The sequence below is a fragment of the Aethalodelphis obliquidens genome, unplaced genomic scaffold, assembly GCF_003676395.1.
Source record: "Aethalodelphis obliquidens isolate GAN/ISIS:26980383/991018 unplaced genomic scaffold, ASM367639v1 scaffold9, whole genome shotgun sequence".
Classification (NCBI taxonomy): Eukaryota; Metazoa; Chordata; class Mammalia; order Artiodactyla; family Delphinidae; genus Aethalodelphis; species Aethalodelphis obliquidens.
The window spans coordinates 38,888,138-38,993,023 of NW_020837953.1; the positions used below are offsets into that span (position 1 = coordinate 38,888,138).

A 104,886-nucleotide genomic window follows, 5' to 3' on the forward strand; every position below is an offset into this window, starting at 1 on the left:
TTGGTAGTGTATGTATGTCCATGCCACTCTCTCACTTTGTCCCAGCTTACCCTTCCCCCTCCCCGTGTCCTCAAGTCCATTCTCTAGTAAGTCTGTGTCTTTATTCCTGTCTTACCCCTAGGTTCTTCATGACATTTTTTTTTCTTAAATTCCATATATATGTGTTAGCATACGGTATTTGTTTTTCTCTTTCTCACTTACTTCACTCTGTATGACAGACTCTAGGTCCATCCACCTCACTACAAATAACTCAATTTCGTTTCTTTTTATGGCTGAGTAATATTGCATTGTATGTATGTGCCACATCTTCTTTATCCATTCATCTGTTGATGGACACTTAGGTTGCTTCCATGTCCTGGCTATTGTAAATAGTGCTACAATGAACATTTTGGTACATGACTCTTTTTGAATTATGGTTTTCTCAGGGTATATGCCCAGTAGTGGGATTGCTGGGTCATATGGTAGTTCTATTTGTAGTTTTATAAGGAACCTCCATACTGTTCTCCATAGTGGCTGTACCAATTCACATTCCCACCAGCAGTGCAAGACTGTTCCCTTTTCTCCACACCCTCTCCAGCATTTATTGTTTCTGGATTTTTTGATGACGGCCATTCTGACCTGTATGAGATGATATCTCATTGTAGTTTTGATTTGCATTTCTCTAATGATTAATGATGTTGAGCATCCTTTCATGTGTTTGTTGGCAGTCTGTATATCTTCTTTGGAGAAATGTCTATTTAGGTCTTCTGCCCATTTTTGGATTGGGTTGTTTGTTTTTTTGTTATTGAGCTGCATGAGCTGCTTGTAAATTTTGGAGGTATTAATCCTTTGTCAGTTGCTTCATTTGCAAATATTTTCTCCCATTCTGAGGGTGGTCTTTTGGTCTTGTTTATGGTTTCCTTTGTACACCACCTCCTGACAGTCGAGCCCTCCCCGGGGGCGGTACCTCGCCAGGCAGTGCAGCCTGCCCCTCACGTGGGCCGTGTACAGGTGCTGACCCCTGCAGCAGAACCATTGTGCTCTACGCTATAAGAACTGAGGGGCTCCCTGCGCCCTGATATTGCATGCCAATGCGGAGGGTGTTTAAGGAAAGGACAGAAGGTATGAAACAGTCCTCCTTGGAGACAGGAAATCAATCCGGCTGGACAGTGCTGAACACCCAGCCACTGTACCTGACGGTGCATTTCAAACCAGGACACAACTCAGCTTCTTCTGAGCCAAGCTGTGTGGCGGTTCTGTGCCGGTGCCAGGATGGAAGCAGACAAGACATCCTCACTGCCCACTGGGAACTCACTGGGGCCAGCGGACCTGCAGGCTGAGGCTGTGGAATGAGAAGTGGGGGGGTTATGTGTGCAGCATGGGGTGTCCCGACTGAGGGGTGGGGAGTGTCTGGGCCCGAGATGATGAGACCACATGGTCAAGTTCTTGAAAGATGAATATTGACATCACAGCTACAAGATTCATTTGAACCTAACTTATTTCATCTGAGAAATGGGATGATGATGGATTTGAAATCTCTGTTTAAACTTCTGAGTGATGAGAAGGGCCATGGTTTTGGGCGAGTGGCCTCAGGATTTTGGATTTCCAATCCTCACCCCAGGGATCAAACGCATACCAGGAAGCTGTAGGGAGTCCACAAAAACACCAGCAGGGGTTTAGGCCCTAAGATCAAGAGGGGTCCAAGCAGCCTGGAAGCCAGGCAGTGTCATACAGTGGCACCTGCCACTTTGATTCCTTCTTTCAGTAAAGTGTCCCTGAGATCCTGCCCTGAGCCAGATCCTGGACCAGACCCTGGAGACACTCATGGGAACAAGATGCAGGGAGCAAGGCAGTCAAGGCCTTGACCGCAACATGCTGGGGGGCAGGAGGGCAGGAGGCAAAGCCTTTCCCGTCCTCATAGCTGATCTGTCTCCTGATGACACTGGGCTGGCCCTGGGGTATCACAGGGTCTATCACGTGTTGGCTACACAGCTGTGGGCAGGTTACTTAAACTCTCTGAGCCTCATTTTCCTCATGTGCAAAATAGTAACTTATCTAACACACAGGGTTATTTTAAGAAATAAATGAATTCCTGCAAGTCAGGTGCTTACAGCAGAGCCTGGCCATCAATAAGTGTTAGTGGTTATTTTTCAAGGAGCTGACCTACTCTTTCTGGGAAGATCTCGCCGGCCCACTTATAAGCCTCACAAGCGTCCTATTCTAGTAAATCACTTCTTATCTATTACTTTGCTTCTTGCTGAATTCTTCCTGTGCTGAGACATAAAGAACCGGAGCACCTCAGAGCTCCCTGAAACACCACTTAGCAGTTTCACCAGGAAGGACCCCAAGGCCCTGGCTCTGGCTAAAACGGAACCAGAACCATATGGCTGAATGATGCAGGATTTGGAGTTAGGCAGACCTGGGTTGGTGTCTCAGCCTCTCTCTCTCTCAGTATGATCCTGGGAAAGTGAGTTCACTTTCTTTATTTTTGGGTTTTTTTTTTTTAGCGGTACACGAGCCTCTCACCGTTGTGGCCTCTCCCGTTGCGGAGCACAGGCTCCGGATGCGCAGGCTCAGCGGCCATGGCTCACGGGCCCAGCTGCTCCGCAGCATGTGGGATCTTCCCAGACCGGGGCACGAACCCGTGTGTCCTGCATCGGCAGGCGGACTCTCAACCACTGCGCGAGCAGGGAAGCCCGAGTTCACTTTCTTGAAATTTAGTTTCCTCTGCTATAAAGTGGTGATAATAGCGTGTACATTACAGGACTGCTGTATCGCTGCGTACTGCTGAGTTCCAAACCACCCCAAAATGCAGTGGCTTAAACCCACAGCCTGCTATTTTGCTCATGAGTCAGTGGACTGGCAATGTCAACTGGAAAAAGAATGCATAACCTAAAAGTTGAGAGTTATGTTTTATTCAGTGCACAAAACTGAGGACTTAAGCCTGGGACACAGCATCTCAGGTAACTCTGAGAGACTGCTCCAACGAGGCAAGCGAGGGGGCGGGAGAGGATATATAGGGTTTTGCAACAAAAACCAGATAGTCGGACCATCAAAAGATTACTGTTAATTAAGGAAAAGCAGATATCTCAAGTTAAGAAATCTAGCACTTTTCTGTGTTTGGGAAAATGCAAAGTCTGGGCTCATTGAAATTATTCCTGTGATAGCACCTCAGCTCTCTGGGGCCAGCATCCTGTGCTGTCTCATCCTGAGTCTCCTCAGGGTGCACCCTCGTGGGTGGCTTGCAGCAGCTGACTGGTAGATGCTGGGTATCCTGCCTCCATCCTGGGTTCCCTCAGGGCTCACCTTCGGGGCGGCTGTAATGTGATGGCTTAATGGCTGCAACATTCTTTGTTTACTGACGTGGCAGGCAATATTTTTCATTCACAGCACTTTGGGCTGAGTTCAGTCAGGTGGTCTGCTGGTCTTGGCTGGGCTCACTTGGGCATCTGTGGTCAGCTGGTGGTCAGTGGCTCGGGTGTTTGGCTGGCTGTGGACTGGCGGGACCGGTAAAAGGGCTATGTGTGTCCTGTGTGTATAGCAGGCTAGCCCGGGCTTGTGCACGTGGTGGAAATGTCAGGGTTTCTAAGAACCACAAGAGAGTAAACCCAGTGCCCAAGCTAGTTAAAGCAAGTGCCACGGCCAGATTCGAGGGCAGAGAAGTTGATGGGAAGGAAAGCATGTGGCCAGTTTTGTCATCTACCAGGTAGTTTTGAGAATAAAATGAGATCATATAAGCACAGTGCCTCCTGGCCCTCAGTTAGTGCTCAATAAACATACTGACGATGATTAATTTCTCTCTTCGAGTTTTTTAATAATGATAAGGTAGCTGTTAGAATAGATATTAAGTAGTAACTTTTAATTTTCGTGAAGCGTCTTGCCTCCGTTTCCTCCCCCGTATCATGACGGGAATTGCTTTCAGGCAGAGATGTCTCAGGAAGGATTGGATGAGGGGATGATGCTTAAGTGTTTGCACAGAGCCGGGTGTGGGGAACGAGGTCGTTATTATTACTGGTGTAAGATCCGTGTCTCCCCCTCCTCCCTGCACACAAAAACATGGCAGAGACTTGATCGCTTTTTCATTTTGTTTTATTTTGACCCACATCCCACTTTTCAAAAACCCTGAGTCTCAGCTGTTGTAGAGACTCACCTTCGGGCTATCCTTTCTTCTGGCTCCCCAGCTGCCTCTCTTCTCATCTCTGCTCCCTGAAGGCACCTCCTCCCTTTGTGTTTCATCCCCCTTCCTCCACCGCAGTCTCCCATCTGCCTAGGGGGCTCCTCCTGGCTGAAGCTGCAGCTTCAGGGGACTCCGAGGGTGACCCTGGGGCCACAGGGCCCTTCCAGGTAAGGATGACCAAGGTGGGAAGAGCGGGGCACTGGTCTGGGGCTCAGAATATCTGCAGACCAGACACAGCGCATGGGCCTCCCAGGTGCTCTGAGGGGTTCTTACCCCCCATCAGCAAGAGAAAGGAGCCCCCTCCACCTTGCACCTTCTCAGGGTTTCTAGGGACTCCCAGGCAGCCTCTGAAGCTCTTCACTGCTGTCGGATGACCTGGGGAAATGCTTAATGCTTTGAGCTTGGGAAACTCATGCCAACCAGTCACTCACCCTGGTAGAGGATTGTACAGGCTTGTCTCAAAGCCTGGATGGTCTAAGATATGCATAAGTTGAGCATCCTCCCCCAATCCCTACACCTTGTTACACAAGATGAGGCCTCTTGGGCTTAAATGCCAGAAAACCTCCTTCCTCAGGGGCCAGGACACTAAGAAAGGGGAGTGGGAGTAGGAGAGGTCCCTCCCCCCGAGGTGGCTCAGAGCACCCTCCCTGCAGAAGATGATGCTTCTTCTGAGACCGACTTTTGGAGCAGCCGCTCCGGCACCACTGGAGCGGCCAGGTGCTTTACACATATCCTCTTGTTAGTTCTTAGAACGTTCTCGCGAGGCTGGCAGTGGCAAAGCCACTTTAGAGTTGCAGATATGGAGGGTCAGAGAGCTTAAGACAATTTCTTTTGAGTTCCAAATTCAAGGATAGAGCATCATTGATTGGTGGGGGATGGACAGGGATTAGGGGCAGCCCACGAGACAGCTGAGGCCAAGTCCCTGGCTCTGCACCTCATGGTAGGGGAATGGAAATAGCAATGTGCTGAGAGTGGGCAGGCCAAGTTTAAGGATGCTTTTAAGGCAATTGAGGGTCTTTTGGACTTTGCCATGGAGGCAAGTTTCCTTGAACTCACCGAGCCTCAGTTCTCTCACCTATAAAATGGGCTTGTTGTGAGGACAAATGAGGGGAGGTGTAGGAAGCATGTGGCTCAGTTCCTGGTGTGTGCAGAGCAGGGGTCCTTATCTTACATCCTGGCTCCAGGAATCCCATAGGACAGGAGGGCCTCCGGCCTTGCCTTTCTTGCTGGTCATTTCCAAGGGCAGCTCTGTGCCCTACAGTAAAAGCAGGGCCCAGGTCCCAGACCCAGGCAACTGCTGTGGTTTCTATGGTTGTTTCAACAGCCTGGCTCTTCCAGACAGAACCGAGGCTGAGCTGCTCTTGTAAACATTGATGGAGGCCTCAGACAGAGAGGAACGCGAAAACAAAAGACGTTTTATTTATGATAGAAAAAGAAGCCAACAGAAAAAAAAAAAAAATCTACAGGCCTGAATGAGGGGGGAATGTTTAAGTAAACCATGGCAGGTCCACTGGATGGAATATTGTGCATCTATTGAAATGACGTTTACCGAGGGTTTGTAATAAGACGGGAAAACGCTTATTCTATAAAGCTAAGTAAAGAAGGGAAGCAACTGAATTGTATACTCAGCACAATCACATCTAGGCAAAAATCAAGCCAAACAAAAGTCATGCACAAGAAAAGCAGACCGGAGGGACCTACACCACAGTGGAGGGGGTGTGTGTGTCTGTCTGTGGGTGGCGAAACTGGGGAGATTTTTTTATACTTTTCTCTATTTTCCAATTTTTGTTCTATAATGGCATGGTTGGCCTAAGGTGCAAAGCAATACAAACTTGTTTTTTTTTTTTTCCTAAAGAAGAAATAACTCTTACTGGGAAAACAGGAAGAGATGACCCGTGGAGAAGCCCAGTGACACACAGGCCACTCTGAGGCTGAGGGCTAGAGGGCAAGAGACAAGGCTATTAAAAAGGTCAAGTGGAAAGCCTAGACTCTGATTTCATGGAGTCAGATGGGCTCACTGACACCCAGCCACACACTCAGGTGTGACGTCTGTGTGTTATTTTGACTCTCCCCCTTAAAGGTGCAAACTCTGCTTCTCTCTTGGGAATGTAGCTTACGTCTATCTAAAGACCCTCTTTCATAAATGTTGGTGTAATGAGATTCTTTCCCTCACAGGAAAGCCTAAAGCAAATAGCTGGGCTCCTGCCCTCCTCACACAACAGGATGGAGTGCCTGGGAGGCACTCCTGCCCTCCCCCGCTGGCGTGGCAAAGTCATTCAGGAGGCAGAGACAGCCCTCCCAGGCCCTGAGCCAGTCTTGGTCTTTGCATCTTCCAGATTTCCACTCAGGGCTCTGCCCAGCTTCTTCTTATCAGGGAGCCTGATCACACGATCTCACTTGCCTGCCTTCTCTTTCTCTATGGCCTGTATGCAGCATGGGTTCTATGTGTGTGTTTATGTATTTGTTTTCTAAAATTGCCTGTTTTCTACAGCTAGAATGTGAGGTCTATTAGGGCAGGGATGTATTGTATCTCCAGCACCTGGAACAGCGCCTGGCTTAAACAGTCTGTAAATGAACCCTGACCATCACGGCCCCAGGTGGTTTTTGCAGGCCCCCTGAACCTTGCCCTAACACGACAGCCCTGACCACTCTCATCCCTAAACCCAGCTCTGGGGACCCAGGCCAGGAATAAGAAATGCACAGCTCTAATCCATCAGTAATGACTGCCTGGGGCTCCATGCGAAAGAGTTCTGAGGCCATTGAAAGAGCTCAACAAGAAAAGACATGGTGATGGCTTGGTGATGTCTGCCATGGGACCATCGGAGGCAGATAAGATGTGTGGCGTACCTGAACCCAGGCTCAAGTCTCAGCTCTCCCTCTCATCATGAAGACCACATCCACCGTCTAGAACAAGCTCTGCTGCCTTATCCCTTGATCCATGTCCCTAGTCCCTGCCATATGTATGCAATGGGCTTCTGGGAGTTTTCCAGAGTGATCCCTAGCTCACCCTTGGCTCGGAGCCCTTCCCCACACCCTACCCAGCTTGGCTGAGGTCTTGTCCCCTGCCGGGCTCCTTACCGGAGACCTGCCCCAGCCCCCAGATGGGGTTCTCCTTCTGAGCAAACCCTTCTCCCCGCCTGGCATCACATCTCCAATTCCCCTGGGTCCCTTGGAGGTTCACGCCTGAGTGTTGACTCTGAACTTGAGCGTGGCCTTTGTGGTGGAGGGGTTTGGGGAGGAGGTCACCCTCCGCAGGCTCCAGCCATAGTCCCAGCGATCTTTCCTTCCCCAGCTTCCAACTTAGAAATAAACTAAGCAGCTTCGCCTCCCAAGCCCTAGAATAGGGAAGGTGGCCTTGTGCGGTCCAAGAAAAGGCTTCGTCTCTGTATCAACCTCCTCTCATTCTTTGTTCCAATTCTGCATCTTCTAAAAAGATCCCCCACCCCAGATCAGCCCCGACACCTGCAGTGAACACAAGCTCCTGCCAGGACCCCGCGGAACTGGGAAGAACTTCCTCCAGTGCTCACCTTTATCCCCCAGGCAGAGAAGGACATGGATGGTCCTTCCCATTTTTAAGATAGGGATGCTGCAGTCTGAGCTCTCCTGTCTCCCCACCTGCGGGACCTGCCCTGGTGCACCTCCCTTCTCTGCTTATTTCCTCGTGCAGCTTGTCACTTTAGAAGGGGTCCCAGCTTCCTGGCTCCTGGCTGGGACCAAGGGCATCGCTGCTCTCCTTTCTGTATTTGTGTCTCCTTTGGAGATGGAACAGGGCTGCAGTAATAGATTGGACCAATCTCTCTCCGCTCCCTCTGGGAAGAAAGGTAACTTCCTGAGGTTGGAGAGTTTCTGCCCTTTGAGAATTTACCAAACCTGATACGAAAGGAGATCCCAGTCTCCCAATGCACCACTAGAACCTTCTAGTTCCCCAGCTCCATCATGGACCTGCCCCTCCCTGGTCCTCTCCTGTCTGATGAGGCAGACCAGGTGACCACAAGGCACAGGGAGGGCAAAGGATGCCATCACCTCTCACCACCTGGAAGGGCTGACTGGTGGTGGCTGCCCCCCCAGCTCCAAGGTGAGGGCTGGGCTGCTTGGGGAGCTGTATTGTGAAGGGTTCTGAGATCTGGGGAGAGAGTGCAGTGGTCATATAACAGCGGGCCCAGCAGACGGTGGCCCTCGGATCACATTTTTTCCTCGCTCTCCTGAGACCTCGTATTCAGAATCAATTGTATTCTCAGTAAACCCTGCAAGAAGATGTGCCTTTACAAATGGATGCTGAACATGTAGGTTTCTCCTCCTTCCAGTATACTAGAATTCCAGGTAATGAGAAAAATTGAAGTGGGCTTTGGTCAATTTATTCTGCAGACAAGAGCTCCCGTGGGCTGTTCCAACTTCAGCTGTTCTGCTTCTCCAACCATCTCTCCCTCTGGCCGGGCCCCCTGGGGCTCTCCTGGGCCCCTTCCTGGTCCTGCTGGAGCTGCCTCCCTTCATTTTCCCTACCTGTGTGTCCCAGGTGCTCCTGGGAATCTTGGAGATTGGGGCTCAGTGGCCAGTGTTTAGGAAGAGGCCCTGGCGGCTTATGGAGGTCTAGCCCAGAACCAGCAGGGTCAGCTTGAGGGGTCATTGTGGGTGAACTGGCCCTCGGAACCAGGACTGGGATAAGGCTGTGCCCCTGAACTTGGCTGGGGTCCTGGTATCTGCCCCCCATTCAGAGCTCAAGCAAGGCGATGGCCATCCCTGCGGACATGGGCATCCTGGGCCTCAGAGCACCAGTCCCGAGGTCCATTTCCACACTGGGCTTCTGCAGCCCAATGGGGGCAAAGATGCAGCTAAGAAGTCCATCCAGTGGAGGAGAAAGGACTGGAATTCACCTCCTGCTGGCCAGATTCCCAGGCCACCTGATCTCCCAGAAATGGTCCATGGAGGATGGGTAGGGGATGTTTTTGCCTCTAGTTTTGCAGAAGGGGCCCAGCATAGGGGCCACTAGACCCTGGTCTGGGGCACATCAGGGCCGGGCAAGGTCAGGACGGTGGGCAGGAGGGTGCCCTGCGGGGAGGGGAAGCTCTGTAGCTCCTCGGGCACAAACCTGGGGGAGACGTAGTCGGCCAGGAAGCGGAGGGTGCGCTGGCGCCCCACACAGTAGATGAGGTCGTCCACCACGGCACACTGGAAGGTGTCCGGGTAAGGGGTCCGATATGTGGCGCACTCGTACCAGAGGCGGGTGCTGGCGCTGCAGCGGTACACGCTGATGCCCAGGCTGCGGTTGAGGTCAAAGCGATAGAGAAAGCCTTTGACCGCCACCATCTGGGCCGTGCGGTCCTTGCCGCCCCCAGTGGGGCCGGCCCGCCAGCGCTGCTCCTGGGTGGAGAATCGGAGCAGCAGGTAGCGCAGGGAGCCGCCGGTGACGAAGATCTCTCCGGCACACGCCGCGGCTGTGTGCGCCAGGGCAAAGGTGTCACTGGGGAGCGGCGGGGAAAAGGTCCAGCGGTCCAGGCGAGGGTCGTAGCGTTCCACCGTGTTCAGACACTCACCCCCGATGGCGTACAGGTGTCCATCCAGGGCCACCAGCTGGCAGTGAGGGCGGGCCTGGTTCAGAGGGCACACCTCACTCCAGATGCCTGTCAGCGGGTTGTAGCAGAAGACACGGTTGGAGGGCTGGTGCCCAAACCCCTGGCAACCGGACACGATGAAGAGATAATTGAAGAGGCTACAGACGGCACAGCCCCGGGACACAGCCTCAGGGGGCAGACGGGCCAGCGGGTGCCAGACATCCCGCTCGTCGTCATAGCAGCAGAGGCGGCTGGAGTCTTCCTGGGGGCACATGTCGGCCACCACCAGGTGCTTGCGGCCCCGGAGCCGTCTCTGGAGGATCAGCTCCCGCTCTGCCCCACTCAGGCACCCATAGATGTCTGGGCTGCGCAGGACCTGGAGGTAGTTGTCACTCATCACCTTGTAGGCGGCTTCCTTCAGGGCCTCCAGGCTCTGCTTCTTGGCAAAGGCCAGCACCTCATAACAATTGCCCAGATCCAGGTGGGCACCTGGGGCTGATCCAGGGCTGAGTGGGAGGTGAAAGAAATTGGCCCCAGCCACAGAGTGCAGGTGGGGCTTCCCGCTGCTTCCAGCTGAGCTGGACCCAAGAGAACCCTGGGATATGGGGCTGGTGGGCAGGGTGCTCTGGTCTGGGCACGATGGAGCAGGGTCCCCAAAGCCTTCGAGCTGCAGCTGGAGCTCCGGGTTCTCCACGATCTGAAGGAGGCTCTGCTTCCTGCTGAAGCCTTGTGCGGAGGGTGACAGCACAGGCTCAGGGGGGGCGGCTGTCCCCACTCCACCTACTGTGTCATCGGCCTGGCCTCCCGAGGCTGCCCCCACTCCCAGGGGGCCTGGCCCTGACACAGGGGGTGGAGCCTCCGCCAGGGCTGCTGTTCTGGGGGCCAGCCTGTCCCTGGAGGTGGCCTGACGGGTGGATTCAACACAGTAGTCGTACACCTTGCGCTTCAGCCTGGGCCTGGCCCCCTCCATCTTCTCCGGTATGAAATTCTCCTCCACTCGAACCCGGGCCACAGACAAGAAGGTATAGGAGGCCTCGGTGGCTCCCTCCTGCTGACGCAGGGCCAGGCCCATGTCCGAGGCAGCCCGGAGGGCCCCAGCCTCTTCCCTGTGGACCCCTGTCACACGCGTAAAGACCCAGCTCTTGTTCATGTCACTCTTGCCTTCTGTGTGGGCCGCCCTGCACCGGTCGGAGGATTCCTGCTCCCCGGCCCCCAGGTGCTCCTGGGATCTGCTGTCCCGCCATGGGGCAAGCTCACCGCTCACACCGCTGCCGTCCGCTGCAGCGAGGCCAGTTAGGGAGCTTTGGGGTTCACTGCACCAATGGGCGCGACAGGGCAGCTTACCGCCAGCAGCTGTTCCGGCTTCCTGGCCACTGCCCCGAGGAGGTGCCAGGCCAGAGTCCGTGCACTGCCCACCCTGTTCCTCACCAGCACATTTCCTCTCGGGTTTCCCAGTCGCTTGGGCTTCTGAGTCTGCAGGAGGTGCTCCTGTCGCCAGGACTCCGGGACCCTCCGGATTCTCCCAGCTGCAGCCCAGCGATACTCCGGCCCCCTTGCTTCCCCTCCGGCGTCTCAGGCCCCACTGTGGCGCCCCGGAAACAGCCTCCTGGATGGCAGGCTGCCTGGAGCCCTCTGCCTCGTCCTTGGCCTCAGCCTTGGCGTTCCCACCCCCCAGGGGGTCCTGGGCAGGCCTTGGCTTGTACAGCCTGTAGGCTGCGGTCGCCAGGAGCAGGGCAGCGGCAGACAGCACCACCTTGCCCGCCAGCTGCATGTCCAGATGGCAGCCCTGGGCCTCTGCTCCCTCTCCTCTGGGGAGCATGTTCCCAAGCCGACCTGGGGCAGAGGAATGTCAAGAATCCGATTAATGATTGCCCAGTAGGGAGTGGTTCCTGGTTCCTGCCGAGCTGAGAGGGACGGGGCCTTGGGCTGGCTCTGACCGGCTGCCCAGCGGAGTTGTGACAAAGGTGACTTCGAGCTGGCAGAGGGTGGCCAGTGGGGCTCCGGGCTGGCAGATCTCGGCTGCCGGCCCCCTTGGATCCTTCGCTGCTTTCCCTGGGAGCGGGAGGCACCTGCCGGGGGGCTGAGCCTGTGATCAGCCACCCGAGCCGGCAGCAGCTGGACAGGGTTAGGAGTGTCCAGCGGGTACCCAGAGAGGGAGGGAGCTCTTGACCGGACAGTCACCGGATGCCAGGAAAGGCACGGGGTTGGCGATTATTTGTGTGTGTGTTTTGTTTTATCTTTTGCAAATCTGCTGGGCTGGGAGGGTTGGGTGTGGTGACTTGTGGGGCAGGTGGAGCCACGGCAGGCATGGCAGGAGAACCTCCCGGGTCTGTTTTCTTCCTGTTGACGTTGGTTGTTCCCCACGGTGGGGGGTGGGGTCCGCAGTCAGCAGCAGGTGAGGCTGAGCTGGGGACTGCGGCCAAACCACCTGAACTGGCTCCTGCGTGACTCTGCCCTCCTTCCCTGCCTGATAAGTTGACTAAGAAAACCGGCCTTCCTGTGAGGAGTTGGGGAAAACACATGGCATTAGTACCTAGATCGGGGACAGACATGGGCCACAACCTCACCCTCTGAACCAGACAACCTCATATGGTGAGAGGCCGAGGGAGACTCACCCGCCGCTCATCTCACCGGCGCTGTGGGTTTCGGATCCAGGCCACACAGCTTTGCTACGTACCAGCAGTGTGACCTTAGGCAAGTGATTTCACCTCTCTGTGCCTCAGTTTCTTCATCTGAAAAATGGGGATAACAGCATCTCATAAGGTTGTGGTGAGAACAAAATGGGTTAATGTGTGTAAAGGCCGTAGGGCTGATGACTCCCATAATTGTCATCAGTTGGACCTTTGGAAGCGCAGGTATAATTCTGCCCCTCCCCAGACTGAGGTCTTTTTGGGGTCCCCAAATGCCAGGGCAGGGGTTTCAGCCTCATGCTACCTATGGGGGCTGATGGTGCCAGGTGGGCGGTCCCAGCACCCCCTGGTCCCACTGTTTCAGAGTCACTTAGAGTCTAGGTGGTGATGCCATCACTCTCGATTTCTAAATGTTGGCATTTAACTTTTAAATATGAGAATAAAAACCACTCTGAGGGCTTCTCTGGTGGCGCAGTGGTTGAGAGTCCGTCTGCCGATGCAGGGGACGTGGGTTCGTGCCCCAGTCCGGGAAGATCCCACATGCCGCGGAGCGGCTGGGCCCGTGAGCCATGGCCGCTGAGCCTGTGCGTCCGGAGCCTGTGCTCCGCAACGGGAGAGGCCACAACAGTGAGAGGCCCGCGTACCGCAAAAAAAAAAAAAAAAACCCACTCTGAAATACAGAGTTTTCAGAGGAATATGTCTCTGAAACCTTGACTTGAGGAAAAATCCTGATTCCTTATGATGTTGTTCACAACCCTCTACGCTCCAGCCTTAGTTTACCTTCCAAAATCATCCCCTGATCGCTGCTGTGCCTACCTGGCTCTGGGCTGGGGCTCAGGCTGCCTTCCCCTGTCTTTGCTGGTCCACATTCCTCCAGCCATCTGAGTCAGGTCAAAGGCTGCCTCCTGTGCCTCCTTCCTGGTGCCTCCCTCCTTCCGGCATCATGGTTTCCTTCTTGTTCTGTTGTTCTTCTATGCGCCTCTTTTATCTTTCATCACACGGGCTGCGGCTCAAAGTACACACTGCTCTGCTGGATTCTAAGTCTCCAAGTAAGTTCAACTCTGGGGCCGGAGGCACACTCAGGATGCATCTCATCTACTGTTCACTGTCCCGTTTGGGAGGGATACAATTGTCCTCCCCACTTTATGGCAGCTCCAATGTTATGTCAATTTGCCTGTAAATGGGGATTTCTATCTTTTGTTTCCAGACTCCTGAATTTTACAGACTTGAATTCACCCAACAGGTAACACTGCCCCGGTAGTCAGGCGTTCTCTGCCTGTCTTGCTGGTGACGCGCAGCAGGGTTTTCTCGCTTTCCATCACGGTCACAAGAGCGATTTACAATTATCGTTAGACGTGCAGATTTCCAAGCTCTGCCCCCAGATTTTATGATTCAGTAGGTTTGGGATGGCTTCCAGGAAATCCTCGTTTTTAATAATCATCTCAGGAGATTCCAGTGGGTAGAGGAATGGAAAGGAAGTCAGTGTTTTTACTTGTCTGCTAAGAATTCCTCTTCACCCCTGGGTGGTGGGTGAGCAGTTGCCCCCTAGACCATCCAGGAGAGTGGCGGGGAAAGGGGAATGGATCCTGGGTACTTTGTATGAGTGAAATAATCTCACCTTCCCAGTCATCCAGGAAGGTGGGTGTTGTCATCGCCCTCATTTTACAGGTGAGGAAACCGAGGCGTAGAGGATGCACCAGTGTCGACGGAGGTTGTCAGCGGCAGAGTCTTGACTTATAACTAGGTGTCTCTAACTGCAAGGCCCATTTATCTTCCTCTGGGAAGGAGCGGATGAGCTAGAAAGGGGAATAAAAATGATTTGTCCAGTGGTGAAGTCAGGGCTTTGGGGACTGATGTGGACCGCCCCCCTCCCAGGGGCCAAGCTACCATTTCAGCAGTAAGGGCAGCTTTGGGCCTCCCGTACCCTCAGAGAGGGAGACTTGTGGCATGCCCTCCTGAGTGCTGTGACCTGGCGTTGTCCTCTCAGATGCCACCAAGGGAGCAGTGTCTCAGCCCCTTTCATGGGCTGCTTCCCACCCAAGAAAGGCTTCATGTGTCCCGGAGCACCCTCCCTATAGCCACAGCTTAAAGGCTTTGAGTCAGACAACCGCTCTTTCCATTTGGAACTGTACCCCTGGGTGGCCAGGAGAAAGTGAAAGGGCCCCTGGGAGCAGAAGACCCAGCCCCAGCCCTGGGGAAGGACTTACATCCAGATCTGGAAGATGGCGCCTGTGCCTGAGATACGATCAAGTCACAGTGTATCACAAAGGAAAAATTAAAAAGGTGACTTGTCAACAGGTGCTTATTGACAAAGTACAACCAGACTATTCGATGGCCAGGGAGGCTGGAACAAGGGGCATCAGAAGAGAGGTCAGGAGAGGATTCCAGAAAGAGGTGCTTAGCATTGAATATTTTGATAAAAGAAAGAGGGGGCAGAGACTGATTGATTGATTGATTGATAGGACAGTTATTTACCAGATGTTTACCATGTACCAGGCCCTGTGCAGTGACCTAGGTTAAGAGACACCCATGGAGCCTGAACCTGTGGAGACTGCTGACTCTGGCGGAAGAAGATGCTTCGCAAGAAGGTGGTGAAGTGTGATGATGCTCGTAGGTGAGTGTGTCTGGGGGAGAGGGAAGCAGGAGTCCCTGTGCCAGGCCAGGACATGAGAGTGGAGAGGGTACTTGGTAGGCAGAACAGGGAGGGCCAAGAAGAGGGAAATAGCAAGGGGTGAGGAATAGGGGGACGTGAGAGCTGTGACAATGCATGAGACCTCCAGACTGGATCTTGGGGCTGGGTGCAGGCTGTGCGTATGAGGGTGGAGGGTCAGGTGACACTGATATGAATCCTGGCTTAGCACTTCCTTTGTTGGAGGGTGGAAGTAACACCTGTGAAACAGCTGAGCACAGAGGGGACCTTCAGTAAAGGAGGCTTCCTGCTGTCTGCCCTCCATTCTGGTCCCCAGTGACCACGGCCACGTGAGATAGTTATAAAATGTAGGCTTTATTATTATTCAGGTATGGTGAGGCCAACAGATCAGGAGATGACTGCTCTAGGAAAGGTAGCTTGTTCCCTAGGGGAGCCCCTACCCTCTGCTGTACAGGGCCACATGAGGATGCACCAGGGTCACCAGGAGGCAGAGGAAGGAGGGGAAGTGGGAAGCATTGACTTTACTATGTTTTTCATGGGAAGGTAGGGTAAAGGATGGGCAAGGTAGGGTAGGCTTAGAAGTGGCTAGCTTGAATAATTTCAGGGGACCCTGGGGCTGTCTTTATTTGTCTCACTTCTGGTCCTGGAGTGATATGGGTAGGGGACCACTGGCCCTGAGGTATAAGAGCCTTGTGAGAGCCTATAAAGGAGGTGGCAGGGGAAGGATTTGGACTGGTTCATTTGCCTATGAGAGGTGTACTCCTAGGGGAGTCATTTGCCATCTCTAGGAACTAGCTAGCCTTCGGAGCTCACTGTCAGCTCAGCGGGCCCCAGATGCCCAAGTTCTCTATCAAGAAGATATAGTTACTACAGGGAGTCAGAAGACCAGAAGCGAGAGACTAGGGACTTTGGGGTCTCTAAGAGGCTGCCGGCTCCCCCGCTGGATGGTTGGGAGTGAGTTTGGGCTCTACCCTGAAGTCTAATCCCACCCGGCATGTGAGCAGGACGCTCCTGCCAGCTGACTTCAAAGTCCATAAATTACAGCGTTTTTTCCTCCAGTCCATTTGGAAAAAGTGAAATGAACAAACGAAGACAGGAGCAAAATTAAAAGATAATTGGAAGTCTATTGGGCTTCCGTGGATGTGCGTGCCTGCTGCCCATCTGGTCTCTCCGTGCGGGCAGGATCAATTGAGAACTCCTCGGCTGGCTCAGGGGGTGGAAAAAACAGAGACAAATGCGAGCCATGCAAATAAACGGACGCATCTTCCAGCGATTAGCGCTGCATTCCATCGTGCCGGTGCCCCCTCCGGTCTGCTCAGCCTGATGCGTCTGTGTGTTCCAAGGTGGAGGTGGACTCCAGGTGGGTGCAACAAGTGAGGGCCTGAGTGGAGGGTCCGAGGTGGTGAAGAGCTGGGTGCGGGCACTTTGGGAGGAGAGGTGTGTGTACAGAGAGTGGGTGGAGACATCAGAGAGGGAGTCGGGGAGTTGTGTGGCCTTATACACAGACATGCACACACAGACACACACACACGCATGTGAACACATATGCATGTGTGTGCACATGAATGCACACACCCATGCATACACACATGTGTACACACATGTATACAGATGTACATGTGTGTGAATGTACATGTATGCGTGCACGCACGCATGCACACATACACACTTGAGGGAGACCATGGACTTTTAAATCCAGAAGTGTCATCAATAAATGGATCCTGTCTGATGGGGAGACTAAGTCCTAGCTGTCTGTCCAGCTGGGACTAGAACACAGGGCATCGGACTGGGTCTAGGGGTGGAGGATTAGGTCAAGGATAAGTTGCCACTTGTCGGAAGGGTACTCAGTATTTGACGGTGGTATGGTGGTTCTCTACACTCACCCAGAGGTCTTTCCTCGAGAAGTTCTCCTTAACATATGTTGGGCTTTTTTACCCTCAGCGTCCCTGGGTTGCACCCCCAGCTGATGTGCACGGCTGCATCCACACGGGTTGTTAAATGTTGACCTATTTCCATTCTGGTTGGTGAATAGCCACCGCCCCAAGCCCACCAGCCTGGCTGCCGTTCCCCCAGCACCCCCTCTGTCCTCCCCACCATTTACGAACTAGAAGTCAATGCTTGGTATCACAGGCTCCTCCAATGCTGCACCACTCAGCTAGGGCAGGACCACGCTACACCAGGAGGTAAAGTGCCGAATATTCCCCCACGCCACTGGCTCCGCCCCAACCCCCAGGCTCCTGTTCTGCTCCGTCTAGGGTGATGCTGGCACAAGAGTTCCTGGACTGGGGATGCCACCTTAGCTGGGATTCTGAGCCTGCAAAGGTAAGGCCAAACAGGGACCCTGGTGGATGTGCCACGGTGAATGCCATTTGCTGCTGAGCCCCGAGTGCTAAGCTCACCCCTTCCTGGGCATCCCGTCAAATTTTCCATTCACGTGACTTGAGCAAATAGCTGTCACGGTTGTTATGGGCACAGCCCTTGACCGGGCACTTCTCACTGTACCACCCAGTGCAGATGGCATTGTCATCCCCATTTTATAGATGAGGGCACTGAGGCTCCCAGGAGTCATGGTGATCTCGCCCAGGGCCCTGCAGCTTGTGAGTGGTACGCAGGTGGGGCTGAAACCACTGTCCTCTCTGACCCTGAACCCTGCATCCACCCAGCCCACCTGCTACCTGCTGCCAAAGTTCACCTCCACAGAAACCCAAGGCAGGACCAACATTGCTCTCCAAGGGGACAGACAGGTCACTGTAGTTCCTTGACGTTCTGGGAGGAGCAGAGGCCAGTGGTGAGTGAGGCCAGGATTTTGGAGAAGACAAAGCATGCTGTAGCAGCCAGAAAAGGGGTCTGGCCTGGAGAGGGGATTTCAAAGAGCTGGGAATGCCAAGGGTGTGAAGAAATGTCCTACTTACGATTTCCTCTGCACAGACCATTAGGAAGTGGAATAATGGATGTGATACGTGCCTGTGAATTTGATGGGGAAATTGAATGTGAAACGATTCATGGATGCTGTTTGAAACGGCAGATTGCATCCTGATTTTTACTCCTGGGGTGGGATGAAATGAACCAAAGGGAGCATCGCGAGGTTTGCGTATGTGGCATAAGCCGTGCTCGCACACAGACAGAGCTTTCACGGAGGGCTCAGAGCCAAGAGTGATAGTAGTAATAATGATGATCATAACCAGTATTTCCTGGGTACCCGCTCTGTGCCAGGCTCTCTGCTCTGCCTAGGCTGCAGGCACCATCTTCTTTCATCTTCACACAGACCTAGAGGGGAGTTAAGACCCATTCCACAGATGAGGAATCTGAGGCTTTGTTTCTTGCTCAAGGTCAAGTCAGTTTTACCCCAAAGCCATTCTCTAGAAACCCCTGTCAGCATGCAGGATCTCAGGCCCTACCCCAGCCTCAGAAAATCAGAATCCTCCTGTTAACCAGATCCCTATGTGAAGCACTATAAACGCGCCCATACTCCCAAGAACCAATCAGCTGTATGACCTTGCGTATCATCAAGAGCATGTGTCTTCTCTTGCCCTGAGTCAGAGAGAGGTGACACCTTTGTCACTGACCCCTTGACATCTGAGCTCCCACAACAACCTTAATATACATCACTACTGATTCTGACTGAAAATCCCTGTGCCTTTGTTTTCCCATCTCTCAATCAAGCATGACGTCATCCCTCTATGGGGTTATTGTCAGAAAACACAGTAGGATGCCTAGGAGGGCACCTGGTGCAGGTGTACAGAGGGGTTGATAAGTGTATATAAAATGAATTGATGGATCATACTGGAACCCGTCATTGTCAAAGGCTGGTTGTGTGCCTTGTCCTGGGCTAAGTGCTCCAGAGGTAGCTTCTCATTAAAGCGAATTTTCACAGCCTCACCAAGGAGGCATGGTTATCCCTGTCTTGCAAGGAAGAAACCCTGAGAGGTTAAGTTATTTGCCTAAAAGCACACAGCTAGGAAATGGCAGCCCTGAGATTCAAACCAGGCGCCTTTAGATCTGAAGCCAGGCTGTGTCTCCCTCATGTCATGGCTCGCGTCTCCTCCTCCTGCAATATTCCAGACAGTCACCAGCCCTGAGTGCCCTTCCAGGGGCAGCACACTCCCTGGAGCTGGCTGTCCATGGAGCCCCATCCTGGTCGCTCATCTCTCCCCTCCGCTCTCTCCTGCTTCTTCCGCAACCCATGTTCCGAGTTGCCACTTGCCGGCTCCTGGAGTTCCTATGGCTCCCCGGGGCCTCCCCTCTCAAATCTAAATGCCTCAGCCTGTTCTCCAAGGTCCCTTCGACGCCCCGACATCATTTGTCACTGTTTCCAAACACCCATTCTGCTCCAGCCAAGCTCATCTGTTTACTGTCCCCTTGTCCCTGTTGTCGCACAGGCCACTTCTCCCATTCCTGGCGCTTTTTCCCACATCTCTGCTGTTCTGTTCACTTTTGCAAAACCCCAGATCAAAACTGGGGCTTCTCTATAGGAACTCAAACCAAGGCAGCAGTTCTTCACTCATTCTGGGGACCAGGCCCCTCTGAGGACCTACTGGAAGTTATAGACCCTTGCTGGAAAAGTGCACATACACATAATATTTCACATGCAAATTCTGGAAGTCTCCAGACTCTTGGAGTCCTAGTTAAGAACCCCTGAGCTAGGGGAAGTACATGCTAAGCTTTTGGAAGGATGTGTCAAACTGGCTTTTGGGGTGAAAAATAGGCCAGCCTAGGGGGGCACGTTTTGAAGTATGTGCTTTGCGTTTACTCCAAGAAGAAAAATGGTTCTCTGGCCAGATCAGTTTAGAAAACACTGCTTTGTGACCTCTGAGCTCAATTTCTTCACTTGTAAAATGGAGCCAATAAAACCTGCTTTTATATAAGTTGTCATGGTGATTGGATGAGTTGCCTTGTGGTATATCGAAGACCACCCTCTCTTTGGGCCCCTGAATCTTTTTTTTTTATAAGTTTCTACTTAGGGTGTTTTTAAAAATTTATTTATTTATTTATTTATGGCTGTATTGGGTCTTCGTTTCTGTGCGAGGGCTTTCTCTAGTTGCGGCAAGCAGGGGCCACTCTTCATCGCGGTGCGCGGGCCTCTCACTGTCGCGGCCTCTCTTGTTATGGAGCACAGGCTCCAGACGCACAGGCTCAGTAATTGTGGCTCACGGGCCTACTTGCTCCGCGGCATGTGGGATCTTCCCAGACCAGGGCTCGAACCTGTGTCCCCTGCATTGGCAGGCAGATTCTCAACCACTGCGCCACCAGGGAAGCCCGGACCCCTGCATCTTGTGTACTTTTCAAGAGGCCACCAGGAGGGGGAGAAACTGAGACTCTCTGCTGCCCATCACCAGTGGAGAGTAGGGTCCCAGGGAGCTGGGAGCCTGGTGAGCGTGACTGTGGCTCCCAGTTTTTCCTCTAAGCCCGCAGAAGGGGCTGTGGAAGAGAGCCAAGGTAGCCCTTGCTAGGAGAGCAGCTGCTGCAGCCCTGAGTCTGGCTCTGACTCTTGTGTCCACAGGGACTAGAGAGCTGGTCTGGCCCCAGAGAGGCAGGGCAGGTTTGTGTTTCACAGCCCTGAGCCTCTAAATGGAGCTAACTCCGCGCAGCCAGGGGCCTTACTGGACAATTGCAAAAATCAACGCTCTGAAAAGAGACAGCTGTCCAGGTGCAGAAGGGGGACAGAGCGGCCCCAGCCAAGCCGCAGAGGGCCGGAGGAGGGAGGGGAGGCTGTGGGAAGAGCAGCCAGGGTAGCCTGGGGCCAGGGGCTGGGGCAGGGGGAGCCGTGCAGGGCATCCACACGACCTCCGCTAGGGGCCAGATTCCGGGCTGGTTCTGGGGATGCAGGAGTAAATGGAGAATGAGTGGCAGCTTCATTGAGCACCTACTATGTGTCAGCCACTGGGCTAGGAACCCCACATTCTCTGTCTTTTAATCCTCTTCCATACATGCAGACTAGGCTATGTGTTCAACCAAATCCCGGTTCAGTTTCCCCTTCCTGAGCGCAGAGGAAAACTACATTTCCTATCCCCCTCTGCAGTGGTGGGGGCATTTGATGGAGTTATGGCCTAGAAAGAGCAAGCAGAAGTGACCCGAGTGGCTTCCGGGTTGAGGCAGCGAAGAAGCCGTGGGCAGCCTCCTCTCCTCACACCCCCTGCCGGGGTGATCTCAGAGGCCACATGTCCCAGATGGACATGTGAGGTTGTGACCATAAACTGGTATTGGGTTAAACCACTGAGATTTCAGGATTTGCTAGTTGCAGGAGCCAGTGTCAATTTCCTGGGCTAATATGCAGTTCACTGGTAGAACGGCTTGTTCCCACTTTGCAGATGGGGAAACTGAAGTTCAGACAGGGTTATTCACGTAGCCAGCAGGCTCAGCCTCAGACCCTGTGCCCTATTATACCCACTCTACCCCTCCAGAAACTCAGGGTCTAGAGGGGCAGGACAACATCAGAGCAAATCGTGATGAAACGCAACAGGGGGTACATGGGGTGCTACGGAAACAAGGAGCAAAGAGCCAGGGCTTTTGGGGAGAGGGGCTTCTCAGAGCTGAGTCATGAGGGGTACGACAGGTGGACCAGGCAGGGAAAGGATAGTCAAAGCAGAGGGCCCCCTGGGTGCAAAAGCCCTGAGGTCTGTGTGTAGCAATGGTTCTAAGCATTTGAAAACATATGGGATGTTGACATAGCCAGAGTTAGCCTCCAACTGGGTGGCAATGACAGGGAGACTAAATGAGTTCCAGGACTTACAGCAAGAAAGCTTGAGATAAGAACCAAGGAAGGAATTCCCTTGACTGGAACTGTTAAAAAACAAAATTTATGAGTAAACGCAAAGCTCCAATTGGCCTTATTAAGCAATTCATGAATCAGGCAGCATCTCATCTGGCAAACAGGGAGATACTCTGAGGGGTTACACAACATGGAAGGCTGTTATAGTAAGGAGCGGGGGACAAGGTAAGGAAGTCATCAGCAAGGAAAAGTGAGAGTTCATTGGAGGAAAATAAAAGTTGAGGTGAAGACAGCTTCTCATTGGCTGAGCTGTGGAGTTTTCTATTGGCTGGGCTTGTTGCTGGGCAAGAAGGAAGTCTTCCTCCCTCTGGGGCAATAAAGTAGCTGGGCTACCTGTTTGGGAATGCAAGGCACATCTCTTCCTGTTGGGGTCAGTGACTGATATCTTTCTGTTGGAGTCAGTAACTGATGTTTTTCTGTTGGGATAACTGACATCTTCCTGTTTGGGGTAATTCACACGAGTGATAGAGCGTGAGAGCTCCCTCTACGGTCCTTCCTGACTCCAATTTTGGTTGAGGTTTCCTTTCATTAACTTTCAAGGAAGGTTTCAAAAATAATACAAGGTGATACCTCATTGTAGTTTTGATTTGCATTTCTCTCTGATTAGTGATGTTGAGCATCCTTTCATTTGTTTGTTGGCAATCTGTATGTCTTCTCTGGAGAAATGTCTATTTAGGTCTTCTGCCCATTTTTGGGTTGGGTTCTTTGTTTGTTTGATATTGACCTGCATGTGCTGCTTGTAAATTTTGATTCACTTTGTTATACAGCAGAAACTAACACACCATTGTAAAGCAATTATACTCCAATAAAGATGTTAAAAATAATAATAATAATACAAGGTGTGGGATTCCCCCCATCAATAGTCACCAAGAGCTGGGAGAAAATGAGGGAGGTGGTGTTTCCAATTTGGAGAGAGGAGAGCCTAAATTGTGTTTCCTTGCCCATATCCCCCAGGTGGGACCCCATTCTTTCTGTCCCCCGACTCCCCAGGAGCATGGTTCTCTTCTGTATTCTGAGTTCTAATTTCCCAAGATCTATAATTTAAAGACTGTCCCAGCTCTGTACTCTGGGCTCCGTGATGCGAGATGGTGAGGCTGTTTGCCAAAAGTTTTTCCTTCACATCCCTCTAGATGGTGGTGGGTGAATACTGCTTATTTTATTCTCCATCTTCAGAGGTGTTGTGTTTCCATTTCCATCGCTGTCTGAGAGCCTGGGGGGGCGGGGAGAGGACAGATGAAGCACAAACCATAAAGGGCAGAGCCTCAACTTGTACTGTTTCTAGGCAGCAGGCTTGCTTCCGGCAATCAGAGCTGAAACAGACTTTGGAGGGCCCACGGTCCAACCCTCTCGTACTGCAGGTCAGAGATCGCATAAAAGGAGGCAACGCTCCAAAATCCACTTAAAGGGGAACCATGTTCCCGGGCGGCTGCTTTAAGCTCTGAAAGGTCAGCTGAGGGACCCCACATCTGCAGCTGTCCTCACTCCCCCCATGTGCTTATGGGCTACTCCCCCATCCCACAGCAAACCAGTGAGCTAGGAGCTGTTCACAGAAGAGAAGCTGAGGCCCAAGAGGAAGTGACTCTGCCCAAGCCCTTCATCTCAGAGACGGCAGAGCTGGGATCACTGGCCAGTGAACCCCAAGGCTGCCCAGTAGGGGATGCAAGATGGTTTGGAAACCTCCAGGGCCCTCATCTCCAGGGAGCGCCAGCCGTGATGGGAGAGACCCTTTCCTACCTGGCAAGGTTCCCAACTGGGAAGGCATCTGAGACTAAAGCAGGGGCCCCGGTCTATCCCCAGGGACGACCAGCACCTCACAACTATAACAGGTCCCCTCTGACTCCTCCCTTGGTAGCTGCCTTCCCCTTACTCCCCAGGTAAATGACTGGAGGGGAGTGTCTGGCTCTTAGCTGGTATTCAGGAAATCTTTGTTGAATAAACAAACGAATAAATGAGAACAGATAAATTACCATGTTAACAAGAGCAAACGAATACAGTCCAGATCAAGTTTTAAGTTGTTTGTAAGTACTGAGGGGCCATGAGCTGATATCTACTGGGCCAGGATCCATCAGGGAGGGTTGGAAGGTGATGCATCTGGAAGGAGGGGCTGTAACTTCACAGAGATTGCAGAGGAAGGGCTCTGGGGGAGGGAGAACAGGCCGGGCCAAGGCTCTGAGGTAAGGACGTGCAGCCCCAATGGGACGGAAGTAAGTGATCGTGGTTGGAGCAGGGGACAGTGTCGGGGTGACATGAGTGGACACAGGGGAATGGAGTTCAGCAATCCATTTTTTCTTCAAGCTGTCCTCAGGGCTAGAGGGACAAGTCTGTTGTGTTGAGTTAGATGTCAGATAAGGCTTGAAAATGAAAAAAAAAAGGAAAGAAAGATTAGAAAACTGTCCCCAGGATAGCTGAGTGATTTGAAGATTGGCCATCTCCAAAATACTGTGGTCAACCAGTTCCTTCAAAAGTCAGGGCACCCTGGGTCTGGGTCCCGGCATGGCCATGAAATAGGTGTGTGTTCTTGGGCAAGTGACTCCTGTTCCTGGAGCCTCAGTTTTCCCATCTGTAAAATGGGTGGAGAGTTGGAAATTTGACCCCTGTGATGCAAGGTCCTGAATGTATGTTCCACCAGTGGGAACCTGCAGAGGACAGTGGGTGGGGAATCCGAGATTCTGTCATTCTGGGGGCCGCCTCAGAGGTCCCTCTGTGGTGCCAGAAGTCATTGTGAGGGTCTCTTTGTCGGGACCCCACAATCCTCTGCTTCCTCTCTGGCCTTGGCTTCTGCCCCTGTAACGTTTCCCTAAGAGGCTGTGCTAGTCCTTTGCCAGACCAACAATTTGTCTTGGCCTTCAGGAGCCAGCCCAAGCATGAGCCCCTTCATGTCCTGCTTCTAGTTTTATTAAGTCTAGCAATGAACATCGTAACATTGATTTTGCTCTTACCACGTGCCATGCCCTGTGTTAAGCAACTCATTTAATCCTGAACAACAACAACCCTGAAAGGTAGGTACTACAGGCAGACCTCGGAGATTCTGCGGGTTCAGTTCCAGACCACCACAATAAAGCAAATATCACAGTACAGTGAGCCACGAGGATTTTTGGTTTCCCAGCGCGTATAAAGTTATGTTTACATGATACTGTAGTCCGTTAAGCGTGCAATAGTGTTATGTCTAAAAACACAATGTACATACATTAATTGAAAAATACTTTATTGCTAAAAAATGCTAACCCATCATCGGAGCCTTCAGCAAGTCCTAATCTTTTTGCTGGTGGAGGGTTTGAGATATTACGAGAATTACCAAAATGTGACTCAGAGACCTGAAGTGAGCAGATGCTTTTGGAAAAATGACATTGATAGACTTGTCCGACACAGGGTTGCCACAAACCTTCAATCTGTAAAAATATAATATCTGGGAAATGCAATAAAATGAGGTCTGCCTGTAGTAATATTGTTCCTAGGTGGGAAAATTGAGGCTCAGAGGAGATCAGTAGTGTGGAGGGGAAGCCAGAGGTATGGGGGCGGGGCTGGCCACTTATTCTGCAGTGCAAGCCCTGACCTCCAGGCTTGCTTCAGTGTCTCCAGCCTGGGCACCCAAGGACAACGACCTCCCTCCTGCAGAGTTAAAGGGCAGGAAGGTGGCCTGAAGACCCGGGGTGGCCTCCTGGAACTGGTTTTTCTCGCTCTGAGCCTCAGCTTGAGGCAGAGACTGTGCCAGTTCTGGACGCTGAGGACTTGGAAATGGTCCTTTCGGAACTTTCCAGTCACGTGGTGTTGTTTTGCCTCTGTGGACTGGGCGGGGCCACGGGAGGCCCCTCAGGCTGGCACCTGCCATCTGTGATCAATGCATAGGACGCTTGCGGGCCAGGTGCCAGCAGAGCCAAGAGCACAGGCTTGGGAGTTGGAGGCCTGGACTGGACACAGTGCTGGCTTTCTTGGTCATCTGCTGAGTGGCTTTGGTCAGGCCCGTCCTGTTCTGGCCTCAGTTTTCCCATCTGTAAAATGAATGCATTGGGTAAATCCTAGCAGCTTAGAGAGAACAGTCAACACAGCAGTGGCCGAGACTTGTATTGGCATGGCGTGTGTGGTGACGAGGTGTGTGAGAGTGTGTGTCTATGAGTGTGTGAGCGTGGGGTCGGGAGAAGCCGGGCGCCTTCTCAGGTCGGAGGAGTTGGCATGTGAAAGACAGAGGAGGGGGGAAGAGTCCTGATGGACAGTCAGGAGGCCAGGCCCTCGTCCTGACTGCAGCACTGACTTGCTTGTGTCTCTGACCTGGCTGTACCTGCTCTCTGGGCATGTGGACCCCCATGTATAAAAGAAGAGCTTCGGGTTGGATAATCTCTAGTGTCCCTGTGGCTGTGAGTCTGATTCTGCAAAGACTTGTCTGAATGCTAACAGAGTGGCTGGGTGATTGGTGAAGTGATCAGTGTGTTGGAGTCAGGGGCATCCTGGGTATGACCTTGGCTTTGTCCCTTGCTGACCATGTAACCCTGGGTGGTCCCTTTGCCGGTCCCCTGGGTCTCCTTCTTCATCTGGGACAGTGGCCGTAGTGCTGAGAGCCCACAACACTCTTAGGGGCCCATGACGTGTTTTAATTTCTCTTTAAAACCAGAAATTAAAAATTGAACTTAGCCACTTTGGTTATATTCATGTTTGTATTAACACAGTCAGAAAATATAATTTTAAATAATTTTTCATATGAAAGAAGGCCCCGGGCCCCCAAAATTCACATGGGGCCTGGCTCTCCCAGGGTTTCTTCCTTGGAAAGAAGTGGGGTCCCTCCAGGATTGTTTAGAGTAAGAAATAATATCTGTGCATGAAAGTGTCTGGCACGCAGGACGTGCTCCCACAAAACAGTGACTGGATATAAAGTGAGGGGTGTGGTGGCAGAGTAATGGTCCCCCAAAGATATCCATATCCTAATCTCTGGAACTCGTATGTTAGGTTACATGGCAAAGGGGAATTAAGGCTGCAGATGGAATAAGTGTTGCAGATCAGCTGACCTTAAAAAAGGGAGATGACCCTGGATTATCTGGACGGGCCCAATGTGATCTCAGGGGTCCTTACAAGTGGACGAGGAAGGCAGGACGGTCGTTGTCAGAGTGATGAGATGTGAGAAAGACAGGACCAGCCGCTGTGGGCTTTGTTTTGTTTTTGTTTATTTTTGTGTTACGCGGGCCTCTCACTGTCGTGGCCTCTCCCGTTGCGGAGCACAGTCTCCGGACGCGCAGGCTCAGCGGCCATGGCTCACGGGTCCAGCCGCTCTGCGGCACGTGGGATTCTCCCGGACCGGAGCACGAACCCGTGTCCCCTGCATCGGCAGGCGGACCCTCAACCACTGCGCCACTAGGGAAGCCCGCCACTGTGGGCTTTGAAGATGGAGGGTAGGGCCACAAGCAAAGGATTGTGGGTTGCCTCTAAAATCTAGAAAAATGCAAGGAAAATGCTCTCCCCCGGTGCCTCTACAGGAAGGAAGACGGCTCGGCTAACACCCAGACTTCAGCCCAATGAGACCCTCCTCAGATTTCTGAACTCTAGGACTGCAGATCATAAATGTTGTTGCTTCAAGTCACTTTGTATGTGGGGGTTTGGGACAGCAGCAACAGGGAACTCAGACAGGAGGTGCTGAGACACCGCAGCTGTAGAGGGACTCGGGCTCTGGCTGAGGCCCCAGCCTCTCTGGGACCAACTCCCACCTTGCACGGCACCCCCTCTGAGGAGAAGCCCACCGCTGGGCCTCGCATGGAAGGAGGAAGGGGGTCACTCATGGTCTGAGGGTCAAGGGGGGCGCCAGGCGAAGCTGCTTGTGCTTTATCTCCTGGTTTGCTCTATCCCTTTGTCCCAGGCTCATTTTTTCTCGGGACGCAGAGACTCAGCTTGGCAACCCCAAGTCCTGTTTCTGTATCATTCCCCAAGCCCTGGTTCCTGGATGCCCTCCCCCACCCACCATGCCCCATTTAACAGAAAAGGTAGATTCCCCTGAAGCTGCTTGGATTCTGAAAACCCGGCTGCGGGGCCTGGTCCCTCACCACCTGGGCACGGAGGCGCTGGTGAGCTTTGTCAGACTTGGCACCTCACGAGGACAGAACGTGACCCGTAGCCCGGGCTTCCCCGAGAGCCCTTCTCCGGCCCTGTTGGCTCCAAATCCCTGCCCAAGAACAGGGCGTGCCTGTCGCCCTGTACGATCCAGGATTTGCTTTATTGCTATAGCAATAAAGGCAGGCTTCGGTGCCAGCGACTCCGGAGGCTACGCTAGTCTTAGCTTGAAACGTCAGGGGAGCCATGTCCTTCCTCAGGGCTGCTCGTGGAGTGGGGTGGGAAGCTCCTGAAGGGCAGGGGGCCCCATTCCTGCAGCCCTGAGAATGACAAACTGCTGAGAGCTCTGTAGAGGACACAGGAAGGGCGACTGTCTTCCAGCTCCTCTGCAATCTCCATGCCACCTAGGGTGGTGAAGCCCGCGCCCACCAGCGCCCCCGTAAGGTTGAGGAATTTCTCTTGCATTCTTGGACAAGCTACCTGACCCCTCTGTGCCTCTGTTTTCCCCCCTGGGAACATGGGACCGTTAACAGCATCTGACTCCTGAAACTTGCATATGTTAATACCCTGGAAGCAAGGAGTGCTGGGAAGGGCCAGTTAGCCAAAGTGATTGCTCATCTATTCATCTCTTGTGCATTACATTGTCTCTGGGGGCCCCTGGCCTCCAGGTTGGGGTGTAGAAATGAATAAGGCGTGACTCTGTCCTCAGGAGGCTCACAGTTTAGCAGAAAAAATGTCACACTACCATCCTGTAGGCACAGTCAGTGGGATGAACGTGCTGTGAGGGTGTAGAGAAGAGAGCCCAAGATCTTCCTGGGAGGAGAGGGTGGAGGAGCGTTTGTCTACCCAAGGCCTTGAAAGCTGTGAAGGAGTTTGCAGCAGATGGAGAAGGAGGAAGGGCATTCTAGGAAGAGGGAACAGAATGAACGAGGTGTGGAAACATGGACACATGTGGGTACTTGGGGGGTAGTATTTGTCTTACTCATGTGTGAGTGGGCATCAGCGTGGCTGGTGAACATACCAGGAAGATGGGTCAATTTCAATTCAATTCGCACACTGATGACTTCCGGTGCCAGGCACTTTGCTGAGCGCTGGGAATGCAGAGATGCAGACACAGTCTCTGCTCTTGGGGAACCACATATGCAGCAGAGACAGGCAGACATTCATTCATCCCTTCAATAAATACCTACTAAGTGCTACATGTTGGGTACCAGGGATGCTGCATGAGCAAAATGGACCTCAGCCCAGCCTTCACAGAGCTCACAGTTCAGGGTGAAACAGACCTCCATCAGAAACTTATATACCCAGGGGAAGAGCCCTAAATGTGGGATACATGACGCTGTGAGAGGGGAGGAGAGGGGAGGGAGGCGACTAGTACAGTGGTTTAGTGTTCAGTCTCTGGACCAGATGGCCTGGGATCAAATCTTGGCTCTGCCACTTGAGATGACTTATTCTTGGACAGAGAGTTTCTGATTTAGAGGGATATGCAAAGGCCCTGAGGTAGGAGCATAGCTTATACAGACAGGAAAGCCAGAGTGACTGGAGGGTAGAAAGAAACTGTGGTTAAAGCTGAGGGTTGAAGGCAAAGAAAACTTTAAATGGGTCAGGATAAGCTTGCCAGCAGAATGATGGATAAAAAGAGACATTAGGGCTTCCCTGGTGGCACAGTGGTTGAGAGTCCGCCTGCTGATGCAGGAGACACGGGTTCGTGCCCTGGTCTGGGAAGATCCCACATGCCGCGGAGCGGCTGGGCCCGTGAGCCACGGCCGCTGAGCCTGCGCGTCCGGAGCCTGTGCTCCGCAATGGGAGAGGCAGCAACAGTGAGAGGCCCGCGTACCGCAAAAAAAAAAAAAAAAAGGACATTAACGCCAACTGAGAATTATTCTGTCTGGTTCACATCAAGGCAGAGGGAGGTTTTGTCAGGATCAACCTTAGAGAGAGTTCATCAGTATAATAATAATATCATCTAACGTTTACTATATATTCCAGGCACCAATCCAAGCACTTAATTCTCTCAAGAATCCCTTGTGCTAGGTATTCTTGTGGTCAGCAGTCCACAGAGGAAGAAACTGAGGCTTCTGGAATTAAGCTTCCTGCCCAATGGTACAAAGCGAGTAAGCAGTCAAGCTAAGATTCAAGCCCAGGCGTCTGGCTCCAGGGTCCTCATTCTTAGCCAAGCAGAGTGGGAATATCAGGCAAAAGTGGGAGCCTGGGGAAGGTTCTTGGCACCCCCAACCGCACAGAGTGTACATGTGCAGTGGCGAGGTACTGTGCGAGGAGCCTTGTGAGGGAGCTCCGTGATCCCCAAAGCCCCAGCCAAGGGGGTCTTGGGAATAACCGCAGTCCCCACCAAGGACTCAGAGGGGATCTCCTTCTGTGTAGAGAAGCAGTTCTGGACGTCCGTGCGCCGCTGATGGAAAGTACGCTGTGCCTTTGACAATGATAGAATCATGGCTATTCTAGCCTGGCACGTGGCACCCCCTGTTGGGCTTCTAGTGCCAAATGAAGAAGCAACAGAGGAAAGGGGCCAGGGGGTGGTATGTGTGTGCTCGTGTGCGTGAGTGTGCATGCCTGGGTGCCTGTGTGTCTGCATGCCCACGTGTGTGCAGACACGTGTGCGCAGGTACACATGTTTGTAGGTGGAGGCTGGAGGGACATCAGAGGACCTGAGCCAGAGCGGGCAGCAGCAAGGTTCCATCAACTCCTACTCAGCCTCAAGGGTGCCATGAGCTCCAATGATCTTGTTTTAATGAGTAAGAGCTCGGGCCTTAGCGTCAGCCCCAAATCCTGGATCCACCACTCCCGGGGTGTGCTACCTTGGGTATCACTTCACCCCTCCTGGTTGGGTCTTTTCATCTAAAAAAACAAGGGGCAGTATTTACCTCTCAGGACGGTTCTAAGAACCTGGTGACAGGGCCTGGCACATTGTACAAAAATGGGAATGCGTTGTGGGTTCGGAGCAGAAGGGGGGCGTGGACTGACTTTTGGCTTCTGTGAACGCTTAGTCTTATCACGTTTCATCACAGACCTGTAAGAGGATAAAAGCTTGGTCTAAAAAAGAGGAGTCACTGTTGGTTCCGCTGGTTTTGCTTATTTCACATCCAATCCATCTCAACGAGTCCTGTTGACTCTCCCTCCAAAATACACCCCACACTGACCACTCTTCACCTTCTGCTTGTCCAAGCTCTCACCCGAGCCCTCCTTGTATAATGAGATCATGCAGATGTGTCAGTCCTGGATTCCCAGCTCTCCAGAGGATTCCCTTCCACTTGGCGTAAAATCCACCCTCCTCAAAATGATTTCCATTACCTGGCCTGATTGTTTTCCCAGACTTCTTTTTGTTTTCTTTTTCTTTTTTTTTTAATTGGGGTATAGTTGTTTTACAATGTTGTGTTAGTTTCTGCTGTACAACGAAGTGAATCAGCCACATGTATACATATATCCCCTCCCTCTTGAACCTCCCTCCCCCCTGCATCCCACCCATTTAGGTCATCACAGAGCACCAAGCTGAGCTCCCTGAGCTATACAGCAGGTTCCCACCAGCCATCTGTTTTACACATGGTAGTGTATATATGTCAATCCTGAAAAGATGCTCAACATCACTAATTATTAGAGAAATGCAGATCAAAACTACAATAAGGTATCACCTCACACTGGTCAGAATGGCCATCATCAAAAAACCTACAAACAATAAGTGCTGGAGAGGGTGCGGAGAAAAGGGAACTCTCTTGCACTGTTGGTGGGAATGTAAATTGATACAGCCCCTATAGAGAGCAATATGGAGGTTCCTTAAAAAACTAAAAATAGAACTACCATACGACCCAGCAATCCCACTACTGGGCATATACCCTGAGAAAACCATAATTCAAAAAGACACATGCACCCTAATGTTCATTGTAGCACTATTTACAATAGCCAGGACATGGAAGCAACCTAAATGTCCATCGACAGATGAATGGATAAAGAAGATGTGGTATATATATATACAATGGAATATTACTCAGTCATAAAAAGGAATGAAATTGGGTCATTTGTATAGACTTATTATTTTTTTTTACCAAGTTACTCCCTGCTGCTTCCATTCCAGCCGCTATGGACTTCTTGGTTTCCATCCACACCCCAAACTTGCTCCTGACTCAAGAACATCAGAACCACTGTTGTCTCTGCCATAGAATGCTCTTCCCCCAGAACCTTGCATGGCTCCCTCCTTCACTTCACTCAGATTTTTGCTCAACTCCTCAGAGGAGTCTTCCCTGACCACTCATGGCAAGGATAGGTTTTATATCCCCCAATATCTTCCCCCCTTAACTCGAGTGATAAAATGCCTGAGTTTTAGCTGGATATATGGCTGGGTACTAGAATAAAGGGTCTATTTCCCAGTCCCCCTGAGAGGTGTGGCCATGTGACTAGGTGCTGGCCAGTGGATAGGGAGGGCAAGGTATGTGAGCAACTTCCAGGTATTTCCTGAAGGGAGGGCGTGTTCCCCTCCTCACTTCCTCCCTCCTGCAACCTGCAGTGTGGACAAGGTAATGAGTCACTATGGGTGGTTTGGAGGAGGGCTCTGCTCCAGGGAAGGCAGAACCACGATGTAGAAGGAGTCTGGGTGTCTGGTTGACCTTGAGAAGTAGAGCCAGGAAACCAATCCTGGTGATGAGTGAGACAGAAGAAACTCTTACTTTGTTTAAGCCACTGATATGTTGGACCATAGGTACATTCAGACAAACCTGTTTTCTAAAGATGACCACCTTATCCAAGAAGATTCCAGGCCATTCCATTCCTGGCCACACTTTGTCTCCTCACCTTGTTTTATTTTTCACTTTTCACTCCCTGACATTGAATTATACATTTATTTTGTATTTGTTTATTGTCTGTTTCTGTCTCTGGAATGTGAGCTCCATGAGGGCAGGGACTAGGCTGTTTGTCTTGTCCCCTGCTGTATTCCCAGCTCCAACAATGGTGCTCAGCATAGAGCTGGGCCCAATAAATATTTCTGAGCAAATAGAAGATAAGCCCCTACTATGTGCTGATGCTTTTTTTTTTTTTTTTTTTGCATTATTGCAACTGATGTTATCACTGCTCTGCAACAGAAGAGATTGAAATGGAGGGAAATAAATGTACTTGCCTGAAATTCCAGATCCTGAAAGCAGCAGAGCCAAAATTAAAACTCAAATCTGTTTTCCCACCAAATAAGCGCCTTTCTTCTCCCCAAAGCAATTATGAGAATTTCGCTTTCATGGGAAAAAAACCAGACTCTCACAACTCAACCAGAAGACAAATAACCCAATTAAAAATGGGCAAAAGGTCCTAACAGATATTTCACCAGAGAAGATAGACAAATGGCGAATAAGCACATGGAGAGATGCTCAGCATCGTTAGCCTTTAGAGAAAAGGCAAAATAAAACCACAATGAGATACCACTTCCCACCCGGGAGATTGGTGTCATTTTTAAAAATGTAGACAACCCCAAGTGTTGGTGAGGCTGTGGAGAAACTGGAATCCTCATGCACTGTTGGTGGGAATGTATAATGCTGCAGCCACTTTGGAAAATAATTCGGCAGTGTCTTGAAAAGTGAAGCATAACTTTACCACTTGACCTAGAAATTCCAACCTTAGGAATCTACCCATGAGAAACGAAAACTGAAGTTCACTCAAAGACTTGTATGTGAACATTCACGGCGGCACCATTATTCACAATAGCCCCAGAGTGGAAACACCCCATATGTCCATCAAGTGGTTAGCAGATAAAGGAAATACCGTATACCCATACGATGGCAACCTAATTGTCAGTAAAAAAAGGAACATAAGTGCTGATATATATTTCAACATGGATAAACCTCAAAAACACTATCTCAGTGAAGGAGCAGATACAAAGGGCTGTGTGTTGTATAATTCCGTTTATATGAAAGGTCCCCAAAAGGCAAATCTATAGCGACAGAAAGTACATTATTGGTTGCCTGGGGCTGGGAGTGGGAATGGGTAGTGTCTGCTAATGGGCTTCTTTTTGGAATGATGGAAATGCTCGCAAATGAGATTGTGGTGGTAGTTGAACAACTCTATAAAATTTACTAAAATATCATTGAATTCTACACTTAAAATGGGTGAATTTCAGGATTTGTCAATTGCACTTCAATAGACTCATTAAAGAATTGATACATTTTTAGCCCATCATGTGTCCTCAAAGGGAAATAGTTAAATTCCTGGAACGAGCCTCCTGTTCTCTGACAGGGAGGTGACAGAAAGGAGTGTTGAAGAGCGCAGCCTCAGGGCCACTCTGTCACCTGCACATCACTTAAGCTCTCCAAGCCTCAGTGTTCTCATCTGTAAAAGGGGGGCAGTAACTCCTACCTCCTGGGGTACTTTGGGGGTTTAAAAGGGGGTCATGAAAGGTTTAGCAGGTGCCTAGCACAGAGATATGTCTCATTGTACATTCTGGTCCTTTCTAGGGAAGTCACAATTAAACTTTGGCTTTATTGGTGCGATATTATCTCTGGTGGGGGGAATGGGATTAACTAAATCATCCAACGTCTCTTCAGCACCTGCCCTGTTCTAGATCCTGCCTTGGGTACGGGAATATGAGGTACACCAGTCCATGCCCTCTGAGAGCCCAGGGTCTGGGGGATGGCAGTCATCTTCAAGGTGCTTATGCTACTGAGGATGTAGAATAGGATTGAGGGGGAGGGCTGCAGCCCCATCAGGAAGGACAGCGGTAAGGTTAGGGATGACTTCAAGAGGAGGAGGATGCTTTGTGGAACCTCGGAGGATACACAGGCAGTAGGGAGCCAAGGGAGGGGGAGGTGGGCATCCCAAGCTGCGGCAGCAGCTGCCTCAGCTCAGTGCAGCCCACTTTATCCCCCAGAGAATGTGATGAAAGCACGGAAGGGAATCTCAGACCCCCAGATTGGAAGCGACCTTTCAAGGTCCTGTCCAATCACCCTGCTTACTGGGGCCTGGACTTCAAAGGCTCTTGGTGAAGGAAGCAGCTGTTCCGTAACTCAACGTCCCTTTGAAGATGAAGCTGTCGACAGCCACACTCCGTGACTCACACGGAGAGTTACAATCAAGTTTCAGGAGCCCAACTGTTCGGGGGAAGCACTCGTGGTGCAGGGATGGGCTCCACATTGGTGAGAAGTAAAGCAAAGCATCGATCCTGAGCGAGAGGCCTCTGCAGCAGGTGCCAGTGTCCTGATCTGGGTGACGGGCAGCCACCCGCCTGGAAATACCCATGAGATACAGAGAAGGGAAAGCTGATGTTGAGCCCCTACTCTCCATGTACTCTGTGCCAAAGATTTTGCGAGGTGGTCTGTGTAGGTCCTCGGGGAGGGGAGAATGCTTATCCTCATCGGAAACATGAGCACCCTGGAGCTCTGAGAAGTTTAATGACTTGCCCAGGGTCATACAGCTAGAAAGGAGAAGGGAAGGGGTCAAGTTCAGCTTTGCCTTCCCCACAGCGCTTGCTGCTTCTCATTCCATGCCTTGCTGGTCCTGGTCTCACCCAACATCTAACAGCCAGGTCTCTGACATATGGATGCGACTGACACCCACGGAAATTCCACATTTGCGTTTTTTTTAAAAAGGGATGTTTTTCTCATCATAATCTGTTATATTTTAAAATATGAAATCAAATACAAGAAGAATTGAAATTGCAAGGAAAAATAAACATGAAATGAAACACAATTTAAAGAAAAGAATAATGACTCATCTGAGGACCTGTCCCATGTTTTTCCTAGACCACAGAACTCTTGTTTTTGCATAGTTGATACCGTCTTGTATGTACCGTCTTGTGCCCTATTTTTTTCTTCTCAGAGTTGTGTCATAAACATTTCCTTTGCTGCTCCAAATTCCCTGTGAGCATTTAGCAGTACAATCTCCATCAATCTGAAGGAGTTTATTTAACCAATCTCCTGTACCAGATATTTAACTCGTTTCCATTTTTTTTTTTTCAGTACAGCATTTTAAACAATCCCTGGCAGGTGACGGTGGATATAGCCGCTACCTCTGTGTTTATAATGACACACACCGCCTCATGCCACACATCCATCAGACGAGGAACAGAAAGGCAGAAGACAGCCAAACGTGCTAGGAGCTTCCCTGACATTTTCTTATTTAGTCCTCTCCATGATCTTGGGAGGTAGACACCCCTCTCCCCATTTTACAGTAGGGGACACTGAGGCCCAGGAGGTTAATGGGCTAGATCACAGTTTTGGAACTGAGCAGAGCTAGGATTCTGAGACGAGCCTGACTCCTGGGTCTGCCCCACACTGCTCCCTCCTGAGTGTGGCCAGAGCACCCCAGTTCTGTTCAATGAGATGACTGTTGCCTTCTCCCCTCAAATGGTCATATAAAATCTCTTCTGCTCCACAGGGGGCATTTGAATGAAACACCCAGCTGCCGAGGGCAGTTTTCTAGCATTTTGTCTGGGGAGATCCAGACTCCCCAGGGAAAAATACTCCCATGGGTGTTTGCTCTTGTTCTAACAATCCTCCCACTCACAACCTCCCCTCGCCATTCTAGGGTTAACCTTGAATTTACTCTAATTCACATATTTTTTAGCAAAGCAAATAATTTGCAAATTTTTGTACCCTGCTGTCTGTTAATAGCTGATAGCTTGGATAACCCTCCTGGTGCGTCACGGTACCCATGTTGAGAACAGCTGGTACAGAACACAGATGAGACCTAGGAAGGAAGTTACAAAAGATGTAGGGGCTGCCGAAACATAGCTTTTGAAAATCCCTACATTAAAGTTCCTGCATTTGGATCAGAGGAGAGGTCTTCAGTTTCCTAATCTGTAAAACAGGCATAATATCTCCTGCTGAGTATTGCTGTGAGGGTTAAGTATGGTAATCGGTTAAAATAATAGGTTTAAAAAAGCACTGTGATAGAAGGGAATAATACTCTGAGGATCTGGTCCTCCTCTCCTTCCTGGGCATACATAGGACTGCATTTCCCACCACGCTTTGCAGCCAGGAGGGGGTCATGTGACTAGTTCTAGCCAATGGAATGTGAGTAGATGTGCTGTGTGCCACTTCCAGGCCAAGGCGTTCACAGGTATGTGAGCATGTGTGAATCTCCACACTGTCTCTCACCCTACCACAGGGACTCTGGAGGCCACATGTTAGGATAACAACATCACAGAGTGGTGGCATCTCTATCAGCCTGGGTTCCTGAGTGACTCTAGAGCAAAGCCACCTGCTAACCTACATCAGATATGTAACATCAGAGAGAAATAAAACTTCGTTGTATTAAGTCCCTGAGATTCCAGGGATATTTGTTACTGCAGCATAACCTAGACTCTACATGACTAGTGCAAGCCCCTAACACAGGGCCTGGACAACTTATGCTTTTTCCTCGTCCCCTCCCTTCATGACTCAGAAAGGCATAAGCCACGTGCCAACATAGAAACGGCAGGTATAGTACAGAAAGAAAAGTCCTTTGTCCTAGGACAGAGGCTTCTGAAATTCTCAAGGGCTGTACATTCTGAAGTTCTAGGTTAAACAAGAAGAAAGTGTTCTTGGCCGATAACCAATAGCAGATCATTTTAACAAGACATCCTGAGAGGGTTCTAATGGAGGTGATTGTCAAAATTGTCCAGTCACAAATACTTCCTAACTTCTCTTGTAGAGATTTGAGTGGACTCTTTGATTAGCTAGTCCACTGCCACCTGAAGGTGGCTGTCTCAAGAACTACATAGGATCAGAGGCTTTGGGTCCTAGATAGTCAGAGCTGCATGTTTGCTTAGAGATTACTCCTATGCGTGGGAAATAGGGTTTGTGATGGTTAAATTTCATGTGTTCTCTTGGCTAAGCTGTGCTGCCCAGTTGTTTGATCAAACCCTAGTCTGGATGTTGCTGTGAAGGTATCTTGTAGATTATCTTGTGAAGGTATCTTGTGATTAACATCCGACAATCAGTTATCTTTAAGTAAAAGAGATTACCCTCAATAATGAGGTAATTGTGGGTGGGCCTCATCCACTTGGTTGAAGGTTTTAAGGGCCAAAAACTGAAGTTTCTCAGAAAGGAAGTAATTCTGCCTCAAGATTGTAATATGCAGCCCTGCCTGAGTTTCCAGCCTGCCGGCCTGCCCTATACATCTCACACTTACCAGCACACACGATTGCACAGTTGCATTTTTCAAGTCAGTTCCTTAAAATAAATCTCTGTATATACATATACCTATGTCTATATCTCATCTCCATCAATATCTATATTTATATATTTGATTGGTCTGTCTCTCCAGAAAACTCTGATACAGAACTCATCTCTCATGCTAATCTGATTAGTAGTGGCTGCTTAAAAAGCTATGTGAAGAAGGATTCTGAGACCATGTCTAGGTTCAGTGAGTAAGAATAAAGTGAATGCAAGCTCCTTCGGAGCAGAGAACATCTCAGTCTTGTAAATTATCTTATCTCCATTGCCTAGGATACCATCTACTGCATAGGCGGTACCCTATGATGATAAGTACATTTGTTGAATGAATGAATGATCTTTTAACAATGTTTGCTGTGGACACAGCAATGGGAGAGCCAGCCATCGCTGACTTATTTCACAGAAGAGGAGATGAGGCCCCAACAGGACTCTGCTCAAGGTCACACAGCTAATTAAGAGGTGACCACATATTCAAGTATTCAAACATACATCTTCTGACTTTCTTGCCCCAAACTCTTCATTGTCTTTCTGATGAGGAATTTGAAGAGGAACAGAAAGATATCAGGAGAGGAGAATCATCTGTTGGAAAATGAGTCTCTGACCCTTATTTGCCAAGAATATCTTTCAAGACGGACTTCTGGGGCTCCTGGCGGAGACAGAATTTACTCCTTCTGCCTCTGAGCACTAAACTCTCTTCAGCCCAGAAGGCCTTCCCGGGCTGCGTCCTGCAAATCAGTCTTGTGCCCTGATCTGCTGCAGGTACGTCCTAGGCGGACATTGCCAGGTGGCAGTGAGGGGCTCCGCACCGAGGGTCACAACGCCTGCATCCCCACCCCCCCAGAATTCCTGCTTTGACCAAGCCTGGGGGCTGGGTCAAGGGCACCCAGCAGGCCCCTCTGGGCATGTTGCCTTTGTGGGGACTTTCTGGGTTGCAGTAATGGGGAAGGGACAGGTAATTGTCAGGGGAGCTCGATGGTGCCCAGGACCTACCTCGGGGCCTGGCAAATAGTAGGGCTCCAGTGGAGGTTTGTCTAATGAATGAAGGAGTGTCCAAGGCAGATGGAGATGGGCATCGAAGGCGGGCAGAGATACCCAGTGGCTGTCTGGAGCTGGCAAGGTTTCCTTTTTCCTGACAAGGCCTGGCTCATCAGGGTCTCTGTGTTTATTCCATACCTCACCTGGCCGGCCTAAGCAGCCTGGCTGTTTTTATTTCCAGAGGACAGGGCAGGCTTCCTTACCAGTGAATGGTTCCATGTCCCAGTCTCTCTGTCCCTGTGTCCCTGCTACACTGTGGGCCTGAGGAATGGCTGTAGTCCAGGGCCTGCCTGGGTTCGAATCCTGGCTCTGGTCCTGCTTGGCGAGCATCCTAAGCTTTCATATCTGCATCTCTAGAAGGAAGATAAGAATAATAACACTTACTTTAGGAGGTGGTTTAAGGATTCAGTGAGTTAATATACGTAAAGCTCTGCAAAGAGGGCCCGGTATATTAACATTTGCTACCATTAGGGTGGGGAGGTGACTAAGGTGATGCCCACAGATAACTCCGTGTTCACCGCCACCGTCTATGGATTCCATGCGACCACGTGGTGAGGTAAGCAGACCAGGTATTAGCACCCATTTTTCATAGAACATTGAAGCTCAGAGAGGTTAAGTGACGTGCTCCAGGTGAGCCAGATGATAAGGCATGACAGTTGGCCTCCGAATCCACTCCTTCTTCTATCCAGAAGGAGGGAATGTTCCCATTGGCTGTGAAGAAGGGTGGATAGAGGTGTGACTGGGACCTCCCACTCCTCTCAGGAATGCTAGGAATTCTGCTCTCAATCAGGGTTCTGAGAAGTTCTTCCAGGTAAATGAGAAGTGGACGACTGTAGACCTTTTCAGGGTCTGTTATCTGGGGTTGCTGTGCCCCTGTGGGGCGGTGGGGGGCAGCCTGGACCCCAACAGGTCCTGGCTCTTTGCACTGGCCAATTGCAAAGCCTGAAGCTGCTCCTTAAAGCTGTTGGATGTATCCTGGGCTTGTTTCCCCAGTGTGTGCACAGGGCAGGCAAACTCATTTCAGTATTAGCTGAAGTCGAAGAGGATTAAAGAATGAAATCTATGGTGGGGGAAAAAATAAGTTCATTGAATGCACTGCAGAGCCCAATAGAAACGACCTCTGGATCCTCCAATGGCTTTTGGATTATCTTTGCCTGGGTTCCCATCTGCTGGTGTGGATTATCTGTATCTATGTGAACGGTGTGCATGGTTCTGGAAGGACTGGGGTGTGGGACTGTGATGCCAGGCTTGGGTTCCCTGCCAGGGCAGGGCCTAGCCGCGTGGGGAAGGGTCAGCCCCTGTTGGCAGCAGGAATGTGTCTGACACGTTTGGGTGGTGGGAGGGAAATCAGGGTCCTTTGATGAAACTCCAGGTGTGGCAGAGAGGGGACTGATTGGGAGGGAGGAGGCATCTGTTCTGAAAGGCAGGCTGGGGAGAAGAGAAAGCGCTAATCAGGCCATGAATGCTAAACTCCAGGCTGGTGTTCACCAGGGGGGCAGGGTGGGGAGAGGAGGACAGGAGAGGGAAAGGAAGCTGTTCTCAGAGAATTAGAAAACCCTGGCCACCACTGTGGGCCCTGGCCACCACTGTGGGAATCTACTGGTGGCACAAAGACTAATTTCTTCTTTTTTTTGCAAGTGTCTATTAATTTATGATAATGTGGCAGGCAATGTGTTAGGCACTGAAGATACAGGAGTAAACAAGAGAGACTGTCATCTCTGCTCTCAAGGATGAGAAGAGAAAATTGCTACTTTTTTTTTTTTTTTTACATCTTTATTGGAGTATGATTGCTCTACAATGGTGTGCCAGTTTCTGCTTTATAACAAAGTGAATCAGTTATACATATACATATGTTCCCATATCTCTTCCCTCTTGCATCTCCCTCCCTCCCACCCTCCCTATCCCACCCCTCTAGGTGGTCACAAAGCACCGAGCTGATCTCCCTGTGCTATGCGGCTGCTTCCCACTAGCTAGCTATTTTACATTTGATAGTGTATGTATGTCCACGCCACTCTCTCGCTTTGTCACAGCTTACCCTTCCCCCTCCCCATATCCTCAAGTCCATTCTCTAGTAGGTCTGTGTCTTTATTCCTGTCTTACCCCTAGGTTCTTCATGACATTTTTTTCCCTTAAATTCCAGATATACGTGTTAGCATATGGTATTTGTCTTTCTGACTTACTTCACTCTGTATGACAGACTCTAGGTCCATCCACCTCATTACAAATAACTCAATTTCATTTCTTTTTATGGCTGAGTAATATTCCATTGTATATATATATGTGCCACATCTTCTTTAACTATTCATCCGATGATGGACACTTAGGTTGTTTCCATCTCCAGGCTATTGTAAATAGAGCTGCAATGAACATTTTGGTACATGACTCTTTTTGAATTATGGTTTTCTCAGGGTATATGCTCAGTAGTGGGATTGCTAGGTCATATGGTAGTTCTATTTGTAGTTTTTTAAGTAACCTCCATACTGTTCTCCATAGTGGCTGTACCAATTCACATTCCCACCAGCAGTGCAAGAGAGTTCCCTTTTCTCCACACCCTCTCCAGCATTTATTGTTTCTAGATTTTTTGATGATGGCCATTCTGACCGGTGTGAGATGATATCTCATTGTAGTTTTGATTTGCATTTCTCTAATGATTAATGATGTTGAGCATCCTTTCATGTGTTTGTTGGCAATCTGTGTATCTTCTTTGGAGAAATGTCTAGTTAGGTCTTCTGCCCATTTTTGATTTGGTTGTTTGTTTTTTTGTTATTGAGCTGCTTATAAATTTTGGAGATTAATCCTTTGTCAGTTGTTTCATTTGCAAATATTTTCTCCCATTCTGAGGGCTGTCTTTTGGTCTTGTTTATGGTTTCCTTTGCTGTGCAATCCCTATCAAATTACCACTGGCATTTTTCACAGAACTAGAACAAAAATTTTCTCAATTTCTATGGAAACACAAAAGACCCCAAATAGCCAAAGCAATCTTGAAAACGAAAAATGGAGCTGGAGGAATCAGGCTCCCTGACTTCAGACTATACTACAAAGCTACAGTAATCAAGGCAGTATGGTACTGGCACAAAAACAGAAAGATAGGTCAATGGAACAGGATAGAAAGCCCAGAGATAAACCCACGCACATATGGTCACCTTATCTTTGATAAAGGAGGCAGAAATGTACAGTGGAGAAAGGACAGCCTCTTCAATAAGTGGTGCTGGGAAAACTGGACAGGTACGTGTAAAAGTATGAGATTAGATCACTCCCTAACACCATACAGAAAAATAAGCTCAAAATGGATTAAAGACCTAAATGTAAGGCCAGAAACTATCAAACTCTTAGAGGAAGACATAGGCAGAACACTCTATGACATAAATCACAGCAAGATCCTTTTTGACCCACCTCCTAGAGAAATGGAAATAAAAACAAAAATAAACAAATGGGACCTCTTGAAACTTCAAAGCTTTTGCACAGAAAATAGCTACTTTTGTGTTACAAATGATGGGTTCTTATCCTAAACAGGACACATGAGGGCACAGTTCAGGGCAAGTAACTCTGACCTGGCAGAGATAGTCAGAGAGGGAGGAAGTAATGTTTAAACTCAGACCTGAAGGATAATATGGATAGTAAAAATCATAACACAAGCTCCATGAGCACTTACTACGTGTTCTAAACACTCTACATACATTTTCTCATTTAATTTCCACAACAATTCCATTGTTCCTTTTGCTTCTCAGATGAGAAAACAAAAGCAGAGGGAGGTAACTTGCCAAGGTCATGAACTAAGAAGTGAGGGATGCTGAAGGAGAGGTGAAGGTTTGGGAGAGGGCAGTAGATCAGGGATATGGTCCTTCAAGACAAGGGAACAGCTTGTGCAAAATTGTGGAGGCGAAAAGGAACAGGGCTGGAGCAGAAAGTGTGAGGAGGAGTGTGGTGAATAGAGAAGCTGAAGAAGATTTCGACTGTTCCTACCTTGAAGGGATGACAGTCTGGGGGACGCAGGGGGTGGGATGGAGGGAGGTAAGTCCCAGAGATGAATCCCGCCTAGGGAGGACTGCAGCTTAGGAACATGGAGATGAGACATTCCTAGGCCTGGGCTGACTGTAAATGCTCCTGAGTCTGGGGACCTAGCCCAGACCTCCTGGGACGGGGAGGACTTAGAGCTCCTGGGAGGATGAAGGAGGACCCCACTCGTCCAAGCAGAAGCACGCTGGGGGATCCTGAGTCAGGGGTCCCAGTGCTGTTGTATCACTAGAGGGGTCCTGCCTCTTCTCTGTGTTCTGGAGAGTGAAAAACAATGGTCACACCCCTATCCTGGAATCTAAGCAGTCTGGGAGAGCTTAGAGTTTGGTTACTAAGAACCTTGGGGTCAGAGAGGTCTGGGTTTAAGTCCAGGTTTCCCCATACATGAGTTTATGATCTTAGGCACATAACCTAACCTCTCTGGGCAGATGCTCCCTCATGTGAAACATGGGGATGTTAAGGCTGTAGTAGAACTTGTGTGGCTGCCTTCCCAACCTCATTCACCATTTCTCCTTCCTAAGGACACTCCTGTTTTGTTCAAGCATTCACCTCTCCCTGCTGAAGCCCATTTCAATAGGGGAAGCAGACCCCATCCCCGGAGCTAGGCATGGGTGATCCTCATTAGAGTCATCAGACACAGCCATGGTTTCCAGTGACTGGTTAGGAGTCCAGGCTTAGGCCAATCACCATGTGACAGTGGCCCAGGCAGACTGCCGGAAACATCTCATTTTGGGGACATTGGATTGATTCTCTTTCTCTTTCTTCTACTGGGTGGGAATAGGTAAGCCTCTTGTTCCTGTTGCCATGGGCAGCCATCGCATGCCAATGAGAGAAGCCAGTCTGAGGATAAATCCCACACTTGGGGAAGAGCTGGGCTGACGCAACCATAGAGGAATGGAGCCAGATCCACGATCAAATTATACCTGGAATCCACCCAGCCTCTAGTTTCCATTATGTGAAATAGGAAATTCCATATAGTTAAAACCAGGATGAGTCTGTTTCCTGTTATTGCAGCCAAAGGAATGCAAATGCGTTTTCCCAGGTCATTCATTTGTGTTTCCATGTATTAGCTCAACAAGTATTTATTGAGCATCTATTAAGAACCAGACAAGGCATCAGGCATGGGGGTGGCAGCATTTAATGAGGAGGGGCTCACAATGGAACTCACTCACTAATTGGGAGAAAAGCGAATGGGAGATAAATAATGAAATAAGACAATATCAGTAAGCAGGTATATGAAGACCACAAACCAGGGTGATGTGTGAAAGGTTGAGAGGGGTCCTGAGGCAGGGGAGCATCACCTTCAGAAAGACTTATCAGAAGGGGGTCTTGGAGGAAGTAACGTTCAAGCTGAAAGTTGAATGAGAGGGAGCCAGCGGGAGCCCCATCACGGGAAGCCTTGGAGACCATGGTGAAGGGTTTGGAGTTTACTCTGGGGACACGTAGAGCCTCAGCACGTTTGAACAGAGGAATGACACGCTCTGAATTGCATTGATAAGAGATTGTTAGGGCTGCTGTGGGGAGCCGGACTCCACCCGTGGGGAACAATAGAGGCAGGGGGACCAGGCTCTTGTGCTAACTGATAGGAACAGCGGAGGAGGCAACGGGTGGACAAAAGTCAGGCTGTATCTGGAGGCACAGCACTGCATGTCCTGATGGATTGCATGTAGGAGGTGGGGAAAGAGATGAACTGAGTCCCGGGGGTTTGGGCCCAAGCAGAAGGGAGGTTGGTGTTGCCCTTTACAGAGGTGAGGGAGCGGCAGAGGGAGCCGGTCTACTGTGAAGATATAAAGAGGCCATATCTGTGTGGCAAGGCAGAAACGATTGAGTGCTGCTTGCTTGCAGTCCATCAGGGTCTTCTGGCTGTGCCTGTTCAGGTCTTCATGATCCCCACCCCTGAGGTGGGCTCCGCAGTGGCCAGACCAACTCCTTGGGCTTTTGTGATGTGGAATGAGAAGGAAGGGGGAGGGAGAAGGGCCAGCAGTTCAGGGAGAGGGCATGGGAGGCGTGGGGAGAAAAGAGGTCCCAGGAATCCCTCTGGGGGTAAGGACGCTGGTAAAGGAGAAGTTCAGAGTTGCTGCCGTGGTGTATGTATGTAACATGCTTATGGAAAATATAAACAAAGGACTTGAATTATTTTGAAGTTACTCTTTGGTTGCTGGCCTGGGTTGCTTTGGTCGTGACGTTGCTGTGAGACTGGACCACGGAGGCTGCTATTTTATTAGGGTTACGTACGTAAGCCAGGAGCAGATGGTGACTTATTATCAGGGACTCTTCCCAGCCTTGAAATGGGGAAAAGCATGGAACACTCTCCCTTGGAACCTGCACCTCCTTATCCTTGGTGGAGTTCTGGGCTGACAACTGTGAGGGGGGATCCATCCTGGTCCGCATCACCCCACACCCCTGACTCCGCCACACTCCCTTGGCCCAGGAAATACTGAGACCCCATCCCCCTAACACACACACACGCACGCACACACGCACACACAGAGCAAACCTAGCCTTAGCTCTTCATGTATGTGAAGAGGATGTCACCAGGAGACCACTTCTTTCCCTGTGGTTTGATTAAGACTAGGACCCCGGACCCATGTTGGGGATGGTGTTGGGACAGGAAAGCAGCCTTGGAGTGTGTGTTTGATGGGCCTGGCTGGGATTAGGGTGAGGCATCTGGGGTCTAAAACGTAAGCAGGCACTCACTCTCAAGTGCCCAAAACTGGGAGTGAGCGCCTCCCTAAGTTTTGCATCCTGGCTGTCCCACCTGCCCCGCCATAGTCCCAGCCCTGTTAATGGGGGAAAAGAGGTACAATGAAATGGGCTTGTCTTGTGTCTCTACTTGTTTTTCTCCACCTGACCTGGGGGAAGACATACGTCTCTCAGAACTGTGGTTTTGTTTGTATGCAGAATGGGGATGCTGATGCCTACCTCACAGGGTCCTTGTAATAGGTACTAACCATTATTGCTTACCTTTGATGCTTCTTGGAGGTAACAGGCAGCGATGAAGAAATATGTGAGGTTGGAATTGTTTTCCTATTTTGCAGATGGAGAAACTGAGGCACAGAGAGGTTAACTAACTGGCCCAGGTATATGCAGCCTGGAAATGGTAGAGTTGGGCCTTGAACCTCCACTTTTAACAACTATCATGTGAAACTTCTCTCACTGAGGCAGAGATAGAGAGAACTGAGTCTGAGGGTTTATGCCACGCAGAAGGGGGCTTTGGAGGTGTGAGGGAGGGGCCCCTAGCAAGAGATCCAGGATATTGTCAGTGTCTCTTCGAGGAGGCCATCTCTTCCCTAAGGTGGGCTGGGATATTTGTTTTAAATGTAGGTTTTATTTTTTTTCAGGTGTGGTGAGACCAACAGATCAGGAGATGCCTGCCATTGAAAAGATAGCTCTCCAGAAGAGGGGGGCATACCCTTCAGGGCCACACAGGGAAGCACCAGGGCCAGTCAGGAGGCAGAAAGGGCAAGGTGAAAACATGGACAAGAGTCTTTGTTGTGGTCTTTGCAGGAAGGGGTGGGTGAGGCGGGCTATGCAGCTGTAGGGTTGACCAGTTTGAATAATTTCAGTGGACTTTGGGCTGTAAGGAATGCCTCTCATTGCCTGGTACCTGGCACTGGGTGATTGGGGCAGGCGGTAACCTGTGAGGCTCCATGAAGGAGGTGGCTGGGGGGTACAGCTTGGATTGGTTGGTTTGCATGTGAAAAGCTCACTTGAAGAAGGGGACTCTTTGCTATCTCTAGGAATCAGCTTGCCCTGGGAGGACCTGTCTCTCTCCCGTCAGCAAGGCCCCCAAGATGTCAAAGCATCAAGAAAATAAAACTAGAGTAAGTAATAAAATATAGTTAACATAAATTACAGTAATAAAATAGAGTTAATATAGTTTCTCGCCTGGGAAGTGCTTGCTCGGCTGGAGAGTTTCAGAAGGAAAGAAGAAAAATGTCTGTGATCTAGAAACACCTGGCAAACAGGGCACTTAGCAGTTCCCAAGCGTTAATCAGGCTGAGCACTGTCTGGAGGGGAGGGAGAGGCAGCCAGGGAAACAGAGGCACAAAGAGGCCCCCAAGGCAGCTGGTCTGGCTGGTCATGGCTTTGCCACAGTGTGACCCTGGCATCAGTTTATGCTTCCTAAACCTGAGATTCAGGCTGGCTTTGGAGTCATGTTTCTCCAGAACACTCGGGTTCGATTTTTATCTTTGCCGCTTATTAGCTTGGTGACCTTGAGCAAGTTGCTGAACCTCTCTGTGCCTCAACTTCCTCATCCATAAAATGGGGATAATGACAGTCATCAACCTCATAGGTAGTTATAATGATCACATAACACATACATGTCATTTCATATATATCTATGGGCATGAAACCCATAGTAGACACACACACAGGTTGGTGCTTGACATTAGTGATGGTGCAAATGACTACCGACTGAATTGGTATCTGCGGTTGCACCACCCAGTAGGGGGTCTGGTGAGAATTAAATGTAACACATTCAACCGGGCACAGAGGGAGCACTCAATACATGGTAACTGACACGATTGTTATCATCTTTCACTTTACGGTTATTGTCGCTGTAGCAATAATGAAAGTGGTTTCCCTCCCTCTGTCTTCCATGATGTTGGTGACGGGTAGGTGCTGCCATCTTCCCTCTAAAAATCCAAACAATTCAGAAAGAAAAACAATCCCCTGGGCTCTCAGCAGCCAGAAGAGGAGGCCACCATTCCAGACTTTCTCATCTGCCCCTTCCCCTGCCCAGTTTTACACAAATTAAATCAAATGAAACATTCTATTTTGCTATTTGCTCTCTCATTCGTATCAGTGAGGACAGCCCGCATTATCCTTTCCGATGGCAGTGCTTCTTGGCTGCATTGTCATTTATTTCATCTACCTTGATCAAGAGATGTCATGCTGTTTCTTTTTTTTTACCACTGTAAACAGTGCTCGTGAAATATTTTGCACAGAACGCTTTTGCTGACAAGTTTGGCATTGCTTCTTAGGAGTAGAAATCCTGCGTCAGGGGAAGTGGGGAGGGATAAATTAGGAATTTGACATTAACAGATACACACTACAAGGACTTACTGTATAGCACAGGGAACTATATTCGATACCTTGTAATACCTATAAGGGAAAAGAATCTGAAAAAGAATATATATGTAACTGAATCACTTTGCAGTACACCTGAAACTAACACAACATTGTAAACCAACTATACTTCGATTAAAAATTAAACAAAAGAAATCCTGGATTATTTTGGCCTATTAATTAATTAATTCTTTCATTCAAGACACACCGAGAGCCTGTGACACGCCCAGCCCTACCCCAGACACTGGAGTCATAGCCGCGAAAAAGCAGGCCAAGGCAGTAGTAGGTAACAGACAGTAAACAAAGTAAATGATCTGTAGCATTTTACACGGGCAAATTTGTCCTCCAGAAAGTTGGTGCCAATTTACACGTCTACCAGCAGTGAGGGAGGACGCCATTTTCTGCTGAAGTCTTACCAGAGCTATACAATGTTAACTTCCCCCTACAACTCTGGGAGCTAAGAGAATAAGAAATCATTGCTGACTTTGTTTAACGACTAAGACTTATTGAGGGGCTTCCCTGGTGGCGCAGTGGTTGAGAGTCCGCCTGCCGATGCAGGGGACGCGGGTTCGTGCCCCGGTCCGGGAAGATCCCACATGCTGCGGAGCGGCTGGGCCCGTGAGCCATGGCCGCTGAGCCTGCGCGTCCGGAGCCTGTGCTCTGCAACGGGAGAGGCCACAACAGTGAGAGGCCGGCGTACAGCAAAAAAAAAAAAAAAAAAAAAGACTTATTGAGCATTTACTGTGTGTCAGTTACATGCCATTTTAAAGCTGTGATTTAATGAATACTGAACACATGGAAGACACTGGTCTATGGTGGTAAGTACTATTATTATCCCTATTTTACAGATAAGGAAACTGAGGTACAAGATGACATGGCCAGACAGCATTGGGCAGGGATTTGAACCCAGGGCTCGCTGGTAGGAGGTAGAAGGGAGCTTCAGTGTTAGACCTTGAATTAGATGTGTCTATGGGGACATCCAGATGAGAGGCTGGCTCTCGACAAAACCACTGCCTTCCTGGAATATTGGGGTTTCTTCAACCCACCAGGAGGTTCTGGGAAACTTGTGATATTATCAGACTGTTTGAAATGATCACCGTGGGGCAGGACAAAAATGACTCAAGTGGGAGGCGGAAACATTACCAAACTGTGCACACGTCCCCTGCTTACAGGGGAGAACCCTATAACTGTCAGCCTGGTGCCCCCTGGGCCCCTTTTCTAAAGAGGAAGAATTCTTTCTTGCTGGGAAATAAGATGTCGAGGGGTGGAGTGGAGGAGGTGGGTCCATGTGGGGAAATAGATTTGAGGAGAAGCCAAGTGGGAGACCAAAAGGGTTCTTAATAAGGTTGGGGACTAAATTTTGGGATCACCTTGAATATACTTTGAGAGACTTCAGTAGAGAATACAATTACTTTTACAATTACTTTTACAATTACTTTTAATTATCTCTGGCTGCTAAAGTGAGTTTTTGGAGTCAACATGGCTTAGGGATTAGGCCAGAGAAATAATAGGAATAACGACCATAGCAATTACAACAGCTCCCATTTATTGAGGGTTTTTAAGCACACGGACACTGGGACCAGACTGCCTTGGGCTGAATCTTATTTCTGTCACTTACCTGTGGTACATCAGTTTCCTCAACTAGGAAACAGAGATGATAATAATATGCTTCTGATTGTCTACTGTTGTGTAACAAACCACCTCCAAATTCCATGGCATAGAATACCCACCATTTTATTATGCTAATGGTTTCTTAGGTCAGGAATTTAGATAGGGCAGAGAGGGGATGGCTAGTCTCTGTGTTCTCAGACGTGAGTGGCTGGGGCTGGACTCCTCTGGGACTGCTGACCCGAGCGCCACGTGGCCTCTCCCTGTGTTAATAGCTTGCACCACGTGGCCTCTCCCTGTGTTAATAGCTTGAGCTCCCTCACAGCATGGTGGCCTCAGAGTAGTTAGACTTCAGACATGGATATTCAGGGTTCCAAGACGAACATTCACACCAACAAGGCAGAAGCTGCCTTGGCTTTGCTGATCTAGCTCTTAAAGTCACATGGCCTCACTTTCCACTGTATTCTATTAGTTGAAGTAGTTCCAAGCCCACCCAGACTCAAGGGGGATGCGGCGGGGGACATAGCCCATGCCTCTCGATTGGCTGAATGTCAAAGAATTTGTGGTCATGTATTATAACGGTCACAAGTACTTACCTTACAGAGCTATTCTGAGGATTAAATTAATTAGTTAATAGATGGAAAGCACTTGGAATAGGACCTGGCATCTATTAAGTGCTCAGAAAATGCTAGCCATGGTGATGAGTATCCTTCTGATTGTTAGCCACCCCTAGTCCACATGGGGGAGGAGGTAGGCTCAAGGTCAAGTGCTGGGTGGTGAATCTGTCCTGTTTCCTTTAGTCTGGAGGTCTTAGTGCCCAAGGATTCCTTTTAGACGCTCCCATTTGTACCCACCCTTTGTGTCTTTTCTGCCTCCTTCCCTTCACTCCCCCTTCCCCAGCCCCGAGGCAAAGATGCTCTGGGAACCGTTCCCGGCTAATGCAGTCAATTCCAGGCCCGACCTCAGATCTGTAGGGGTGTAGCTACTAATCTAGCATCACTAAAACCCAGCCAATAGTAGCAACTCCTCAATCAGGTGAATGGCGCTGCTCCAATTCTAGCACATGAAGCTTTGTGCTTGCAGGCTGCTCTTGGAGGTGGACCTCAGTCCCTTGTCTTGGGACTCCCTAGCCTCTGGGAGGACGGAGTGCTGGGACCCTGGCCTGAGCCTGGGTCTGGGCAGGGCTGATTCCTACCCTGGGCCTCCCAGCTGGGCAACCCAGGCTTCTGACCATGTATGACGGAGGGGACCATGTATCCTGCTACTCAGTTACGAGGGAGCCTGGACTTTGCATCTGAATCTCAGCTCTACAGCTTGTGAGCTGGGTGACCGTGGACAGTTTCTTACCTCCCCTAAGACTCTGTTTCCCCAGCTGTGAATGGGGGAGCACAATGCTTGCCTGGGGTGCTTGCTAAAAATGTACATTCCTGGCTCCCACCTTGTACCAACTGAATCAGCCTCCTCTTGCCCCAAGGATGGGTAAAGAAACTCGGCAGTGAGAGGGTGGGCCAGTGATCAGCTCAAGCCTCAGTCTCACCTGTGTGTGGGAGGTGTGGGTATGTCAGTACCCACCATGGGGTGGTTGTGAGAATTATTTTATTTTTATTTTTATTTTTCTAGTATGTGGGCCTCTCACTATTGCGGCCCCTCCTGTTGCGGAGCACAGGCTCCGGACACGCAGCCTCAGCGGCCATGTCTCACGGGCCCAGCCGCTCCGCGGCATGTGTGATCTTCCCGGACCGGGGCACGAACCCGCGTCCCCTGCATCGGCAGGTGGACTCTCAACCACTGCGCCACCAGGGAAGCCCCATGGTTGTGAGAATTATTAAAAAAATATACAGAAGTGCATAGCCCAGTGCCAGGCACACAGCGAATGCCCTACACATACTAGCTGTATCTAATATTATTGACATTAAGAGGAGACTGTGTGGGTTCAAGGAAGGAAGGGAACTTTCTGGTGGGTGGCGGCCTGGGGAAAAAGGAGCAGGGACTACACTATGATCTAGATGAAAGGTGTGATGGGGCTGTGGCAGGACTGGAAACTCAGGGGACAGGAGCCCACGGCGGGAGGGGGTCCTCTTTTCCTATAAATCTCAGTTCAATTCATTTGAGAACTTGAATATCAGCTGCTGCTTAGCTACGTGACTGGGTAGGTCCCCTCTTTTCTCGGGACCTCGCCTCACTGTGCAGCCACGTGGCTGACCTCACAGCAGTTCCATCATCTTAAATCCCGAGCAGGACTTAGTCCTCCACTACCGAACGCCAGTGTGTGTGCCCAGCATACAGTGAGGCCAAACAATACTGAACTGCTGGAGTTTGGAGCAGAGAAATGTTTATTGCAGCACCCGGCAAGGAGAACAGGTGGCTCGTGCCCCCCAAAACCCTGAACTGCCCAAAGGGTTTCAGCACTTTTTAAAGCCCAGGTGGAGGGGGTTTCACAGGGGATGTGATCGGATCGTGCACAGTTCTCTGATTGGTTGATGGTGAGGTAACAGGGCGGTGTCACAGGGGTTAACATCATCACTCCTTAGGCTCCAGGAGGGCTGGGAGCTATGTGTTCATGGTCTTCCATTTGGATGGAGATTTTCACATCTGTAAAACAGCTCAGGAGAGGTGCATCAGATACAATTAAGATTATCTAGGTCCTTCAGAGAGGAGCTACAGCAGAGGATATGGGGGAGAGATCTGCCCCAGGAAGGCCCCACAGGGGCCCTTACACCTCCACAAGATCCCCACCTGCTCCTCAGTCCGGACTGGAGTCCTGGTCAAGGCCTCTGCTGCCTGCCCTCCCCTTGACATAGAGCAGGATGGTGAAGATTTGGAGTGTGATGGCTTTGGTGTGAACCTAGTTCTGCTACTTCTTAAGCTGTGTGACCTCAGGCAAGTTACTTTGCCTCTCTGAGCCTTGGTCTTGTTGGTGATCAAATGGGATCATCATTCCTGGCCTCCCAGCTCCTCAGGCTGCTGTGGGGCCCATCAGACAATGGATTTGGACCCACTTAGCAAACTCTCAAGCCCTTAGCATGAGGCTGTGTAGCAGAGACCTACCCGTTAAACAGATGGGCAAGTGAGGTGTCTTGTAACAGAGGCCACTCAACACACTGACAATGAGCAGAAGACTTGCCTCCCCTCAACCTCCAAGCTGCTCCTCTGCCCTCCTTTGTCCTGAATTCCAAGCCCCTTGAAGCCCCTGACAGCAGGGGGGGGGGGGTCCAAGTTCCTAGGCCGGCTCTCCTGGTTCTACCCCTGGATCCTGACACCCAGCACCCCCAGGAATCCTCACCTGGCAGGTGGGGTCCAGGAGAGGCATGAATGATCTCCCACGAGCCCTGGACAGTGGCCACGGAGGCCAGTGAGCAGTGGGGATACAGCCATCTAAAGATCTCCTTATGAGCTCAGAGCCGACTTTACTAGAATGAGAAGTGTAAGCATCGTAGAGCATGACCAACTTGTCCCAGTTTGCCTGGGGCTGTCCTACTTTTGAAACAGAATGTCCTGTGCCCTGGGAAAACCAGAACAGTTGGTCAGCCTAACATCAGAGCACTTTAGGTAAAAGCCAGGCTCTGGAGCCGGACCCTTGGCTTTGAGTCCCAGCGCTGCTACTTGCTATGTGACTTAGGCACATTATTTACTTTCTCTGTGCTTTGGCGTCCTTATCTGTAAGACGGGGGTAACGCACCCCGCCTCGTGGAGACCTGTGCACTTGGCTAGATCATGCGTGTAGAATATCTAGCACAGGGCCTGGCGTCCAGCAGCTGCTGTGAAACCTCAGCCATCGTCATTCTTTCAGGTTCCCTTCCCCCAGGGGGCGACGATGAGGTGTGGGCTCACTCACCATGCCCAGCACCCACAGGGTGCAGGCCCTGCTAGCAGGGGGCCCAGAGATGGGGATGCCCTGGTCCCATCTTCAGCAGGGAGCTGAGAGTTGTGTGAATAACGACCACAGCTAGAAATCAGTACAGGTCAGGTCAGGGTTTAAAAACAGGCTTGAGAGTTGAGTCATTCACTGAGAACTGAATGGTATGTAAATTATTCCTCAATAAAGCTCTTAAAAGAAAATCGAAATCAAAACCAATAAACAAAGGCTCTGGTGGCTTTTCAGAGTAGGAAACACTTGTTACGGCCAGGGACATGGTGATCGTGGAAGTCTTCCAGGAAGAGGCGGCATTTGAATTGGCCCTTCAGGAACAGGGAGCATATGGACACTGGATGTGATGGGAGGCAGGGACCCTGGGCAGTGAGTCTGGTGTGAAAAGCCTGGGTTGATATCCACGTTCTGCTATTCTCAAGCTGTGTGACCTGGGACAAACGGCTTTACATCTGAGCCCCAACTTCCCTCATCTGTAAAGTAGGAAGGGTCTGTGGGGAGTGCCCAGCATAGGCCCACAGAGCACCTGACACACAGGAGACAGTTTTTCAGGGACAAGGTAGGCAGAGCCAGGGTGGGGCGTGGTGGTGGTATGTGGAAGGTCCTCCATTCAGTCAATAAACAGTCTCGGAACGCTTGCTGTGTGTAGGAGTCTCTATGGCTCGTGGAGTTTACGTTCGAACGGGTGCTCCCCAGAGAGGACCAAATGGAGATGTGCAAGCAGCTTGGGCTGGCTGGAGCCAGGGGTGTATGGGGGGGCGGGGGGCGGGTAAAGGGAGTAATGTTGGGAGAAACTGGGGTTTAATGGCGGCCTCGCTAGGTAGCTTTGATTTCTCTGCTTGCACTGGGGAAGCGGTGAAGTCGGGTGTAGAGAAAGATTTGTAATCAGCTCACGGTTGACTCCCTCCCGCCCTCCCTTCCTTCCTTCCTTTCCTCCCTCCCTCCTTCTCCTTCCCTCTGTCTTTCCTTCCTTCCTGACATGCTACTGTGCTGGCCCTACAGTTGCCGGACACAGTCTGTCTTCACGACACCCCTTCCCAACAGGGAAGGCAGACTTTAATCAAATCACCCCTGAAAAAACAGTGAAATTTGCGAAAGCACAGCTCTTGATTAGCAATAAGACGAGAGGGGTCTGGTGCTATGAGACCTGATGAGAGAATAGGTCTAACCTCGTCAAGAGGGTCAGGGAAACTTCGCAGACACCACCACTGGGTGAGAGCTGAAGGCTGAACATGAGCTACAGATCAAAGGAGGCGGGGCAAAGGGCTCCAGGCAGCGGGCACAGCGTGGGCAAAGGCTCTGTGGCAGGGCGGTCATGGTGAACACGAGGGTCGAGGGTCTGGTAAATGACGGGGGACAGGGCAGGAGGAGTCAGATGATTCGGGCTCTTGGGGACCACGCTTGGGGTTTTTCTTTGATCCTGAGAGTACTGGGAAATCTTGGAGGATTTAAGGGGGAGGATGACGTGATCAGATGTGTCTGTGAAGATCAGGGGAGAACAGAGTAGAGGGCGCCAGAGCGGAAGCAGGATGTCTTAGGTGGGATCCCTCGCGAGCAGAGCCACGACGAGGACTTGGGGGCAGGTAGTTTCTGGGGAGCGATCTCTGGGAACAGGAGTGGTGGATGAACCAAGAATGAGGCAGGGCTGGGCTTGTTGGGACATTGCTCTCGGCCACAGGGGCTCCATTCAGTGGGGACCTCCTGAGCGCAAGGCCTCCCAGAATTGCTCACCCACCTCAGATAGGAGGCGGGGACACCATCCATCAGGGGTGCTAATGTTCCCACACTTCCGAGCTGGGCATGAGCACAGCACCCGCCCCTCCCTCCCTGCAACATCAGAGGAGCCCTGGGGCCGACAGGGAGAACAGCGATGGTGCACACCTGAGACCAGACTATGTCAGAGGGAGGGAATCACATCCCACAGGAACCGTCCACTCCAACCACAGGTGAAATCAGAGAGGCTGAGAGGATGAGGCACGAGGCCAGAAGTATCTGATACCCGTGAGGAGGCTACTGATGTCATCCAGGTGAGAGAGGAAGGCGGTGCAGGCTAGGGTGGTGGGCACAGGACGTGGAGGGAAGTGAGCGCATTCCAGAAATGTTCGGGAGTTAAACCAACAGGTCATGGTGATGGATTTGGTTGAGGGTGGTACCCTTCATTAAGAAAGAGGACCTGTGGGAAGACAGGTATGAAGGTAGGGAGGATAGGGGATGGGTGGGCAATCCTTTGAGTTGGAGGTGCCTTTGAGATATCCCAGAGGAGTTGTTGAGAAAGCAGCTGAATCCAGGATGGGAGCTCTGGGGAGAGGTCCAGGCTGGAGCCATAGACGTGAGAGTCATCGGAGTCTAGGTAGCAAATTGAAGCCATTGGTGAACATGGATCACCTGGAGAGAGGACAGGGCGGAAGGAGCCTCCCAAGGGGGTAAAGAGTCAGGCCAGGCTCCCAGAGACACCCCCACACGTCCACCTGCAGCCCGTCCCTCCTGGACCACCCCGGGCCTGCCTCCCAGGAGGGAGTGACATTTCAGCACGTGTGATGCTAATTGAATTTAATTGTCTCTTCCAAGTTGCGCTAGAACATTTTCAAAGTCCCCTGAAATTAGGGAACATCGATAGATAACACCACTCCTCGAGGTTTGAATCTGTGTCCTCCCAGAGAACAGCGATTAATTTTTTACAAGCTAATCATATCTCTTAGGCAGGCTGTCAGCAGAGGACCCGTCATCTCTCATCAATAATGAAGCAATCCCAGCTCTGCGTCTCCCACAGCCTCCTGCATAATTCACCAGGAGGACTTCAAACAAAGAAGCCCAGGGGGCCCGGTCCTCTTAATCGGTGTCTGCTGTGATTATTCACAGGGGCGGGGAGGGGCGGGGAGGGGGGGAGGGGCGGGGAGGGGGGGAGGGGAGGGCAGGGGATATAAAAGCTGATTGATGAGTCCACATCTAGCTCCCCTTTTCAACAGGCTCTCACCTATCTTGCCATCTGTCTTCTCCACCCAGCTGGGCCCCCTCCTCCGAATACCTCATCTGTAGCCCTGTCACTATTTCCGGCCCTTCCCCTTGCCCTTGTTTCCTCCTGTCTGTGACACTACCTCACATCATATTTTGGCCAGACTCTGACCTTGGACCCCACAGCCAACGTCCCATGAGATGCTATGGGCCTATTTGACAGATGAGTAAACTGAGGCCCAAAGAAGGGAAGCAACTTGCTCGGGGTCACAGAGTAAGTCAATGGCTGTACAAGCTAGACCTACAGTTTGGGGTCTTCTGGACCTGTGCTCTGTGCCCCCAAACCTCAGGCCAGGTGAGTGGATGAGCCGCCCCCAACCCTGCCCTGGTAGTGTGTCTATACTTAGATGCTAAGGAGGAATCTGTCACTTTCTTCCCCATCGACCCCAGCTCAGGCCTCTCCCTGGGGGATGCACTGCCCTGTGTGCACAGCTGGCCCTGACTTGTGTCACCCTTTGTGGTCTGTCTCTGGGGTCAAAGATCAGAAGCAAACAGTGGCCAGAGACAGAGTGGCTGGGAGGAAGTGAAGAGAGGGCAGAAACAGAAAGAAATAGCTCGTTCTTTCTCCTCCCTGGCACCACTGAACAGGACTTTGCCCACTGGCCAGTTGGACAGATTCCAGAAACAAGGGGAAGGCCTGATGCCGGAAAATATCCCCATGTGAACGTGATTTCTTGCATCTAAGCCTTGAGCAAATGCCCCACAAGGACCTATAGCTAAGAAGCCATCAGGGACAGGAATGGTCTTCCAGACCCCGCTTAGCAGGCTGGCTGGAAGGCAGAACTGCGAGTCCCGTGCTCTTTCTGTGTCTTCTCTGTCCTGGGAAGGAGGACCCCTTCCTCCCTTGAGACGGATCCCTCTCTCAAGGCATGACTCGGGTGATTGAGCGGGTCCTGGGGGCTCCCCGGTTCTGTATGGTTGAGCCCCAAATCTGGGTCTCTGGCGTGACCTTGTGTCAAACCAGTGGTCGGATCTGCTCCCTGGAGACCCAACTCAACATGTCAAAAAACTTCATCCATCATCTTCTCAGCTCCCTCCCACCCCTCTATCCCTTTGTCCCATTTCTGGGTCATCGCTGGGGTGACCGATCAGCCTGGCTGGCTCAAGACAAGAGAGTTTCCAGGGACTTTATTTTCAAACCAGGAGAGCACCGAGCAAACCAGGATGAGTTGGTTACCCGAGCATCCCTTTCTTCCAGGCACCCAGACTGGAAACTTCAGTGTCAGAGAGAAGCAGGGCTGGGGCTGGGAGGGGAGCAGTATCCTCCCTGGGTTTGCAGGCCAGCTCCACCTCCCCTGTCCTGGTGACCTTAGGTATGGTCCCTAGTGCCTCTGGGCCACAGCCAGCTCACCTGAAACATGAGTAATAGTCATAAACCCAACAAGATTGCTTTGAGGAGAGAATGAGATCGTGTATGAAACTGATGCAGCACGGCACCCGGCGTGCAGCAAGTGCGTGTCCACCTCACTCCCTTCTCTTCCCGCCCACCACGTTATCTGTTCCAAATCCTGCCTGCAAAACACATTACACGTTTCCCAGCTTGGAATTCAAGGCCTTCACAGCCTGGCCCCAGCTGACCTTTGCATCCTCCAGCCCCCGTCTCTTGTAGGTGCCACCTAGGGTCAGTCTTGCTGGACAACTGCCCATTCCCTGACCCCTAACTCACCTTCTCCAGCTGTTCCCTTCCCTGCTTCCCTCCCCTGTCCACCCCCAAGGTCCATTACAAGGGCTGCCTTTTCTAAGAGGCTGGCCGTGATTTCACCCCTCAGGGCATGAAATCTGCATCCCCTCGAAATCCCCACAGTGTGTAGTCTGTGCCTCTCTTAGGGCTGGACCTTTCTGAGTGTAGAGTAATTAATAACTGTTGCTAATATTTGTTAGTTCTTTCTATGCACCAAATACTGGTCCCAGTTCTTTGATTCATACTAACTCCCTCTTGAATCCCCAGATCCAAGATCCTATGAAATGGATACTATTATTATACCCGTTTTAGATCCAGAAAAACAGAAGCCCAGAGAGGTCAAGTCACTTGCCAAAGGTCACAAAGGAGCTGAATGGCAAAGCCTGAAGAAGTGGTTAGATTTGGGAATCAGCTAGACTTGGGTTCAACTTCTCCCCCATGAGTGACTCCACAGGCTCCTCACCTCCCTGAGTCCCTCTGAATTTTCCCCTTTAAAAATGAGGATCCTGGGCTTTCCTGGTGGCGCAGTGGTTGAGAGTCCGCCTGCCGATGCAGGGGACACGGATTCGTGCCCCAGTCCGGGAAGATCCCACATGCCGCGGAGCGGCTGGGCCCGTGAGCCATGGCCGCTGAGCCTGCGCGTCTGGAGGCTGTGCTCCGCAATGGGAGAGGCCACAACAGTGAGAGGCCCGCGTACCGCAAAAAAAAAAAAAAAAAAAAAAAAAAAATGAGGATCCTAAAACCTACCTCATAAGGTCTTGGGAGGATGAAATGGTTCCTTCTCTGCCTGGCACATAGTAGGTACTCAATAAAATGGACCTTGTTGCTATTAGCTTAACTTCAGTGGTAGGTTTTTACTTGCTTTCACCTCAGTGAGTATTTCCTGGGTCTCTTGCTCAGAGGACCCCCGGAGCCTGGCCTTCCTGAGGCTCCAGAGCCAGACAGGCAGGGGATTAAGTCCTGGCTACAGGATTTCCCGGCTGTGTGTGTGACCCAGACAAGGTCAGCCCAGCCTGGCTGGAGGTTAACATCTGCACTCCCGCCAGGGCCAGGAAAGGCAATGATGGTTGAAGGAAGGCAAGGTGTCAACTCGTGTGCATCACTGCGGGCCCTGTCCCCTGTCCCCACTGGTTCCAGCAGGTGCCCGCAGCGCCCCTCAGATTAAATGGGGGCCTGAGGTGGCCCAGCGTAGCAGGAGCGAGGGGACATGGTGACTTTATGGCTCCTCAGATCCATGGTTCCAGGCAGATGCTGCATTTGCATTTAAATGGAGGTTTGGAAGTCTGTAAATCTCCATTTCCCAACCGCAAAGGTCTAATGGTTGTTTTATCATGTTTATTTGAAGCCCCCCCCCCCCCCCCCCCCCGCCGGAGCACTGAGGGTTGGTGCATCTTAAATCCACGCAGCAGAGACAAAGATCAAATGAGGGCCATGCAGGCAGAGGGTTCTTCCCTCATTGTCTGGTGGCTGGGCCAGTACTGCCTGGGAGGCTTGCGGACTGTTCTGTGCTCTCCCAGGACCTAGGTAGGCCTCTGACCCCCACCCCTTCCAGGAAGGCCTCTGGGATTGCTCAGAAGTAGCTGTCACTCAAAACTCCTGCAGTCTTCCCTTTACACTGCAAAGTGGAGAAGCAGTGGCAGAGAGTTGGCTTCAGAGAGACCTGGATTGGCAGCCTGATCTGGCCCTGATTTACTGTGGCCAAGAGCAGATCACTCAACTGTTCTGGGCATCCCCATCTAGAACCTGAAGGGCATATACTTCCAAATCATTAATGTGAAGTAGGTGGCACACAGTAGGGGCTTTCAAATGATAGTTGATATAACTGCAAATTGCCCTTAAACTTGAGAAAGAATTGGCCTTTGGGGGTCTGCTTCATGGCTATAATTCTCAGACTTCGTGGTGAGTTACTGGAGGGCGGTGGGGTTTGTCTCAAATGCTGTCCCCACCCCATTCTGACTCAAACGTCAGGAGTTGTGAGAAAGGGGGCTTTACAGTAAGAGTTACTGACGTGCATGTGGCCACTTCGGCGTCCTCTGAAGTGCACCAGCTGCGGTGACTTACCCTACCATGCGTAAGTGAATTCAGGTGGTACCCTACTGTGTGTGTATGAATTCAGGGGGTACCCTACTGTGTGTGTATGAATTCAGGGGGTACCCCATGTGTGGGGCTGTGTGCTGAGCGCTCAAAAGAATGCCTGATGTTTCCGTGGCCCCAGACACTGCATAAAGCCCTGTACTGTTAGCAGGACGTGGCCACACCCACAATCTCGTGGGATCCTTGTAAGAACCTCATGATACGTATGCCACTATCCCCTCATTGTGGATGAAGATCCAGGCTCAGAGAGGGAGAGCTACTTTCTTGAGATCCCGCAGCTTTGGAAGCAGAGCTCAGGCCATGACGGCTTTACGGCCCACAGGGTTGCTAACTGTGTCCTGTGCCACCTCTCACAGGTGTTAAACAGAACATTTCCTGGTCTGCGTTTGGAGGCTCTGCCAGGGGCAAGGTGCATTCCTGACCTGGCTGGATCCCAGGCTTTGGGAAAGGGCAGGTGACCTTTTCAAGGTGCCATTTCCAGCCTTCCTTGTCCCCTGGAATTCAGGCCAGACCTGCCAACAACAACCAGGTCAGTAGGAAAGTCTCCAATTTCAGAGAAGATATTCAGATGCTTGCCACAGAAAGCAGTAAAGCTTGGCCCTGCCACCTGCCCTGTCCTTGCAGCCCAGAAAGGGCTGGGGGAGGATGCTGGAGGTGAGGTGGGGTGTGAGTGAACACGGAGGTTTTGTCACCTTCCTCCCATCGCTTCCACCCCACACATCCCAGAACCTGCCTCATTAAACACACTGGGAACTCTCTGCCCGCTAGACCTTCGCCCCAGTTTCCAGCTCAGATCAGGCCCACCTCTTTGAAGGAGATTTTCCTGGCGAAATTCATTTCCTTCTCCTCTGATTTCACAGTGCTTTATTTGTTCCTATTTCTCCTACCTAGAGCTCCCAGGGGAGCGGGGAGGGAAAGTTCTGCAGGTGAGCTCCAGGGCTCCCACCCCCAGTTCTAAATTTGGGGATTTGACATCAGCTTTTCTTTCTTTTTTTTTAAAGACTATTTTTTTTTTTTAAGAGCAGTTTTCAGTTCGCAGGAACATTGAAGGGAAGGTACATAGGTTTCCTACACTTTCCCTGCTCGCCACACACAGTCTTCCCCACCAGAGCGGTACATTTTTTATAATTTATAAACCTCTACCTCATAATCAGGCAGAGTCTGCCGTTTACATTTAGGATTCACTCTTGGTCTTGGACACTCTGTGAGTTTTGAAAAACGTAAAATGACTTGTATCCACTTTTGTCGTATCGCACAAATTAGTTTCACTGCCCTAAAAATCCTCTGTGCTCCCTCTTTCCCAAACCCTGGCAGCCACGGATCTTTTGACTGTCTCCATAGTTTTGCCTTTTCCAGACTGTCATATAGTTAGAATCATACAACTTTTTCAGACTGGCTTCTTATGCGTTTAAGTTTACCGCTTGTCTTTTGATGGCTTGATAGCTCATTTCTCTTTAGTGCTGAATGATGTTCCATTGTCTGGATATGCCACAGTTTCTTTATCCATTCACCTACCGAAGGACATCTTCAAGTTTTGGGAGTTATGAATAAAGCTGCCGTAAACATCCATGTGCAGGCTTTTGTGTGGACATGAGTTTTCATCTCCTTCGGGTAAATAGCGAGGAGCGTGATTGCTGGATGGTATGCTAGGAGCACGCTTAGTTTTGTAAGAGACTGTCTTCCAAAGTGACTGTACCATTTGGCATCCCCACCAGCATTGAATGAGAGTTCCTGTGGTTCCACATCCTTACCAGCCTTTGGTGGTGTCAGTGCCCTGGATTTTGGCCACGCTAATGGGTGTGTAGTGGTATCTCATTGTCTGGCTTTTCTTTCCATCCGAGTTTGGGAGACTGTGTGATTTCCAAAGTCACTTCTGCTCAGGGATTATGTGATCAGAGCCTCCAGGAGGAGCGGGATTCCTGGCAGCCAGGGACTGACTCTCCTCTCACACCCTCAGAAGCCCCTTGTGCCAAACGGGAGTCTGGAATCGTTTGCTGAATTGGATTGACTTGGCTTTGCTGTTTTAGAAATGATGCAGTCCCCGTGAAGGGTAGAGGAGCTGGCACCTTGAGAATTTTTCCTAAATGAGAAAGAAAGACTCGTTTCTCACCTCATCCTAATGTAGGATTGGGGTCTTCCCTGCAGACTGGAGCTGCGGTACAGGGACAGCTCTGGGACCTCAGGGTTTGGCAGACTGGGGTGTGAATCCTGGTTCCTCCACCCACGGATAGAGAGATAGGCAAATTCCTACTTCTCTGTGCCTGAGTTTCCCCATCTGTAAAATGGGAATAATAATAGTATGACAATTTGGTGAGATGATACACAGAGCACTTAGGCTTGGGGCCCAGCTCGGGTCACGGCAAGTGCTCAGTTAACATCGGTTACTATTACTATCATTATTGCCACCCTCAGGGTGCAGGTCTCTTGGGGCTTGAAGACACGGGAAAGAGCAATGGTCACATGGCCTTTCCCTGTCGCTGCCCTGGCTACGGCACTCACAGAGATGTCTCCTGAAGTGTTTGTCCCTGGAATGCTGATCACAGCGGGTACTCATGGGTCAGAGGAGGCGTCCGGGGTCAGATAGGTTTGGGGTGACTAACCTCAGCAGAAATAAGCAGCTTTCTTTTCTTTTTATTTAGTTTTTGATTGAAGTCTAGTTGGTTTACAATGTTGTGTTAGTTTCAGGTGTACAGCAAAGTGATTCAGTTATGCATATATATATGTGTGTATATATTCTTTTTTTTTTTTTGCGGTACGCGGGCCTCTCACTGTTGTGGCCTCTCCCGTTGCGGAGCACAGGCTCCGGACGCGCAGGCTCAGCGGCCGTGGCTCACGGGCCCAGCCGCTCCGCGGCATGTGGGATCTTCCCGGACCGGGGCACGAACCCGCGTCCCCTGCATCGGCAGGCGGACTCCTAACCACTGCGCCACCAGGGAAGCCCCTGTATATATATTCTTATACATATATATAAGAATAAGGATATGTATATTCTTTTTCAGATTCTTTTCCATGATAGGTTAGTATAAGATATTGAATATTGTTCCCTGTGCTGTACAGTGACCTCGTTGTTTATCGATTTTATATATAGTGGAGTGGCAGCTTTCTTTACTACAAGGTTTCTCAGACACCCATGCAGCTTCTGGAAGGAGCAAAAGTGTGTGGTGCTTCCCAAACTTCCTTGGCCGGGGAACATCATGGTTCTGGGAGCATCCTGCCAAGGCAGATGACACTTGAAGGAAGGCTAGCACTGGGGAGTAGGGGCGGCCTTCCGCTGGCTGCTAAGACCCGTCATGATGTGGTCCTGCCACCTTCTCACCATGGTCTCCACGTCCTCCTTGACAGCCCCCCGGTGTCCTGGCCACGGCAGGCTGTTGGCAGATCCAGAACATGCTAGCTACTGCCTTACTGAGGACCTTCTACATGCTGTTCTGTTATCCCTTTCTTGGCCTGTCCAGTGAAATCCAGCTCATCCTTTTAGCCTCCTCTGCAAAGCCCGTAAAGCCTAATCCTGTAAACTCTGCGGGTAGAAGCAGGGGCCCCCTCTGCCCCCACCCCATCTTCTTCACCTTTTCAAGCCCTTATCACTGTAATGTTTCATGTATGTGTTTCTCTACCTCATTGAATCATGGGCTTCTCAAGGGCAGGGGCCATCTCTCATTCCTAGCCTGGCATGTAGGTCTGGGGGCCTAGCACAGAGTGACAACACATAGAAGTCATTACTTTGATGAGTGCAATAGTATTTAGGGACGTTGCTAGCTTTGTGCTGAAAGGTAGAGTCACTGGCATCAGACAGACGTGGGTTTGAATCCCAGGCCCACCCTTTATTCATTATATGAACTTTCAGTACTTTTTAAACTTCTCTAAACTCAGTTCCCTCGTTTTCTTATCTGTAAGATGGTAATACTGTGACAGGGCTGCTGTGAGGATTAAGGGGTTCATTCATGTAGGGCACTTAGTTCAGTGGCTGCCGCATAGCAAGTCCACAATAAGGGTGAGATACCATTCTTCTTGCTGTTGTTGTTCTAGATCCAGGTGAGAACGCTTCTCCCCACTCCCGTGGCACAGACTGCCCTGCCCTTGACCTGAACCGACCTGAAGGGCAGACAGCCTGCCCTTGCTGCTGCCTTCCAAGTCTCCAGCGCGTCCTCTCCGCTGCCTGCCTCCTCTCTCCCACGGGTGAGAACCCACTGCTTTCAGCTCAGAGCTCCCACCATCAGCTCAGCAGCCCTGACACAGCCGAGTGGGAATTTGTTTTATTTCTGAGCCTGTCCCCTCCTTCTCTCCCCTCTGAAAAAGCAATTAAACTTGTGTTTACTAGAGTGGGCGGCTGTAATCTGTCGTTTGCCCATCTTATCCTGTCGAGCTGCCCCACTTCCAGCCTGCTTTGCTTAGGCAGGGGAGGGATATTTTGCATAATCAGTAAAAAACACAACTCAGAAAAGGGTGGGTTGGTTTCAGACCCGCAAAATGTGAGTTCAGCTCCGGGGACCCGGATGGACCGGGTGTGTGGGGGGGGTGGGGCTGGGGACCCTGATGGACCTGGGTAAGGGGGGGAGGGGCTGGTGAGGGGCCGGGTCTTCCCTAACTAGGACATGCCTTTGCAGGGTCTTGTCTTTCCGTCCCTATTGGGCAGGGCAGGTCCCCACCCCTGAACCCAGCCTGGTCCATCCCCGATATCAGGCCAAGGCTCAGAGGGGCAGGAGTTGTCTGCTGATCACGCCCCTTTTTGCATACAGCTTTCGGGGGCTCCCCAGGGCCCCAGAAACCGTGTTCTCATTCACTGTGTCCTGTCCCCACCTGTCCCTCCCAGGGGCCAGTAAGGCAGAATCAAAAACATGCTGGGGATTCTGATTCCTGGCTGTGCTACGGTCCCCATTTAGGTTTCCCCAGAGCTGACCTTGACACAGGGACTTGAGTGCAGGTGGGTTATTTGGGAGGCGATTTCGGGAAGCTCAGTGAGGGAGTGGGAAAAGTGAGCCAGGGAAGAAAGAAAGTCTTAAAAAAACGTGTTTATGAGTGGGGGCTACAGCTGTGGACACCTGGGCTCGAGCCCTCTGGGGACTCCAAGAGACTAAAAAGGACACACCTAAGGATTGTCCCACTGAGGGTTGAGGAAGCTAGCATCCTTACCCACTGGGGTAGGTTGCTTGTTAATAGCCCCCTGTGAGCCTCACCTCTCTGTGTCCACGCCCTGGCCTGGCCGAGGCCCTGCTCGCAGTGGCACTGGGCTGGGCCATGTGACTTGCTCTGGCCAATGGGGCTGTGAGCACATGTGATGGCAGCAGAGGCCTGGTGAGCACGTGCACTTAGGGGCCAGTTTTCTGGGAACACGGCTGCCGTCATAAACGCAGCCTGGACTCTCCTGACAGCGGACACCGAGGCGCCCGGCCCGCAGCTTCACCTAACTGCCAGGCATCTTGAGGTCCAGGGCAGCTGCCAGATGACTGCAGCTCATGAGTGACCCTGCGAGACCATTCCAGCTGAGCCCAGCCCAATTGCAGAATCACCGGCAGATAAACAACTGTAAAGCTTCTGAGTTTGGGGTTGTTTGTTATGCCGCAGTAGGTAACTGACACATCCACGAACTCTCATCCTTCATTGTGGTGGGTTACTGGGGTGGGTGGAGAACTAACTCCCTGACACTCCTGGCTGGCCCTGACACAGATTCCTGTGGCCAGAGAAAGCCTGCGGTCAGAGAGATGTCCCGTTGGAGGTAGGATGGCCTCTCACTGTAGGGAACCTGTCCATCCGAGTGGCAGGCAACTTCCAGATAGGCCAAGGCGATGGGACAGAGCTCCCGTAGCATCTGCTACAGCACCTGGCTCTGAAAATGATCCAGGGAGCTGCCCTGCAAATTCTGGAAGGCGTTCCTTCAGAATTCAACTCCACATCTACACTACACTACAAGGTAAATGCTACCTTCCCTCCCTCCCTCCCTCCTTCCTTCCTTCCTTCCTTCCTTCCTTCCTTCCTTCCTTCCTTCCTTCTTCACTGCACCTGGCACCCAGCTCCCCTACCATATTAAACACCCACCCCCCACCCACATAACAAAGAGATGTGGAAAATGGGAAAGAACACAGTATTTGGGTTCAGATGGGTCTGAGTTGGCATCCAGCTCAGCTGGTGTTACTAGCAGTGACTTTCTGTCTGGCTGAGTCTCAGTTTCCTAGCCTGTGAGATGGTATACGCACCAACAGAACTGATGGAAGGTGAGGCATTTTCGTAAGTGTATAGCCCATAGTAGACCCCCAGCCAGAGAAGCCTGCTTTAGGCTTGACCCCCTCCGAGGCTGAGAGGCAGATTTGATGGGACAGGAAGGAAGCAGGCTTCTGTCTCTCTTTCGTCTTGTACAATGTGCAGCCTGGTTTTCTGTGGTGGTGGAGCATCTCCTTATTAAATAAGGAGCTCAAGTGATTAGGCTGTTCTCTGCGGCCTGGCTTATGTCTCATTTTCAACTCTTTTCATTTGTGAAGCCAGTTAGGAAGAGGCAGTTTTTGTTTTTTTTTTTAAATTAAATTGGAAAAGTTCTACTGGAATCTTTGAAATGTTCAGAGCAGTGGCTTTTTAAAATAAAAGGGAAGACAAAGGAAGCTGTCTCAGTCCTTGGGTCACACAAGAATTGTGAGGCCCCAAAAGTTGTTGGAAATGACAACCACCTACCCTTATCCAGGGACCGGCTTTGCTGTAGAGAGAATCCTAGGGTTTGTTGCAAGGGGTTTGCCCTCCGAGTCCTCTCTGGAGAGCACTTCCAAGGAGCCGTGCATTTTATAACTATGAAGAGTTTCGCTTGTCACGTCAAGGATGTAATAAAACCAGTCTCCGATGCTTCACAGAGAACGTTATGTGAGGATGATTTGATAAAGTTAAAAGTGTTCTACAAAGGTAAGGTATTATTAGTGGCGGCTGGGATGTCCTGAGAAGGAAGGATTTTCCCAAGGTCACAGGGTAAGTTGGTGGAGGAGCCAGAAAAAGCAGCAGAGCCTCTTCATCTGGAGTGTTGGGATCTTGGCTCATTTTACTGACATGATATCCACAGCGCTGAGAAGAAAGCCCAGCATACAGTACGTGCACTGTGAATGCCATTCAATGAACAAATGAATACATGAATGAATGATGCTCTAACAGTCCTGGGAGCATGAGGGACCACATGACCCATCCCTACGGGACCATCCAACCCCATAACAGGCATTCTAGACTGGCTTCTTCGTCTGCTTATTCCTCTGTCCTCCCACCCCACAGAGCATCCCCTTTCCCCCCCTCCCCTGTGCCCACCGGTGGGAGGTTGTGATTTAATCCCACTACTTCAGCCCTCCTTTTGCTGTGTGACTCTGCAGTTTCTCCCATTAAAAGGCGGAGGGGGGGCTTCCCTGGTGGCACAGTGGTTGAGAGTCCGCCTGCCGATGCAGGGGACGCGAGTTCGTGCCCCGGTCCGGGAAGATCCCACATGCCGCGGAGCGGCTGGGCCCGTGAGCCATGGCCGCTGAGCCTGCGCGTCCGGAGCCTGTGCTCCGCAACGGGAGAGGCCACAACGGTGAGAGGCCCGCGTACAACAACAACAACAAAAAAAGGCGGAGGGTATTTCCCACCATCTGACTTTGAGTTGGGGGATAGGACTTGCTTTGGCCAATAGAATGAGGTGGACATAACAGTGAGCCTAGTTCTCAGCACGGGTCTTTTTTTTTTTTTAGTTTATTTTATTGAAGTATAGCTGATTTACAATGTTATATTAATTTCTGCTGTACAGCAAAATGATTCAATTATACATATATATTCTTTTCCATTATTGTTCATCATAGGATACTGAATCTAGTTCTCTGTGCTATAGAGTAGGACCCCGCTGTTTACCCATTCTATATATAATAGCTTACATCTGCTAACCCCCAAGTCCTACTTCATCCCTCCCCCACCCCCCTCCCTCCTGGCAACCATAAGTCTGTTCTCTATGTCTGTGGGTCTGTTTCTGTTTTGTAGATAAGTTCATTTGTGTCATATTTTAGATTCTACATATGAGAGATATCATACAGTATTTGTCTTTCTCTGTCTGACTTACTTCACTCAGTATGACAATCTCTAGGTCCATCCATGTTGCTGCAGATGGCATTATTTCATTCTTTTTTATGGCTGAGCAATATTCCATTGTATATATGTACCACGTCTTCTTTATCCATTCGTCCGTTGATGGACATTTAGGTTGTTTCCATGTCTTGGCTATTATGAATAGTCAGCACAGGTGTCAAGAGGCTTTGCGTGACTCTGCTTGTCCCCTTGGTCCTCTGCCACAGTCTAGAGAAGAACACGCCTGAGCTAGCCTGCCGTCCCCGGGAGAAGGATGAGAGACCTGGGGAACAGAGCCCTAGCTGAGCCGGCCCGGTACAGCCCAGCTCATCCCAGAGCCCCAGCCAACCTGCTGTGAGGAGCTTGATCAATGCTTTCTGTTGTCCGTCACTGAGGTCTGGTGCTGGCTTGTTCCACAGCATAACTGAGGCCATAGTTAACTGATATACCATTCAAATCTTCCAAATCTTCTCCAGCCTGGATCAGTATTTATCTCCCCTTGGAAGCCTTTCCTGACCTCCCCAAGCTCCTTAATGCATGAGTTCATTCATTCACTACAGTTGACCCTTGAACAACATGGGTTTGAACTGCGAGGGGCACCTAACATTCAGATTCTTTTCAGTCAATACTATAGAACTACACGATCTGAGGTTGACTGAGTCTGCAGATGCAGAACCATGAATATACCTGGTCGGCTATAAAGTTATATGGGAATTTTCAACTGCACGGGGCAGGGGTGATCGACACCCCTAACCCCCATGTTATTCAAGGGTCAACAGTGATTGCCTACTCATTTCAAGCCTAATGGTAGAAGCCAGGAGTAATAAAGAGAAATAATACAGTCCCCCTAGGATCTCCAGTCTAGTGGGGGAGACACGTGCCAACAGACGTCATTGTTATTACTCTAATTATTAATGTTCCTAATATATTAGCTTATATTGGTTGAACATTTCCTGTATGAAGCACTTTGTATACATTACTTCCTGTAATCACCACAATAATTCTGGGAGAATATTTTATACTCATGTTACAGCTGCAAATCCTGAAGCTCAGAGAAGTTGACTCACTTGCCCAAACAATATATCCGTAGAGGATCAGGGATTCCAGCTGGAGTCAGCCTGACTCCGGAGCCTGGATTCTGCTTTGGGGATGAATGCGGTCCAGGTGTGCCCAGGTGGTGGTGACAGGGAGGGTGTAATTGGCTTTTCCGAGGCTGGTCCTGAAAGGTGCGCAAGGAGAAAGCCAGGCAGAGAAGAAAGAGCCCTGAGGTGCGGAACACCGCAAACGCAAAGGCCTGGAGGTGTGAGGTGAAATGGTCCAGGCCTGGGAGCAGAGGGAGGGCAGGTGAGACGGGGATTGGAAGAGCCACCTGCAGCCATACCCTGGGGAGCTTGCTAAAGGTAGCTTCCTGGGCTCCTCTCCAGGATGGGTTGGGGTGGAGACCAGGCACCTGCAGCTCTGGTTACGCTTTGCCTTTGGTGAATCTGATACTCCCTCCAATTAAAAAACCTCTGCCTGGCCGAAGCCTTTCCGTTCTCCCTACGCCAGCTCTCTCCCTCCTCTGACCTCTCATGACTCCTTGTCATCAGCCCCCAGCTTGGCACAGATCTGCCCCCGACTGTGTGCCGTGAGCCTCTTATCGGTAGCCAGACCGTGGGTCCCTGAGGGCAGCTAGGAGAATGGTACTTTTTGCAACCCCAAAGTACTTGTACCCAGGATGGGTGGCCCACCGGATTTGTCAGTTGATTACAGAGTTGGAAATGATGATCTGGAAGCCCCTTGTGTGAGGCCTAGGGTCTGTATAAGCGTATCATCATCATAAACAATGTATTGTAATTACAGAACATCTTCCCCTGGTGCTTCGTTAAGTGCTTTTTATTCTTGACTTCATTCCATCCTCGCAGAAGCCGTATGAGGCACGTGCTAATTTTCTCAGCTATGAAATGTGGACGATGAAGCTCGTCGAAGGTGAGTCACTTGCCAAAGTCTCAGACAGAGCTGGCAAACCAACCCCAGAGCCCCCTTAGCTTCAACTACCTTCCTCTTCGGTGGGGGCTCAGAGGAGGGGCTCCAGAGCAAGGCACGTTCTGAGAAGCCTTCAGGGTCAGGTGCAATCAGCCTCAAAACCAGCTGGGTTGGTGGGTAGCAGGCAGGACACCTGACCAGGGTCAGGGCCCTGGGTTCCAGTCCCGCCTCTGCCACTAAGCAGCCTGGGATCTAGAGAAGCCCCTCTCTGCTCCGTGCCTCGGTTTCCAAACCTGGGATAAAGAAGGGGATGGATCTGTCTTCTGTGTTGACCTTGCAAAGTGCAGGGGTGACGTGTGCAGTTCCCGGGAGCACCTGGCAATCGGAGAAGTGGGGTCCGCACTCTCCGTCCCCTCCCCTGGGTTGGGGTGGCCCTCCCCTGGTCCACCCAGGTCCCTGGTCTGGCCAGCTCAGTGTTGGGGGCACCATGAGTATGCAGCCAGCAACTCTGCCACGGACATCGCCCCCAGCCCGCCTTCCTGGTTCTACAAAGGCCCTTGCTGAACGTTTGGCTGCTTCCAGGTAACGCTGTGAAAACCCTTCGAAAGACGAGGAGCTAATTGACGCTCATGGGGACAGGCAATCATTTACCCTTGTTATGTCCGCAGCCTCTGTGTGGGCCACGCAGAGGGCGGTCCTCCTGTACTCTCTGCAGAGGGCAGAGCAAGGGCAGAGTGTCATGGTTTTGCTGCCATTGTCACCTCTGTTTGCTGAGCTCCTTTGCAGGCCTGGACTCAGTTTACCTCTTGGTGTAATCACCTCTGCCTTCTCAGCTTCTCCAGGGGAACCAGGCCACGGGCTGTCTGTCTTCCCTGGCTCGATTATCGGGCCAAACCTGGGACGTGGGCTGCTGGGCTCACAGATTATCATTAGCAGAGAGGTTTGACTGCCCGGAGACCATAATAAATCAGTGTGCTGGAATCATCCTGAAACCATCCCCGGTCCGCCCCCCGGTCTGTAGAAAATTGTCTTCCACGAAACCGGTCCCTGGTACCAAAAAGGCTGGGGACTCCTGCTTTATAGAATGTATTTTCTAAGGCACATTTTACTTAGTTACTTTGCTTATTGTCTGCCTCCCACACTAGAATGTCAGGTTCACAGGGGTGGGGATTTTTGTCTGGTTTGCTGACTGCTGCATCCCCAGAGTCTAGAATAGTGCCTGGCAGGTAGTAGGTGCGCAGTGAATATTCATTGTATTAGCGTGGCTCTGAATCGATTCAATGAATCCACGCAGCTCTGAAAAAAAAAAAAGGTATTGATGCTGGAGCCACTAAACTAAGGCACGCTGAAGATGACTTAATCTTTCTAAGCTGGAGAATCGGGAGGAATTTGGGCGTGCACAGAGGTCAAACTGCCGGCCAGTGTAGATGCAAAAGGGGACAGTGACATGGCGAGTCAGGACGACTGGGCATTTCTATCAGCCGCCATTAGCACCTTGAGAATGATGTTTATTTGGCCAGCAATGGCCTTTGATTGCCCCTGCCCCTCCAGCCCGGGCAGGGAGAGCCGCCCCTCCGGCCACCAGATTGAAAAGAGGCTTGAAAGGCACTGCCATCCCAGCGTCCAGCTTCCCTTCATCAGTCCCATTTCTCTGGCAGCCGGTTAGACCCCTCTTCCCTCTCCCCCAGCTCTCCTCTAAGCCTCTTCATCTGACAGCTTCCAGGCTGTGATTAGGGAAGGTACTCTTCCCACTGGCCACGATGAAGTGCAGTCAGGACACAGAGGCAGTGCATGAAAATAGCTTCACGCTCACGCTCTGGGCTCTCCTTCAGAAGAAGAGAGGGATAAGGCGAAAAAGGAGAATAAGCGGAATAAGGCAGAAAATGGGTGACGCAGCATCTCAGAGAGAACTCCAAAGTTTTCTGGTCCATTCCCCTGCCCCACAGTCTTCCTTCCCCAGAGAGCTGTGGAGTTTTCAGAGAAAGGCTCCCCAGGCAACACTTTCCTTAATAAAATGGCCACCATAGAACCAGGAGGTGGTGTTTCTCTAAGCGAGGTTTGCAGACCCCTGGTCTCAGAGCCATCCAGAGTGTGTGCAAGTGTGCAGACTCCCGGGCCTCATTCCCAGACCCACTGAATCATAACTCATGGAGCAGGTGACCCGGAATCTGCATTGTAATATCGGCCTGTGGCTGGGGGGGTGGGGGCAGGGCCACCTCCAGGTGTGATGGTTCATGAGGAAGAGGTACAGGACTCAGCATACCCCGGCTATGATTTTACTACAGTGGAAGGAAACAGAGCAAAATTAGCAAAGGGAAAAGGAGCCTGGGGGGGTTGTCCAGAGGAAACAAGATGCAAACTTCCAAGAGCCTCTCCCTGGAGTCCCTCAGGGCGAGCTGATGCCCCCAGCACTGGGTTGTGAGAACACGTGTGAAATGCTGTCTCCCAGAAGAGGTCCTCAGAGACTGGGTGCCCAGGGATTGTACCAGGGGCTGGTCATGCAGGAACCTTCTGCCTGGCATGTTCCAAAGTTCCAGACTCCCAGAAGAAAAGCAGGGCTTCAGCCTAAAGCACGTTGTTTGCACGACAGGTCAGGTAATGTGAGCTGCTCTTATCAGCTGGAACCTTCTCCAAAACCAAGTTCCCAGAGGACAGCCAAGGCCACACCTGCAAGCAGGCCTTTCAAAGGACAGCAGTCTCAGGCCTACTATGTGAATGTTTGTCTGCACCACCCACTTCCTTCCAGAGGATTCCTAGGCACTGTAAATTACGAGACCCACTGGTCTGATGGATAAAGGTCAGTCGACCAACTCCATCTCTGGTTACTGTGTGACTCATGGTAAGTTAATTGCTCACTCTGAACTTGCTAATTGCTTATTGTAAATTGCTCACTCTGAACTTCCCGATTTAAAACAGAGGGGATACGTTTCCTCCCAAGGAAGTGAAATTCATATCTCAGGTAACCTCCTCCTTTACTAAGCAGAAAGGAGAAGCCCCCTCTTTTAAGGAGTCCTGCCATGCCCAGGCTGCTGGACCAGGATTTGACCTTGGCTGTGACGTAATGAGGAAGAAGGAGAGAAGTAGCTGGGCGGGGCAGTTCCTTGGACGCACGAAGATTTGGACCCCAAGTCGCCCCTTTAGTGCCCTCCCCTGGGGGACTCTGCACCAAGAGCCGGGGCTTCCCCCTTGACAACTTGGCACTTGGGGTGGGAGTGGTGGGACCACTGAACTGAGCAAGACCCAGGTGCTGCCCTGGAGGGCAGGGGCCAGAGTGTGGATGGAGGCCAGCCAGCGCTCAGGATCTTGGGACACCGGGAGGGACACCCCTGCTCTGACATCAGTTGGACCTGAGACCTTGGACAAATCACGTCGCCTCACTGAGGTCCGTGTGCCTTCTCTTTAAAATGAGGCTCTAATGCCTAAGATTTAAAGAAAGGTTGTAAAGATTAAAAAAGATAATGACAACATTTTGTTAAAGAAAAGATGATGAATAGTTTTGAAAGAGATTTGGAAATGTTACAGGGGAGTTATACATGACGTAGCTCTGCTGATTCCTCCTCCCAGGGCTGGTAGGCAGTTTGGACACTACATCATTCCCACCAAGGAACCCTGAAACATCTTCTCTGAGTAGATTTCCACCCACCTGACCTTGGCCCTGGGCAGTAGAAAGAACACTTTGTTGAGACTGAGGGCTGGCTCTGGCACGAATGTGCCTGCTGACTTGGCAAGTCTCTCTCCCTCTCTGAGCCTCACTTTTCCCCCTCTGCCAAATGGGAGCAGTAGTACTTCTGCCCATTACCTAACCACCACTGCAAATTCTTTCCTTTCTCATCCTGTTCCAGAACTGCCCCCGAGACACATCTGTGCTGAAGGCCTGGGACCAGCATTTCTCTGAGGGACTGTCCAAAGGAGAGCAGAGAACACTGTCTTGGATCGGTCCCTCCTGGAGACTCTGCAGCATATTAGCGCCATAAGGGCTCTGAGAAGACCTTCAGTAAAGGAAAATTTCTTTACTGCGAGCCTGTATGCTCGCAGACCTCCTTTGGGCAGAACACACGTCAGCATCCTGCAGGACAGTCGACGGCATTCTCTGGGTGGTTGCCAGGCCAGGAGGACCCAGACAAGTTGATTGCCAGGTATATGTACCAAAGCCGGATCCACCGACTCCCCAGGTCAGCAGCAGCTCATCCTCGCCCTTGACCTCAGTCCACCCTGAGAGACGATCTTTGAGGCTGGAGTTATAGTCATCAACTCCCATTCCTCCAGCTGTTCTTTGGTTCCCAGGTGCCTGAAAGTCCCTAAAAGTGCTGCTTGAGCCGAAATTCAGAGGGCATGCTAAACCAGGTTAATTTAGGGCCCACGGCAATGAGCAGGTGTCCTCCCCACTGGGTTGGTTGGATACATGAGTTAATTTTGTTCAAGCTCCAAGGGTCTTGGGGACTTTGGTGCTGAGGGTGTACAGATGTGTTGAGGGAGGGGCCCAGCATGGAATGGGCTTCAGGGTCTGCAGGGACCTGAGGAAGGAGAGCTGCATACTCAGCACTGCAATTAATGGAGCTAATAAGGGTCCGAAGGTCAATGCCAGCCAGGGCGCTTGGCAGGTGGGGCGGACATCCCTTGGAAAACTCTACATCGGCATCCTGTGAGTCGGAGTGGAGAGCGTTTGGCAGGGGAGGGGTGCCCCATGGCAAGGCTGGGCAGGGCAGTCCAGGGCAGCAGAGCAGGGAGAGGTGTCCTTCTGAGTGGCCCAAGCACGGGCAGGGACAAGAGCAGGGGTCTTGAAGCAGCCAGCACTGGGTGTGAACCTCGACCGAGACCTGAATGAGCTGTGTGTCATTGGGCAGCTTCCCTTGCCTCTCTGAGCCTCAGTTACCTCATATGCAAATGGACACAAGAGTGACCACCCCCCAACTCAGAGTAATGAATGGCTTAACTTGGGTTAAGTGCCTAGAAATATCTAGCACGTAAAATGTACTCCATGAATGCTACTTCTCTCCTCTCCTTTTAGAAAAGCTCAGAGACTGGCAGAAGCGTTTTTTCTTTTTAAACTTTTAATTGCACTGTAACATACACACGGAAAAGTGCATACTCTTTTGTTTGTTTTTTAATTTAAAATTTATTTCAACTCCTCTGGGGCTGGAAGTGTTACAAAACCTTAAAATAAACCTAAAACGTCTTGCTTTTATCATTTTTACTTAGAGCACCAAAAAAAAAGATTTTGAAATAATTTGAGACCCACAAGAAGTGGTAAAAATAGTACAGGGTTCCCATGCTTTACTCAGCTTTTCCCAATGATGTCTTACATAACCACAGAGCATTGTCAAACCAGGAAGTTGACCCTGGCACAATACTATTCACTAAACTGAAAAGTGTGTACACCTTCAGTGGACAGCCCAGTGGGTTTTCACCAATGGAACTCAGCCCTGGAACCAGTGCCCAGATTAAGAACCAGAACATGACTGGCACCCTGGAAGGGTCTCTCATACCCCCTCCAGTCACCTCCCCTTCCTCCAGGGTAACCACGGTGAGGCCTGACTTCCAACAGTATAGATTTGCTTTGCATGTTTTGGGACTTTGTGTGTGTGGACTCAGTGCATGTTTCTTTGTGTCCGGCATCCTCTCCTCACCTGCATGTCCGGGACCTCCATCCACTCTGTGGCCTGTAGCTGTAACTGGCTCGTTCCTATCACTGTGTAGGCAGAGTTTTATCAAGGAAACAACCCTGCATGAACAGGATCGCTGTCCCCAGGGTGGTCCTTTGCTGCCCTGCTTCAGTGGGGGCCAGAGGAGTCGGTCTCATGGCCTCTCAGTCTGAGCGGTGCTGTTATGGGCTGAGTTGTGTCCCCCCAAACGCATATGTTAAAGTCCTAACTCGCACACGACTGTGTTTGGAGATAGTCTTTAAAGAGACAGTTAAGTTACAATGAGGTCATTAGGGTGGGCCCCAGTGCAACTTGATTGGTGCCCTTATAAGAAGAGATTAGGATACAGGTAAGGAGGGATGACCACGTGAGGACACAGGGAGAAGGTGGCCACCACACGCAAAGGAGAGAGGCCTCAGAAGGAACCAACCCTGACGATACTTTGGACTTCCTGCTTCCAGAAGTGAGGAAATAAATGTCTGTTGTTTAAGCCCCTCACTCTGTGATGCCCTGTAGCCCCTGCACAGCAATAGGGATGTCTCCTCCCTGGTCATCTCCTCTGGATCTGTAAGCCCCAGGCAGCTGGGCTGGTGCCCAAGATGACTGGGACGTGGGGTTGCCTGCTCCCAGGATGTGGCCTCTCTGCCCGTGCCCAGGCCGCATACCAGCTGAGCCCAGAAGAGGTTTAAGCGGTTCTTTTTTTTTTTTTTTTTTGTGGTACGCGGGCCTCTCACTGCTGTGGCCTCTCCCGTTGCGGAGCACAGGCTCCGGACGCGCAGGCTCAGCGGCCATGGCTCACGGGCCCAGCCGCTCCGCGGCATGTGGGATCTTCCCGGACCGGGGCACGAACCCGCGTCCCCTGCATCGGCAGGCGGACTCTCAACCACTGCGCCACCAGGGAAGCCCTTGTATAAGATATTTTATTCTCATTTTTCACTGTATTAATGTTAGCTTTTCCTATGCTACTTGAAACATGTCTGAAATAATAAATTGTTGTATGCTGATTTGTTATAAGAATTTAGCATTCACTTAACATTTGACAGATTATTTGTTAAGTTTTTTTTTTTTTTTGCGGTACGCGGGCCTCTCGCTGTCGCGCCCTCCCCCGTTGCGGAGCACAGGCTCCGGACGCGCAGGCTCAGCGGCCATGGCTCACGGGCCCAGCCGCTCCGCGGCATGTGGGATCTTCCCGGACCGGGGCACGAACCCGCGTCCCCTGCATCGGCAGGCGGACTCTCAACCGCTGCGCCACCGGGGAAGCCCTAAGCGGTTCTTTTCTTGGAAGTTTACCACAGCACAGAGGCTAAGGAGTGGGAGTTGCTCAGACGTTCCGGCAACCCCACGAGGGGGCGGGGCCGGCCTGTTCAGGCCTCTGCTGGGGACCCCTGAGCTGATCTATAATTTCCTCCCCATCACACTCCTCCCTCTGTCTCCTCGTGACACCTGCTCCTGCCCAGGCCTGGCCCCAACCCTCAGGTCACATCTCTCTCCCTGAGCATAGCTCAGTCCCAGCACCAGAGCGCCCCAGGCCACCAGGGAGAATGTGTGGCTCGGGCTTTCTGTGTGGCTCCGTCGGCCACCATGCCTCTCTGGGCCTCCCCTTCCTCCTGCGGGATTGGGGCTGGGGGCAGGGAGTTGGCCCAGCTATTGGAGGAAAATGTGGAAGGCATCTGGGGACACAGGTGCGACCCTGTGCAGGGAAACAGTAGGAGTGTGGGGTACAGACTGGTACAAGCAGCTCAGGAGGCCTCTGTCCACTTTTCCTCCCCTTCCCAGCCGGCTGGCAGAAGGTAAAAGAGCCTCAAAATTGGGCAGGGTGGAGGCCAGGGGCTTCCCGGAGGAGGTGGCTGATGAGTGTGGCAGGTCCCAGGCCCCTACTGAGTTTGAGTGTGTTTTGTGGGGGTCAGAGTGGGTGATGGGGGAACCGGAACAGAGGCGGGGAGGACATCCAGAAGTGTTGTGTGGCCAGAGGCTGGGGCTGAGGGACTAAACCAGCTGAAGCAAAGCATTTGATGACAGTGTTAGAAATAAGGCTGGTGATAATGGCACGGGAAGGGCCTGTGCGGTGAGCGCAGGACTCTGTCCTGTCTCTTTACTTGATCGGGATTGCTTGCTTTTCGTCTTTTTCATGATGGTGTCCCGGGTACATCAGTCAGCTCTTGCTGTGTAACAACCACCCAAACCTCAGTGGCACTTAACAAGAAGCCTTCACTTCTTACTCGCTGTCCACTGGGCTGTCACTCAGGCTGGCCTTGCTGGCCTTGGCTTCAAGCTGGGCCTTGGGCCCAGGTCTGCTCCATGCATCCCTCATCCTCTCTGGACCTCGGCTACCCAAGGTGTGTTCTCCTGGCGATGGCAGATGCTCCAGGGAGAAGGCCTAACAGTCAAGCATATTTGAAGTCCCTGCTCCTGGTGCATCCACTAACATCCTGTTGGCCAAAGCAAGCCACGTGGCCATGTCTAACATCAATAGGGCGTGGAAGGGGAAGTACACACCCATCCTGAAGGTGGTGGGGAGGGAGACAATATTTGCTGGGCAGTAATCTAATCTGCTACTTTCTATTAGCTTTTGCACAAAAGAAAGATTTTTTCCCCTTAAAAAAATTCAAAAACCATTGATTGGGATGATTGCATTCAGAAAATCTCCATGGAGCATCATTTTGGGGTCTTATTCTGCACCTGGAACATCCCCTGGTGACATTGTAGCTGACATGAATACATCCATGAACACATCCCACTCCCCCAAGGCTCCCTACTCTCTCACTGCCTCCCCCTGCTGGCAGCGGAGGGCATTGATCAAGCCTGACCGGGACCTGACAATGGACCTCATTCGTTCTGGCAACAAGCTGTTAGGAGATAGAGCTTTAAAAAAACAGTCACCTGTGTTCAAAAGCTGATTCTGCCACTTTGTGGCTACATGATCTTGAGAAAGTTCCTTAACCTCTTTAAGCCTCAAGTTCTCTGTGTATAAAATGGGCACAATACTGGAACTTTTCTCTTGGAGTTCTTATGAGGATTGAGAACAAGAGAGTAGCCCCCGCTGTAGGAGCCCAGTAAGTGTTTTCTGTTCCTGGGCCAGGGGCTTTCTAGGTCCGAGGAGAGGACCCACCATGCCCTTAAACCCAGGGAAGGGTCCATCTGTGATGCTAGCTTTCTAGGTCCTCACATCAGGACCCACCATGCCCTTAAACCCAGGGAAGGGTCCATCTGTGATGCTAGCTTTCTGCCCCGAAGCTAACTGCCCTCAGGGGCTGCCAAAATCACTCCCCATCCTCTTGGCCCAGAGACCTGACCCCAAAGCACCCTGACTGTGTTGCCACAATCAAAGATGCTTTTCCTTGGATTCTGGCCACTCATCTCAACCAGGGACAGAGCCTTGAATGTCATGTCCACTTTCGGAGCTGCCCCTGTCTGCAGGCATGGACCATCTGGTCCCCAGCTTAGGAAGAGAAAAGCTGCTCAGAGCTCTCCTGACACGCCCCTGGGTGCCATGGGCAACGTGGCCAGCATGCCAAAGTGGGCAGTGAGTCCATGTGCTGGGCCGGCACTGCTCAAACCTGCTGGTGCACTGCAGTAAAACAGCCTTCAACTTAATATATGCTAATTAGATTTTAATGCCATTCAGATTTCCAACAGTAGTGCCGTGTTAGCCATGGCAAGTTATAATCATATCTAATTGGTCATTCTGACATAACAAATTTCTTGGATAAATTATTCTTTTTTTTTTTTTTTTTTTTGCGGTACGCGGGCCTCTCACTGTTGTGGCCTCTCCCGTTGCGGAGCACAGGCTCCGGATGCGCAGGCTCAGCGGCCATGGCTCACGGGCCCAGCCGCTCCGCGGCATGTGGGATCCTCCCGGACCAGGGCACAAACCCGTGTCCCCTGCATCGGCAGGCGGACTCTCAACCACTGCGCCACCAGGGAAGCCCCCGGATAGATTATTCTTAGTTAATAGTCCCCCAGGAGCAACCTCAAAGCACACACACACACACAGACACACACACTCACTCATATATATATTTTAGGGGAAATTGAGAAAAAAGGACAAGATGGAAGCAGGCGCCCAGTGAAGCAAATTTGTTATTTCAAACCTGGACTAGTGCAGGACCTCAGCCAGAGCCTCCAACAAAAGCCCTTGGGGTTGTTAGAACCTGGAACAGGGTCCTGAGCCTAGGAGGGTTCTGGGTGGGATCAAGGTCACTGCCTTTGAGGGTACCCCCCAGGTAGACGGCTCCCATCCCAGGAGGTGGCAGCAGGAGGGGTCACCAGTCTCAGACCTTAGCCCCTACTCAGCATGGTCTGCATCCCTCGGGGAAGCCCACCCTGGCTGCAGAAGCTTTTTCCCCTCCCTCTGAGACTGGTCCGCCCTGGAACTCTTCCCTGGTACAGATTCCTAGGTCCCCAAAGAGGTAAAAGGGGCACCTAATGGCTGAGTTAATATTTTCTTTACCAGGCAGAATCACTGAGTATAATTCCAGAAAAGGGATGGGGGGGTGAGTCAACCCAGTTTCTGATCTTCACATTACCACTAAGCTGCTGTAACCCCGGGCGAGCTGCTTGGGGCCTCTGTTTCCCAGCTGGGATATGGGTTGAGACTCAGCATACATTTCTGCTTTAGCTGGAAGGAAGTGGTCTTTTCTCTGGAGTTGGAGCTTAATGGAGCACCCAGAGGGTCTGGAGTGCGAGCCTGCCCCTTTCTTTTCTCCCTTTTCTGTCAGGTCACTCTCTGTCCTCTGAGGCTGCCACTGGAAAGTGTGGCTGTCTGCATGCACTCGTCCACCTGCTGGCAGTGCCCTCAGAGGGTGGGTGATGCAGTGGCCCTGTCCTCCCACTTGGGAGGGGAGGGGAGATGTGTGTAAAGAGGATGGGATTTCCAGTTGGGTCACCCCTTTACCCACGTGATTTGGGCAAGTCCCCCTCCCCTTTGAGGCCCCCTTCTTGCGCCATTTATTAAACGAGCATGATAGGTGCTATCTTACACGGCTTGCAAAGAATCTGAGTTCGTAACTCTAAGTTTCTCTCCCTTTGGTTCTCTTCCTTCTTCTCCATTCCCCTCCCCTTCTGCTGGCTTATTTAAAGGCACAGAATGACCTTGTGGGGGAAGGACCACGTGATCTCTTTTATCTAGTACTAAAGGAGGGAGATTAATGTTAGCATCTCCTGCCAAGTGAATGATAATGACAGGTGACATTTATTGAGCGTATACTATATGCCAGACATTTTTCTAAGTACTTTATATGCGCTCTCTCATTCAGCCCTAAGAGGTGAGTACAGTTATGATCTCATTCTAGAGACAGGCCACCCAAGCACAGAGAGGTTATGTAAATAGCCTGAGGTCACACAGCTAGTCAACAGCTAAGCCAGGATTTGAACCCAGGAGAGTTTGGCTCTATAACTCACCTCTTGAACCACCTACTACACAGTCCTGCCTCTTGGACTGACCAGCTTGAGATCAGTAGAATATTTAGGAGAACCATCTGCCTTGGAGGACCTTCCAGGAAGAAGGAAGGAAAAGGAACTGAATTCACTGAGTTTCTGGTCTATACCTGACTCTGTGCTGGGCTTCTGACCTATGGAGGCAAAATTGCCTAGTGCATCAAGCCTAGGTCCAGATCTCTTCTCCAGGACTTATTTGCTGTGTGACCTTCAGCAAGTTACATAACCTCTCTGAGACTACTTCCTTACTTGTAAAATGGATCTAATGCTTCCTATACGGCAAGGTGGTTGTGAAGATCAAACTAGATGATACATGCAAAGTGCTTAGCGCAGCCCTTAACACGTAGAGAAGATTTGGTATATGGTAAATTCCTAAATATAGGAATGTTGATATTTATGCAAATTCATGCATATGGAAACATTGCTATTTAATTTGTTACACACATCCTGTAAATTGCGTAATTATCCCCATTTTATAGTTGGAAAAACTGAGTTCAGATGGGTTAAGCCACTTGCCCAAGATCCCACAGTGGGAATGCGGTAAAGCTGCAGTCTGAGCCCTCAAACACTTTCAACCCCAAAGCCTTTCAAAACTATGGCTGTTACTGGGGAAGGACTGTCCCTGTGGTCAGAGAAGGGAGGTCTCTCGGGGAGGTGGAGTTTGAGAAGGCAGGGGTAGGGGTACCGGTTTAGGGAAGGGCTCCTCCAAAATGCTTTTTGTCTGTGGCCCTGGGATCTCCAGGATCGATGGAGGAAGGGGTGGGAGGGAATGGGAGCCTGGGGTGGGGACCATAGCTGCCTGGGGCAGTAGGAGAGGGCGAGGAGAAGGAGCAGAGGGGAGGCGAGCCTCCTGAGAAGGTCAGCCCCAAGGTCAAATGCAGCTGGCAGCCCAGGGCTCCGCTGTGAGTGCTGACATTTAGGCCTGTCGCTGATGATGGGGCCCATTTGGAAAAAAATGCATGTATTTTGCACATCTATTTCCTTCCACCCATCACTCAGGGCTGTCTTCCCTAGAGGAAACCAAGGGCATAATACCTGACATAACAGCTTAAGCGCTTTTTGGAAAACTCCCCAGCTCCAGGCTGGGCTGCAGGGCTAGTCTCTCTAGCTCCATCTCTGTCTCTGTCTCTGTCTCTATTTCTCTGCCTCTGTCTGTTTCTCTGTCTTTATCACACTCTCTGTTTCTCTGTGTCTCTGTGTGTGTGTCTCTCTTTTTTCTGCTTTTTTCTGTGTGTCTGTCTCTCTGACTCTGTGTCTCTGTCTCTCCTCTATCTCTTGTCTCATTTCTATCCACTCCCCACTTTTTCAACCTTTCTCTTCATCTCATTCAGTCCAGATCTTGGTCTCTTTCGAATGTTTCACAGAAGCCCAACTGGATTGGAGAGTTCTCTTCCAGAATTCCTTCCTCCAGGGACCCCCTTCTCTGTCCCCTCCATCCCTCATCTCTAAATGCCTCCAAGGAGACTCCTGTCTCTCCAGGATGTCTGGTCCCAGTGTGAGCCTGACCTCCAGCACCCCAGACAGCTCTCCTCGGATGGTTGTCCCTGTTCCCTCTCTCCTTCCTTTCCCTGCCCCCTTCTCCAAGCCAACCCCATCCTCGGTTTCCCTCTCTTCTCTTTCCAGATCTCCCTCCCCACTCGACCCCCGACCCACCGTCTCATCACTCAGAACCACAGCCCTCTCCCTTTCATTTCATCAGCAGCCAGGGCTCCTGGGGGAGTCAGCCCCGACGACACTGGCCTTCCCATCCCTGCCCCCATCCTGGAAATGTGAAAGCGCGCATCCGGGTCTGGGCGTCATGTGGGGCTGTCAGCTTCCCTGCAGGGGCAGAGCCCAGAGACCCTTGTTTTTGGTTTTGTTTTCTCTGCTCTGTGTACGTGTGTGCACTTCATAAAACATATAGCCTTTCTGGGGTCAGGATGGCTACTCTGAAAACCTGGGTCCTCGTGTAGGAGCCATGGTTGCCGATTCCATGTCTCCCCTCAGACAAGGTGGCTGTGGCCCCTGGTGGAGACGGCTGCTGGCATCACAGGAGCCTGCATGGTAGGCAGGTCCCCAGATCTGCTCCTGCCCAGCCAGGAGCCCAGCCAGGCTAGAGGTAGGAGGGCTGGACGTCTCCAGTCCCATGAGGTGGGTTGGGGTAGAGGGGTCATGTGACTCCTCCTCTCATGTGACTCCTCTCGGGGGTGTATGGGGGGCCCCGAGGCACAGTACCCCAAGGCTGAGAAGTCGGTGACCCCAGACCTCGCTTCTCTCACAGGTGCACAGGCGGAGGGAACGGGCACAGCAGATGCTGAACCCCTGCCCTGGAAGCGGCAGCACTGAGAGATCGTCACGTGCCTCCCCCACTTCCTGTGACCAAGTGTTCACAGCTCGAGAGCCCAGGCCAGGGAAGGGTGGTCCTGTCTTGGGGCCGCCGCACATGGGACTGCCAAGTTCTCCTTGATGAGCCCAACAACAAGGGCTCGGCTGCCCAGGAGGGGGATGGAGGTGGCCCCGTTGAGGCCTGGCACCCTGGGGGCAGGGATGGGTCTCTGCACGGACCGACAGCTGGACTGACTGACCTGGAGCCAAATGGTGAAGGTGGCAGAACTGACTTTGATGCCCCTTCCTCTCCTTCAAGACCTGGCTGTGAAGTCACCGCCTCCTGGAAGCCTCCCCTGACCTGTCCAGTCAGGACAATCTTTCACCCCTTCTGTGACCGTGTTGTATCCTTTCACGTTTTTGTTCCAATACTTACTACATGGCATTTCAGTTGTTCTTTTCCTCGACTCTGTCATTCTGGATGGATCAGGTGCTCTTTACAGTAGGATCTGCCCAACTTGTCTTGGTGTTTCCCCTGCCTGGCGTGGAGCCACAACAGGGGGATGCTCAGAGCCTGTCAAATGAGTGAGTAAGCAGGTGGACCAATAGACGAAGGATCCGTCTCCCTGTCAGGCTGGGCTCGGTGTCACCCATCCCTCCTTCCATCCCTGCAGTCCTAGGTTGAATAAACCATCCTTTTCAGCCTGCTCAGGGCTCAACATCCTCAAACTCAGTCCCCAAAGCAGACGGCCGCCCTACCCGCTGTGGACCTCAAGCCTCCCAGCTGGCTCTCTCTGGGCATGTCCCCTGCCACTTTCTGTGGTTCATCCACTTGCTGCTGAGATAGTAACGCACTTTAGGGGTCAGTTGAGCCCAAAGACCACACTGTTAATAAGGGAAAGCAATTCCAATTTCATGCCTACATGGGCTTCCCTCTATTAAGACAAAAAGAAGGAATAAATCTTTTTTTATTCCTTCCAGAAAACAGGCAGAGGCATTGTGTAACATTGGCTTAGGTAGGATTGCTGACAGGTAACAGAAGGGGGAGCCGCTGGCTCACGTGAGACAGAGCAGGGTTTTGGGGAAGAAGGAAGTCGGCTGAGGAGACAGGCAGTGCAATGTAGTTGTTGCTGCTGACCTGGCCTGGATGTTTATATTAATCGATACGAGAGACCTTTCAACACTTGAAAATCATCTTCTGTACTGTTGCCTGCAAGATGCAGGCAGGCAAATATGTAACAAATAAATGGATCGTTTAGTTGTTACATTTTTGAAGGAGAAATTGCAGTGAGGGGCCGTTTGGGCTTCCCAGTTGAAGTGAGAGTAAGTCATGGTGGATGGGAAAGCACGATTCCGGAGCATCAGGCTCAGAATGGGGGGTGGCGTAGATTGTAAACACGGCCCTGATCCGCCTCCTGACCTGTATCTGCTCATTATGCAACATGGCTTTGTAGTTCTTCTCATCTAGAAGTGGAATAGATTTCTCCACCCCTTGAATCTGGGCTGGCCTCATAGCTTGTGTTGGCCAATACAGTGCAGCGGAAGTGACAGGAGGGCAATTTCCCTGAGGTCAATGGGGTGCGACAGACGTGCCACTACGAGGCCTGACCCTTAAAGTCATCCTGTGTGATTATATGAGTTTCCTACCGCTGCTGTAACAAATTACCACCAATTTAGTGGCTTAAAACGAGGAAAATGTATTCTCTTAAGAGAGTCCTGGAAGTCAGAAGTCTGCAGTAAGCCTTGTGGAGCTGGAAGTGTTGGGAGGGCTGGTTCCTTCTGGAGCCTCTGGGGTTGAGACTGGTTCTTTGCCTTTTTCAGCTTTGAGGCTGCCTGGATTCTTTGGCTCGTGGCCCGTTCCTTGCATCATGACAATCTCTTGCTTCTGTCATCCCATCTCCTTCTACTGCTTTCTTGCCTCCCTCTTTTAAGGACCCTTGTGATTACATTAGGCCCACCTGGACAACCCAGGACACTCTTCCCATCTCAAGAGCCTTCAGTTAATCACATCAGCCAAAATCCCTTTTGCCAGGTAAGGTAGCAGATTCACAGGTTCTTGGGCTTAGAATGTGAGCATCTTTGGTGGGAGCTGTTATTCTGCCCGTCATTCTGATCCTGCAGCCCTCTCTTTCCCTGCCCTGCAGATCGTAGAGGCCACATATTCCAGTTGGTTTAGCTGCAGGATAGAAGAGGATTACCCAACCTGCCTTGGGCTTTTCATGGGCCCCAAATAAGTTTTTATTGTGTTAATCCCGTAAAACTCTGGGGTTAATGTGTTACTGCAGCCTAGCTTCTCCTATCCAGATCAACACAGTCTTCCAGGGCTCTCCTTGGTGACCCTCAGGTTTTGGCCACACCTCAGAGATGCCAACCCCATCCATCTCCAGACATTCTCAGCCCTTCCCTCCAATAGCTGAATGGCATGGGGTATCTTCTAGTAGTTGAACAGGAAATTCTGGAACCTCTACCATTGACTTATATGTGACCTTGATTGACGTTGGCCTTGGCCATGTGACTTGCTTTGGCTAAACGAGTGTTCAAGGACATGATAGGCCGATGCCTTAACTGCGCTTCCATGGTTTGAGTTTTTTTTCTTTAGCTAGGATGATCTACCATAAGAGGATCAACTGTCAGACAGCCACAGCCCCTTTAGCCTAGGCCCCAGAAAAAACAACCATGGATGAGACCTGTGCCCAACCCATCTGCTGGAATTCAGCCCAGATAACCTGTTGCCTGAAGCAGAGCTGCCCAAGTGAGTCCAGACTATATCAGCTGAACCACTTTGTCCTAAACGTAAACACAATCATAAATACTTGTTGTTGCCTGCCACTGTGATTTGGGTCCCTTTGTTATGCAGCATTATTGTGGCAAGAGCTGACTATTACACTTGGCCCTGAGGGAACTTGAATTTCCTGAGTAGAGTCTCTGGCAACTTCCCACAACTGGATTTGTGTGAAACAAGGAGCTGCCCCTCCACCCCTCCTCCAGGGAAGAGCATGCCCTCCATGTCCTTCATCATCCCCCTCAGTGCCCGTCCCGAGGTTGCATGTCCGGAGGTGCCCAGTTGCTGCTATAGACCAGGAAGAATACAGAGCCATAGACTGAGGTGGGGAAAAATGTTCTGTTTTAATTAAACTGACCAAAGAAGCCAAGACATGGACAGAAAGAGACTAAGAACAAGACTGGAAGTAGTTTAGAAAAGAAATGAAAACCAATTGCAGAGATGTCAGTGCCAGATGGAATGGAGGGAGCAGGGCTGAGCCTTCACGTCAGCTCCAGGACCACTGTCAGGGCGAGCACCAAGGTGAGCCGGATGCCAGCAGGGCCAGACGTGGAACCTGTGCAGGGAGCAGCGTCAGGGCCTGTGACCCACCCGCTTTGCTTTCTGGGGGGCACAGGTGTGTGGAGCCTGGGGACCGCAGAGCTTTGAAGGGCCCCAGCCAAGAGTCTGGACTTCAGTGTTAGGATGGGCTGGGTTCAAGTCCTAGCTCTGCTATCTGTCCCACCTGGTTGTGCGTGACCTCTTCCCTGTCCCAGGCCTGCTGGGTGGAGGTCAGGCTCCCCGGTGGCCGTCAGGACACTGCAGTGGGGACTAGGCGTGGGGGCCTCCATCATGAACTGTGAGATTGGTTCACTGTGGGAAAGGGAGGGCTGGCAGGCCTGGGGGGAGTGTCTGTGTCCCATGGGGTGGTGCCCAGCTCGGGGGCAGCTGAGGGAGGGCAGTATAAAGGGCCCCACCATCCTATGAAGTGGTCAAGGGCCCCGGATCACAACCCCACGGTCAGCGCTAGACACATCTTCTTGGGACCACGGCAGCCGAGCTCTCTGAGAGAGACTTTGTCCCTCGAGCTCCCTGCCAGCTGCTTAGGGGTGCTTAATCGCTTTGGTGCCCACTCCTGACCTGTGACCCAGACTCTGCCCAACTAGAGGTCAATTATGTGCCTACGGCACGAGGGAGGGGCAAGGTCATACAAAGGGGCCGTTTGGGGGACCAGAGCTTTTAAGCTAGAAGCTCTGAGAGTGGAGACTTACCATTGGAGTCCTCCGTTCCTTTTGGGATATTTGGGTTTTCTGTTGGGAAGAACAGAAAGAGAACTAGAGCGTGGATGGCATTTGGAACTTGGCGAAGGAAGCCCCTCATCCAGCACCCGCTGTGTGGTGCCATGTGCACCCTCTCAGGGCAGCCACACGGCCTCTGCGGGCTGGGCGGTATCAGCCCCATTCTACAGATGGAAAAACTGAGGGAGGGGAAACAGTTTGCCCAGCGTTGCCCAGCTGCTAAGTGGTGGGTCTGGGATTTGAACTCAGGGTTCTCTAGCTCCAAAGCTGTTATGGTTTTAACCACTGAACTGTAGTGCTTCCCTGTGGGGCACCCTCTTAGGGCAAATTTATGGGACTTGGGCCCCTACTGCTCCCTCCTCCTTGGGAAAGCTCCAACCAGGGGCCTCCCTGGGTAGCCCTCCCGATCCGCTAGTTGGGCGCAGCGTACCAAACACGATGAGCCGGGTGTGTGTGTCGGTGGAGCCCAGAGGGTTCTGGGCCGTGCAGCGGTACATGGAGCCGTTGAGCTCAGCGGGAACCCGCTCCAGCACCAGCTCCTTCCCGTCAAACTCAGCGCTGCCGTCCAGGAGGCGGCTCCCAACCCGCGTCCATGTGAACATGGGCTCTGGGAAGACTTCGTTCTGTTGGCCAGAGCAGGAGAGAGTCGGGTCACAGGAGGAACCATTCTGCCGGAGCAGGAAGGGGCCAGAGGCATGGCCTGGCCAGGGTGGGTATTAACACATCTTCATCGGATGGGTTGGGACTGGCTGCCCAGACCCCAGGAAGGAAAGGACTCTAGGGCTGGAAGGAATGTCAAGATCCATGTGCCATGTCTGCTCTAAGTTGCAGGTGGGCGAGCACATCCATGCGTGCACCCCATGCCATTCCTCGTGGAAGCCAATTCTGCCGTGACACAGATTAGGAGACTCGGACCAGCTGGCCGTGCTGGAGGTCAAGGGGAGGGTCTCAGAGCATGCCGCCAGGAATGCTCGTGCCCCGTTGGTGCCTGATGACCGCCCGCCACCCTTGCAGATGTTCAGAGAGAGGCTGACCTGAAATCCATGGACCAGAATCCTCACTGTGTCCCCGACCCGGGCTCTGCTGGGCGTCATCATGATTTGGGGTCCTTTGGGGGCAACTACAGGGAGAGGAAGGCCAGGTCAGAGAGGTGTGTGTGTGTGCGGGGAGAGGAGACTAAGCAAAGAAAAGAGGTGCTGGCGGAACGGAAGAGAAAGTTCCCATCCGGATCATTCATTCACGCCTGCATTCATTCATACACGTTCATGCCTGCATTCATTCATACACGTTTCCCGAGCCCTCGCTGGGACCTGGGGATTTAACGGCGTACAGAGCACAGTCCCTGTCCTCGTGGGGTTCACTCTCAGTGGGGTCAAAAGACGAGCACAAACTGGTGTAACAAGGGGTCAGATCGGAGAAGCCCAGGGCACAGTGGAGTCAGGGACACCCAAGGGGGGTGCCACCTGGGAGACGACTCAGCTGCTATAACAGGGAGAACCCTGCTCCAGCGCCCAGCCCTGCTCAGAACACCCACACTCCCACCTACACCAAACCCTTGTGAGATGCGCTCCTGCCTTTATCATCCCCATTGTATAGCTGAGTTAACTGAGGCTCAGAGAGGGGAAGTAACTTGTCAAAGTTCACACAGTGAAGAACTGGGATGAAATTTCTGGTCTCATTACCCCTGCTCCAGAGAGCCTTCTACCAGGTTAATATGCCCCGTGGGGTTTTTCTGGAATCTCTGGGTTGGAGGTGAGTGGAAGGTGGCAAAATGTGGGGGTAACCATCTCCCTCCCTGGGCCTGGCCTGTGCCCTTCCGGCCTCTCTTCCTCACCTGCTTGTATCACTTCTTTCACTTCTTTTAAGTGGCTTAACTTCTCTGAACTTGGGAGACAAGATGCCCAAGGGTGCTGCTCTCCTATGAACCAGAGCACATCGGGGATGGAAGAGCCACTGGGATCACTGAGTCCAATCTCTCAGGTTTCAGATTGGGAAACAGGCCCAGGGGTAACGAAGAGGCTTATCCAAGGTCACCCAAAGAGCCAGTTTCTCTTGTCCCATGACGTTTGCACCAGGCTTCTTTCTGCCAGGTCCATTCATCACTCATTCATTCATTTAACAAGTAATCATTGAGCCAACTGTGTGGCAGGCTTTGGGGCAGGGCTGGGGACGCAGTGGTGATGGAGACGCGTGCCTGCCGACACAGAGCTTACACTTTAGTTGGGGAGACATTTGACACACAAATAAGTACGTGAATAAGAAACTACTGGAGAGCCATGGCACTGTGTGGAGAATTGGACAAGTGGGGAGTGATGGTCTGAGTGTCTCTTTCAACGAGCTGACATTTCAGCTGAGATGAAGCTCCTGAAAAGGGTTCCAGGTGGAGGAAACAGCCAGGACATGGCGCTGAGGTGGAAGGTCAGGGGTGATGGGGGTGGGGATTGGGCCAGACCCCATAGAGCTCCCTGGGCCAGGGGGAAGCGATAGGGTTTTGATCAGAGTGCCATGCTCTGTGCCACTCTCCTTGGACATCTTCCAGGGGTGGCAGCAGGAGAAAAGCTTTTTCCCCAGGCCCTGGGGCTGGCCTGGGTTCTCCTCATCTGTTCCACCTGCTACCCGAGCCTCTCCTTCCCACTCAGAGCTGTCAGAGCAGAAATCAGAGCAGCTGGCAGATGTGGGTGATTTCCTAGGCACTGCCAACCAATTTCATTCATGAGACCAAAGGACTATTAATTAAACCACGAGCAAGACACCTGAAGGGCCGTGTGGGGCGGAGGGAGGCATCAGCGGGAAAGCCAGGCCTGTGAGGGGGAGGGAATGGCAGGGAAGGTGCAGGCAGCTTCCGCTGCTGCGTCCACCCATGTAAGAAAGGAGTCTAGTCTGTGTGCCCCTGGACCAGTCACTTCCCCTGGCTTTCCCCAAACACAGGGTGGGAACAGCCAAGGCAACCCTTGTCCCCCCACCACACTGGGTTGTTAGGAATATCGGGAGACGGTGGGTTTAAGGGCTAACATTTGTCCAGAGCGTCCTAAGTGCCTTGCGCTCTGTGACGTGCTTTATGCACGACCTCATTTACACTTCCAACCTCTCGAGATTGTCCCCATAAGGCAATGAAGGCTTGGGGAAGTCAAGTAACTTTCTCGTCTTTTTAATGAACATTCAAGTGCTGTCAAGGTCCCCTTGCAGGTGAGAAGCGCTGCATAGGCTGGTCTGGCCCTGCGTCATTCAGTCTCCTCTTCTCGTCCTGCCGGGATGGCACTGTCCTGCTGCAGCCAGCAGGGGGTGTGGAAGGGCATCCCTGTCCCGGAGAAGCGTAAGCAGGAGAACCAGGGCGGACAACCTCGTCTCCTGGGTCAGATTCCTAACTGCCTCGGTTCCAAAAGACCCCACCCACCCACTTCGGGCCGCGCCTGGGCCTCCTGGCCCCAAGGGGAGGGAACTCACATTTATCAGGTGCCTGACATGTGCTAGACGTCATTCTAGGACCGTCTCACCCATCTTGGTGTTTACGAGGCAGGTTGCCATGAAACCCATTTTGCAGGCCGTAAAACTGGCTCCCAGGAGGGCAGTGGCTTGCCCGAGGTCACACAGCAAAGAAGTGGCAGGGGCGGGACCTGAAGTTGCACAGGTCTTTAGAGCGAAGCTTGGAACCCAGGAGTGGAGGAGGGGGAAAGCTGGATGCCTTCTTCCACGTGGGCAGCCAGATCCCTCCCCCGCTGCCCTGAGCTGCCAGGTCCAGAGACTCCTGTGTGGAGCTGACCCCGAGAGGCAGAGGGTGGGTAGGCAAGGGGTCTGCTTTGCGCTCACTCTTCCAAGCTCGATCCTGGCAGCTGCCGACTGGCAAGAGCCTTGGTGGCAGGTGGCCCCTCTGACTCCTGCCCTCACTGCTGCATCCAGATGCTTCTGGAAGCCGGGCCAGCTGATGTCACCCACACGCTTCCACCACATGCTGACACCCACTAGCAGCTCCCGGTGGTCAAGTCCTGGCCCCTCTCTCCTGCCCCTAGAACACATCACTGAAGGTACCTGAAGGAAGGTTCTCAGCCCCCGGGACTTCCCTCCCCTCAACCCCTGGACATATGGAAAGAGTGGGAGTCAGGAGACCCAGGATTGAGGCCTGTCTTCTACTCTCCAGTTACGTGACTTGGATGAGTCAATCCAACTTGTTGGGCCTCAATTTTCTCACCTGTAAATGGGGAGAATAGACTGCTATCCTACTATTTGGGGAGTTGCTCTGAAAATGACAATGGGGGAGAGATATGAGATGGAAATGTGAAGTGGTGTGCATCTGTTCAGGGGCGTACAAAAAATCCTGATTATATAACTGCTCTCTTTACTCTCCTTAGCATTTTGCTGCAAGGAGAGCCTTGTGAAATCTCACGGAAAGCTCCTCTAGGCGCCCCACCACAGGAATTCTAGGTGTTCACTAAGACAACCACTCACCCACTTATTCACCCATCCACACATCCATGCGTCCATTCGTTCATCCAACCAAGCATTCATTCTATCCATCCATCCATCACTCTCTCATATTATTCATCCCTCCATCATATCATTCATCCATCCATCCAAGCATTTGTTCTATGCATTCATCTATCATTCCATCATATTATTCATCCCTCCACCATAATACCCATCCATCCATTTTCCATCCATATACCTACCCATAAACCTACTAATCCACTCACACACCCATTCATTCATCTACTCGAACCATCTAGTTCTTTATGCCTAATCTGTGTCGATCACTATGCAGGGCAATGTTGGGGATACAATAATGAGTAACAACAGTAGCTTATATATACTGAGTACTTACTCTGTCACTATGCTAAGCACTTTGTATGCACGCCTTGTTTAATCTTCACAACAACCCAGAAAAGTATTAAGTAATTGATTATTAGGGAAGTGTTTATTAAGTCATATGTTACAGATTGTGCTGAGCCCTGTACCATGTGAACAAGGCAGGTAAAGACCCTGCCCACGTGCAATTTAAATTCTAGTGGAAGATCCAGGCAATAAGAAAGTATATCATATACTTGCACGTGGAGATAAAAGCAATGCCAGAAAGCAAAGCGAAGTAAGGAATTGATGGGGCTGGAGGAGGAGGCTGAAATAGGGTGTTCAGGGAAGGAGCCTCTGAGCAGAAGATTTGAGCAGAGATCTGATGAAGGAGGGATTGAGGATACCTGGGGTAAGATTAATCTAGGCGGAAAGGAAGGACAGTGCCAAGTCACAGAGGTGGGTCTGAGCTGGGCATGTTCAAGGAAGAGTAAGGAGAACCCTGTGGCTGGAGCAGATGTAACAGAGACGAGTGTGAGAGATGAGCACCGTGGGAATGTAATTTTAGATGTGATGGCGGTCTAGAGGATTATTTTGTTTTGTTCTGACTTTCATATATTTTTAAATGGTGAGGAAACTCACATAAGGGAAAGGCACTGTTCTTAAGAACACAATTTGACAAATCTTCATAAATGTGAACATCTGTGTCACCACTATCCCAGCCAAACTCGAGAACATTCCCATCCCTCCAAAGGTCCCCTGATGCCTCCTTCCAGTCAATTTCCACCCTCCATAGGTAAACACTGTTCCACTTTCTATCCTCAGAGGTGCGCTCCATGTTCTAGGAGTTCATATAAATGGAATCGTGCAGTCTGTACTCTTCTGCCTGACGACTCTCACTCAGCACAATGTCTCTGAACTCCATGGTGTATTAGGAGTTCATTCAACTGTATTGATGAGAAGTGGTTCATTATATGAATATATCACAGATTTGTTCATCCATTTTCCTAGTTACGGACATTTGGGTTTTTTACAGTTGTTGTTGTTGTTGTTATGCGTAAAGTTGCTGTGAGCATTCAGGTCTTTGTGGACGTATGTTTTCATTTCTCTTGGGTAGATACTTAGGAGTGAAATTGCTGGGTCATAGAGTAGGGAGGGGTATTTTTATCTTTGTAAGAAACTACTAGTTTTCCAAAGCAGTAGTACTGTTTTATACTCCCAGCCCTGTATGAGGGTTCTTATTGTTCTACGACCTTGCCAACATTTGGTGTTGTCCGTCTTTCCCATGTTAGGCATTTTCGTAGTTGTGAAATGGTATCTCACTGAGGTTTTAGTCTTCATTTCCCTAATGATGTATATCTTTTTATATGCTGATTAGCCACTTGTATATCTTCTCTTTAAAATCTGAGTTATCATTATTGATCTGCAGTAGTTCCTTATATATTTTGGATACAAATCCCTCATCATATCTCTGTACTGAGAGTATTTGCTCTCAGTTTGTAGATTGCTTTTCCATTTCGCCACATTTCACTTTCTTAAAAGTATCTTCTTAGGAGCAGAAGATTTGGATTTTGATTAAGTCCAATTCACCAATTTTCAAATTTGCATTTAGTGCTTTTTGTGACTCTTTAAGAAATCCTTGCCTACCTCAATGTCACAAAGATATATTCCTGTGTTTTGCCCTAGAAGTTTTATGATGCTGGGTTTTACATTGAGGTCTGGGATTCATCTCAGGTTAATTCTTGTGTGTGTGTGTGTGTGTGTGTGTGTGTGGTAGAGGTCAGGTTCATTTCCTCCTTAAGTGTGTCCAGTAGTTCCCGGGCCATGTATTAAGAAGCATTCTCTTTTCCCATCGAACAGCCTAGGGACCTTTATCAAAAATCAACTGACTATATGTGGGTCTATTTCTGGGCTCTTTTTTTGTTCTATCAATCTGTCTACCATTGGAGGGTTTTCGGTGGGTGTGTATGTGGATTTATATTTTAGATCAATCAGAGTGGAGAACAGAAATGCACATAAGTGGAAGCAGAAAGGCCAGTTTGGGGGCTACTGTAATAATCCAGTGTGAACTGCCGGTGCTTAGATGGGGTGGTCGGAGAGGAAACCATGAGACAGGGTAGATGTGGGATATATTCTGAGGTTGAGCTGCCAGGGCTTAAGGATGGCTTGGCTGTTGGGTAGGAGAGAAGAGGGGGAAAGTGGGTGACTCCAAGGGTTCTGGCTTGATCAATGGGAAGAATGTAGTTGCTATCTACTGAGATGGGCTCTAGGACCACCAGGCGTCTGTCTTCTTAGGGGCAGTGGCATCTGAGCTGGGGAGGGCATCCCTGGCCGCGGGAACAGAAGAAGCAAAGGGTCATCACAGAGAGGCATGCCTCAACCCTTGCTGGCCTAACTTTTAAAGTCCTGACCAGATGACTGGATTCTGTGCTCCGGGGTCATCTCATGCAGCCCTCTGTCTCACCCCCATGGCCAGAGTACAGGGTGCCTTGATTGTGTGAAGGGTAAGCACTCACTCAGGACCCCTCTGGTTCACACCACTCTCCACCGGCTACACCCACTGGCTCCATGGGTCCTCACCACAGCCCCACCGGATGGGCAGTAGAGCTCAGTGGTTAGGAGCATGGGCTCTGGGGTCAGACCTGGCTGGGTGACCTGAGGAGAGTTGCTCTAAGCTTGGGTTCCCTTACTTATAAAATGGGGATAATGATGGCGTCTCTCCGCTGCCTGATAGGGTCACTGCAAGGAGATCTTGGAGAAAAGCATCTTGCATACAGCCTGGCTGCCATCACATGCGCCAAACATTTATGAGGTTACTATTATTCCCCCACTCAGCAGGTCAGAGAACAAGGCTCAGAGACCTAAGAGGCTTGAGACCTCACCAACTGACAGCAGCTGCGGTAAGACGGGAAGCCAGCCTGGGGGTCTCTTCACTCACCCACCCAATTTGGCCCCTTCGCCTGGGTGGCCCTGCTGTGTCCCCCAGTTCCCCGTGGGCACACACATATCTGTCATGCCCACTGCCTGTGAGTGGGCCTTTCTCTTGCTCTGATGATGGAGGTTGGGGGTGCACACCAGGTGGCTCCGGTCAAGGGAACCATCTGGAATCTGGGACAGGGCAGGCAAGTGCTTTACTATGGCTTGGGATAGGGGGTGGGAAGGGGGTGGAACAAGCCAGTGGCAGCACCCCGTCCATCACTGGGAGATGTGAACTGCAAGCTCACCTTTCCAGCTGCTCGGAAGTCCTTGTCTGGTCTCGTCTTTCTCATTCTCTTTGGGGGTGGGACAGGGAAGCCCTCCCGTGGGAAGTCAAGCCTTGGGCAAGAGAGGCTGGGGGCGGCTTTCATGGGCAAGGCATCCCGTTGAAGGGTCGAGGCTGCTCTGCCTCCCAGCCTGGAAGCAGACTGTATCTTGGGGACAGGGAGGTTCAAATGCAAGAAGGAACTCTGGGAAGAATGGAGGGTTCAGAGAAACTGGGGGCGGGAGTTCTGGCAAGGTGGGAAGGCTGAGAGAGGGATCTGGACAGGCTCTGCGTGGGGATAATCCCAGTGCCTGGCACAGGGCCTGGCCGTAAGGGGTGCTTGTGAAGTTTCTATGGCATGATGAGCAAATGGTACTCAGGGGGCAGGCACCATGACAACAGATGCCCTGAGGCAGCACAGTGAGTGGAGGCTAAGGGCAAGACACTGGGGCCACACTGCCTGCCTTTGAACCCTCCCCCACTTACCTTGCGCAACTTACTTAACCTCCCTGCACCTCAGTTGCCTCGTCTGTGATAGAGGATACTAATAACGCTGACCTCATTGAGTGACCATGAGGATTACCAATTGGGTAACTGGGTTACTAATTGTGTTCATATGAGAAAAGCAACGGTCCATGGTATATAGTAGGTGTTCAGTAAATGTTAGCCCTTATTATTATTTTCTGTGTGGGCAAGTGGCCTGTGGGAATCAAAGGGCCATTTTAATCAGACTTCAGACAACTAACCCCATAGCCAGCAAGGGTGCCCAGTCCTGGGGCTGGTAAGTTCAGTGGTTGGCATAGGGGAATTGGAGAAGGCACCAACAGACCCGGCTGGAAATCCCAGCTCTGCTACTTACAAGTTGGTGACTCAGAGAAAGGGACCCCACCAAACTGAGCCTCAGTTTTGCTCACCTGTAAAATGGGACTGCGTGGTAAACTGCTTGTGAGGAGTGAATGAGAGAATCCTTGCATATGTTCCTGGCACAGAGTAGGTGTTATATGTACATGAAATCCTTTTCTTGGTGTTTGGTGCAGGGTTTTCTGGTGGACTCGCTAAAAACAGAGACGGCCTTTGGACCCCCAGGCACAGGCTGGGGTCTCAACCCTCGTCAGTCATTGCTATCTGTCCTCAGTCATGAGGGGCCTCGGTTAGGGGCTGTAGATGTTTCCATGCAGCTCTTCACCACTGCAGGAGAGGCAGGGGACAAGCCCTGGCATCTTGGGCTCTGGGTTCAGCTGCTGGGTACCGAAAACCAAGGTCCAGAGGGTTGTGGGCAAAGAGGGCCAGTACTGGGTCAGTGTGCCCAGCTCCCTGCCCCACCCCACCCCAGTCAATACAAATCCTGGCTCTGAGAGCCTCATATTTCTAGTAGAGAAGGTTCCACATGTCCCGTCTCCCTGCCTTTACTCAGCTGGGAGGAGATGTACAAGGGGAAACAAGGATCTGCTCTGGGGACATACAGACTTGGTGCTCTGTGGGAAGAGGAAGCAGGCCCCAGATGGGGATTGAATTCTCAGGCTGAGCTATCCCTGGGTATCCAGTTTCCTGGTTGCGCCCACGTCCCACATCCCTGCAGATGACAGGGTTTCCATTGTACTTAAAAGTGTAAGCGAGAGCAGTATCCTCCCACGTCCTATACGTTCCCTACCCCAAGCTGGCAAAACTACCTTCAGTATTCCTGACCCTAATCCGACAAGCTTCCGACCTGCCACACTCATGATCCTTACCTAGTAACTGTCCCTGCACTCAAGGGTCTCTTATTTCAATCGAGAAAACCCCTTTGTCACCTCCTATGTTCCCATCCTTCCCTGGATGTTTCCTGACCTGACTCAGCAACTCTCCCTTATGAGTCCCAACTCCTGTGTCTTCTTCACTCACCCAGCAAACTTCCCTGGGAGTGTCCTGTTCCATCTTCAATCTTGAAAACCTCCCATGTTTCTAACACTGATCTAGCAAAACTTCTGTGACTTCCATATCCTTGATCCTGCTGGACCAAACTCCCCAGACCTCCCTGTAATTTCCTATGTCCTCCAACACAGCTCAGCAAACCTCCCAAATAGCCTGCCTCTGACCTCCGTGCCTAACCCCGACCCCGGCTCGCTCCAACTTCCCATCTCCGTGGTGGCCGGCAGCCCGCCCTCTTCCAAGGCTCCCCACCGCCCATCTCTGCAGGGGCCCTGCAGAGTGGCTTCCGTCGAGCCTCACCCAGCGTGACCTCTGCCTGCATGGGCATCGACAGTGCCGGGTGCGTGACCTCACAGCTGAAGAGGGCTTCGTTGTCGATCTGCGGGTTGAGCGTCCAGGTGAGCAGGGCGCGCACCTCCACGGTGCCGTCACTGCCCGGCGTACGGCTGTGGCTCAGGAAGTAGACGGGCTCGGAGCTATGGACCCAGCGGGGGAACTCGCGGCTCACCACCGTCTCGGGGATGTTCTCGGTGGTCGCCGGGTCATTGATAAAGGGATCCGGGGTCAGGCTGCGGGAGGGGCGCTCTGTGTAGGAATGCCCGCCCCGGCTCTCAGCGTCCAGCAGGGACAGTGACCTCTGCATCTTGGTGTCGTCCAGGTCACGGTGCAGCAGGCCGCGGAAGGGCCTGCTGTCCTGGAGGGGGCCGGAGCTAGCAGCCGGCGGCTCTGACAGGGGCACTGCGTCGATGGGCTCCCCATCTCGTTTGAAATAAACCTGAAATTGCAAGGAGGGTGTGGGAAAAGATTTTGCCCCAATGACATGGACCTCCCAGTGGGCTCTCAGAGGAACTGGCCACAGGAGTCCAATCCTTCAGGAGCCTCCTCCTCCTAGTAGCCTTCCAGATGGACCGCTCTCTCCCTCCAGCACCCCAAGCGCTCTGAGTCAGCTCGGTTCAATGGGGACACGCAGGCTCTGGCGGCAGAGGCTGAGCTGGTGAGCCTCTTTGAGTCTCAGTTTCCTTACTGAGAACACCTACTTCATGAAGGGAATGAGAACACTTACTTCATGAGGCCGTTGGACGCTTAGAAACAGTGCGTGGAAAAAGCACCCTGGACACGGCCCTGGCAGCCCCCCTGGGCTCCAAGGGTGTGGTCCGTGCCCACCTGGGGAGAGCAGGTGGGTGAGAGTGAAGGTGGAAGAGCGCCAGAGATTAAGTGAGATGTCAGAAGGAGAAGGAAAGGATCTGTGTGTGTGTGCGCACATCCTGGAGGTTTTGGAGAGGAAGACAGGAAACAGGTGTGCGTGTGGGAAGGCGCTAGGTGCGGAATGAGGCAATAGGCCGCATATTCTCACTTCCTCCGCCAACAGGGAATTGGAGTTTTGAGAGGCGGCATTTCATTTAATTTGCTGCCTTTTTATTTTGGTACATATGCCAGGGGCCTGTGGGGATTGGGTGTATTTTTTTTAAATAAATCGATGGGAGACAGGGTGAGAGGAGGACAGGAAGCAGCTCTGGGGACGCTGGTGCCAGTGGGGAAAGGGAGCCGGAGGATGCGGAGGAGGACCAGGTGGGGGGGGCGAATGAAACGTGGGGTGCGCAGAGTCTGTCAGAGTTTACAGCTCCGACGAAGAATCTCTTATGCACATAATAGCCTGCTTTGGGGTTTTTCTTTCTTTCTTTCTTTCTTTTTTGAAAAGTGCTTCAAAAGCAGGTTTGTAATTTATGTCAAAGAATTCTTTCAAGTTTTGATATCGCAGGCAAACGTAAGGTGCCTAGAATGTGGGGAGATGAGGACCTTTCAGATATATATATATATTTTTACATATATATATTTGAATATTGTACTGCTGTGTCTTAAATGGCAGGAGATGGCCAGCTCGGGGAGGAGGGGGTCTTCCTGCAGCCCCAGGGCGGTGAGGAGACTTTCTCTGTGCCCTGCAGAAAAGGAGTTTTTCTTTGGAGAAAAAGACGAGCTTGTCTCATTTTCGAGAGGGCAGACGTCTTTATGGGCTCCAAAGGGAAATCTTGGGACCACGCTCTTCTCTCGCCAGTTGCTGGCTCTGAAGCTGCTTTTTCCTCTGTGTCCTCAGGACTGTAAGGTGCAGGTGGAGGGAGATGGGCTTCATCAAAGGCTCGTCTCTGCACCCCCGCCTACTGCCCCCTGTGCCTCTGAGCACCTGCTTACTGCCCTGTCTTGGTTCTCTCCACTCCTGTCCTGTCCTGGACAGCTGGTCCTGGGGTGGGGCTGGCCCGGTCCCAAGGTCACCCCACTGGATCCTGCCTGTGAGACAGTCAAGGGTCTGGAAGGAGGAGAGCCCCTGCCTCCCCACCTTGAACTCTAATCCCCCTGCCCAAGGCTCCAGCCCCACCCCTAGTGATGTGTGAAACTCACAAGGTCAAGACTCAAAGTATCATATAAGGTTAAACTTGGCCTTGGGAGCAGTAGCCCGTAGGTTCTCAATATGGTTCAGGGAACTCTCAGGGTTCCACAGAGGTGCCTCAGGGACCCATTAGGGCAACTTGCCCTTCCTTCACTTTTAAATGTTTTCAACATGGGGCTTCCGTGTATTTGAATCAGACCAAACAGGTCCTGATGCTTCTAAAAATGCTGAAAAACAATAATGTTGCCCACACCCTAAACCTCCTCAAAGAACCTGAGGAGCAGAGGGCAGGTCTCCTTGCTCAGGGTCATTTGGTGCATGTGACGTTAGGGGCTAGAAGACAGCCCCCCACATGCTCTCCCATCTTAGCCCCTCCCCCCACCCCGCCCCTTAGAGCGGCCATGACAGTAACTCGTGAGCTGCACTGACAGGCCTCAAAGCGCTTAGGGCGGGGCTAATAAGGAGTTGGCCCAAACAGGGATTTCCCCCTCCTCCCCGCTTCCCACCTCCCCCTTTTCCTCCCTCCTTCCTACCCTCCCCAGTGGACTTGGAGCTAGAGGACATGACCTTGAGTCCCAGCTCTGTTAAGAACACAGTGGCTGACTCTCTCTACATCCCTTGCCTTCTCCGGGCCTCATCTGTCTCCATCCTGTTCAATAACTGGGATAGGGGTGTGCTTGAGGCTGGGCTCCCCTGAAGACCACCCTCACTGTGCAGTTCAAGGATTTCAGGGTCCAGGAGAAGCGGGAGTTCTCAGCACCAGGGGGCTGGGAGCAACAGAGGCATATGGGCGCCTGGGTAGGTCAGATGAGTGGACAGGGTCAAACCAAGGCAGACGGGGCAGAGTTAATTTATGCAAGCTGTGGCCTCTATCCTTCATTCTGCAGAGTGAGCACTGTGGTGACAGGGGCAGCTGGACGGGCCACGAAGGAGGGGGGCCCGGCAGGGACGAGGAGGGATGACTCCAGAGGTACTCACCGTGGGCGCCGGTTTCCCTCCCGACACGATGCAGACCAGCGTGAAGTTCTGGGCTTGGTAGCGGCTGAAGGGGGCTGGTGTATCAGCGGCCACCACCTCAATGGAGGTGGGAGGAGCTACTCAAAAGAGAAGCACAGGAAGACCAACGCTTAACTGGAAGGTTCGGGAAGAGTTCACTGATTACCTAGGATGGGCCAGGTCCCACACTGTGCATTGGGGTGGGGGACAAATATTGCACAATTCCAGGGGGTGCCACTGGCAGCAACGACAGTGAGAAGGATGTCCCTACTGGGCATACAGACAAGGCCCTGCCTCACAGGGCTTACAGCCTGGTGGGGAAGACAGCCATGAATCAAGTGATCACATGGTCAACTGTGCTAAGTGCATCAGATACCAGGAGGTATAACAGGATGTAAAGGGACCCGCGCAAGCCTGAGGAAGCGACGCCGTGCTGTGCCTGAGGACGCAAGAGTAGGCAGAGGACAAGTGTGGCAGGTGGAGGGAACAGCATGTGCAAAGGCCTCGTGACAGTTGGCTCAGGGCAGGGGGGATGGAAGGCAGGCTGTGTGGTGGGAGGGCAAGGAGGGGGGACGTGGTGCCTGCTGGGGCTGGGGAGATGTGCAGGGCACCGCTGGTGGGTCACCGCTTGCAGTGGTGTGCTGTGGCTGGTTCCTACCAGCTCCTGAGAGCCGATTGTGATGTTGCTGGGAATTTTGTGAACCAGTTCTTAAACTGCTGCTAGATCGAAACAGGCCACGGTGGGCATCTTTACGCCATGGAAATCAGCCACCACTGCAAATCAGGGCTTTCTTGTTTGTTTCTTCCGCCGTCCCCACCCCAGGCCCCCAGAGAGCAGGTTTGCCAGCCCACCGCTGGCTGTGAGTTTTTCTTCTTTGTCCTGAGAGCAGGAGGAAGAAGGCTTCAAGCAACAGCAGAGATATGATCTGAGCTGCATTTTGAAGAGACTGGAAACACAGAGCGCTGTTTAAGCCAGCGAGATGGGTCGCTTAGACCGTGGTGAGGGCAGAGCGGGAGAAGCAGATGACTTTGAGAGACATTTAGAGCCAAGAGTCTTCCCTCTTTCTTTTTATTTTCCCCCCAAAGTTGGCTTATTTTGATTGGTCCCGCTTCCCACCAGCTTCCCTTTCTGCTCTCCTCACCGCCCACTACTGGCTGGTTTGCCAAAGCAGGTGTTCCCAGGCACCGTGGGTTATTGAGAGGTCAAATGTGGAGCCATTGGGCACTCCTGGGTCCAAGTCCCAGGGAGGTCACCGCCACCTCCATGTCCTTGGGCAAGTTACCAAAACTGTGAGCCTCAGTTTCCCGATTTGCTAAGTGGGATTAATCCTTGGCAGACACATTTGAAGGATGAACCAGCTAATCGATATGAAAGGGCTTAGCACGTGCTAGGAACTCACTAGTCTTATGATTCTTGAGATTATTTCCGCAACTTCCTTGTCATCAGCAGGACAGGAGCCAGAACCTTACAACTTTGCTTAGGAAAGGCTGTCAGTTCTGGCTTCTTGTAGCCTTAGGTCAAGTGCAGTGGGGGACACAGAGAAAATGAAGAGGGGTGGGCCTTTCCTTCCTGCAAGGGGTTTTCACTCCAGTTAAGTTTAATTAAATCTGACAAACATTTCCTGACACCTACTAGGTGCGGGCATGGTGCCAGGTGCTCACCACAGGCGCCCAGTGATGAAACGGATACAGCGCGTCGAGAAGCTCACAGTCTGGCGGGGGTGACAGACGCCTGGCAACTCTATTTTAAGGTCTAGTGAAACGAAGCCAGGTATGAACCATTCATTCGCTCAGGCAGCCGCCATGTGCTGTCGCAAGGGAAGCAGAACAAACGGGAAACAATGGGAGAACAATAGATGGAGAACTGTAATTACGTGTGAGGTGGTAGGAAACAGATGGGAAGTGGGGTAAGGAATTCCGAGAGGGGAAAAACACACCAGAACACTTCAATTATCCACAAGTCACAGTCTGCAATCTAAGTTTTCTAGGACTCACTGAAAGCCTGGATCCCACGGCAAGAACCAACAATGACCAACAGTTAGGAGCCAGGAGCTGTTCTAAGCCCTTCACGTGTGTTAATTCATTTAATCCTCACCATGCATCTACATGGGTTTATTTATTCCCATTTTACAGATGGGGAAACTTAAGAGGTGAAGTGGCTTTTGGGGTTCACAGAGTTTGGATTTGACCCCCAGCACCCTGGCTCCAGGGCTCAAATACCGACACTAAGCTGGAACACTGACATATCTTTGGAAAGAAGAAAGAAGTTCGTACCTATCAGCGCCTTTAGCCCCAAGTGCACATTTTAGCTGCTGGGAGTGCTCATTTACCTGACACGTCTCAACTCTCATGGGTACCTTTAATCCAGATCCTTGGAGGAACTCTTCCCGTGGGTGGCTCTACTTAACTCGGATGCCCCAAAGATCAAGGGACCATGCCAATTAGAGCTTAGAATAATTCTCTGTCACTGCTCATGGTGGCTTATGGGTAGGGGTAAGTGTACCCTCCAAGAATCCTAGGCAGCGGTCCCCAACCATTTTGGCAGCAGGGACCGGTTTTGTGGAAGCCAATTTTTCCTCGGACGGGGTAGGGGGATGGTTCAAGGGGTAATGCGAGCGATGGGGAGAAGCTGTAAATACAGATGAAGCTTCGCTCCCTTGCCCACCGCTCACCTCCTGCTGTGCGGCCCGGGTCTTAACAGCCAGTCCACGGCCTGGGGGTTGTGGACCCTTGTACTAGAGGCTCAGGGCTAGTCAGGGGCACCTTTAAAATCCCTCATTTCTTCTTTCTTACTTTCATTGAGCAAACAGGAATTAGACACCTAGAACCTTCCTTATAGGATTGCTTTGAGGAATAAATGAGATGATGCTTACAAGATGCCTAGCACATAGTAAGCCTGCAATACAGTTTAGCAATTTTAATTAATATTATTTATCTCACTATTATAAAAGAGATAGTATAGGATAATGGTGAAGAGTATGGGCTCTAAGTCACACTACCCAGGGTTTAAAGACCAAGCTGTGCCATTTGCCAGCTATGTGACCTTGGACAAGTTATTTAGCCACTCTGTGCCTCAGTTTCCTTATCTGCAAATTGGAATTATAGAGTACCTGGGAGGATTCAATAACAAAGTACCTGAAAGTGTTTTGAAAGTGCATGTCAGATGCATTTATCAGCCAGATTTATTAACGTTCTTTCTTTGAGGCTCCTTTTGCTACTTTCTGGGAAAATAAATCATCGTCTTTGCTTTTGGGACATTCATGGTTTAGTGAGGAGACCAGAAATGCTCTGGACCTGCACTGTCTAATACAGTAGCCGCCCATCCCTGTGGCTCTTAAGCATTTGAAATGTGGCTTTTTCAAGTTCATATGTGCTGTAAGTGTAAAATACACATTGAATCTGGAAGACAATTTTTTAAAAGCGTGTTAAGTATACCATGAATATTTTTATACTGGTTACTTACTGAAATAATACATGGGATACATTGGATTTAACAAATATATTATTCCAATTCATTTTAACTTTTTAAAGCCTTTTCTTAATGTGGTCTTTAGAAAACCTACAATTAAATATATAAATATATATTTCTATTGGAGAGGGCCAGCCTAGACCTTCCATTTTACAGGTAAGCAAACTGAGGTCAGAGAGCGGGAGACATTTGCCTACAGTCACACCGTCAGTCAGTGGCAGTGCCTGGACTGGCACCCCGGCCTTCCAAATCCTGACCAGGCTTCTTTGTACAGCACAAGTGCTCCCCCCAACACACACACACACACACACACACACACACACACACACACACACACA

General features: G+C 51.2%; 2 protein-coding genes and 1 long non-coding RNA gene across 6 annotated transcripts in view; 1 reads left to right on the plus strand and 2 right to left on the minus strand.

Annotated features, from left to right (window-relative positions):
• Nucleotides 1–5,548: 5,548 nt before the first annotated feature.
• On the minus strand, nt 5,549–13,262 carry KLHDC7A (kelch domain containing 7A). The gene is made up of 3 exons (XM_027109985.1): nt 13,152–13,262; nt 12,321–12,437; nt 5,549–12,202 (listed from the first exon to the last, which is right to left on the minus strand). The coding sequence occupies exon 3, from the start codon at nt 11,522–11,524 to the stop codon at nt 9,140–9,142; it is 2,385 nt and encodes a 794-aa protein (XP_026965786.1). The 5' UTR covers nt 11,525–12,202; nt 12,321–12,437; nt 13,152–13,262; the 3' UTR covers nt 5,549–9,139.
• Nucleotides 13,263–13,322: 60 nt separating this feature from the next.
• On the plus strand, nt 13,323–75,516 carry LOC113622130 (uncharacterized). 4 transcript variants are annotated; one of them, XR_003433411.1, is made up of 11 exons: nt 13,323–13,384; nt 13,543–13,578; nt 14,832–14,949; nt 17,241–17,307; nt 46,716–46,799; nt 64,338–64,487; nt 65,681–66,219; nt 68,594–68,761; nt 70,271–70,913; nt 71,702–73,170; nt 74,174–75,516. It is a non-coding gene; the product is annotated as an uncharacterized LOC113622130 (long non-coding RNA). The 4 variants fall into 4 exon arrangements; XR_003433410.1 differs by having other exon boundaries at nt 70,271–73,128; XR_003433413.1 differs by lacking the exon at nt 46,716–46,799 and having other exon boundaries at nt 70,271–73,170.
• Nucleotides 75,517–86,772: 11,256 nt separating this feature from the next.
• IGSF21 (immunoglobin superfamily member 21) overlaps nt 86,773–104,886 on the minus strand; it is a 160,190-nt gene continuing 142,076 nt past the window's right edge. Inside the window, exons 5-10 of the mRNA XM_027108292.1 lie at nt 101,062–101,177; nt 98,001–98,475; nt 88,807–88,892; nt 88,203–88,395; nt 87,746–87,784; nt 86,773–87,051 (exon numbers count right to left, since the gene is read on the minus strand). Coding sequence (XP_026964093.1) covers nt 86,978–87,051; nt 87,746–87,784; nt 88,203–88,395; nt 88,807–88,892; nt 98,001–98,475; nt 101,062–101,177 — 983 coding nt within the window. The 3' untranslated portion in view covers nt 86,773–86,977. The remainder of the gene's footprint in view (nt 87,052–87,745; nt 87,785–88,202; nt 88,396–88,806; nt 88,893–98,000; nt 98,476–101,061; nt 101,178–104,886) is intronic.

Bases quoted from the DNA above. Each gene is read 5' to 3' on its own strand.
- KLHDC7A (XM_027109985.1), bottom strand. From the start codon at position 11,524: ATGCTCCCCAGAGGAGAGGGAGCAGAGGCCCAGGGCTGCCATCTGGAC.